The 119,952-nt window shown below is 33.8% G+C and overlaps 4 protein-coding genes and 1 long non-coding RNA gene across 10 annotated transcripts; 4 read left to right on the top strand and 1 right to left on the bottom strand.

Annotated features, from left to right (window-relative positions):
* Positions 1 to 1,667: 1,667 nt before the first annotated feature.
* On the top strand, positions 1,668 to 35,031 carry LOC144840056 (splicing factor 3B subunit 1-like). 2 transcript variants are annotated; one of them, XM_078695703.1, is made up of 21 exons: positions 1,668 to 1,739; positions 7,755 to 7,945; positions 8,328 to 8,420; positions 8,839 to 8,953; positions 11,402 to 11,475; positions 20,096 to 20,275; positions 20,596 to 20,839; positions 21,098 to 21,456; positions 21,843 to 22,040; positions 22,374 to 22,655; positions 22,773 to 23,130; positions 23,327 to 23,472; positions 23,768 to 23,914; positions 24,342 to 24,467; positions 26,363 to 26,584; positions 26,896 to 27,078; positions 27,649 to 27,827; positions 28,188 to 28,373; positions 31,105 to 31,377; positions 33,107 to 33,323; positions 34,261 to 35,031. In XM_078695703.1, the coding sequence occupies exons 1-21, from the start codon at positions 1,712 to 1,714 to the stop codon at positions 34,417 to 34,419; spliced, it is 3,960 nt and encodes a 1,319-aa protein (XP_078551829.1). In that variant the 5' UTR covers positions 1,668 to 1,711; the 3' UTR covers positions 34,420 to 35,031. The 2 variants fall into 2 exon arrangements, with proteins under 2 accessions (XP_078551829.1, XP_078551830.1); XM_078695704.1 differs by lacking the exons at positions 1,668 to 1,739; positions 7,755 to 7,945; positions 8,328 to 8,420; positions 8,839 to 8,953 and adding an exon at positions 9,177 to 10,696.
* Positions 35,032 to 38,628: 3,597 nt separating this feature from the next.
* LOC144840257 (uncharacterized) lies at positions 38,629 to 40,439 on the top strand. Of its 5 annotated transcripts, none has more exons than XR_013611884.1 (3): positions 38,629 to 38,664; positions 39,583 to 39,693; positions 39,863 to 40,438. It is a non-coding gene; the product is annotated as an uncharacterized LOC144840257 (long non-coding RNA). The 5 variants fall into 5 exon arrangements; XR_013611885.1 differs by lacking the exon at positions 38,629 to 38,664 and adding an exon at positions 38,674 to 38,690 and having other exon boundaries at positions 39,863 to 40,439; XR_013611886.1 differs by lacking the exon at positions 38,629 to 38,664 and adding an exon at positions 38,843 to 38,855 and having other exon boundaries at positions 39,863 to 40,437.
* A 13,351-nt stretch (positions 40,440 to 53,790) lies between these two features.
* Positions 53,791 to 68,596, top strand: LOC144840069 (uncharacterized). The gene is made up of 10 exons (XM_078695732.1): positions 53,791 to 54,060; positions 56,143 to 56,451; positions 56,900 to 57,213; positions 57,838 to 57,984; positions 58,630 to 58,918; positions 59,235 to 59,657; positions 60,140 to 60,330; positions 62,566 to 62,773; positions 64,050 to 64,139; positions 66,407 to 68,596. Exons 2-10 carry the CDS (start codon positions 56,178 to 56,180, stop codon positions 66,601 to 66,603), a joined length of 2,133 nt encoding a protein of 710 aa, XP_078551858.1. The 5' UTR covers positions 53,791 to 54,060; positions 56,143 to 56,177; the 3' UTR covers positions 66,604 to 68,596.
* Positions 68,597 to 83,232: 14,636 nt separating this feature from the next.
* Positions 83,233 to 96,320, top strand: LOC144840068 (uncharacterized). Its single transcript, XM_078695731.1, has 10 exons — positions 83,233 to 83,373; positions 85,494 to 85,790; positions 86,011 to 86,141; positions 88,061 to 88,186; positions 88,400 to 88,685; positions 92,059 to 92,730; positions 93,570 to 93,748; positions 93,889 to 94,099; positions 95,356 to 95,445; positions 95,963 to 96,320. Exons 2-10 carry the CDS (start codon positions 85,523 to 85,525, stop codon positions 96,166 to 96,168), a joined length of 2,169 nt encoding a protein of 722 aa, XP_078551857.1. The 5' UTR covers positions 83,233 to 83,373; positions 85,494 to 85,522; the 3' UTR covers positions 96,169 to 96,320.
* A 3,385-nt stretch (positions 96,321 to 99,705) lies between these two features.
* LOC144840094 (MOB-like protein phocein) lies at positions 99,706 to 107,161 on the bottom strand. Its single transcript, XM_078695756.1, has 8 exons — positions 107,087 to 107,161; positions 106,659 to 106,721; positions 105,947 to 106,047; positions 104,466 to 104,508; positions 104,055 to 104,141; positions 103,751 to 103,830; positions 101,076 to 101,187; positions 99,706 to 100,679 (listed from the first exon to the last, which is right to left on the bottom strand). Exons 1-8 carry the CDS (start codon positions 107,144 to 107,146, stop codon positions 100,521 to 100,523), a joined length of 705 nt encoding a protein of 234 aa, XP_078551882.1. The 5' UTR covers positions 107,147 to 107,161; the 3' UTR covers positions 99,706 to 100,520.
* Positions 107,162 to 119,952: the final 12,791 nt, after the last annotated feature.

Genomic DNA, 119,952 nt, shown 5'->3' on the forward strand with positions numbered 1-119,952 from the left:
TTTAACACAGGGCAATTTTCAAATCGTCTAACTTTAAAAATCAATGCCGACGACGTTTTAAGTTTTTTTTAAATTAAAAAAAACATGACATTGTAGGTACTTAATTAGGCATTACAATGTCGAAACAGCCATAAAAATCTGTCAATTAATAACAAAGTTACATTGAAAAAACTTTCAAAAAATAGCTGTTTTTCGGTGATTTCGTGCCGTTTAGCGGAAATCGCCCGGATTTTTGGGTACATAAAACAAATTGTAATGTAAAGTTGAATTGATTGATTGATTGAAAATAGAAATATGTGACTGAATTGTAATATCTTTTCGTATGTTAATACACTGTGCTCATGTTGTGGACCCAACTTGGAGCCAGGGGAACACAGTGATATAAAATAGAAATAAGTCACTGAATTTTAATATCTTTTCGTATGTTACACTATCCTCATGTGGACCCAATTTGGAGCCAGGGGAGCACAGTGATATAAAATAGAAATAAGTCACTTAATTTTAATATCTTTTCGTATGTTACACTATCCTCATGTGAACCCAATTTGGAGCCAGGGGAGCACAGTGATATAAAATAGAAATAAGTCACTGAATTTTAATATCTTTTCGTATTTTAATACACTGTGCTCAAGTGGACTCAATTTGGCGCCAGGGAGCACATTGATATAAAATAGAAGTAAGTCACTAAATGTTAAATATATTTTCGTATTTTAATACACTGTGCTCAAGTGGACCCAATTTGGATCCAGTGGATCACAGTGATATAAAATAGAAACAAGTCACTGAATTTTAATATCTTTTCGTATGGTAATACACTGTGCTCAAGTGGAATCAATTTTGCGCCAGGGAGCACAGTGATATAAAATAGAAACAAGTGACTGAATGTTAATATGGTTTCGTATGTAATACACTGTGCTCAAGTGGAACCAATTGGGAGTCAGTGAAGCACAGTGATATAAAATAGAAACAAGTCACTGAATTTTAATATCTTTTCGTATGGTAATACACTGTGCTTAAGTGGAATCAATTTTGCGCCAGGAAGCACAGTGATATAAAATAGAAACAAGTGACTGAATGTTAATATGGTTTCGTATGTAATACACTATGCTCAAGTGGAACCAATTGGGAGTCAGTGAAGCACAGTGATATAAAATAGAAATAAGTCACTGAATTTTAATATCTTTTCGTATGGTAATACACTGTGCTCAAGTGGAATCAATTTGGAGCCAGTGGAGCACAGTGATATATAGAAACAAGTGACTGAATGTTAATATATTTTCGTATTTAATACACTGTGCTCAAGTGGACCCAATTGGGAGTCAGTGAAGCACAGTGATATAAAATAGAAATAAGTCACTGCATTTTTAATATCTTTTCGTATGTTAATACACTGTGCTCAAGTAGACTCAATTTGGAGCCAGGGGAGCACAGTGATATAAAATAGAAGTAAGTCACTAAATTGTAATATCTTTTCGTATGTTAATACACTGTGCTCAAGTGTTAAAATTAGGGACTTATTTCTATTTTATATCACTGTGCTCCACCTGTGCTAAATTTGGTCCACTGGACCAGTTACCGTAGTACTATTTCTATTTCAGAAGTAAATAAATGCATAAATGGCGCTCCGTAGAAGTAGAGAATGCTCGATCGTCGAATCGACGCTCTTGTGTGTCGCACACAAAAGCGCGTTGTTAGTGTTCATATCGAAAAAATGGCGACCTCTGCTATAAATCCGAAAGGTATGTATTGTCAAAAATGTGTGAATTGTGCATTTTTTGTATATTCAAAGATGCGATTGTATGGCTTTATACGTATTAAATGTCTTTGTATCCGCTCTGGTAGTAATTTGGTAAATATTACTACAGTTTTAATTAAAAATATTCAGTTAATTTTAGCCATCATGATCGTCGTGAAAGTAGGCTAGGCCTAGCCTCTAGGCCTAGATAGGCCAGGCATAAAAGGGCCTAGACAAGACCTATATACCTAGCCCAGTACTTCTGGTACCTGCAACGGGCGTGCTTCACATCCTCTAAGCAGTGAGTGAGTGAGTGAGTGGCCGAGCGGTTATGACAGTGGAACCGTAATTACGTAGCCATAACATCGGCAAGGGTTCGAGGCTCACTCACTCCATGGTTCTGGTGGTAGAACGAGTCTTCTCGGATAAGGACTATAAACCGTAGGTCCAGTGTACACATAGCTCATGTGCACTTTAAAGAACATAGTACATCTTTCGAGACGAGTAGGGGGTTACCCCGGTGTACTAGTCCCCACAAAACACAACCACTGTCGTCACACACAGCCACTGTGCAATTAATCAGAGACTAAATATCATGCATGCATGCAATAGCATGCGCACAAACCCTGCTTGTTTTGATCCTTAAGGATCGTTAAGCAGTATTCCGAAAGAAGAAGAACCGTCCCGCTACTATACTCTAGGCCTAGCGGATTACGGTCGAAGCGGCCGCCAACCAAAGCGGCCGCTAGTTCAATAACGGTAATTTGTATGGAACGCCGTGTGCTCTTTGATTGTCGTTGGTTTGTAATGTAATCTTTGATTGTCATTGTTTCGACAGGTTTTCTTTACTCGGACGTAAATAACAATCTACATTATTGTAATGTAATTTATTCTCTTTATTTTACAGATTGAATGTGATACGTTCTTTTAAACGAAATGGCGAATCGATGATTAGCCTACTTATTTTAACTAAATGATTTTAAATAAATGATATATATGTTTAATAATAAAGTCAATAACATTCATTGTGGTGTTTGTATTGTATATTAATATAATATATAATAAGCCAATTATTAAGAATGATATACATTTTTTCAATAAAGTATATCACAATATATAGTTTTGTTATTGTAGCCTATATTAATTAATCAGTAAAGTAACTATACTTTAGTAGTTTCTTCTTCTTTCTAATTTTTTTTACAATATACATGATTTTATACCTTCAGATATATAAATCAATTTAAAATGAGTTTTAAATACTAATATAAGATGCAAGTGTCTGTACGGTACGGTAATTAATTACGCCAATTTTTGCTAATAACTCGACTGGCGTAAATTATTATTGCAATACTGTATAAAGATTCGATAGTAGGTAAACGAGATATAAAGATTCGGCAATACCGTACGCAAACTATTAATGCAATATTGTATAATAACGATTCAATAGTATGTAAATGATATATAAAGATTCGGCAATACCGTACGTAAAATATTAATTCAATACTGTATAACGATTCGATAGTATGTAAATGAGGTATAAAGATTCGGCAATACCGTACGTAAATTATTAATGCAATACTGTATTACGATTCAATAGTATGTAAATGAGATATAAAGATTCGGCAATACCGTACGTAAATTATTAATTCAATACTGTATAACGATTCGATAGTATGTAAATGAGGTATAAAGATTCGGCAATACCGTACGTAAATTATTAATTCAATACTGTATAACGATTCGATAGTATGTAAATGAGATATAAAGATTCGGCAATACCGTACGCAAATTATTAATTCAATACTGTATAACGATTCGATAGTATGTAAATGAGGTATAAAGATTCGGCAATACCGTACGTAAATTATTAATGCAATACTGTATAACGATTCGATAGTATGTAAATGAGATATAAAGATTCGGCAATACCGTACGTAAATTATTAATGCAATACTGTATAACGATTCAATAGTATGTAAATGAGATATAAAGATTCGGCAATACCGTACGTAAATTATTAATTCAATACTGTATAACGATTCGATAGTATGTAAATGAGGTATAAAGATTCGGCAATACCGTACGTAAATTATTAATGCAATACTGTATAACGATTCAATAGTATGTAAATGAGATATAAAGATTCGACAATACCGTACGTAAATTATTAATGTATAGATTCGATAGGAGAGGGTCGAGAAACGTCGTGTCAGTTCAACGTTATATTTTCCCTTCACTACCAATATAATGAGATATACAAAGTACGTAAATTATTAAATGATTCGATAGTATGTAAATATTAAAAATAGAATATAAGATTCGATAGCATGTAAGTTAATATTAAAATACATATAAAATATACATTGATTTAACGGCCGGCAAACTTATTATACAACTTGTTATAGAAATATAAAGAAGAGCTGTAACTCAACTCGCTATAGGCCATGGCGTTGACAACATCAATCCAAGATTAAAGCGCACACGGCGTTCCATACAAATGACGATATTAAACTGGCGGCCGCTTTGGTTGGCGGCCGCTTCGACCATACTCCGGCCTAGCCTAGCTAGGCCCTAAGGCCCTATAGGCCTACTCTATAGCCTAGGCCTACCTATTTTTTTTGGTTAACATTAAAGAATTCCATTATTTTGTTTGGATGAATTATAACAACTCTAGACTAAGACTCTAGGCCTAGGCGTATAGGCTGTGGATTTTCAATTTATCTTTGAGCATTTGAATAATAGTGTTGAGTTTGAAAGAGTATAGGTAGGGATACCGAGAGCTGACTCCATTTTCATTACCACGATTAAACAGCGCGCACGTTACTATGCGCGCAATGTCATTGACGCGGTGTTTTTTTACTTTGGTAAACACTTTTTATTAGGTAATTGTTCTGAAAATAAATTAATTATCAATATATCATTTTGAGTAAATATTTATTTACCTATTATTCTATAAGATCGCTTAGCCTAGCGCGTATAGCTTTGTTTACTACGAAACCCTCGGAAGGTTCAATGACCTACCATTTTCAACCTTATTTTTGTAGTTGAGCCTCTTATGACCTCAAAATGTTTTTTATTCCTACACCAAGATAATATAGTTCCACATACCATGTGCTTGTTACTAAGAAAAATATTAATTTTAACTGCTAAAAAAACAATTTTATCCCGATATGAGGCCTTTATGATTCGAATATTTCATAGTAACAACCCATATACCATGAAAAATATCCGTTTTGTCGATTTTTAAAATAATTTTTGAAAAATTCCGAGGGGCTCAACTACAAAAACGCCATTTTATGGTATATATATAATAATAATAATAACTGGTACTTGATATAGCGCATTATGCTGAAAGCCTCAATGCGCTTTACAAAGACAGAAAATTTTGAAAAATTACAAATTAAAAAGGTGGGTTTTGAGGAGAGATTTGAAGACACTGGTGGAAGTAGCCTGACGGATTTCAATAGGCAACGCATTCCATAGAGAAACGGATGCCGAAGAAAATGAACGATTTCCATAAAACTTAGTGGAGGGATGAAATATATGGGCAAGAAGAGACTCAGATCTAGATCTCAGAGACCGCTTAGGAACATAAGGTTGAATAAGTTCAGAAATGAACTTAGATGAAGAATTATGAAGAGCTTTGAAAACAAAGAGCAGGATCTTGAAAGTAATTCTTTGTGTTACCGGAAGCCAGTGAAGCTGTCTCAGCACAGGTGTGATATGTTGCCTTTGAACGACCAATCGGGCAGCTGCCATAAAGTAATGAGTTACAACAGTCTAGCCTTGATGTAACAAAAGCGTGAACAAGAATCTCAGTTGATCTTGAATCCAGGTACTTCCGAATGCTTCCAATTTTACGAATAGCGTGAAGCCCAGCTTTGCAGATGTTATGTACCTGATTGGACATACAAAGCGTTGAATCCATGACAACTCCAAGGTTTCTACAGGATGACGAAGGTTGAATGAAAGAATTACCAATCTTAACAGAGGCAGTCCAACACGCAGGCTTAAAACGAGAAGAAAAATGAATAAGTTCTGTTTTAGCATCATTCATAACCAGGTTGTTAGATTGACACCATGCTCTGACTTCGGCAATACAGGATTCAAGTTTACTGACAGCAGAATTACGCTGATTAGGGTTGAAAGTGACATAAAGCTGAGTGTCATCAGCGTACGCCATACACTTCACATTGTGAGATTCAATAAGGTCAAGTAGTGGGGCGGTAAATAAAATAAACAGAAGAGGACCAACCACAGACCCTTGTGGAACACCAACTGTAAGCAGAGTCGGGTTCGACAAAACATCCTTGATGACAATGGACTGGGACCTATCATTTAGATATGATGCAAACCAATTATGACCAATTCCAGAGATACCGTAACGTGATGATAGACGATGTAATAACTGCTTATGGTTGATGGTGTCAAAAGCAGCACTGAAGTCTAAAAGGACCATAAGAACCTCATTATGGTTGTCAAGTGCAATGCTAATATCATTATGCACAAGAAGAAGTGCAGATTCTACACTATGGTTTGGACGATAGGCGGATTGTCTAGTGGCAAATAACCCATTTCTATTCAGATATGATTGCAGCTGACTGGACACAACCCTCTCAATAATTTTTCCAAGAAATGGAAGATTGGAAATGGGGAGGTTGATGAAAAAGTTCTGCAATATCTCTCAATCTTATTCTTAAAAAAGTCAGAGAATAGATTTGCAAGAGTTTTAGCATCATCATGAGCTGGAAGAGGACTAGAGATGGCAGTAGATGTTAACTTGTCAACAACACGGAATAACTTGCGTTGATCACATCCTAATACCTCATCTTTGTGATACTCCGTCTTGGCCTTATAAAGATGTTCATTGTAGTTAGTGCACTGATTATGGTACAGTTGTTTGTCTACCATGAGACCAGATTTCAGCCACTTGCGCTCCAGACGTCGACGCTCCTGCTTCATTGAATGATGTTCACCTGTATACCAGGGTGCATGAGGGCGAAGCACAAGAGTGCGAAGCATAGGTGGAGAATGAGAATCTAATATTTTCTGTAACGACACATTATACCCCTTCACCATAGAATCAATGTCTCTCGAATCCGGAGGTTTGATTGGCTTGCGATGACATCATACCAACAGGTACAGGATGTGTAGCTTGCAGAAAATTAGACGAAAATGCGTCGGAAACTTATGAAACCAAAACAAGTTTGGTATCAAAATGTTTGTCAAAAGCTAGGCTTCAACAAACTGACTGCGCAGAGTTTGAAAACATATTTTTATTTAGAAAATTGATGGTGGCATATATATTATATATTTGCATAGCACCACATTATGTTTGGAAATTGTGTCCAAATAAACAAAAATAAGATAAAAAGTACTTATTTATGTTTACCCTCTCTCCGGACTGCGCGACTTTCCCGGAGGAATACCAGCCAGCCAGGTTGTGTGATGATGTCATCATGCACTTCGCGCCCTATAATTGCTTACGGTACTCACCTAGCATCAGGTGATTTAAAACATTTTGCGGTCCAATATACGTGATATTTATGTAAAACCAAAGGTGTACACTGTTAGAATATATATCTAAAATATATAAGCAAAATCCCAAAATATTAGGCATGTTTTTCGATTTTTTACTAACAATTTTAAGCCCAAAATAAAATGTCATCGTGTAGACATGTGGGCAAAAGAATTTCAAATCTATAATCAGTAATTTTCCGGAAAAGATCGTACAGTCATTCGTGCACATGGTGACCCCTTTTAAACAGTTTGAAGGTCACACTTTTCTATAGCCTTGAAATGTCTGCTGCCCTCTAGCAGTTTTGCTAGCTTGTCATAGGGCTAAATTAGTATTAATATATCTAGAATAGAAGGCCTCCAATCTAGATTTTTCAGTTTCATTAACTAACACTAGGCCTAGAAGTTTTAGTATGCAATGAAATTAATCATATTATTTTATAAAAAAAAACTTTAGGATCTCTCCTGACAGTTTTATACTAACAAAGTATTTTCTTTTCAGATATTGAAGAGCAGATTCGTGAAATACAGGGAAAAACCAAGCATATTCAGAATGAAAATGGTAGTGGAGAAGGAGAAAGAAACCGTATTGGTCTTGGAGAGGGTGGTCATTTTGATCAGAGTATCTATGGTGAAAGTGGTAGTAGATACGCTGGCTATGATTTATCCATTGCAACAAATGAAGGAGAGGATGTAAGTATTTCTATATGCTTTTTATTCTTTTACTGATGTTGTAGAGTGAAATAAATGTATTAGCGCATTCTCTAGTATAATCCCAAGGCTAAATTCATTCAGTTAAGAAATTCATTGTTAATGTAATTCCCAAAATGTTTTACCCAGGACCTTTAGGACTATACTTGGTTGTATATGAATTGATTTATATTTTCAAGATGTGATGAACATTTTTCTATTTAATAAATGTACATCTTCACATTTTGCGTATATTATTAATCTTGTTACACTTTGATTGAGAATACTAGAACTGTGTATTAATATTACACCTGTTTCATGTTGAATTTAGTTTGTTATTAAATGTTAAAAACATGAAATCACAGATGTTGTTTTTGTTGTTTAGGAAGATGAGGATTACAGTACATCATCACTGATGGGCAAGAATTCATACGTTGCTCCATCTGCATATATTAGAGAGAATGAAGAACTTGCAAAGGTTGGTTATTATTATTCGCTTAACAAAAACTGCCTTAAAATGAACTTGGAAAATGTTGTTATGATGCCCAAATATGGAATATTTTTTTGAATATATTTTAAATTTTTTTTTCAAATTTTACTGCCTTTTAGATTGTTTAAATCATATTGAGTGAGCGCTATAATTGGCAGCACTGACATGAAGTAACCCATGTAGCACCATGAACAATGATCATAGCGCTATATAAATGGAAATTATAAATTATTATATTCAAAACTATGGATACAATTTCAACATTCAAAATAAATTCCAATCTTTAGAAAGGCCTAAGAACAAAGTAGCACACAGTGTGGCATAATTCTGTCTTTACATAAATGTAACTTTTTCTATTTAAAATAGACATTGATTTTCAAACTTTATATATATATTTTTTTGGTAGGATCATGACCCCATGGCAGAAACACGGATCCCACGCATCATTGATCGTGAAGATGAATATAGAAGGATGGCTAGAAGAATGATCTCACCAGCTCGACATGATCCATTCTTACTTGGTAAGATTCAATCTCCTTAGTTTACATGTTATACAATTGAAAATGTAAAAGTACAATGTACAAGCTATAATTTTAGTAATGGAAATTCATTTTTACATAGCATTTGTTTTATGAAACTTTATTCAATTCATCTTTTCAAACAATAAATCATTTTGAGTTGCTAACCATGAAATATCCTACTGTATAAGATAATCAAATAAAACATTTATCAGAAAATAAGTGCTATTTGTAATCATGGATTGAATGTAATTAGATAAAGATGTTGATTTTACTATGTTCTAAAGAATGTGTAGTATTCAAGATTATTCTACGATTACAGTAGCATGGTACATTACATTAAATTATTAGTTTTTTTGTTTCATTTTTGTTTTTTTTTTAATATTTTGGTTTTTAAATATCCAATAGCTACTAAACACAAATGTAATCAGAGAATATAATAACTGGCCTAGTTAGTACTGTACATAAGAGTGTATAAATAAGGCATAGTTAATCAGAAAATACATCCAAAAAAGTTATGCTACTTGAGCATTTTTAAAATCTACAAAATATGGGGCCTGTTTGACCATGTACTATCATTTTTTTATGAGATCGCATTTACTGTACTGTAGCAACAAGATATAATTATTGTAACTAGAGTGAAAATCAATTATCTGGATATGGAAACTAAAGAATGCTATGCTACAGAATCAAGAACATTTGATTATAATGATTTATATGATAGTCTATCGTGTAAATAATTATAATCAAGGGCATTATAAACTTCGCACTTAATAGTGGTATCATCGTACAGTAGCTTTATCTCATGCTCAAACAGGCTCTAATAGAACGCAGTGTCTATTTCTTCCCAGCTTACCTGGATAAACTGACATAGGCCTTTTCCCCTTCTCAAGTATAGCTAAGGCTCTATAGTACTGTAAGTTCTTTCTGGTGCGACAACCGTTTCAACGTTTTGCCATCTCGAAAAGAAATGGTGAGGTATGGATGGACGTTGCCGCCCACCAGAGGGCACGGTACATAAACGATACCACCAGGCTTGGAGGGTAATCCTAAAATATTATTACTTTTAGAGTTATGTTCTCACCTACAGTATGTCGGTTTATCCAGGTAAGCTAGCACTTATAGTCTACCAACACCACTGTTGGTTTGTGTAATTTGTGTGTTGTATGCAGGAACTGTACAAATGTAGAAGAACCGTAAAAAGCCTGTCGCTTGTTACTACTAAACAGAAATTAATCCTGCTCTCATTTCTTTCCCAAACAGCTTGGAATACGGCAATCATCTCTTGCTGGACACAGGTTCATGGTTTTAGAAAAATTAAAATAAGGAGAATGCATTAGAATGTATTAGCCAGAGTAAACATGTAACCCTTCTATCTGGCATTTCTTGAATTGCTAATCAAAAGATGCAGTTAGACATTACTGTACATACAGTACACTCCATCTTTTGGAGTTGTTTTACCTTTAATAGTGTCAACTTTACATCTATGCAAGTAAACCTGTTATGTTGATATGTTCAGATTAGGTGGCATATTGTAATTTTTAATAAGATACTATATATGCTTGGTCTTGTAAGTGGTAAGCTATACTCAAAAGTCACTAACGACTCAAAGATTAATTTTAGGCTTACATCGACTGAAGATAAACAGAAGCTTTTGAACGGATTAACAGTAATGCAGTACGTATCTACTCTGGCAGAACAGGAAGTATATGAAGAGTTGAAATATTAGAAAAGACTCTTCTAATGGTAGAATATCTTCTATGAAAACTACATTGTAATTGAAACCACTTTTTAAAATCAATCAAAGATATTTACTTGAATTAATAAGTTTATTTTATTATTTATCTAGTTCATTAAAATAAAAAATGATAATAAAAAAAATTGATTTGGAATGATTTCAAATTTTAGGTTTCAATAAGATGTGTGTTTTTCTCCAAGAATATATTCCCTCATGAATTGACTGTTTTTCATGGCACTGATCAATAACAATGTCCTTACAAGGTAGAGTGCTGATGCTTCTTGACTAAGGCCTGTCCACACTGGCTATTACGACTTAGAATGGCCTAGATGGATGCCTGTTAGGAGCGTCAAATCTCTAGTAGCATATACAGATATGTATCATTGCCTACTGTAACTTGTAAGGTACTTGTTTGTAAACTTTGCCATGCGTTAAAATGTACAGTCTTCAGTAGAAATATAATAAGAAAACTTGTATGATTTGCTTTGCAATTTTAAAATTTATTATGTTATATTAAGAATATGATGTTTGAATAGCATAAAAATTTAATCTTTTAATCATAAATTCAGGTTATATTTGTAACTGAAGACCTTACTTATTAACACCATTATAATGTTATTTGTTTTTTACACATGTTTTCAGTTGGTACAGTACACTAACCTATTTCTTCTTTTTTCTCTTTTGTATCTTACTATTCTTGTCTGTGCATACAGGTGGCAAGACTCCAGATCCATCTTTAAGAACATTTGCCGACACAATGAAAGAAAAGCAACAGGCTGCACAAGAGGTACATTTTACAGCCTATATAATACCATTCATACCATGTACATAAGCTTAAAAATATTATAAATTATTTACTACAAATTATGTTTTTTGCATTATATTTAGTTAAAGATATATTGTCCCCTGAAACATTTTTTTGTTGTTGAATATGGCATTTTAATGTCACCTAATAGTTATCCACTTTGACCAAAAATGTATTTACCTAAAAAAACTGAAAATCTGTAATTTAAAGCTAAAAATAGTCAAATTGGCTGCCAGCCAATGGGTTTTTAGTTGAATGTAACCATTTATAAATGAAATCATTATTTTTGTTTTATCTATGGAAGTGAATAAACTTAATTAAGACTGTATTTTTTTGTGATTTTGGCGGACAATACATCTTTAAAATGATGTTGACCCTGATAATGTTGTTTATTTGCTAACTTGGAAATTAAAACATGAGTATGTTATATTATCAATGTGACACTAAATCGATAGTAGGGTGGTTCATAGGGTTAATAAACACCGTTATCATCGCCTTTAGAAAAAGCATGGACAATGCAAATTAACAGGTTCTAGGACACCTACCCCCTAGACAGTTACCCCCCGGATGTTTACCACCCGGACAACTACCCCCGGACAACTACTCCCCGGACAACTACCCCCTTAGGATAACAACCCCCCGGACAACTACCCCCTTAGGACAACTACCCCCTTAGGATAACTACCCCCCAGACAACTACCCCCCCGGACAACCACCCCCTCTCTTAGGACAACTACCCCCCGGACAACTACCCCCTCTCTTAGGACAACTACCCCCAGGACAAATACCCCCATGGCAACTACTCTTGGTTCTCCCGGTAGTGAATACTCAGTCCCGCTTGCTTAATCTAGAAAATTAAAAGGTGAAATATTTTGATTTATTGATTTGCTTCTTTTAGATAAGACGGGTTAAAAGAAAATGACATCTTCACGTTTTGTGCACCAACACAAACCAAAAACATCATTTTGTTATTAAAGCACATTTTTCTATATGACGGTTGACCGGTGTGCAGTAGTTAGATGGTTATGATGTTACTTTTAGTTAATATTCATTTAGTGGGAATCATCAGTAAAGGATATACCTCATTGAGTGGTGATAGACAAATTATTGTTTGCATTGTTGGGGTTTGATTTTATGTATATTTTAATTTATATAACTAACTTACCCTCTCGTGAATCCTCTGACAAAGATGAAAGAGGCATCCCTTAATTTGGGCATCTGGGAAAACTTGCCTAAGGGCGTTTCTTGCCGCCATTTCATAGTCAATCCGTATTGTCGTTGGGTTGAAGTCGCCCAGCTGTCGAATGACTTCCAAAACACGTATGTATGTAGGCTGTGTCTTGTTTCTTAGGAGGGCATAGACAAGTGGTACTACATGGCCCTCGTAAACACCATGCACTGTCCACAGTTGGAAAAATATCGCTGGGACGACTTTAAATGTTCCGTCCGCAAACCAGTGGTTAGACGCTGATAGGACCTATACATGCAAGAAAATTTACATTTAGCGTGACTCATTACTTATTATAATAACAACTGCACGATTTAATAGAATAGGCCCTATAATGTATATTATATAAATACATCAGGCACAGAACAATAATTCTAAGCCGCCCGGTGATATACTGAAATGTTTAATTAATTAATTTGAAACGGTAAGATGAGATACCTGAATGTTTCTTTCTGTGGCAAACAGGAGAATGCGCTGAGGGTCATCTCTGCCAGAGTCGTGACATAAAAACGGCTCCCCGGCTAGCGACATTGTCTGGTCTGGTACTATGTCTAGCTCGTCTATGGTCCTTGGTATAGGCAATGCATTGGGGTTGTTCAACTGTCGTTGTCTCCTAATGTTTCGTCGAATGTTATTCACTTCTGGAAGGGCAACTTGGCCTTCTTCAGTGGCCTGAGGTAGTGTCCTCATTAATATCTGCTGTGGGCGTTCATTTGTTGTTGTGGCTCTTCGTTTGGTTGCGGCTTTCACTTTTTCGGCGTTTACCTTTCCATGGGAAGGCGGATGTGAGTGTTCAGTCTGTCCTCTAAACCTGTCGTCACCTAAAACCTAAAACAAAAACAGCTTAAAATTAAAATTGATAATCACAATGTTTGATAAATTCAAAATTAAAACAATTTCATTAACACATTTTTAAGCATAATATTTAAACAGGTACAGGCCGAGTCTTCTCGGATAAGGACTATAAACCGTAGGTCATGTAAAGAACCAGTAGATCTTTCGAAGCAGAGCATGGCATGACTTTTTATGGGAAAAACATGTAGTCCAAAAGTGTAGGCCTAGCTTTTTAACATTTCTAGATTTTATGTATGCCACACATCCCATATCTAGATTATAAGTTAGTATGTCACCATACGGTCAGACATAGATTTCGGTACTAAACATAGTGTCTAAAGTAAGCCTATTTCGGCCAATTATTGAGGCATAATTGATAAAAGCTAACTTTCAATACTGACCTGAACCTTTGCTCTACACTCTTTTTTATTTCTTCGTTGTTCGCATTCGAAGGACTGCCATCCGTCAGCAAGGTCCTTCTTTTTAACATATATAAATCCACCGAGGAGTAGCTTCCTTCCACCACGAGTACTTTCAATCCACTCCATCTTATTCTTAGTCGGAGAAATACGTGTGATGTGACTCGACAATTAAACTGAAGTGTACTAAAACTATAGTTTTCTCTTTCCACATGGCTCCTTATCGGCATCGGCAGTTCGACGCGTATATCTATACCATATCTGATTATCACGGTAACGCGCGCTGTTTTTGATGTCGGAGTACAAAGCCATGCCGAAGTCGTAGAAGTCAACGTCCTGAGCCTGGTGGCATAATGATATTCATTTTAAATGTAAAATTGGCATGACCCTCTTATTTCAAAACGAAATAAAGTTGTTCAGTGTTTTTTGAAACCATCTTAGTTGTTCTAAAGGGATAGTTGTCTGGGTGGTAGTTGTCCAGGGGTTAGTTGTCCTACGGAGGTAGTTGTCCTGAAACATTATTTGCCCTCGGAGTATTGTCCAGGTCCAGAGGTAGTTGTCCGCGGGGTAATTACCAGGGGGGGGGGGGGGGTAATTTTCAGGGGGTAATTGTTCCTAGGGGGTAATTGTCCGGGTGGTAGTTGTCCAGGGGTTAGTTGTCCTACGGAGGTAGTTGTTTTAAAAGATTATTTGCCCTCGTAGTATTGTCCAGGTCCAGGAGGTAGTTGTCCTACGGGGAGTATTGTGTCAGGGGTAGTTGTCAGCGGGGTAATTACCAGGGGGTGGGGGGGGGGGGGTAAATTGTCCGGGGGGTAATTGTCTGGGGATAATTGTCCGGGGGTAATTGTTCCTAGGGGGTAATTGTTCCTAGGGGGTAATTGTTCCTAGGGGGTAATTGTCCCAAGGGGGTTGTTGTCCTAAGGGGGTAGTTGTCCTAAGGGGGTAGTTGTCCTAAGGGGGTAGTTGTCCTAAAGGGGTAGTTGTCCTAAAGGGGTAGTTGTCCTAAGGGGGTAGTTGTCCTAAGGGGGTAGTTGTCCAGGTGGTGGTTGTCCGGGGGGTAGTTTTCCGGGGGGTAAATGTCCAGGGGGTGAATGTCCAGGGGGTGAATGTCCAGGGGGTGAATATCCGGATACGAAATTAACAATGTACTATTCACTAATTAAAATCGGCGCCGCCTTAAAATCCTGCCTAGGCTAGGAGAAAACAAATTTTGTAGCCTCCCTATGCACTGGTTAACCTAATTTAGCCGGACGAGACGACATTGTGGGCCGAAACGACATTGGAGTCGAGTCTAATTTTGCGGCCTAGGCTTGCACTATTAATTATTTAATCCTACCTTGGCTTAGCGAAATTATAAATACACCGACGTCAACATAAAAAATATATGCAAAAACAATATATTCATTGTTAAGATTTAACATAATCCTATTCAATTATTACGAAATGTCACTGTGTAAAGAAAAATGGCCCTAGTATTCTGTAGCTACCCGGCGGCCCCTCACCCTGACCAGAATTTTGAGTGATAAAAAAAAAACATGTGCGACTAGTGGGAACAGTTAATTTAGAGGAGGAGAGTATCGTGTTTCATGTCAAGTGACACAAAATCTAGGTACAGCAGGTACACAATCTTCATCACGTTTCCTGCCATCTAGGTCTGCGCGATCAACGTTCTGATACTATATTTAGAATAAGTTTAACTTTTTTTAACAATCTTTTGTTGTCGGCATCGTTTCTGGATCGACTGGACGTTCGTTATATTATTTTTAGAAGTTGGCCTAGGCCTACATACAAGTTCATTGAGGTTCACCGTGTGGTGCCATGTACCTCTACCGTGGGAAATTTCTATTTATATTCGCTGTCTCGAGTAGCTAAAACACACACACGAAAAACGATTATGATTAAAAAATAATATTTGGGAAATTCCATGGTAACGAAATTACAATTCACACTGATTTTCGGCCTTTTTTAACCAACCCACAAGATCTGGGTGAGCTTTGAATAATAAATTTGATATGTGTGTGTAGTACACATACTTACCAATCTAAAACAGCTTAAGGAAATCAATCATGTTGAGTTCTGTAATGATATTCGTTCATCATCACTGTTACTCAATCTTTCTGACTGCCTAAACACCCTAGTCCAACAATACAATGGAAATCTACTTAACAAGCATGTGCCTGTGGTTGACCGTAAAATCACTTTACGTCCCCACGACCCGTGGTACAATGACCAACTTCGGAGTAAGAAACATCTAAAGCGTATTGCAGAGAGAAACTGGAAGAAATCAAATACCTTTTTCATCTAGTCAACAAACTTACAGATCCAGGTCATGGTCAGGTTTTGCCTTCATATGCTGAACCAGAGGCCCTCACTGAAGAGATAAAATTCAGAAGGTCAATGACCATATCTCTTTAAGTGTCGATTTACCTCCGGAACATGCAGTGCAACCACCAGCTACTTCAAGTCTGGAAAACTGGGATGTTTTAACATCAGAGAACATATTGGAAATAATCATGGCATCTCGCACATGATTATGTGACCTTGATCCTCTTCCTACAGCTTTGCTGAAAACCCACATAAATGAGCTCATAATGTGTATAACATCCATTATCAACACCTCATTTTCAACAGGTACATTTCCATCACACTTAAAGCATGCCGTCATCACTCCTATAATTAAAAAATCTAAGCTGGATCACAATATATAACTACCGACCGATCACAAACATTTCCTTTCTTTCCAAGGTACTTGAAAGAATTGCATGCATACAGCTTCAGAATTACCTTGCAGAAATTAAATTTCTCGGAAACTTTCAGTCTGCATACAGGGCCAACCACAGTACTGAAACAGCACTAGTCCGTGTGCACAATGATTTGATTAGGGCCATTGATACTGGTCACGAAGTTCTTTTAGTTCTATTGGAATTCTGCTGCTTTTGATACTGTCAACCATTCTCTTTTACTTCATCGTCTCAAATCAATGTATGGTATCACTGGCAATGTCCTCACTTGGATTGAGTCGTATTTAGTTTCTCAGTCACACATATGCCATTAAAGTGCGTTCCATTTCATCATCATCACACAGTTTGTCATGCAGCGTTCCTTAAGAATCCGTTATTGGACCCCTTCTTTTTATCTTATACACCACTCCACTTGAATCCTTAATTAATGCACCTGGTCTAAACTGCATGTTCTATACTGACGATACACAGCTGTATTTGGATTTTGCACCCTGTAATCTTCATAATACAATGTCTAAAATCTCTGCATGTTTGAAAGACATACACACAATGGTCATTATTCAATCATCTGCAACTTAACAAAAAAGACAGAGCTTATCCATATTACATCACGATCCGAAAATCTCTGCCATTTCAACCATCTTCTGTATTAGATCTTAAGCCATCCCCAGAAGTTTGAAATCTTGGGGTTTACATGGATTGCCACTTGCGGATGGATGCTAACATCAATGCCATCTGTCGTTCTGCTATTGTTGGGATTAGGAAGATTGGTCTAATTCGTTGGTTTCTGGATAGGGAAACAACTACACAACTTGTGCATGCCTTTATATCATGTCTGGACTACTGTAACAGTATTCATGTCGCACTGCCCAAGACCCTACTTAGGAAGTTGCAGATGTTACAAAATAGTGCTGCCCGTCTAGTGTGTCAAACTAAGTGTAGAGACCACATAACACCTATCTTGCTTGAACTGCACCGGTGAAGGAGCGTGTCAACTTCAAGATATTGCTACTCAATATAAATATCTTCATGGCCTTGCACCGAGGTACATCGACAATGTTCTCACTCCACAATCCTCGCAATCTTCGTTCCAATTCTCAGAATCGTCTTGTTCCTGCTAAATTGAAGACCATCTCATATGGTCACCGTGCATTATCTTATGCAGCTCCTATGCTTTAGAATTCTCTTCCAAACTACATTAAAGATGCACAGTCGGTGGCTCTTTTTAATCGGCTTCTTAAGACTTACTTGTTTTATAAAGCATATTAATCCCCTTTTTTCTCCTTTACCATGCCACCTAGATTGTTTTAGATCTAATTTAGTAGGGCAGGAGGTGCCCGAGTCCAGGATGACCGAGACACAACTGGTGCTGACCGGGGTTCAATTAGACCGATTCCTGGTTAACGGCGAAGGCGTATCCCCTTACTTTGGTTTGTTTTTTTTTTGGCATGGTTGGAATTCCCTTTTTCCATATTAGTTTATGTACAGCGGTTTCACAACATTAGGCGCTATATAAATCCAGGATATTATTATAGATCCTCAAAGTGGTGCCGTATAGGGAATGAATTTGAATGATTTTAGCACTGATCTGAAATATAGTATCTACCGTATACTGTACTGTGACTCTATATACTATGGATTTGTTTTGGAATTGGATTATTTATTAATTAATTGTTGATTAGCTTCATTTAGAAACAATTTTATACAGTAGTAAGACATATGTAGTGAATTAAGGTATATTACTTTATACATAACCTAATGTAATGCCATTACCATGTAATATCATTAATTTATACCAAAATTTAATTTTGTTACCCAGGCTTTCCAAAAAACTACTGTAGGAGACATAACTGGTTACTGATATTGGTTTGAGCATACCTAATATCAGGATAATTTAAATAATTTAAGTTTTTACTCGGGGTACCCGAGTCTAGAACTCACTCACTTCTCCTCCTCTTCTTCTTCTTCCATCTGGACACTATTAAGCCAACTTTCAAGTCCTACTAGTTCTTTACGCGTCGTCTGACGGCTCTGAAACTTGGCATGCATATATACTAGGGTAATAGATGAACAAAGCTATAGAGCGGAAATTTTCGTACTTCAACCGGACGCAGAATTATGACGTCATAAACATGGTACCAATCGAAACAATTGCGATTTATAAAGTACTACTCCTCCCTTATTCATTGTAGTATTGAGCTGGGATTTTGCATGATACTACAGGGACATGTCCTTAAAGCTATAGAGCCGGATTTCTTAATTTCAATACGGATGCAGCCATATGGCGTCTAGAAGATGGTACCGTATAGCTGTATTTGGTAGCAAGGTTGATGATGTGTATGTGACGTCACATCCCGTCTTATGACGTCACATCCCGTCTTATGACGTCATTACAGCTTCTTTTGCTGTACCCCGTGTATTGCACATTCGTGCTTGTTATAAGCAGTGATTAGCTCATATGAATTTTTTTGTTTTTTGTGCATCAGTAGTACATTTCTACTATAAGTGACTCCATGGAACTGTTTTGGCCACTAGGAATTGGATTTATTATAAATAATTAATTAATTGTTGATTTCCTTCACTTAAAAACAATTTAATGTCATTTATAGTGAATTAAGATACATTAGTTTATACCTATACCCCCATGTAATTCTGTTACCAAATTTAATTCCGTTACCAAGTTTTCTACAAAACTAGAGAAGACCAAACAAAATGTGTAATTGATATACTGTAGGTAAATGGGCATACCTAATAAGAGAATTTAAAGTTTATAAGCATTGGTTAGCTCACAGGAAACTTTAATCAATTTTTTTGGTAACTAATTTACTAGAAAATAAATGATTTCTTATAGAAAGTGGGAGATGCGACATGAAACTTTATATTGATATTAGTGTTCTAGAGACCATGAACTCAAATAATTAGAATAATTAAAGTCAACAAGGGTTGAGTTAAGTACATAGTTCAGGATTGTCTAATTCCAGCTATTTTTTCAGTTTTAAATTACACATTCGACCAGGCAAGCAATTTTTGAAGAAATGTGAATTAATGAAACAAAAATTTTAGTTGGAACTACATTCCACACATATTAGTAAACAAAAAATGACACTTGAGTGTAGATTCATTCTCCATTGGGGTTCCAATGGAGAATTGCCCATTTACTTATATGCTTCCGAGTAATTTACAACTTGGTCCTCCGTCAGTCAAAATTAATTAATTTTTCACACCTTGTTACCTCACAATGAACATCGTAGGGTTGTTTACGAACTACATTTTTTCCGGTAGGTAGGGGGAGCTTTGTGGTTCGCCGACCACCACTCATGACATGCTGGGGAGAACCCTGTTAATATAGTTATACATTTTGTGTTTCTTGTACTTTGCAGAGACATCAACAGAATCAGATACTACAAAAACTTAAAGATGGCACGCTTCAGAGGACAGAAGTTCCTAAAGCTACAGTTACCACAACAAAGAAGAAACGTCGCTGGGATCAAGCTGGTGAAGATACTCCTGGAGCCGTTACACCTAGTAAGAAGAAAACCAGCTCTTGGGATCAAGCTGAGGTAAATAATCCAAGATGTAATTTGTTTTGGACATTTTTACTAGATTGAAAATATGATACAACAATGTAAACATGTCTGATCAATATTAGTCTTTTCAACAAACACCAACCCAAAGTAGATATCCATGAAGCTCCTTGAGTGCAAATAAATATATTGTTTTCTATAGCAACTTTTCACAAAACCACTACAAAAAGGTATTCATCAACACTAAATTGTCCTAAATTACCTGTCTGCCTCAAATTATTTTTAATATAAATTATTATTTTTTACTTTATAATACGCTTTGTGACAACATCCTTAACAAATATCTTTGCCTTTAGAGCTCCACACCCTCACATGGCAGATGGGATGAAACTCCTGGTAGAGCAAAAGGCAGCGAAACACCTGGAGCCACACCTGGTACTACACGAGTGTGGGAACCAACTCCAGCTCATGCTACTCCAACACACATTACACCAGGTCATGCAACACCTGGTCATACCACACCTGGCCATGCAACACCTGGTAGAGCTACACCGAGTGCTCGTAAGAACAGATGGGATGAAACACCTAGAACAGAAAGAGGTAAGGAATTAAAAATTATATCTAAACTTACACATATACATATATATATATACACCAAGAATGCAGTGTTTGTGGGCTAGATTAAATTGTTAAAACTTTAGCTTGGGTGGTAGGTGCATGTGGCCTTGCCCATCTGTATCCAACAAAATTACACATTTAACAAATTGATTTGAACAACTTAATAGTAAAATTTATTTTAAATAAATTTATTTGCATAGATCATCATTTTAAAAATATTTCCTAAACTTATTTAAACAGAAACACCTGGACATGGTAGTGGCTGGGCTGAAACACCCCGAACAGATCGTGGAACAGGTGATGAACCATCAATGACTCCTACACCTGGTAGCAAACGAAGATCGCGATGGGATGAGACACCTGGCGGAACCCCTGCAGCTGGTAGTCAGACACCCCAGACCCCAGGTGCCACTCCTACCTTGAATCATGTTACACCCAAGGGGCCAAAAGCAATGTCAATGAGTACACCTAGTGCCTCAGCTCTTAGGATGATGACCCCAGAACAACTACAGGCCTATAGATGGGAGAAGGAGATTGATGATAGAAACAGGCCACTTTCTGAGGATGAACTTGATACTATGTTTCCTGAAGGATATAAGGTAACAAAATAAGCTGTAAATAAAAACTAACTAATATATATTATTGTTAATTGATTAAGTTAGATAAATATGTAGTATTAGTTAAATAAGAATATTTAAACAACCATTGCAACCTACACTGCAAAACCAAAGAAAGCATGATTATAAAGTAATTGCAAAACATCATGTCAATTGTCAAGTCAGGTCTCAAAACTCATCATCAGAGAAACTTTTTCATTCTATGAAAGGATTAACCGACATCAGGATCACAATTGCTAGTTGATCATATCCTGTACCATCAGAAAAATAAGTTATAGGTTTAACTGTTCAATAAAATAGCATCTCTTTATCAGCATCTCAAAATTAAATGTGTGATACATTAAATACATATTATTATTATTATTTAGGTTTTGGCACCACCAGCTGGTTATGTACCAATCCGTACCCCAGCACGTAAGCTGATGTCTACCCCTACACCAATGGGCGGAATGAGTGGATTCCACATGCAACAAGAAGACCGAACAGTAGACCATGGCCTAGCTCAACCACCAGGCAACCTACCATTCCTCAAACCTGATGATGCACAGTATTTTGACAAGCTTCTGGTAAGTATTTTTTATAGTTCCTGTTTTTTTCTTCCTGTTTCAAAAGTGCACTATTAAAATGTATCAAGAATAAAGGGCAAGACACAAATGGCTGGGTAATAATAATTGAGGCCTTGAACGTCTTTCAGTTTTAATTGACGTGCAACATTTTTTATCATATATATTTATATACATACAAATTTGGGGTGTAGGATTATACTTAAGATATACTAATTCATATTCAATACAGACAACAAATAAAATGAAAGAAATTCTTTTTAATATATTTAATATTTTATTAAAACTATAGCTTTCTTTATTGCACCAAAAATTGAAATGATTAAATTTAAATAGATTGACGTTGATGAGAGCACATTGAGTGCTGAAGAGTTGAAAGAAAGAAGAATCATGAAGCTACTGTTGAAGATCAAGAATGGAACACCACCAATGCGAAAGGCAGCACTGAGACAAATCACAGATAAGGCTCGGGAGTTTGGTGCCGGTCCTCTGTTTAACCAGATTCTTCCATTGCTTATGTCGCCTACATTGGAAGATCAAGAGCGCCATCTGTTGGTAAAGGTCATTGACCGAATCTTGTACAAGCTTGACGATCTTGTACGACCTTTTGTTCACAAGGTAAACATTTTAGATTTATGAAATTTATAATTACAAGAGTGTACAAATGACTTTTTGCTTATGTGAAGTTAAACTGTAAATATGTGTCTATATTAATATTTTAATTAATCATTGTAGATCCTTGTTGTGATTGAACCACTGCTCATTGATGAAGACTACTACGCTCGTGTAGAAGGTCGTGAGATTATCTCCAACTTGGCAAAAGCTGCCGGTCTGGCTACCATGATCTCTACCATGCGTCCCGACATCGATAACTTGGACGAGTATGTGAGAAACACAACTGCTCGTGCGTTTGCGGTAGTAGCATCTGCGCTTGGTATTCCTTCGTTGCTGCCCTTTTTGAAAGCTGTTTGTAGGAGTAAGAAGTCGTGGCAGGCTAGGCATACTGGTATCAAGATTGTACAGCAGATTGCTATCCTTATGGGGTGTGCCATTCTACCACATCTTAGAAATCTTGTGGAAATCATTGAACATGGTAAGATTTTATACCATACATTTTTATTTCACATGGTGCTGTGGCTGTACTCCACCATTATTTTACCATTAATTAACTTATTGTAATTTGAGGCACACTTAATTTTTTATTTGCAAAATTATGATCAAATTTTACAACTAAATAAGTAATTATAGAAAAAAGACCAATTTCAAACATAGTTTTAACTTTGTTTTAGGTTTGGTTGATGAACAGCAGAAGGTACGAACAATTACAGCCCTTGCCCTGGCTGCCTTAGCTGAAGCTGCTACACCATATGGTATTGAATCCTTTGATAGTGTACTCAAACCACTTTGGAAAGGTATTAGACAACACAGAGGAAAGGTATGTTTCTTTTATATGTAAGGTTTTTTTTATACTCGAGGAAAATCCCACAGGATATCTTTTGGTTGATTTGAGATACCATGCCTGAACCTAGGCCAAAAGTCAATAAAAATTTAAAAAGTGTTGTATATGAACAATAAACTTATAAAACTACTAAGGGGACACCTTCATAGTACTGAATAGGGGTGGTAGTAGTGTTAGAGCATACAACTTCCCCTCTTTCATTTCATAGGTCATAGTGGTGTCCGAAAGGACTGAATAAAGATAACAATTGTTTTATCTTTGTCATTTGTAGGGTCTTGCTGCTTTTCTGAAAGCCATTGGCTACCTTATTCCTCTTATGGATCCGGAATACGCAAATTACTACACCAAGGAAGTAATGTTGATCTTGATTCGTGAGTTTCAGTCTCCTGATGAAGAAATGAAGAAAATTGTTTTAAAGGTGTGTACATACTTAGCTTTACACTGTGCCTTTTATAGATACTGTTTACAAGAAATGTAGTTTTAAATGTAGTGTTGAAATCAAGTGCAATACATACTCTAAACAATGAAATACTTGACATAATATTTTTGACATAAATTATTATATACAGTATAAACAACGAAGGTATACAGTTGTTCAAATATGCAAATAAGGACATGATGGTTTACATATTCAGATGGCTCTTTAAATAATGAGTATAGTCCAATAACTTAGTTCATATGCTGTTGACGTTGGCCATCTCTGTGTGTAAAGTAAAAAAAGATATCTGAGCTTAAAGTAGGAACCAAAAGAGTATGTGTGTAACCTTTTTTTCAAGCAATAAATTTGGTTTGAAAGTTATTGGTCTATTTTCAGTGTGTAAAGCTATTTTCTTATCCTTTTGTAGGTTGTAAAGCAGTGTTGTGCAACTGATGGTGTTGAGCCGCAGTACATACGTGATGAAGTTCTGCCATCGTTCTTTAAACATTTCTGGCAGCATAGAATGGCGCTTGATAGACGAAATTACAGACAAGTTAGTTCATATTGTTATAATTTACTTAAAGATGTATTGTCCCCCTGGAAAAATAATTTTTAACAATATTTTTGTTGAATATGCCATTTTAATGTAACATAATAGTTATCCACTTGACCAAAAATTGGATCGAAAAAAAAAATGTATTTACCTGAAAAAACTGTAATTTAAAGCAAAAAATGGTCAAATTGGCTCCCAGCCAATGTGTTTTTGGTTGAATTTAACCATTTATTTTGTCATTTTATGTGTGAAAACATTACTTTTTTTTCTACGGAAATGATTAACTTTATTAAAACTACAAATTAACATATTCAAAGTCTGATTTAATTAATCTTCATTTTTCATGTTTTTGGGGGACAATACATCTTTAACTTTACTTAACTTAGTAAAGTTGGGTTTGAAGTTCACCATGTGTTTAAAACAAGTATGATTAAAAATGTCCCAACGTTTTGGTTGTTATTCTACAATTGTCTTCTGGACTAATGGAAACATCAAGACATTCTCAACCATCCTTTATTAACTTCTCTTAAAGGTGGGAGCCAATAATCAAATTTCTAACATTGTATTACCTTGTCAACTAATGTTGATAAAGGGAAAATAAATGCTCAAAGTAAAAGTTACCAATATAACCTGATTTAAAAAAATTTTTTGAACTTGTCACTATGGACAAGTTAGGTTATCCGCCACGTGCACGTCATACGTTAGAATATTGCGCACAGAAAAACGATTATGCCATTGCGACCTGAAGAAAATATAATGTTAGTGTGTCCTCTATTTTGTGTCTAAGTATATTATATAGTATACACTATATACTGTATACATACTAAATACAGATAGGTGAAAATAACGTGACCCGCCTTTTATTCCAATTTTTAACATGATGACGTCATCAAAAAGAAACACGTAAATAGCAATTTTGGAAGGGAATTTTCTGAGCAATAACATATTAATGTGTTGAAGAAATGTGGATACGTAGAATATTGATGCGCGCTCTTTTAAATGTCATGAACTATGACGCAAAATATGAAAAAAAACTTTTATAATTCAACTGGCCATATGATGTGGTACGTGTGGGTGGTGGGAACAGTTAATTTATAGAGAGTTTCATGTCATGTGACACAAAATCTAAGTAAACGATCTTCGTCGCATTTCCAGGCCTGCCATAATAATATGACCCAAAAAAATCTAGGTCTGCGCGAACGACGTTCCGTCGTTCCGTCCGTACTATAATTTATTTAGAATGTTAACGATCTTTTGTTGTCGGCATCGTTTCTGGATCGACTGGACGTTTTATTTTTAGAAGTTGGCCTACCTAAGCCTATACTAGTTCATTGAGGTTCACCGTGTGGTGCCATCATGCCTCTACCGTGGGAAATTTCTATTTATTTATATATTCGCCGTCGAGTCTAGTAGAAAAAAAACACCATGAAGAAAATTATTACGATTTTAATAATGCTTCCGAGTAATTTATAACTTGGTCCTCCGTCAGTCAAAATTGACTCATTCATTTTGCACATCTTGTTACCTCACAAAAACTTCGTAAGGTTGTCTACGAAATGCATTTTTCCGACCTTATTATGAAATGCGTGGGTTTGGCAGAGTAGTTAGTGACATCCCTGCAACACGTATTAAATAGGCCTATGATTATTGTCATGGCCCTGATGACTATAAACCAACATAAATCTCAAGTGGTCATATTCACTAAGAGAAACACTTACCATTAAAATTAAGAGAAATCTCCTATCTAAGTGAATACAATTTAAAAGGGAAATACTTAAATATTTATTGAGTTAAGTGAAGTACTTAATATTTAAAAGAAATATCTCACTTATAGAATAATTCAGGATTTGTAGTGAATAAGTAAAAATACTTTATTATCATTTTTGTATAACTAGCTTGTGGACACAACAGTTGAGCTGGCCAACAAGGTTGGAGCAGCTGAAATTATTGGACGTATTGTGGATGATCTCAAAGATGAAGCTGAACAGTACCGTAAGATGGTCATGGAAACCATTGAAAAGATTATGGATAACTTGGGGGCAGCAGACATTGATTCAAGACTTGAGGAACAGCTTATTGATGGAATATTGTATGCGTTTCAGGAACAGACAACAGAGGTAGGACAATTTCTAGTTGTAGGTTTTAGATACTGATTAGCTTTCACAACATGCTATGACTTTATAGCTACTTGGTCAACTAGTCTATTTTCCTATTCTTTGCTATTTTTTCAACAATTTGTTTTTGGTTTCATACATCAAAGATGTGTACACGTACAAGATATTATTTCTTCCACATCAATAATAAAACCTTGTTCAAACCTTGTCTTTGTGTGTGGAAAAGCAATTAAACAAATAACTATTTCATATGTCATTAGCATCAATTTAGGTAACAATTGTTAAAAATAAAAAAAAAATTATTTTGTTTTTAGGATGTTGTTATGTTGAATGGATTTGGTACAGTAGTGAATGCATTAAGCAAGCGTGTTAAGCCATACCTGCCTCAGATCTGTGGTACCATCTTGTGGCGTCTCAACAATAAGGCAGCCAAAGTTAGACAGCAAGCTGCTGATCTTATCTCAAGAATCGCTGTAGTTATGAGGACTTGTCAAGAGGTATGTTATTTAAAAACCTTGGTGATAACAGTAAACTCTCTGAAAACCTTATACCCTAAAACGTTAAGTTTTCTGGTTTTCTTTTATAGTATTAATAGGTAAGAGAAAGTCTTGTTTTTGGAGAGTTTACAGTTTACAGTCAATAACTCAAGTTTCAGATAATATAATGCAGATTTTAGTCCACAATTCAAAATGTTATATGTTTATATAATTATTAATACAATACAATAAGGTGCCTTGCCTAACCTCCATTATATGAATTGTGAGATGTTTTGTTGAATGAAAGAGGGTTTCTGTATAATAAAATCTTAAGTAAGTCTTAAGCCTGAAGTATGCGATATGGAAGTAAGCGCAACGTTACTGATTTGACCAATCACAAACAATAGATTATTCAAACTTTCGGTTGGCATTGGTCAACACGCTTGCATTGCATCAATGCCCTTTTGTATCTCTAGTGGGAACCAAGCTTAAATAAACATTCAATACAAAATAAATGATTTCCAGTAAACTTGATGTTGAACTCTCTCATCTCATAAATAATCATGAATTGTTGTTTTGATTTCTTCACAGGAGAAACTGATGGGTCATTTAGGTGTTGTGTTGTATGAGTACTTAGGAGAAGAGTACCCTGAAGTGTTGGGTAGTATCTTGGGTGCATTGAAAGCCATTGTCAATGTGATTGGTATGACAAAGATGACACCACCTATTAAAGATCTCTTGCCTAGGCTTACTCCTATATTGAAAAACCGGTAAGGATCGAAAAATGGTATTATAAACCATTATAAGTTGTATTTCAAAATACACTTATGATTTAACAATTGAAATATGATGTAATAATAAATATGAATTTAAATATTTATTTATATTATGGCGGTGTATTGTTTAATAATTTATATATGAATTAAACAATGTCAGTTTCAATTAATAATTAGTTATGTACAAAAATAGATACATACACTTCTCCTTCATCATATACCTTTGTTAAACATGTTGATGTTTTTAAGAAAGTAATTAGAAATTTAAATTCCAGTGCTTTGTTAATCAATACTTCAAAAATATTTATGATGTCCAAGGCAAACAATTATTCCTGTAAAACAATTTTTTTTCAGACATGAAAAAGTACAAGAAAACTGTATTGATCTGGTGGGTCGTATTGCTGATCGTGGCGCTGAATTTGTGTCTGCTCGTGAGTGGATGAGAATTTGCTTTGAACTGCTGGAGCTTTTGAAGGCCCACAAAAAAGCAATTCGCAGAGCTACAGTCAACACATTTGGTTACATCGCCAAAGCTATTGGGTGAGTGAAATATTCAAATTAATTTATAAGTATTTATTTTCTAGATATAAAAACTGAAAACCATTTATCAGATGAAACAGGGATCGAATTTCCAGACGGCACCGACGCAATTGCTTTAGAAAGGGCCTTGAACTGCTGTGGTAAACCCTCATTTTGACAGCAAAAAATTGCTGTTAAAACCTACCCAACATTAAATTATCAGCACATACAATTCCCCAATTTTTGTTGAACATTCCTACAATATACTCATTTTTTAAGCAATGCTTGACATCAATTCCTTTTTTTTGTACCGTTAAAAATGTCAACATTGTAAACACAGATAAAACCCAGACTGTCGTATCACTAGTATCATCATCTATAGCCTGTTCCTTACATGGATGATGGCATGGACCAAACAATAATGAAACCGGTTGCCGTCTATCTAGCGCTAACATACATGCCATTTTGCTAACATTTTACCATTTCATCGCAGCCTAGGCCTATGTATAGTCATCACAATATTTAAACAATTTTTTTTTATTTATAAGGTATTTATTGTGTTTTATTACGTAAATAAATAATTATTCTTACTATTGCTGGCCTGAGGAGTGTGTGGAAATAGAGAGGAGGAAACTTTGGGCGATATGACGTCACATTAGCAAGCACATGGTTTTTTATAACCGCGATGGTGTACACACCACAGTGTTCTTGGCTAGCCTCTGTGATGCTGCTGCAAGGGTGCCTGTGATATGTTTTATTACAAAATACTAAAAAAACTATATACATTAACAATTATTACCTCCGTCAAGGAGGTTATATTTTCACCCCTGTATGTTTGTGTGTCTGTCTGTCTGTTTGTCTGTCTGTGAACAGCCTGGAGGCCACAGTTTTTATCCGATTCTCACTAAATTTGGCCACAATGATCTATGCCCCAAAAGCTCGGACGAGTTCGACTTTGAGGGGAAAAGGTCATAGGTCAAGGTCACAACTAACAAAAAACTATTTTACTGCCTTGAGACCACAGTTTTTATCCGATTCTCAACAAACTTAGCCACAATGATCAATGACTCATCATATAATTGTGGTTAAATTTTGAAGGGTCAAGGTCAAAGATCAAGGTCCACAAAAAAAAAGAAATAAAAAAATAATAAAAAAAAAAAAAAACCTCAGCGGGACTTGAACCAGCGATCTCAACTCGGCCGTTCCAAGGCAAAACAACGTAACTACAAAATGTTGCTTTTCGAGAAAAATTGAATTGAAGTTTGAGTGTTTGCATTTCAACAACAAATTATCGTAATGATGTGAAATTTTGCATGAGCATATATAAATAATAATTATTATTAAATACAAAATGTTAAATAATTTAATCAATTTGATCAAAAGTTATTACCACTTTTAACAGATACGTTGTTTTGCCTTGGAAATGACGTGTATAGAATGAAAGTCATTTCTAAGGCAAAACAACGTAACTGTGATATTCTGTGACAAAACAACGTAACTGTGGTCATTCCATGGCAAAACAACGTAACTGTGATGATTTTAAAAACAATGGATTGAAACTTTTTTTGAACAACAGGGAGGGCTGCGATCACTAATGATGCCTACGAACTAGGTTGTCTTAACAAAGAGTGCATTTGAAGCTAGGCTTAGCCTTTTGGATCTACTATTTATGATATAGACTTACTTACTTACATTATTATGTTATAGCCTACCCCCTAGCCTGCTACTAGAAGGCCTATGTACAACAATCCAAAGACGGCCGTCCTACTAGGCTAGGCATAGCCTAGTTCCAATGACAGTACTGGGGTACTAGGCGTAGGCTAGATTAGATAGGTCTGTCAAAAATAATAGCCTAGCCTAGTTTCAAGCTTGCCTGAACTTTTTCGTAAATATAGTTAATTCTTAGAATAAATTTTAATACATTAAATTAGTTGTCTAGCCTAATAAGCCTAGTATTATTTAATATATCTTTTACTTTTAGTTAAGATCGTTGCTATGCATATCGTCATGCATCAGCGGTTTCTGTCTCAAAATTACGTAACTTAGCTGATTGTGAGAATTTAAAGTGAAAATCGTATGCATTTCCGTGGCAGAACAACGTATCTGGTAGATACGTTGTTTTGCCTTGGAAAATACCAGAATTATTTGTTTTTTGCTTAAAGATACGTGGTACTATCTCTAAAAATAATGATCTCTGAAACCTGAAATTTTTACAGGTTGTTCATAAATTTGTAATAATTCCCCAAATGTAAAAATCTCAAAATTGACAAAAATGCGAGTTACGTGGTTTTGCCTTGGAACGGCCGAACTGTGAGAGGCTGGATACATAACCATTACACCAAACTTTCATCCACAACTTTTTAGTGTGCAGTTAGCCTATTTTACACTTAGAACTAATAAAAAAAAATTAAAAAAATATATATATATTTTTCCGGGGACATTTTATGTAGAGGAATTTTAGAGTAGGCGGAGGTTTGTACTCTCGGAGTACCCTCTAGTTGTATCTATTTAAATGGAAAACCCAGAAATTTCTGCTGTAGAAGAAAAATAAATTGCTATAGTAAAGCCATGGCCAGTTCATTTACATGCTGGCTGCTCCACCCTGGCATTTTTCAACCATGTACTCATTTACAGCTGAGTAGAGTTGAACTTTCTGGGTCATAACTACTCGGCTACAACAACTTCATTGTAGATTAGCATAATAAAATTGTTTTGTACAACTTTTAACCGTTTCAATTGCTTTTCTTTGCAGACCACATGATGTTCTTGCTACATTACTTAACAATCTCAAAGTGCAAGAACGACAGAATCGTGTCTGTACAACAGTTGCAATTGCAATCGTAGCTGAGACTTGTTCACCTTTTACCGTTTTACCAGCTCTCATGAATGAATACCGTGTACCGGAGTTGAACGTGCAGAACGGCGTCTTAAAGTCACTGTCATTTATGTTTGAATATATTGGTGAAATGGGAAAAGATTACATCTATGCGGTTACACCTCTCCTTGAAGACGCTCTTATGGACCGGTAAGTAATACTAGTATGCTAGCTGTGTTGATTAAAGTCCTATTCCCTACGTTTTTTAGGTCTAATTTAAGGTCACAAACTACATTTAATGTAAAAATAAATACTATATGGTCCTATTGCTAACTTTTTTCGTCTTTAAATGGTTAAAAATGTAAAAAACAAGTCGATTCTAGTAATTTTAGCTGCGCGGATTGATATTTTTGTTTTTCTTCTGTAATTCACCGACTTTTCGATCGTTTGAGGCCAAAACAAATGGAAGACTCCTAAATGCTCAGCGAAAATACTGGGTTTCCCCCAATTTGTATCAACATACAATTATACAGCGTCGGGTTAGCCCTATAGCTAGCGTACGATGGTCGTACGTTACCTATGTTTACCAGCTAGGCCTACAAAACTAAGCTTAGCTAGGCTAGGCCTAAAATCTGTCCACAAGAGGACATTCACACGAGCTACTATAATAGGTAGTGCATTGTTTCTCTCTTTTTATCATAATTTACCATAAAACTTACATTTAAGGAATGACATGGTTTAATGTTTTTAAAGTAATACATATGCATTATTTTTATAAAACGTCACAAATTGTGGGTCTTTAAGATTACTGGTTCAGAGTATGACATGGCATCATATCCTCCACATTCTAAATTGATGTTAGAAACAAATAATAATAAGTCCGTTGTTCTGTTGCATTTATGACACAATTATTTTTGGTTTATTTTTTATCTAAAAACCTGAGAAGAAACATAGCTGACCAAATTAGCTTCATTTGGAGAGGCATATCAAAATAAAATGAGAAAGTGATATTAAAAATGAATGTATCCATCTATTTATCCAAAATATAAATGGATTATCTTTAATTAGTCTAATCTAATCAAAATATAAATAAGATTTAAACATAAAATGTATACCGGGCTCTCCTAAAGGCCCGTTTCTGCTGCCAAAAATATACCGTATATGTGACCCGACCCATGACACAAGGTCAAAAACTAACAGAGCGTGATGCGTTTGTTTGGTTTTTCTGCTGCATTGACACACACATCTATAAGCAAGCAACAGATCAAAATGTCACTGTGGACTGAAGAAATAACTATTTTTGCAATTCAATTGTGGGGAGAAGCAAAGGTTGGAGGGAGACTGCATGGCAACAGAAGAGATACCGAGATTTACAAAAGTATCTCAAACAAAATAAAAGCAGAATTTGGATGTTCCGAGAAGAACAGCAGCCAAAGTTATCGGCAAACGCCGTCGTCTTCTTTACATAAATCTAGTCAATGCCCATTCTACATTTCTAGATTGTGCTTGTATGTGCGGTGTAAATTCGTTGACACTTCTGCTCATTAGATTTAAAATACAAAGCAATGCTACGACGTTTTGAGAAACCATCATTGTTTTGTTTTTGTTCAGGTATAAATCTCACTACACGAGACCCTAGGCCATACTTCCGTCTCACGAAATGCATTTTGGGTAATGAAAGCCAACTTTTTTACAGCCCACCCACAAAGCATATGCAGCGGAAACGGTGCACGAATTTCATATATGGTATATATGGTATATTTATACGGTATATTTGGGATTGGCAGCAGAAACGGGGCCTAAGAAAAAATTCCAATCTTCTATTATTTATTATCAGTACTTCCAATGATAGTTGGAAACATAAACGCTTGTTGATCACACCCAGTATTGTTTTGATTTTACCATCATTCTAATTGTGTTTTCTGTTTTACATCTGCAGAGACCTTGTACATCGTCAGACAGCCTGTGCTGCCATTAAACACATATCACTTGGTGTATTTGGATTCGGCTGTGAGGACGCTCTCATTCATCTCATCAACTTTGTCTGGCCCAACGTATTTGAAACATCACCACATGTCATTCAAGCAGTAATGGACTCAATCGAAGGCCTTCGTGTTGGTGTTGGAGCTGTGAAAATGCTTCAGTACACATTACAGGTATGGAATAATTAAAAGCTTTTTTAATTTACTTTGGTTTGTCACAAGACTTGACAACAACATAGTAAATGTGATATAATATAAGTATGAGTCTGTATTCTTTTTATAAAATTATAGTACTATGTTTCTCAAGTAGACTGTGATGTTATTTCTGCTCTGACATAACGTCAATGTTACTAATACCCTTTTCACATCTGCCTAAATTGTTACAACTTGTAACAAGTTGTAACCAGGTTTCATCTCCCTTATTACATGTACGCATACGTGAACCTTGTGAAATCTCTGGAGGAAAGAATAGTTGGGCGCTATTTAATTAATATGTTACAAGTTGTTAGATTTTGCAGATGTGAAAAGGGTATACTTTCTTGATTGTAGAAACGCAAGCTTACAGCTTATTATACGCCCATCATTGTTTAGTTTAGATTGCAGTAAAATTAATATATCATTTTTTGGAGCGCACTTTGATTCTGCCATCACACATGAATTGATTATTTTGATGCAGATAAAATCTTGAACAAGAATATTAATAAAAAAATAATGATTTATAGTTCATAGTTCATGCATTTACTTACTGAGGCATTGTTTAATAACAAAATTGTGACTTTTGAAACAGTGCCCTCAAGTTATATTGTAAAGTAAATGATGAATAATCTAACTAAATGCAGTTCTACTTTTTTTGGATAGCAAATTTATTGATATTATTATGGATTATTATTTAGATACCTTGAGTTTTTATTTATTATTTTTCCACAAATAATTTTCTACAAATTCAAGAAAAACAGCAAATTGTAAACAATTTCATTAATGGCTATTCATTAATATGTAGGGCATTTGCATTAGCAATAAGGATCAGTGAAAATGCATGGATTGACAAAGAGACCTATAAACAAAGACATTATTTGTTTTAATATTAACACATTTATTTTTCTATTCTCAGGGACTCTTTCATCCTGCTAGAAAAGTAAGAGATGTTTATTGGAAAATATACAACACACTTTACATTGGGGCACAAGATGCATTAGTAGCTGGCTACCCACGAATACCAAATGATGAGAAAAATGAATATGTTCGATATGAACTGGACTACTTCTTGTAGGAAAAATATCCTTCTGTGGTGTTTTATTTGGGAACCTTTACTGTTTTGTACTTTCTATTTGTAATAAATAAAATTTAATTGATTTTATTGTAATTTGATAGAAACAAAACTTTCTGATATGCTCATGAAGGTTCACTAATTTATTATTATTATTATTAAATTAGTTTTTCTGCCCAATATGCGCCGAAACATACTGTACATACACTAAATCATGGGCGTAAATTCTTGTTTTTACATGTTCAAAGTTAATATAAGTTTCTCCCAAATCTGGTATTTCCCAAACTTTCAGACTTTTTACTAAAAAAGTTGTTTAAGCACTTCCAAAAATGTAGAAGTATTAAGGGATTAAAAAACATTTTTGGAATTATGCCATCACAGACTGGATCAGACAGACCTTTATATGACCTGCATAGTCTACAATGATAAATATTTTAAAATAAGATATCAACAATTTTTTGGGATTAAAACTTCTTTGTAAATAATTTGGTTTTCTGTTTTGTCATTATGGTTGATGAGACAACTGAATCCCATTTCATATCTGCACCACAAAGTTTTTTAAATATAAACTGCACATATTCTATATAAACCCAATCACTACTTCTTAAAGATGTATTGTCCCTTGAAACACAAAAAATATTCTAAATTTAAATTGGCCATATCAAAGTAATATTAAAGTTATTCACTTTAAGTCGAAAATTTGAGTCAAAAACAACAATTTTACGTAATTAAAAGCTAAATTAATTAATTACATTTCGTCTGGCAAATCGTCGCGAGCGAAAGTAAACAAAGATTTCAAACCACGAGTATACATTATGCATGATGCTAATTAGGATTGTTTACAACTCTTCACGGTTGAGAAGGTGTTTTCACACAGATCGCGAGGAAGTTTTATGAGTATGCATACAGAGTAGCCAAATAAGCGCGTTGCATTATGAGGTATGTTTTGATTGAAAACTTTGACTGGAAGTCAAAGTTATTTTTTGAACCAAAAAACGTCTGTATTTCAGTTAAATGATTTTTTTTTCGACTAATTTTTGGTGAAAGTTAATAACTATTATGATACTTCAAAATGACCCACTTTTTTTCGAAATCTTTTATTTTTTATTTTTTGGGAATTTGACAAAGGGACAATAAATCTTTAAAGATGTAAAAAATAAAAATAATTCTAAAATGTTTTTGTTGTTGAATATGCCATTTTAGTGTCACCTAATAGTTATCCACTTTGACCAAAAATTTGATAAAAAAAAATGTATTTACCTAAAAAAAATGTAATTTAAAGCAAATTGCTGCCAGCCAATGGGTTTTTGGTTGAATTTAACCATTTATTTTGTCATTTTATAAGTGGTTATAAAATAATCTATTCAAAGTCTGATTTTATTAATCTATTCTATGAAATCTATTTTTCATGTTTATGGGGGACAATAAATCTTTAATAAATGACTTGATTAAAACAATAATATATTTATATGTTGTCACCCACAAGTATTTCAAATTCACAACATAAAACACTGATTTTTCTGTAGGTGACATGTAGAAACTATATATATATATATATATGGTGAACAAAGTGTTTTCCTTATTTCTATTCTGTAAAGATAAATACTTTTCTAGACAGTGAAGTGTTAATTTTAGAGGCCTAGTGAAGTACTACACTATAATGCATGCTTTCAGTAATAATAATAATAACATTTAGAATTTTGTAATGTGAAGTTGAAATAAAGTGTTTTTATTGTATTGTGCATACATGTCACTGAGAGCTTCTGAAGGTCAATCAAAAACAATACTGTATAAGGTCAATCAAATACAATACTGTATTTGTGGTATAATCAAGGAGGTTAATTTTTATACCTCCCTGGTACAATTGTATGACCCAAACGAAAGTGTAAAATAAAATTTGTAAACAAAAAACTAGTTTCCTTTTTTAGATATTACTTTTCTGATTATATGTTTTGGCAATGAATATTTTTAATTTATAGTAACACAAAGTGAAGATCTGCTGACAAGTGAATGTCTACAATAATTGAGAGGGGATTTCCCCATGTCCATATATAGGAGGGCAGCGTCACGGGTACTACTAAACACCACTCGCAACCACGTCCTACCATTCGCAACCACTCGCTACAACGCGCAACCACTCGCAGCCGAAATTCATATTAATTAAAGTACATTTGGCTTATTTATTGTCTTATTATCAATAAAAACCTATTTTTATACACATATAAACGTCAAATTAGTCAAAAAACGACGGAAAAACAATCGTCATTCAACACGTCAACATCGTCCACGACGATGTACATGTGTACACAGTACTCATAGAGGACTTGTGTCAAGTGTGCCAGCCGTTAATCATTCCAATGTTTTTCATAACGTTTATGTCATTTAACCATTATTTTATTTCTTTAGATGTAATACAGTTACTGACAGAACGAAAATACAAGGATTTTATTTTCTCTCTCAGATCTGAATAGATTAATTTATATATTAAAATAGTATATGGTCTTATATGAATTATATTCAAATCAAAGGTCTATTCTATATAGTTGACGCAATAGTCCCATTGTTGACGCTGAATGCGATAGAAAATGCACAACAACGCAGTTTCTATCGATGTTTTGTGTATAAAAGCACCATTTTTTGTATAAAAATAGGTTTTTATTGATAATAAGACAATGAATAAATAAATGAATTTCGGTTGCGCGTTGTAGCGAGTGGTTGCGAGTGGTAGGACGTGGTTGTTGCGAGTGGTGTTTAGTAGTAGGACCCGTCGTCACCACCTGACGTCACACAGGTGGCAGGATATTTCTGATCTGTAAAATGTGTGGTGTGTTTGAGCTGGATTTTCTATGAAAAAACAATAGGGCGCTAGTTCCGTTTCGCACCTGTTTTTATTTCGACTTCTTTTTGACTCCAAATTGTTAAGCAACTTATTGTGAATACCACACCTTAAAATTGGGCCTCATAAGTACTTTTATGAAGAAGAATCACATAAGAAGTAACAAATAAATCCTTTAATTGATGATTTTACAGACATGTTTCTCGCGTGACCGTTCGCGAATTTAGCATACAAGTTCAATATTTTCGTTTCTATGGAGCGCCAAAAGGGCAGCAACAATAGATGGTTAAAAACTCAGTGGAATGCGTCTTCTTTTAATGCATTTGTTATTAAAATACACGTTTAATTTTAATATATTTTGTCAATAAAAATGCTGTAACATTTTACTGCTAATAATTTGCTGTTTTCAAATAGCAACCAACCCTAGGCCTAAGACTAAGACTAAGAGGAATATTATTTAGATCAGGTATACCCCTACAGTACATGTATATGATGATGAATTTTTCGTTTTTCATACCTAAAAGTTCCTGCGAAAACTATGTACAGTATCAACAATAATATTTTTGTTGCATTGACATTGACAAAATATGATAAAATTAAATGTAATTTTCACCAATGAATGCATTAAATATACGCAATTTACTGAGTTTTTAGCCCTCTATTATGATTGCTCTTTTGGCGCTCCATAGAAACAACAACATTGAACATGGAGTATGCGAAATTCACGATAGGCAGTTTGCTGCGGTTCAGGGACGATTCGGCCCTGAGACGATTCGGCCCGGGACTATTCGGCCCACTTTTGGTGGGACGATTCGGCCCACTTTTGGGCCGAAACATCCCACTTTGTGGGCCGAAACGTCTCACTTTAGACCAAATTCATATTCATTTTTTTTTTATTTATCAAGTTTTTAAAGGTGTTTAACAATCCGTATTTTATTGATATTGACAAAGTTGATATAATATATATAATAAATTACTAAAAAAACGTAATTTTATATTCAATTTATTACTTCGAAAACCTTGTTTATTTCGTGCATTCGCCAAGCGGCCAACAGAGGGCGTAACTTATTTACATCGTTCGCGTGACTAAAAAATGATTATTTTCGACAATGTTTTCAAAATGTTTGCTTTATTGCATCTTTATCCCTAGTAGTGCTACCCCATAGTCTCTCTGAAAATAAAGTTTGGGGAAAAAAGCTTATTTTATGCTTATAAATGCATATCAAAGCCGATAAATGTAAGTGTGCCGAATCGTCTCAGGGCCGAATCGTCCCGGGCCGAATAGTCCCGGGCCGAATCGTCCCAGGGCCGAATCGTCCCGGGCCGAATCGTCTCAGGGCCGAATCGTCCCGTTACCTTTGCTGCAGCACGTCGCTGAGGATATGCCCTACATATATTGCATTTTCCTTGAGGTATTGCCTGTACCATTTGTTCGTGGGTATTTGTTTTCCACTGTAATTTCGCGTCAAGTGGCGTTACTTTTGTGTTTCTAACTCACCGCAAACCGTCATATAAGTCTGATTACAGTATTGTGTGTGTGACGAAGAGGAACGCGACAGCAGCAAAGATTGTTTAATGCTGCCGTGTGTTTTTCGAGGAACGGGTGCTGTATGATGTAGGCCTAGCCCTCGGCCTACTAGAGGAAGGCTTGGGTGGGCAGGGCTTAACGTCTAAGAAACCTAGTCTAGGCGGATCGTCTAGGCTAGGCTGTCTTTTCAATTCATTAATAGGCTTATGTAGCCTAGCCTACTAGGCCTGGTTAATTAATGTTGAGCCTAGCTAGCTACCTAGCTAGGCCTATACTATAGTGTAGCCCTACTAGCTAGAATAGAAGAGTGTAGCAGTACTAGTAAGTAGGCCTAGTAGTAGCAGGTAGGCGCGCCCAGCCCGACCTACTATACTACTACTACTAGGCGGGATGAAGCAAGCACCTAGTAATAATAATACTCTTCTAGGCCTACCCTACAGACAGACTTTTTTTAGAATAGAAGTCATACTAATTTACACACAGTATCAACCGTTAGTGTTTTACGATATATTATACAATGTCAAGAAGTAAATGCTAGCTAACATTATATTTATTAATCAATGTTATACATGTACATTTTAATTTATACATTTTTACAATTTAATGTAAAAATACTCTGATTAGGTTTATTCCAAAACTGATGACCAGCGTCCTCTGTTATATTAATTATTAATTATGGTATAATATTCATATTATCATACTCGTCAGAACAAGTGCATAGGTGTGTTATTTGTATACATGTTGCAGACTTCTAATCTATATAGAATATTTTATTTTATGATTTTTTTTCTTTTTACCGTAGGATAATAAAAATCAGCTGTACCAAAACACTTTCATGACCTTGATTGAACTTGCAGTTGATAATGCCGTAAGGGCTTGTGATTTTAGCCAAGAAATTCAAATACATTTTCAGGTAAATGGATTTATATAATCAAAATGTCCTACAATAAAACCTGGTGAATAAGAATGTTTAGTTTTATTTATATGATATTAAGAGAAACTGTGGCTGGTATAATACTTTTGTTTTTTGGTGCTCAATCTAGTTCCTGGTTGACATTTAATATATGTTTGTTTCTTTTTAGAGTGTATGGTAGCTGAATTATTTTGTCTTGCATAGCTTGTTGGCTCCTCAACAAACTGCAGCATCTGTTGAAAACAAATTTGCAATGATACAAAATATTAAGGTGCAAGATGTTATATATTCGTCTATTACTCTACAGTATTATTTAATCGGGTCAATTTATGTACAGTATCTTTTATTCACATATTATAAATATTAATATAACGCACTATCAAGGAAAAGTTATGCAGTTTATTTTAGTTCCATGTGATGAACACTAATAAAATCAAGCTTATTTGAGCAATTGAATGCTATTTAATTAAACAGCATTCAATAGCATAATTGCATTCAATTACGTAATTTCTGTGATTTTCCCTGAGAGCGTGTTTTTAATTAAACAGCATTCAATTGCTTAAATAGACTTGGTTTTATCTTGTTTGACTTTACTTTAATTCTATGTGATGAACACTAATAATTTCATTCAATAAAAATAAATTTAAAGGTACAGTTACGTAATTTCTGTGATTTTCCCTGAGAGCGTGTTTTTAATTAAACAGCATTCAATTGCTTAAATAGACTTGGTTTTATCTTGTTTGACTTTACTTTAGTTCTATGTGATGAACACTAATAATTTCATTCAATAAAAATAAATTTAAAGGTACAGTTACGTAATTTCTGTGATTTTCCTTGAGAGCATGTTTTTTAATTAAACAGCATTCAATTGCTTAAATAGACTTGATTTTTTCTTGTTTGAGTTTACTATAGTTCCATGTGATGAACACTAATAATTTCATTCAATAAAAATAAATTTAAAGGTACAGTTACGTAATTTCTGAGATTTTCCTTGAGAGCGTGTTTTTTAATTAAACAGCATTCAATTGCTTAAATAGACCTGATTTTTTTTTTTTTAACTTTACTTTAGTTCCATGTGATGAACACTAATAATTTCATTCAATAAAAATAAATTTAAAGGTACAGTTACGTAATTTCTGTGATTTTCCTTGAGAGCGAGTTTTTTAATCAAACAGCATTCAATTGCTTAAATAGACCTGATTTTATCTTGTTTAACTTTACTTTAGTTCCATGTGATGAACACTAATAATTTCATTCAATAAAAATAAATTTAAAGGTACAGTTACGTAATTTCTGTGATTTTCCTTGAGAGCGAGTTTTTTAATTAAACAGCATTCAATTGCTTAAATAGACCTGATTTTTTTCTTGTTTAACTTTACTTTAGTTCCATGTGATGAACACTAATAATTTCATTCAATAAAAATAAATTTAAAGGTACAGTTACGTAATTTCTGTGATTTTCCTTGAGAGCGAGTTTTTTAATTAAACAGCATTCAATTGCTTAAATAGACATGATTTTTTCTTGTTTAACTTTACTTTAGTTCCATGTGATGAACACTAATAATTTCATTCAATAAAAATAAAATTAAAGGTACAGTTACGTAATTTCTGTGATTTTCCTTGAGAGCGTGTTTTTTAATTAAACAGCATTCAATTGCTTAAATAGACCTGATTTTTTCTTTTTTAACTTTACTTTAGTTCCATGTGATGAACACTAATAATTTCATTCAATAAAAATAAATTTAAAGGTACAGTTACGTAATTTCTGTGATTTTCCTTGAGAGCGAGTTTTTTAATTAAACAGCATTCAATTGCTTAAATAGACCTGATTTTATCTTGTTTAACTTTACTTTAGTTCCATGTGATGAACACTAATAATTTCATTCAATAAAAATAAATTTAAAGGTACAGTTACGTAATTTCTGTGATTTTCCTTGAGAGCGAGTTTTTTAATTAAACAGCATTCAATTGCTTAAATAGACCTGATTTTTTTCTTGTTTAACTTTACTTTAGTTCCATGTGATGAACACTAATAATTTCATTCAATAAAAATAAATTTAAAGGTACAGTTACGTAATTTCTGTGATTTTCCTTGAGAGCGAGTTTTTTAATTAAACAGCATTCAATTGCTTAAATAGACCTGTTTTTTTTTTTTAAACTTTACTTTAGTTCCATGTGATGAACACTAATAATTTCATTCAATAAAAATAAATTTAAAGGTACAGTTACGTAATTTCTGTGATTTTCCTTGAGAGCGAGTTTTTTAATTAAACAGCATTCAATTGCTTAAATAGACCTGATTTTATCTTGTTTAACTTTACTTTAGTTCCATGTGATGAACACTAATAATTTCATTCAATAAAAATAAATTTAAAGGTACAGTTACGTCATTTCTGTGATTTTCCTTGAGAGCGAGTTTTTTAATTAAACAGCATTCAATTGCTTAAATAGACCTGATTTTTTTCTTGTTTAACTTTACTTTAGTTCCATGTGATGAACACTAATAATTTCATTCAATAAAAATAAATTTAAAGGTACAGTTACGTAATTTCTGTGATTTTCCTTGAGAGCGAGTTTTTTAATTAAACAGCATTCAATTGCTTAAATAGACCTGATTTTTTCTTGTTTGAGTTTACTTTAGTTCCATGTGATGAACACTAATAATTTCATTCAATAAAAATAAATTTAAAGGTACAGTTACGTAATTTCTGTGATTTTCCTTGAGAGCGAGTTTTTTAATTAAACAGCATTCAATTGCTTAAATAGACCTGATTTTTTCTTGTTTGAGTTTACTTTAGTTCCATGTGATAAACACTAATAATTTCATTCAATAAAAATAAATTTAAAGGTACAGTTACGTAATTTCTGAGATTTTCCTTGAGAGCGAGTTTTTTAATTAAACAGCATTCAATTGCTTAAATAGACCTGATTTTATCTTGTTTGACTTTACTTTATAAATAAATTTAAAGGTACAGTTATGCAATTTCTGTGATTTTTCCCTGAGAGCGTGTTTTTTAGTTAAATAGCATTCAATTCAAATCCCCATTTTGTAACCTTGAGTGCGGGTCCATTTAAACAAGCTGGGCAAGCTGTAAATTTTATTAATCTACTATGTATGTATGCATATTGTTTACTAATTGAATTTTAACCCTAAATAACACTGTATAAGTAAGTCTTTTATAAAATTTCAGTGGTTAGAGGTTCATATTTATTATTAGGATTTTTACAGGCACATTTAAAAATAGATTAGAAAAATATGGCATAAGCAGAATTATATCATCAATAAGAATATACAAAAGGAGCGGCGTGACGGGAAGAGACCAACCGGTGAAAAAGTACCTTTAGAGCGGTCAGAACACAATTACAAATTTATAAGTTTATTTTTGATTAATTATTGTTATATATATATATAGGCCTATTACAAAGTGTTATTAAATTTGACGACATTTAGAGCATCGGCAACCAAAGAAACGCTCGACTGAAAATTAACTTTATCCGATTTTTATTTTACATCGGCCGGGTTTAACGCTAAACCGCCTGTCCTATTCTATTCTGAATTGTACCACCAATAACACATGCTATCAAAGTGTAAGATAAGACTCAAAAAAATTTCTCAGCACCAAATTTTTGGTTTGGCGGTATAAGGTACGACATTACATAATATTCAATAGTTTTGTAATTAATCGATACCATTAATTCCAACAAACAAATGGTAGGGCTACTTAAAATTATTTATGTGGTCCATAGTTACCAACCGTCTCACATCGTTCGGGACAGCCGCATTTCAAGTGTTTTTTAATGAAACACGCGTTTAAACCTAAGTAGGCCTATAATACGATGCGTTAATATTTTTTATCACAATTTGAGAGGAAAATGCATTCAAATTAATTGGTATATTTTAAAAGTATAGAACATTATACGAGTAGGCCTATTTATATTATTACACCACACATCAATAAAATACGTAATATCAGGGGAACGTTACAATTAATGTGTCCGTGGTCGCTCGCCGTGACGAGGATGGGCTTATAACCATGCGTTTGTCATGATCGCAATATTACACATGACATGTGTGCGTTTATGAAAGGTAAACCCAATTTTCTTGCTATTGGTTGGTGGATCAGTTCAATTTTTACACTCCAAAAAATGTTTTTTAATAAAATAATTTCAAGAATCAGCATGCTGAAAAACGTTGAATTATAGATTAACAAAAAAAGAGTAACATACAATCTAATAATATTTGCATCGCTTACCGTACCGGAATACAAGAGGTGCCATTCATCATGAATTTTACGTGCGAGAGTAATATTTCCGGCCATAGGAGTGCCAGTGAACTAAATTTGTTTCCGTCGCAAGCCGCCACTAAGGGGTGGGGGCTGTAAATACTTCGTGTTCGATCACGACCACCCCCCCCCCCCCCCCACCTGCCCCTCACCCCCTACAAAAATAATCTGTCCCGCATTTTAAATCTCTCAGGTTGGTAAATATGGTGGTCATCGTTAAATTGGTTATTACAACAATTAAATACTTATAATAAATACAATAAAACGAACTCGCTCTAAAAATAACAGAAATTGCATATTTAACTTGGGACTTTGTTTATGTTTAATTCTAGGTTTGTTATATTGGAACAAAATTAGAGCAGTAAAAAAAGAGCATGCTAAAAAGATGAATCTGTCATTGAGTAAGATGAAACTTAAATTGAATTAAAACCGACATTCTTAATAATCATACTTAGAGATGCAAATCATCAAAATAATATTTATATGAAATTTAAACACTTTTATAGCCTATGCATGTACGCTTGTGCCATGTTATGCTTTTAAAAAATTATCCAGTATAGTATGACCCGTGTCGGGTATTTTCTTTTTAATACCCTCGATGGAAAATTCCCTTGATCATTTTTTATATTTATTAATTTATATCTCCATCTTTTGACCTCGTGTTATTTCTTATTAATTGTATATGGCAATTGAAATAAAACCTTAAATCATACTACAGAAGTACACCGTAGTTTATCAAAGTAGAAGTGCGAAATAAAACACGAAAGAGAAAAAAAAACAACTTTACAGTAGGTTTCTACAATATACAGCAAATAGTATCTTTGAATACAGTTAAAAATCCATGGAATAAAATATATAGAGGGCAGCAATCAGGAAATCATTTGTATATACACTATACTGTACCTGCAGTTTTTCAATATTTATTATAAATTTGACCGCAATTACCCACAGTAAAATGGAATAACAGGCAATACCTCAAGCCAAATACAATATAATATGTATGCCTCACTCTCAGCGACGTGCTGCAGCAAACCGCAATTGAAATTCACGAACCGATGTGCGAGAAACACGTCTGTAAATTCATCAATTTAAAGGATTTATTTGTTACTTTTTGTGTGATCTCCTTCGTAAAAGTATTTTTGAGGCCTAATTCTAAGGTGTGGACGATTTGCATTTAAAATTGCGCAAACAATTCCTTGCGCAATTTGAATTGAAACATGTGTTTCAAATTGCGCAATCAACGTATTAAATTGCGCAAGTAATCTGCAAATTGCGCAAGGTTTTTCGACAGATTGTGAAATCATGCACACTCATATTTTTATAGTAATTTCTAAGAATGATTCAAAATTAAAGATAATATCGCATTTCCTTATTTTAGTAGTGAAAATATTGTTATTGTTAGCATACCGTCGAAGACCCGACGAAGGAAAACGAAGCGGCGGTGTTCCCGGCGGGCACGGCGGGCACGGCGGGCGGCTAATACTACTCTACCAAAGATAGACCTTTGAGTCTACTGGCTAGGCTATGTTTGTTTGATAGCAAGTCTAAACGTTGGTGGCGTTAGACTATGTTGTGTATTACTCACTACATTAATTTTTGTTATTTTTACATTTATTATGATTTTCAAGTTACAGTGATAATATTATTTAATTGTGTATACCATTTATGCTGTGTATTATACACATGTTATCTTCGCATTTATTATGTTTCATTTTGAGTTATTAGTTTCCAATAAATTATTATTGTTAACCGATCGTCGACGTTGGCACGCATTCTTGCGCAATTTGAAATTGCGAAAGTTGATTGCGCAATTTAATATTGCGCAAGAAAATCTTTGCGCAATTTCAAATTGCGCAAGAATTCTTTGCGCAATTTGAAATTGCGCAAGGATTTTTTTGCGCAATTTCAAATTGCGCAAATCGTTCAAATCGCGCATAACACCCACACAGCCTGGCCTATTTTGACGGGAATATACGTAGAAAGAGACGAAGGGATACGGAGGATTTATATTAATCTCAGCTCTCTCTCCGCCAGGATTATTTTATTGGGTGCTGGTCAACCCGTACCCAAACCAACCCGTACCCATGCCAACTCGTACCCAACTTGGCTAACCCGTACCCAAATAATTGGTCAACTCGTACCCACTTTGGCTAACCCGTACCCAAACCAACCCGTACCCAAACCAACCCGTACCCATGCCAACTCGTACCTAAATATTTGGCTTACTCGTACCCAAGTATTTGGCTTACTCGTACCCATTATTTGGCTTACCCGTACCCATTTTTGGCTTACTCGTACCCATTATTTGGCCTACTCGTACCCAATTTGAATAATTACTTGTAATGATTTGATCGGCGCAAAACTAGTGGTATGCTTTTGCCGTATGGATATTTTTATATTTAAATTGTTTTTTTATTTTACAGGTCTCGGTGAAATGTGTGCTAAAAACCATTGATTTGATTGTAAACTTCGTTTAATTAGGCATATATTTGTTAACATTTATTTAATAGTATTATAGTTTTATAAACGTATGTTTGATGTGCTTTTTTATTTACGTAAGAGAACATTAATTAATACAAAAATATTTTAACTGTTGTATAGTATTACAATTCTCAATTAAGCCCAGGTAAAGTAGGCCTACCAACAACGTATAATTTTTATACTTATCAATTTTTATCACCTAATTATCCTCCCTGATTAGATTCGATCAAGTAATTATTATTTCTATTGTATTGGTAATTTAAAATTGGTTGAATTAACAACGCCCTGTTTTAAGCAAAAAGCTCACAGGGCTATGGGGTCGAATTACTCGTAGATTTCGTGTTACGTGTTTTTGTTGACCGGGATTAAAAGAGACGACTCAGTCGTATGATCGTTTTTCATATATTCAGTGAAATGATCATATCGGGGATCATAATTATACACGTACTGTAAGGCCTGCAGGGCTATGGGGTAGAATTACTCGTAGATTTCGTGTTACGTGTTTTTGCTGACCGGGATTAACCTTTTATTATAAAAAAACACACATTTATAGGGCGTCAAAGAGACGAATCAGTAATGACGTATGATCGTTTTCCATATATTGTATTTATTAATAATTCAGTGAAATGATCATATCGGGGATCATAATTATACACGTACTGTAAGGCATGCAGAGCTATGGGGTAGAATTACTCGTAGATTTCGTGTTACGTGTTTTTGCTGACCGGGATTAACATTGTATTAAAAAAAACCACGCATTTATAGGGCGTCAAAGAGACGACTCAGCAATGACGTACGATCGTTTTCCATATATTTTATTTATTAATAATTCAGTGAAATGATCATATACACGTACTGTAAGGCAATTAAACATTTTGGCAGATTTTCTTCTATAACAGGCAGCTACGTGTTTTTTCTGACTGGGGATTCCTCTTTTATATTAAAAAAACGCATTTGTAGTGTGTCAAAAAATAGACAACGCAATGTGGCGTATGATCGTTTTCTATTTATTTTTTTTCTTAAATAATTCAGTAAATGATCTGTTTGTTTACGGCAATTAAACATTTTTGGTAGATGTTTCCTTAATAACAGCTAGCTACGTGTTTTTTCTGACGAGGGATTCCCTTTAAAAAAAAAATACGCATTCTATAATGTGTCAAATAAGACAAATTAATGACCTACGACCGTTTTTCCATGGCAACGGATGTCGTATTATTTACTAAAATAATATAAACGTTCTGAAGGCCTACCTACACGTGTCTGAGTATACTTAGGCCTACGTATCTGTCAGCGATAAGATGATTTTTTTATAGTTTTAGTAGTATGTATTTTGGTTTTTTAGTCATTGATAATACAGTAATAATCATTATAAAATGAAAATTGTAATTAAATGTTAAATTATTAGAGGTTACCTTTTATTATTATTCTCACATCCGTCATTGTATACTAGGGGATTTGTTTTATAAACGGCAATAGGCCTAATCTACTTTCATTATTCTAATGCTCACTTAGCAGCAAAACTGAGGCTGGTATCCACTTAAATAGTTTCGTGATTTTAAAATACGAGTGACTACTTGAAAATGTATTAAATATTTTCGAAATGTTAAAACAGTTTAATATTTTCCAAAACTTGCAAAACAAAACAACAAAAACCATTTTTAAAACGATTTTCAAAAAGCACATTAGGCCTACTTCATTATCTGTAAAATAAAATGAAAATACAAATTATGTATAAAAGATATTCATGTTTACTTTTAATAATTCAAGTTTTCATCATCACAGACTAGTGGGTATTTCAATTTCCGTGTACTACTATTCGTAGTAAATAATAGATTAATAACTATTCATAAATGAAAAAAAATAGAATGCAACACAGCCGACCACTGACATCTTCAACAGAGCCATATATTATGGCTCTGATCTTTAATGTAAAACAGCGCCCTCAAGTATTAACTTGACCTAATACGACGTACCAAATACGATGAAAGCTGTGCTTTTTTCGTACGAGTCTGTACATATTATTATACATTTTAGGTCAATAGTTTTTGCCATTATAATATCGAACATATGATTGGTATCTAAAAATGTAATAAAACTGGGTTTAAATGTAATATAAATATACTTTAAATAGCATTAAACTTGGGTACGGGCCAGCCAATGATGGGTACGGGTCAGCCAAAATATTGGGTATGAGTAAGCCAAAATTTGGGTACGAGTTGGTGGGTACGAGTTGTCATGGGTACGGGTTGACCTGTATTCATTTTATTTACTAAATTACTAGGCTCTAGAGACGAGGCCTATACTTACTACTGACTAACCTAGTAGTAGGCCTAGGTAGGGCCTAGTTAGTAGGGGTGCTGGTCAACCCGTACCCAAACCAACCCGTACCCATGCCAACTCGTACCCAACTTGGCTAACCCGTACCCAAATAATTGGTCAACTCGTACCCACTTTGGCTAACCCGTACCCAAACCAACCCGTACCCATGCCAACTCGTACCTAAATATTTGGCTTACTCGTACCCAAGTATTTGGCTTACTCGTACCCATTATTTGGCTTACCCGTACCCATTGTTGGCTTACTCGTACCCATTATTTGGCCTACTCGTACCCAATTTGAATAATTACTTGTAATGATTTGATCGGCGCAAAACTAGTGCTATGCTTTTGCCGTATGAATATTTTTATATTATTGTTTTTTTATTTTACAGGTCTCGGTGAAATGTGTGCTAATAAAAATGACCATTGATTTGATTGTAAACTTCGTTTAATTAGGAATATATTTGTTAACATTTATTTAAATGTAATATTATAGTTTTATAAACGTATGTTTGATGTGTCTTTTTTATTTACGTAAGAGAACATTAATTAATAAAAAAATATTTTAACTGTTGTATAGTTAGTATTACAATTCAATTAAGCCCAGGTAAAGTACCAACAACGTATAATTTTATACTTATCCCTGATTACATTCGATCAAGTAATTATTATTTCTATTGTATTGGTATATTTAAAATTGGTTGAATTAACAACGCCCTGTTTTAAGCAAAAAGCCTGCATTGGGTCGAATTACTCGTAGATTTCGTGTTACGTGTTTTTGCTGACCGGGATTAACCTTTTATTATAAAAAACACGCATTTATAGGGCCGGCGTCAAAGAGACGACTCAGTAATGACGTATGATCGTTTTCCATATATTTTATTTATTAATAATTCAGTGAAATGATTATTATTATACACGTACTGTCGTACTGTAAGGCAATTAAACATTTTGGCATATTTTCAGCTACGTGTTTTTGCTGAATGGGGATTCCTCTTTAATATTAAAAAAAACGCATTTGTACGGGTCCATTTGTAGTGTGTCCAAAAATAGACAACGCAATGTGGCGTATGATCGTTTTCTATTTATTTTTTTTCTTAAATAATTCAGTAAAATTATCTGTTTGTTTACGGTAATTAAACATTTTTGGTAGATGTTTCCTCAATAACTTACAGCTACGTGTTTGCTGACGAGGGATTCCCTTTAAAAAAAAAATACGCATTCTATAATGTGTCAAATAAGACAAATGAATGAACTACGATCGTTTTTTCATGGCAACGGATGTCGTCTTATTTACTAAAATAATATAAACGTTCTGAAGGCCTACCTACACGTGTCTGAGTACTTACGTATCTGTCAGCGATAAGATGATTTTTTTAAGTTTTAGTAGTATTTATTTCGGTTTTTAGTCATAATAATACAGTAATAATCATTATAAAATGAAAACGTAATAACAGCAAATGTCGTCGTTTGTAATTAAATGTTAAATTATTGGAGGTTACCTTTTATTATTACTCTCACATCCGGCATTGTATACTAGATAAACGGCAATAATCTAATCTACTACTAAATGCTCATAGCAGCAATGAGGCTGGTATCCACTTAAATAGTTTCGTGATTTTAAAATACGAGTGACTACTTAAAAATGTATTAAATATTTTCGAAATGTTAAAACAGTTTAATATTTTCCAAAACTTGCAAAACAAAACAACAAAAACCATTCGTTTTAAAACAATTTTCAAAAAGCACATTACTTTATTATCTGTAAAATAAATGAAAATACAAATTATGTATAAAAGATATTCATGTTTACTTTTAATAATTCAAGTTTTCATTTAGATTCCTGGTTTTGCTTTTTAGTATCCCCATTTTACACTTTCTCTGGGAAAAAATTAGAAACAAGTGTTTCTCAACTGATTTGTGTCATATGGGGTCTATATATCCACCAAAAAAAAGTTCCAGCTCATCTGGCCTTTTGGATTTTCAAAATGGCCGCCATAAAATACAGGTTTTTGCTCATATCTCCTCTTCTACATCATGCATGGAAATGATTTTGGTGGCAAAGTGTATGTTTTGAGGGTCAAGGAATCTAAATACAGCATTTTGAAGTTCACTCAATGACCGCCATCTTGTTTTTCAAAATGGCCGCCTTAAAATACAGATTTGTGCTTATCTCAGCTTCTACATCATGTATAGACATGATTTTGGTGGCAAAATGTAGGTTTTGACGGTCAAGGAATCCAAATACAGCATTAATTTGAATTTCACCCAATGGCCGCCATTTTGAAAATCAAAATGGCTGCTATAAAATTTACAGATTTTTCCTCATATCTCAGCTTCTACATCATATGAACGTAATTTTGGTAGAAAAGTATATGTTTTGAAGGTCAAGGAATTCAAATATAGTATTTTAAAGTTCACCTAATGCCCGCCATTTTGTTTTTCAAAATGGCTGCCATAAAATTTACAGATTTGTCCTCGTACCTCAGCTTCTACATCATGTATGGAAGTGATTTTGGTGGCAATGTTTATGTTTTGAGGGTCAAGAAATATAAATACAGCTTTTTGAAGTTCACTCAATGGCCACCATTTTGATTGTCAAAATGGCCACCATAAGGTACAGGTTTTTGCTAATTTATGAGCTACTATGATTATGATTTTGCTAAGCCTATGTCTTGAAGGTTACAGAAAAAAACAAAATTCAGCTTTTGAAATACAGTTGGAAAGTGATGACGAGAATAAGTCAATATGTTGGTGATAATATATGGAAACCACAATGATTATGACCCCAGGAGATAATGTACACAAGAAGATATCAGCGATGTACTGTAACTATATCATTCGCGTGAAGAACCTAAAAATAAAATATTTTAAAAAGTTTGTTAGACGACATTTTAAGATATTTTCCAAATCCTAAAGAGAAGCATGGCCAACGTTAGTTAAGCATATTCCAATCAGATACATTATAGATAAAGCAAGTAAAGCAATTTAAAGCAACATATCTTATGTGACTGAATGGATGGTTACCTAATACACTGGGGACTAACACTACTTCACCATAACTGGTCTGGATTTATGCATGTAGGTATAATGCGATAACTGGACAAATCGACGATAGTATATGCCGATCATTTTTTTTTATCCAATTAACATGTCAACAGTTTACAATGGTACAGCCACTCTGAAAACGTATATCTAGCTGCTCATCTACCAGTCATCATAATCAGACACGGAGGAGTTTATCTTTTCAGGAGCTTTCTTGGTTATATTGGACATACTGGTGGGTTGAGGTTTTGAAGTTGTGCATAACCTACTTTAAAGAGAGCTGTATATTCTAAAGCTCTTAGAGGATGCAGCTATGTATCATATAATGATGACCCGAGATGAGGATGTACCATTTTGTCTCCAGATATAGACACAGTATAGGACAATTGACCATGATGGCCAATATGCCTGAACGACAAATTTCCATATACATACAATACAAGATGTTCCAAAAGAATGGATATCATGCAACGTGTTATAATGGTGAAGAATCAGTTTTCAGACATGAGCACAATAGAGAAAACCTTATGTATCTTGAAATTTGTCTTTCAGCATTTCCAGATATAGCCTTCCACTTTTGGCATTTTGGCCATGACCAGCTGCTGCAAATATGAAAGCATACTGTAGATGCTATATCTGAACCTGGAGCTCCCAATTGCACAATCATCCATGCCTAAAAAATTATACCATCTAATGATACAGCCACAGCTTAAATGTTCTTGATATCTTTTTCACTTTCCCAGAAAGCTCTTAAAATCTTTCGAGTTTGACGACAAATCCGGGCAGTTTTCTTTTCTCTAACTATTTGCATTACTTTACGTCACATTGGTTGATCGAAGGTTATTAGGATGGCAGATAAGCAGCTAGATTTAAACATAAATGCAGACCATTTAGGGTGACTAGTGTTGATCTCCCAGTGTATTATTATGTATTCATAAGATATGTTACTTGCTTTATCCATAAGTTGTACTTTTAACTGCAAGTTGGCCATGCTTCTCTTCATATTTGGAAAATATCTTTACATGTCTATGTAACTTCTTTAGAATATCTTGTTTATTAGTTTTTTCTCGCGAATGATAGTTACAGTACACTCTCTGGTATCTTCTTGTGTACCTCTTTGGTCGTAATCAGTATGGATCTTGTGATTAACTCACGACGTTGACATAGTAATAATGAGGATTGTGATAGCGATAGATCTCGGAGACTAGACAAAGGGGATTGTACATAAATGTTGTTATTATTATATGTTGTGCCAGTTTGATTGGGAATTTTAAAACTATTACTGTATTTAACAAACTGTATGCAAAAAAAAGCAACATCTAAAGCCAGGGAGCAGTAGCCTTCAACTATGAAGTTTGGTCCTAAATGGAATAAGAAGATCTGATCACTTTCCGACTCTGTATTTTAGAATGCTGATTTTTTATTCTGTAACACTAATCAAAACATAGACTTAGTTATCAAAATCATGTCTTCATTATGTATAAGCTACGAAATTAGCAAAACCTATATTTTATGGCGGCCATTTTGAAAAACAAAATGGTGGCCATTAAGTGAAATTTAAAAAAATGCTGTAATTGAAATCCTTGACCCTCAAAATATATACATTGCCACCAAAATCACTTCCAGTTGAGATGAGTACAAATCTGTATTTTATGGCGGCCATTTTGAAAAACAAGATGGCGGACAACTTCAGAATGCTGTATTTGGATTCATTGACCCTCAAAACATATACTTTGCCACCAAAATCATATCCATACATGATGTGGAAGCTGATATATGAGCAAAAATATGTATTTTATGGCGGCCATTTTAAAAATCCAAAATGGCGGCTTTCCCCAGGCCAGATGAGCTGGAACTTTTTTTTGGTGGATATATAGAACCTATATAACTCAAATCAGTTGAGAAACACTTGTTTCTAATTTTTTCCCAGATTGGCCCTTTTTAGACTTAAAATAGGGATACTATTTATACTTTTCGATCAGCTCACTCACAAAAAATCAGAAAGCACCACCACAGAGGGAATTCAGGAAGTAGCCAAGCCACAACAGGCGGCGGGATATGCTACACATCCGACTGGCGTACGCAGTACAATACTTGAGCTCGGCTAAAGGCATCCTCTCCTATTCTAGTGGGGGAGTCTACGGAGTACAAGCTTGGATGCGGAAAACTAATCCAGAGAGTAGTCCTCAACTAGGCCTACCACCAGCCAACCTATCTTTGGCCTAGCCTAGGAGTAGATGGTAATTGATTTAAAATCATTTTCGATCTTGAATTAGGCATAGGCCTAGGCCTAGCTAGGCCTAATAATAGGCTAGCTAGGCCTAGGCCTAGATAGTTAGGGCCTAGGCCTAGTCCCCTATATATAGGCCTAGGCTAGTAGTAGGCTAGGCCTGGCCCTCTAGGCTAGCTAAAATTTGATAAAAATAACAGGCGTAGGCCTAAGACTAGGGCATCTAACATATGGCTCGCTAGGTCTAGACGAGGCTATCCTACGACAATATATGTTGATTTAGCGCATGGATGTTTGACTATAATAAAATGCACTTGTCAATTGCATGTAGCCTAGGTATACAACCCCCGGAAGAGGTGTGTCATGGGTGCGTCATTTTTTACAAAGTTGCCGGTCTCTCACGCAAAGGCAATGCATAAATGTCAACTTTAGTCAATAATGACAGCCTGCTTTTGTTCTCAATCGAGAACAGCTAAATAAACAAGAAAAATGATGCAGGGGTGCATTAAAAAACCTAAATGTTATATCACCTCAATATAAAATGGTGTGTCAATGTCACTTTACCACAAAACACAATCATTTTTATTTATTTTGATATTATAAATTGTATAATATTACAGATTTTTTTTAGTATAAAATGTCAAAACATATAGCTACAGTTGTAGTGCAATACATCTTTTAGTTCTTTTTAACATACAAAAACATGTATGTTAATGTTCAACAATTCAACAAATGATGTAGTATTTTTTAAGTGACTGATTTATAACAAAAAAAACATATTTTGAATTTGAATATCATAAATGAATTCTGGTATCATGCTGCACTCTCAAAGCACAGGTGGTTTTTTAAACTTGTCTAGACTCTGTGCGAAGACAAAGATTAAGCAAGTTCTTGTGCATGAACTCCTGTATGCGGATGATGCTGCTATCGTTGCCCACTCCCAATCTGAATTACAGGCAGCAGCTCCTTTTCAAAGGCTTGCTCAGATTTTGGAATGTTGATCAACAGTAATCCTGGCTCAGGGTGCAGATGCAGAACCACCTAACATTTTAATTTATGGTAAACCCTTACTTAAAAGTTGTAAGAAAATTCACCTATCTCGGTTCTACAGTAAGTGACGCTAACTCACTAGATGTTGAGCTAGATACACATATTGGAAAAGCAGCAACCACTTTTGGAAGACTTTGTGCTCGTGATTGGAACAACCATAACCTTACCATCAAATTGAAGACTCACATCTACATTGCATGTGTGCTAAGTGTCCAGTTATATTGCTCAGAGTCCTGGACCATGTATTGTCATCAGGAGAAAAGACTAAACTCTTTTCACTTTCGCTGTCTGCGCTCTATCTTAGGTGTTTCTTGGCGTGATCGTGTACCCAATAGTGCTGTGTTGTCAATTACTGGTACAAATGATATATTTACGATGCTTAGAAAACGGCGCTTACGCTGGTCTGGTCATGTTATTCGGCAGGAAGATTACCGTCTACCAAAAAATATTTTCTACGGTGAACAGGCTGACTAACCTCGACAACTCGGACGTCCAAAACTCTGTTTTAAAGATGTTATTAAGCGTGATCTGTTTTCTTTTAATATTCCCACTGGTTCTTGGGAAACTCTCACCTCCAATTGAACATCCTGGCGTTCTAAATTGGTAACTGGTCACCAATTATCTACCAATGCTTATGTTGCTGAATGTGAAAGGCTTTGCAGTATTCGTCGCCAACAGAGTAGTTAAAAACCTAAATAATGTTTTGGACCTGAGGTTATCGTCTGTCATGACGGGATTGGGCCATAATACCTTGATTTAAATTTTACACGGAATGCAAACCATGCACATCAATTTTGGTTGAGGGTAAAGTAGATTTTCTAAAGTACTGAACCTTAATTGCTCATATAGAAACATGTGACCATTTGGAAAAAAATATTTACCTGGAAAAAGGTACTGGAGCGCCAATATTTTCAGTTACATAATGATACAATTATCTACAATGATACAACTAACTATACTAAATGTGTTGATTATGTTTAATATTAAGGCTAGTTTTTCAATAATAGCTAATTTAATAATTAAAGTGTTTGTTTTGTTGTAGATTAAATAGATCTGTGATTGCTGTAGAAGGCAAGGATGGCTGATATTGAAACAGACGCTTTTGCATCAAATACTGGCATAGGAACAATAAATAGCAATGATTATGCGCAGTTGGAGAATAGAAATATGCAACTAGAAAAAGAAAATAAAGCATTAAAGGAAGTGTTAAAAGAATTGAAAGAAAACTGTCAAAGCATTCTTCAAAAGTCAAAGGATAGAAAATGTTATGAAGATGTTATGAAAATGTTTTCAAAGTTGAATTTAGATGCAGAAGACAATAGTCTGAAACAGAAGAACATTGAAATAAAAAGTATGTGCAGTACATATAATGTAGTATTATGTATATTGTTTTCAATTTCATGACGATAGTAACTTCCAACTTCGCCATTGTTTGTTGTATTTATAATTAATAAAAACTAACTACAGTAGGCCTATACTGTATTTTCATTAACATTTCAGAAGGTTAGGTTCAGGTTTAAGGTGTTGGATAATGGGAACTGTGCACTTAAGTTAAAACAGTATGAAAAGGCAAATACAACAAACATCACTACTAATGAATATTGTTTTCTGACTGTTTTACTTTACTGTTGTGATTTACCTCTATTGAGATCCAGCCACTTGTACCCACAGCCTTGCCTTTTTTTCAGATATTTTATTTTGGATTTATAATATCTCTTAAGATTGATAGACTGAATGGAATTTGAATCATTTAGTACCTTTTGTAAAATCCAACATTCAATAAAATCTTTCAATTTCAGACAAGCCAACATCATTTTCATCTGGATTGTCAACACAGGCTAGTATAGATGGCTGTAGTTTATTAGCTCATCCAGAATCTGAATACAGGTCACCTTCACCAAATAATCCAACACCATTACCACAGACAGGTACTAGGGTGACAGATCTAAGTAAAGCCCAACCAAAATCAACTCCATGCGAACATCCAGAATCTCAAATATCACAACCCCATTCTAGTGCTGTTCCAACCTGCCCACCAGAAGATTCTCCAGACAGCAGGCAAGCAAGGACAACTGAAGGGCCAGCACAAATGGCTTTAGCAGGAGATGAGCCAGTAAGTGTAAAAACATTTTAAAAGATTATGAATATGAGGAATAACCTGAAAGTTTTAATCAGTCAATATGCGACTGCTATGTACAAAGGTAGACAAAGCAGAGACATGCAAATAGAAATTTCGAATATAAATAGAATTTTCCAAGATGAATATTGCTAGCTTAACTTCTAGTTTGTAACTAACATTGAGTTCAGTTGATCGTACAATAGGAAGTTTATTGGAGACATGATCAGTCCTTTATTTCCAGCAAAGGTGGCTATATTATTGTCATAATATTAAAAATAGATAGTAGGTTAGGCCTAAAGGCTTTCCAGGCTGCCTTGGTAAACTCGTATTTGGACTACTACTAGGTGTTATAATGAACACCATAGTTTTATGTTTAATTTCTTTGTTAAATGCTAATTAATGTTCTTTTTAATAATACAAAAATATATACTGTATACTGTAGTATAGTAAAAGTATAATTACAGTCAACTCTTCCAAAACCAAACAAATATTGTGCTGACCCAAAGAGTCTATTTTTCCAAAAATTTGGAATTGCAGTGCAACAAATTTTACACATAGTAATATAAGTTAATCTGGGTGTACTTTATTTCTTTAATATTAAATGTTGTACTTTTAAAGAGCTCATTGATGTCACATGAGCCAAAACAGGAGACATCAGCACATGGTAATACAAGCAACACCCTTACTATGGGCATTCCTAATCCTACCAATTCATCAACTCTTCAGTCAACGTCAGGTAACAAACAAGATCAGCCAGTGCCAAAAGTAAGTTGAACAACCAGCATGTTAAATAGATAATATGACCCAACAATACAACACTCACTTCTGGCAACTTGTACAATTTATACCATTATAGAAAATAGAAATATAAAAATGTTTGGACTTAATGGATGTGCTAGAAAATCTAGTGATGAGTTTCAACAAGTTTAGATTGGGTGAGAAAAATAAAAATAACACAGCATTTTCAATTACCAAAGTTGTCTTAAGTTAGTGCTACTGTATGTTTTTTTTTGTTTTTTACCATATTTAATGAGGGTGATCCATCCAGCAATTGCTGATCATTAGGGACCCTTAGAGGTTCACAAGACAAACATATACACAAGATGCTCTACATAAACATAAAGTCTTTGGGAGTGGAGTTGTAATTTTGTCCTTAGAAAAAATCCTGACATGTGATGGGACTTGGAGTGGTAGCTAAGCATCATAACCACCAAGCCAAAACTCCACTCAATGTTAAAATTATGCTAGGTTGTTTGAAGGCTTTAATATAAGTTTTAGGCTGGGTTTAAAATATTTGACACAGTTTAGAAATTGTGCTTTGTTGTCAGGGATTTTTTTATAAATGTTATTCTTGCTTCCAATCCATTGTTACTTTACTTTAAAACATCATTTTTATAAACTTTTTTTCAGTCAAAATTGGTTACCGACGGAATGATTTTGTTTTTGAAAAAAAAAGTTGTAAAAAGTTACAAGGATTTTGCCAGAGCGCTTGCATTTGATAGTAATGAGATTTATGTGATGGAGAATAAAGAACGTGATCTTGAAGAGCTTCCATATTTGATCATGGAAAGATGGCGTGAGAAAACAGGAGCTGGTGCCACACCTGACAATTTGATAAACGCTTTGGAATCTATAGAACGTAATGATGTCGTAATTGATTTTTGTCATCGATTCAACTTAATAAATCCCAAGAATTCTGGTAAATATCTTCTTTAATTTATGTCTAAAGCTCACTCTACACTATCAAACTGACATAAAAGTGTGATGTGCCCAAATATGGTAGTGATATGATGTCATCGTGTCCATGGGCACATCACAGTTTTTGTATAGACAGATCTTAAGATTGTTTTTGGTTTAAGAGTAGTGAAAAACAAACATTTATTCTGCCATATGTTTGTAATACTGAAAGTTCTCTTTGTGTTTTAAATCATAGATCATAAAAAAATAGCTAAAAAATTGTACACAATGCAATTTTCTGAAAAGTCTAATTTATGATGGGCGAAAACTCTTTTTAGGCACATCCGGTAATGTAATAACTCAGAAGACGAAAGGAACAGGTCAGAACGTACAGATGCAGTATTTACAAAACCAGTTTGTACAAAACCAACACTCTCAACCAAACCAGCCAAACTATCGACCTCCTCCTCAACAATCATTTGGTGCACCTATTCAGCAGCAACCTAGTGTTCAAGGTGTTCATAATCAGAAAGAGCCTGGTATGCATGTCATTGATGGACATTTCGAACATGGGCCTCCAAAGTCTGCATTTCATTCTAGTCCAAAACAGATAAGAATTCTTCCAATAAAAGAGGAACATTACCGTCGTCCTATTCAGACAGAACCTGTTGTCCAAACACATGTTGATGAGGAAACTACCAAACCAGTAATGAATACTAAACCACATGATCGAAATCCCATCCCTATAAATGCTTCAGATAGTAAGTTAAAAGCATTTCCTTTTTGTTTTTCTATAACTGCATACACATTTTTGTTAAATCTAGAAACTAGTTTAGCCCTGTATCAGCTGAACCTCTCATAAGTTACCACTCGTAAGCAGACAATTTACCCAGATCTGAATTCAATAACAAAAGTTCATTAAAGTCAATATTTGTGTAATGCTATTAAAATACACTTTATATTAGTTAAAATGAATGACACACATAATTGAAAATACTAGAAGTTCATGAATCTGTTCGGTAATAAGTATGGTATTAAAATAAAACAAAGAAATAAAAATAAAAAACCCAAATCGAATGTTCTTAAACAATTAAGAATCATTTGCATAAAACATTAGGCATTATCTTGAAATTAAAATAAGTTGCAAAGTACAGTAATTATTTGTAGAAAAGGGTTTGAATTATCTGATACCATAATAATGCCTACAATGATATTAATACTTGACATTTGTGTTTTCAACTAGGAAGCTTAGGGGCAAGTAAATCATCATTTGAGTTGTTTTTCGAAGGTTTTATGAAAAGTGAAAAAAACAAAGCCTGTAGAGATTTAAAAAAAGGATTAGATAAGTTAAAGAACTTCAAACAAGATTACATAAGGTACATGACAGATGAAATTGACGAGTGGGATGAAAAACAACGCAAACAGTTTCAATCAGTAAGTTTTAAATGTTGCTATTTAAAATTAGAAGTATTGACCAAAAACTCTATTGTAGAGGCAACCATAATGATCCCGGCTATTCTTGAATACAATTTTACACGCCTAATAAAAAAAACACAATGTCTATATGATAGTTCAGCTATGTGTCACAATCTTCTATAATATAATAGCACTAAGCCAAAATTTGTTCCTCTATCTCCTCTTAAACCGCAAGTCCGATATTAACGCCGTTCGAGGTGGGGTACCTTTATGCATTAGTCTATATTAGAACGGAAAATTTGTACGAAAAATGTGTTTTTTAGGCCAATTTCTATGCAACTGCTGAACGCCGTTATTGGTAATCATCGGCCATTTTCCTACGTCACAATTAGATCACTCGGGTCATTAGCGATATCGAGACAGCAGCACATGTGATCAGCACAGCTGCAGTTATATAATAGTGTAGCGGCAATGCTGCCTTGCACCATTTAATTTCATATGAAAACCGGGGCGTTAAGTACAAAACTGTATTCTTGCTCATGTTTCTACCTCATGCACACCGCTCCTGCCAAACATAAGATTGTGTACCCTTTTTATTTACCATTTTTCCAAATGCAGTGATACCACTAGGCTAGGTTATGTTTCTTACTATTTCTAAGCTGCTAACTGCTAGTCACAATATAATATTTATACATTCAATCAATCAATCAATTACCTGTATACAAATGTTTATCAATGCCATGGGGCAAATTATTTCATAAGGTGAGAGATGAAACTACAGTATAATATAACCTTATTTACCATTGAAAGAATATAAAACATTTATTATTTGTTTATATTACATAGCCTATGTAAATACGTGAACGTGATTGGTTGAAACTGCGTCACATGACTACCGCTGCGAGGATCGTAAATCGTATATATCCTCGAGAACGATGATATTGACCGATTAATTTTCGCGTAATTATCGTGTCCCCTGTCATTAAACATATACATTCTCGAGTTCGATGATATTGACTGTGTAATTTTCGTGTGGCAACACTCGCGTTTGCCGATAAATAAACAAAAGTCATCTACTGGATTTGAACTCGGGTGGAATTGTCACTCCACCATCGCAAGACAACGCTTCCACCGTTGCGCCACGCAGCTTGCTTGAAGAAATTATTCATCTAAACTATTTAAACTATGCATACATAGCGCCCTCATTTGTTATTAGTCCTCCCTAAATGTGATGAAACACCGTTTGTGATTGGTCAATACTCACGGTAGTAACCTAGTAACTACGCGCTGAACATCCGGTGATTCGGCTAGCTCCTCGAAGAGAAGACGATGAATTGTTTATTCGGCCTACCTGATTATAATATTATTATTAATAGGCTTATTGATGGAAATTCTTCTGTTAATTTAAACGACCTAGGCCTAAGTGAATATTTTATTGCCAAGGAATCATTAATTAGTAATTATCTGTATATTATTCTTCGTCTAGGCAGGAGGCTTGTTTACATACAATACAAATACTATCTATAGAATAGGAGGCCTAGCCTAGCTTCACCAGCAGACTTGTTCTTGGCTATATAATATAACAGATATTGCCTTTTATATCGGTTAAATATAAGATTTGACATCCCCTTGGGAATGATATTATGTTCTCGGGGAATATATATTTCCCTCAGCTGGCGCTTCGGGAAATATATTCCCTCGAACATAATATCATTCCCTCGGGGATGTCAAATCTTATATTTAACCTCTAAGCAGTCAATATCTGTATAATAACACACCTACTGTGAATTATGTGGACAACCGAACAACATACTGTATTCCTAGACCTAGTTCTTAGAATAAAGATAAACTAGCGGTATAGAAAAAATCGGCAAGCAACTCTGAAACTAGACTAATTCTGTTTTTTTAAGACGATTTCACATCTTGTATTGTTGTTAATTAATAAAAATCCTACAAATGATCTAAATCTAATTTAAGTGCTTTTTGATCTAAATTAGTACATTTATCGCTCTCCAAAAATGTTATTGTTTATATGTCAAAGCCAAGCAAAAGGCGGCCCTTTGGGATTTCCATCTATGCATTTTTTTCCCTAAAAAAAAACCCGATTGCAATGAGTTTATAGTAAACACCATGTGAGCCACAATCATCCAATCAAATAACAAGAATATATTTAGGTTAATATGGGTTATGTGTCCTTTTTCACAGTAGTCATTCAAATACATGACAGTGTACATTTTTGCCATTTTTTCTCAGAGTTTGAAATCAAATTTAAAAGTCTCAAATGTTCTGGAAAAGTGGATAGACATAAGTTTTCCTGGAAGTCCAAAGTTATCGGGCAAAGATGAGAGGAAGGAGAAATTTCAAGATTTTGTCCGCACTCTGCGTCGTGTTAAGGAAAAATCTGATGGGAGAGAAGATGTGGTTGTAGAAATGCGCAAACATATTATTGTTGGCATTGTTGGTAAGCATTCATTTTTTTCAGCCAAAATACCTTACTATTTAGAGCCATTTTCTTTGCCTTCTGGGGCAGCTATAATTATGGGATAGCTAGCATTAGGTTGAGGGTGAAATTTTTATTGGAAACATGGAAGCTACAATATTTCAAAAGTGTTTAGAAATATCTATTAAAAACTAAATAATTGTTCTACAAATATTATCATTTGGATTATATGTTTATCATATCTAATCAAGTGAAAAGCCAAATTACTCTCCTGAGCAGTCTTGTAGCAGGCAAGCTATAGACTATAGATGTTGATATGATGCTGAGTTTGTACAGTGGTGTGTGACCAGCATGTCACGAGTGGTGGTTGGTGATCAAACCAAAATGTAACCATATTGAAATGCTCAAAGCTTGGAAGGCATTGCAAAGTCTGTTGACAGTTGGAAGTACTGTATGTCACAGAGCAACACAATCATTGAAAATTAAATCTAAAAGTTCTACACAAATGAAAAAGTCCAATCGCTTATATAGCATCCATTCTCGAAAATCAATCAAAATTATTTGACATATTTGATTTTTTTTTATTTATAGATTTCATAACTAAAAAAAAATACAAATATTAGGTATACATCATTAAGCAGGAAATTTAATAAAGAATTCTTATTTTTAGAAACATATTTTCAACACAAATTCAGTTCAGTTCCATCTTTTTCATCAATATTTATTTCATAACAGTTTATCCCAACATTTTTGTTATGACATTTGTAAAATGGTGAATTTCTCTTGGGCCTTAGAGGTCATGTTAAAAATTTGTTCTGGATAACTTGATACAATAGACTTAAATAAAAATCATTGAAAAGTATGCAATAAAAAAAAAATACAAAAAGAAATCAAAGCCTGGTTTGTGTTTAATACCCGATTAATTGTTAAACATTCTTCTCTACCATGTTTATTATGTTTAGGTATTCACAATGTTATACTGTACTAGAGTGGCCCTCCTCAGTGAACAATTTTAAATGATACAGTAAAATATAGTTCTTTTCACTTTGTATGTTCTGCATTGTTATCGTATTTCAAAATATACTATTTTAAACAATTTTGTCTACATTTTTTATAATTCAATTCATGTATTTAATAACAAGTTTGTAAGATCACTTTAAAATCACTCTTACAATGCTTTATAATTGTATTCATGTTATTGTAAAATTCAATCAATTTTCATTTTTACCTTTTTGTTTAAATGACAATAAATTCTATCGTATCGTAAATCTAAATGAATATTTCTGTTTTTTTTTAGGTACCCAAGCACATCCAAGTACAAATTATACAGATCTGCCTTATGGTGTTCGCTTTAATGTATCCAGAGAACTTAATATGCTTGATGATAGTAAGTCAAATTTCTTTCCAGCTATTTTTCAAAAGACGGTAAAAGCATTGAGTAAAACGATAAAAATAGACAGCAATAAATCTAGTTTAAGTACAGATGTTGCTTGATAGTTTTAATTTCTATCTCTTACAGCATGCTCTTGACATTATTTTATCCTACTAATTGTTTTCTGAATGTTATGCCACCAAATTGGTTGGGTAATTTTACGTATCTCCTCCGAAACCGCTGAATGGTACATGCTTACATTTGGCACACTGATGTTTCTTGATGGGCCGCACAAAATAGGCTATATCACTTTTCTGACTTTTAAGGATAAACACTAAAAAAAGGCAAACAAATAACAGTAATTTGACGTCTCGGCAGCCATGTTTCGCAAGACGTCACATCTCTGTTGTGTACCGCAATGGCCGGATCTACAAATACCATGCTGAGCCGCAAAATTAAACAGTGTTTAGTCTCAGCAGCCGGCCAACCGTATCGACTGATCGCGTTGTTGAAGTTTTAATTACTTACACTTATCCTTGGAAAATAATGACTCAGTGAGTAAAACGCTGTGACCAGCTTAGTACAGTTCGAATTCGTAAAATAGGTATCACCGCTTAAAGCAAAAAATCAAAACTAGACCACAATTTGATTACAGAAGTAGCAAAAAAGATAAAAAAGCTCCCACAAAAAAAATCCCGCAATTACCAAAAGCAATTAGTAATGTGTTTAGGTCGTGTTTACGCAGAAATGTATTTTTAATTTTTTTTTATTCTACCTATAGATAAATTGGACTTATTGCATACACATCACTATTTCTGAGCATAATTTAAAAAAAGCTCTTGCACAGAAAACACTCAAAATATATAGTTTTGTATTTTATTTATACTTTAATTTCGACTACCACCACCATGTGCACTTTTGTTATAAGCAGCTGTACTTTTATTATTGCAAATATAATTTTATTAATTACCAATTCATATTTTATCATTGAAATGTTTTAAACTGCTGACAGATTGACAGAGTTCAACGTTCCCTTTCATAAATGTTGTCATTTTCTGAGGCGCACCCTTGATTAATATTCACACAGCACCATTTTCTTTTGGCTGATCATTTGGGACCCTCAGAACAGATACAATATACAAAAAACAACAAGAACAGAAAAGTAAAAGAAAAAAATAAAATTAATTACATAAGACTAAAAATAATAAGAAAATTTGAAAAATAGAAAATAACTGAAATGTTAAATTAAGCAAAATATAAAATATATATATATAAACAAAAATTTATATCTACTATTTTACAATTAAAATCTGGAAAAGGATTACATAGTTTTGAGAAAAGTCATAAGTCTAGTTTTGAAAGAGGAAAAGGATAAGGAATTGCGGATAGATAGAGGAAGATCATTGTAGAAATGAGGGGCCTTGTAACTGAAAGAGAGTTTGAAAATTTCAAGAGTAGGTTTAGGAATGTGAAGATTTCCTTTTGAGATTTGACGAGTGGTCATTCTCCCATTGGCCGTAATTTTAGTGAGGAGATGGCATAAGCCTTGAGGAGCAAGAAGATTTAGGGTTTTGAAAGTAAGACAACCAAGTTGGTAGTTGAGTCTTTTCTGAAGAGGAATGGTATGGGCTAGTCTAAAGTGATCATCATAGAGGTGGGACATAGGATTAAGTTTGAGAATAATGCGTAGGGCTCTGTTTTGGATTTTTTGTAGTTTACTAGAGAGGTTAGTATTAGAGTTGGAACCCCAGACTGAGCAGCAGTAATCAAAGCGGGAAAGAAATAAAGCATTATAGAGGAGAAGACATGTCGACTGGTTGACAAATTTAGAGGTGCGAGCAAGAAGGAAGTTAGTTGAGTTTAGTTTTTTACATAAAGCAGAAGTGTGCGATTTCCAATTAAGAGTGTTATCAATTATAATTCCAAGGTGTTTGTAAGATGTGACTGAGCTGATAGGAGTATTTTCAATGTTGAGATTTATGCTATTAGTAGTTGTTTTTAGTTTGTGTGAGGAACCAATTAACATAGATTTAGTTTTTTGGACATTAAGTGAAAGTTTGTTAGCATTGAGCCACAAAGAAAGGTGAGTAAGAGTCATATTTAGTTTTTGCTCGATGAGGGGTAAAGATGTGTTACTGAAATATATATATATATAATAGTGTCTATTGCTACTACTGTAGTATATTATTATGCTAATAGTAGTGTTATTATATTATACATAATTTGATTGTGAAACCTGGATCTGCTCCCTGAATGTCATGCTGCTCTTTTTTTTTTTATAGGCACAGGAAATGGATGTAGCAGAATAGCTACATTACTTGAAATTGAACCCAATCTGGTTCGGTACCTGGCGTCTCGACCTGAGCCAGGTCATCAAGTGCTCCGCTCATGGGAAACGCAATCGGGAGCTACAGTTGAAAAGCTGTATGAGGTTTTATTGAAATGTGATATACGTATTGCCGTGGAATCTTTGGAATAAAGTCAATTGTGTATCAATTTCCTAATTAAACAACAATTTTTGAACTGTGGCCAAAATAGATATTATATAATATTATATAAAACATGCTAAATAAATTCCTGTCATTTTATTGGAGGATTGTGGGTCACATGGCGTGCAATAGTACGCACTATTAAACGATCGTTTAATAGTACTTTTTAAACATTTTTGTGTACGGAAAAAAAAAAATGTCTTGCTGATGAAAAAAAAATCTAGTGTACAAATTACTATGAAATACAACAGTGCCATCAGTTGTCTTTCATTCAAAAAGGCATATTAAAATTAGCTTTAGATCGTTTTTAGAATTTTGATTAATTAATGGGGACATCCCTTGAAGACATGGAATCGTTGGAAAAAAACATAATTAGGCTATATATGAGTTCCAGTTGCCTGTCAAAGTTTCGTATTGCTGCAGCCTAGCTGGGCCTAGGCCTGTTAGTATTAGGCTAGGCCTAGGATTGTTTGGTCGTTTGTTGACATAATTAACACTAGAGTAGGTGTGTTTATAATATCCATATAAATAATAATATAATTATTAAAAACCAAATGTTACTGTTTTTTAGTGAACATGAATCAAATGTAGGCCTTGGCTAGGCCTACCTTTTATTTGATTCAAATGACAGGAATCTATTTAGATGTTATATAAAACAAATAATGAATGTTTTATATTTGTGTAATGGTACAAATAATGGCATTTGATGAATGATGAAAGGTTATATTTCAACTTGGCTCGTTGGCCATGTTGAAATATAACTTTTCATCATTCACCTCATACCATTATTTGTACCATTACACTCGTAAACATTCATTATTTGTATAATATTCTACATTTATGTCAATGTTATTGTTGTAAACTGTGGCCTGATATTGCTGATTGATTCCAAACTCTGTGCATGCAAGGCCCAAATTTATCAAACTAGATTAGCAAAAACAATAGTTTATATTCACTGATTTTTTAAAATAGACCCAAGGAAATATTAAATATAAATGTCTACTTTGATAAATAAAGCATTTAGTTTTTTCATTTAAGCACTTTTCTAACTATATAATGGTAATTAAATTCCATCCTCCAGTGGTACAGTAGTACAGTAGGTATTAACTGTTTGGCCATTAACACTATCTGGATGGGTTAGGGTTAGGAAAAACTGTATGATAAATATCAATATTCATAAATTATTAAACACTGTGCATTTTCAGTAAATTATTCAAAATTCATGTGATATCAGTTCATTGCCTCTCATCAGGAGTGTCAAGATGTATATATAAAGTTTTGTTTGCTCATTGTTTTTTATCTAGTGAGAGGAATTAGAGGACACTCTATAACAATGTATTGTTTAAAAGAAACCCAAGATTTGTTAGCATGTTGTGTGTACAGCACCAACTAGATAGTGGTATTTTGTGATAAAGAGTTATCTAAGAAATAAATATTAAAACTCAACATATTAAATAAATTTGTTACAATATGTACCATTGTTTATCATAATATTCTGTCATCTGAACAAGTGAAACTAAACTGTCCGCCTTACAACATGTTTTAAATTTAATATATAGTACTGTAGTTATGCTTTATTAGAATTATTGTAATATGTATAGCTGCTGTTTTATTACATTTCGAACACTAAATAGAATAGTGAAGAAAAGTATTGGTATTGACAACATGTCCCAGGCAGAATGTATAATTTATGGTGAGGGAAAGTGAACATAGCTTCTGTTAAATTATGTTACACTTTTGAAATATATTTCATATTTTACTAACACATGTTACTAAATTTAAACATATTGGACTCTGTCTAGTGTAATTCTATTTTCCCATTATTTGATAATTTACCATGTATTATAATTATACTCAGATTATTCATTGTGAAAGAGAAATATTAAGTACATGATCAGTATGTTGTAATAATAAAGTATAACAAATATTTGTTATATTATGCTTGTGTGTACATTTGAAAAATTGTAAATATTTAGTCTATATGCATTCAGTATATATTAAATAATACTGTAATGAAATTAAATTTAAAAACTGATGTACTGGTATAGCAATAAATTGGTTGCTATAAATGGAATATAAATGGTCTAAAACTATTATTTAAAAATAAAGAATTTGGAGGCTATATTTTGTCAATTGAATGGAATAATATACAGTATTTAACTTGCCTTTGAATGAGTTGTAGGCCTATATTGTCTGTGACCCTAGTACTTCACTTTTTGAATTGTCAAGATTTCTAATCTGGTGGAGACCACATCATTAGGTGTTAATAAGGACAATGGTGATACAAATCTTTTTAGTCTTGTACATAGAGAAATAAAGATGTGGCTGTTTATTTAAAAATGATAATAATTTAATATATATTAAGCCATATAAACTGTCAATTTTGTAATCTTCTCAATTAACTCGATCCTTCTAGGAGCACTATTCAAACATTGAACACTCACAACAATCATGAAATATTTACTATAGATTATTAAATTCCTTACAAAATTACACATTGTTTATTTTGTTTTTTACCTCCTTGGCGGAGGTATATGTAGTTGATCACGTGTGTTTGTCTGTTTGTTTGCCGAAGAATATAATATCACAAGAATGAGTATTCCGCGATTTTTGCATGAGAAATTTGTAACAGAGAGCTCCAGAGAGTGATGCCCGCCCTCATAAGGGCGGATGTATACATACTAAATAAGACTTGATTTAATAGATATTATACATGTCACATTAAAAATAGAATTATGATAATATATTTTGCAATTGTAAACCATTTTATAATACATATTTATTAACAAACTAGTGTACATTCACTTTTACAGACAATTATTTACTAACATGCTAAATTAGTTCACAAAAAAGGCCTAACACAGCAACACCAAAAATCAACGAATCGTTAGCACGGCCTATTCTATTCCATTGCCGCGTACTACTTTACGCCCGGTAAATTAAGTATTGTTTTTATGATATAAATTAGTATAAAATACATGTTATTAATAAGATACAATGTTAAATTTCATTATCATTTATTTGTTTTACCAGAAACAAGTTAAATATAGAAATATTATTGAACTATCCTTCATGAAAACGCGTAAACACCAACACGCCCGGTCACGCTATCGTAGCGCCCGGTTGATGAAGTGAACTGTTTATACGGCAGTTTTTACTAAATAAATTGCAAGAAACGAACAATTAAATATCCAAACAGCATTTAACATGATGTTGGCATGTAGTTGATAACATTTTTTATCATGAAAATACTACCGGTGGTCCAGCCTTTGATTAGTGTAACCGTCACAATAATTGTATACAGATACATCCTCACTTATGGCGGCGCCCTACCACATGGACAATATTACTGTTACAGGGAAAATCGCGGATTACTCATTCTTGTGATATATATTCTTTGTTTAAAGTAACAAGTAAACTGAAATTGCTTTTTCTCGAGAACTACGTGTCCAAAAAACTTCATTTTTGTACAAGAGGCAAGAGTTATAATTTGTGATTTTGAAATTTTGAAACATATAATTTGTACAGGTTATGATGATGATACGAGTAGTTTAAAATACCTATTTCTTTTCAAATTCACCCGTTTGTTTTTGGAGTTGCTGTTCTATTGTTAGTCAACTGAAACTATTGTTAGTTGAAAGACTGGTTACTTAACCATTACACCAAATTCGCATACACTAATGGTAGTAGTGAAATAAGCCTAATCACACAGTAAGATAAAAAAAAATAAATAAAAAAAGGATATATATTTTTTTCTTTTCCGGTGAAATCTTAGGTAGGAGAATTTTACAGTATAGTAGAGCAGTAACGCCATAAAAATAGCCAAGTTGTGCACTTTATTACCAAAGCATGAAACTTGCCACAAAGTTTCTTTGATGTATATAGATTCAAAATATCGGGGGGTGCCAAGTGTATGGCGGCCATCTTGATTTCAAAATGGCCACCATAAAAACAAAAAGTGTTCATATCTTGGCAACTATAAACAGTAGAGACTTGATTCTGGTGTTAAATTGTTCACAAACCACATATTTCTATTTACTCTAATGAAAAGTTTCGTCAACAAATGACCGGAAATGACGTTGCTTCCAGTTTGACCTTTGACCTCTTAACTGTATATCTCGGTAACTACTGATCATTTTTAATCGATTTTGGTGTCATTTTGTTCACAATAGAGACATTTATATTTGTAGTAATGAAACATTTTCACATAAAATGACTGGAAATACAATTTATAACCTTTGACATATATAATTATGTGAACATACTGTACGTGGTTTACATTGGTATAAATGCACCTAATTTTTTTTAACGAAATAAATGACACTTAATGCAAAAATGACCAGGAATTATTATTCTGAATTTTTGATGTGATAGGATAGGCGTAAAGTATGACAGATCACTGAGAAACAGCAATCACTGAGCTCATCTATGCCGACTTGTTTGCTAAACTGTGATGTGTCAATTGTTCATATTTTCTTTTTTTAAAAAAATGTATTATACCATATGGACAATTGTCTGAAATAAAAGTTGAATTGAATTGTTAGATGCCATTTGGAAATATTTTTGATGTAAAGTAGCATTCTTTCGTTGGCCTCTTTGATGCTGCATATGAGACAAGTTCGGCGGAAAGTTCTCATTTTCAAAGTACTTACTACAAACTTATCCTGCATTTGTGCAGTAGACCTACTTTCATTAGTCAGAAACTCAGATAATTCTTGTTTATTTTCGTTGCATCTAAAAAAATGTACTTTTTTATGGTAATGGGCCTTTGCTGTAAACCATCTGAATCCTTTTCCTCGATTTGATTTTTTAGCAAAATCCGAACCAAATCAATTCGTAAAAGACATCTCAATATAATTATTCAAGTAATCCTCAAATTAGTGACATGGACCTACAGTACAATATACTGTTCTGTACAAGACCTTTTTAGGCATCCACCTGTGGACTTTCACTTTGAAGGTCTTGGTCTCCTAATCATACAAGAAACAATGTCTGATTTAATCAATCAAAGTAGTGGGTCCAGACAAAGAAGGGGGTGTAAGACCATCCACAGACAAAGAAGGGGGTATAAGACCATCCACAGACAAAGAAGGGGTATAAGACCATCCACAGACAAAGAAGGGGTATAAGACCATCCACAGACAAAGAAGGGGGTATAAGACCATCCACAGACAAAAAAGGGGTATAAGACCATCCACAGACAAAGAAGAGGGTATAAGACCATCCACAGACAAAGAAGGGTGTAGGACCATCCACAGACAAAGAAGGGGGTGTAGGACCGTCCACAGACAAAGAAATGGGTGTAAGGCCATCCACAGACAAAGAAGGGGGTATAAGACCATCCACAGACAAAGAAGGGGTGTAAGACCATCCACACAAAGAAAGGGGTGTAAGACCATCCACACACAAATAAAGGGGTGTAATACCATCAACAGACAAAGAAAGGGGTGTAATACCATCAACAGACAAGGAAGGGGGTATAAGACCATCCACAGGCACAGAAGGGGGTATAATACCGTCCACAGACAAAGAAAGGGGTGTAAGACCATCCACAGACAAAGAAGGGGGTGTAGGACCGTCCACATACAAAGAAGGGGGTGTAAGACCATCCACTGACAAAGAAAGGGTATAGGACCACTTACAGACAAGGAAGGGGGTATAAGACCATCCACAGACAAAGAAGGGGATGTAGGACCATCCACAGACAAAGAAGGTGGTGTCGGACCATCCACAGACAAAGAAGGGGATGTAAGACCACCCACAGACAAAGAAGGGGGTGTAAGACCATCCACACACAAAGAAGGGATTATAAGATCATCTACAGACAAAGAAGGGGGTATAAGACCATCCACAGACAAAGAAGGGGATATAAGACCATCCACAGACAAAGAAGGGGTATAAGACCATCCACAGACAAAGAAGGGGTGTAAAACCATCCACACACAAAGAAAGGGGTGTAATACCATCAACAGACAAAGAAGGGGTGTAATACCATCAACAGACAAAAAAGGGGTATAAGACCATCCACAGACACAGAAGGGGTATAAGACCATCCACAGACAAAGAAGGGGGTGTAGGACCATCCACAGACAAAGAAGGGGGTGTAGGACCATCCACAGACAAAGAAGGGAGTGTAGGACCATCCACAGACAAAGAAGGGGTGTAAGACCATCTACAGACAAAGAAAGGGGTGTAAGACCATCCACACACAAAGAAAGGGGTGTAATACCATCAACAGACACAGAAGGGGGTATAAGACCATCCACAGACAAAGAAGGGGGTATAAGACCATCCACAGACAAAGAAGGGGGTATAAGACCATCCACAGACAAAGAGTGGGGTATAAGACCATCTACAGACAAAGATGGAGGGGTAGGACCATATTAACCGAGGAAGCATACAAAAAGAAGATGCAATCAAAATAGGCCTACCACTTTGGAAAACAATAAATTGTAGAATAACTGAGGCTTGATTGTTGAAATATAAAGGGTTCTACTATTCATTTGACATTCAAATACAGTCTATCTCGAAAAGAAGCTCATACTATCACCTTTTCGAGGTTTTACGGTATTCCATAACATGTATGTTATTTCCTCTGTCAAACTATTAAAACTGTTAGCGAATCAGAAGGTGCCAACATCATTGAACTAATGGTACCACCAAGCACAATGTTTACCAATTTTATGTACTATATACAATTTAAGTCCATTAGTCATTTAATATAATTACGCCTATCAGGTCAAAGTTCAAAATTAGGTGCATTTAAGACCAACAAAAACCACATACAGTATATTCACATAATTAAAAATCAATAAATAAATGTCAAAGGTCATAAATTGTATTTCCGGTCATTTTATGTGAAAATGTTGCATTACTACAAATATAAATGTATTTATTCTGAACAAAATGACACCAAAATCGATTGAAAATGACCAGTAGTTACAGAGATATACAAATACGAGGTCAAAGGTCAAACTAAAAGAAACGTCATTTCCGGTCATTTTTGGACGAAAATTTTCATTAGAGCAAATAGAAATATATAGTTTGTGAACAATTTGAGACCAGAATTAAGTCTCTAATGTGTATAGTTGCCAAGATATGAACATTTTTTGTTTTTATGGTGGCCATTTTGAAATCAAGATGACCGCCATACCGGACGTTGGACACTTGGCACCCCCCGATATTTGAATCTATATACATTAAAGAAACTTTGTGCCAAGTTTCATGCTTTGGTAATAAAATGCACACCTCATGTCATTAACTGCTCTACTAGTAGGCGGAGGGTCGTTCTAGTTATTTCTGTACTGATGTGCGTGTATCCATCCGAGAAACATCTTTACATCAAATTCATTATTTCATCAAAAAATGTGTAGACTGTAGAGAGTCCACACCAACTCATCGCCACTATGGTTGGGGCAGAGTTGAGACGATTTTGAAAATATAACACCTCTAGATGGTCGAAAATGGCACTCTCACGTTATTATAAATGTATAAAAATTGATATTTTAAATATAACAACTGAGGTACTAGCCTATTAAAAGGTGACATTTTCCCCCATAGGCCTATTTTGAGTAAAAGCGTCACAGCAGGGCGCTTCGCGCAAGTCGTCAGCGTTTGCACGGCTGAAAAAAAGTGCTTGTTCAGAGAGCCGTCGACAGGACCTGTGGCGAAGCGAACTTTGTTAAATGACGCCAGTCGGAAATGGTACTCTCGCACATAAAATTCATGATAAATGGCACCTCTAATTTTCAGGAAAAGGAACTCTCATGTAGCATGCTACCAATGAGCATAAACGATCATACTTTTTCCCTCAAATAAACACACGTGACGATAACATTTTGTTGCCGATTTCATTCACTCTGTATTTTGTTTTGATTGCGTTGCGTTCAAGTTAAAAAACGTACGTCTAAAAAAGCGCAAAACTCAATGCTTATTACAGGGGCCGGGTGGTGCGCGCAGACCCTGGTTAGTTTGCACACACAGATTTTTAAGCTAATGTAACACTCTGACCATCAGGTCAACAACCCTTTTTCACTATTTCTCCCTACTACATCCATTCTGTGACTGTGTGAAATCCTGCTGCTGAGACTATATGATATAGTAACGGAGACACTAAAATACCACCGTTACAACTGGTTCCCACACCAATTTGTACCCACAGAAGCCAATAAAACAAAAAGAAAAAAAAGAAGAAAACAAAAACAAGAAGATGGATCAGATTTGGAGTTTGCAGAGTTTGTGGAGCAGCAGATGCTGATGGATGAATGAACCCAGACAAAGAAGAGCAAAAGAAGAAAAAAAGAAGATTATTGGATGAAACAATTGCAGGACCAACCCCAGGAATAGAAAACGGAAGACAGAAGAGAAAACACCGAGGCCAAGAGACGAAGAAAGAAGACCGAAAAGAAGATGGATTTTTACTATTGATCATTAACTGTTTTTGCGACCTTTTGTTTAACTTTCTTTTGACATTTTTTATTTTGAACGCTTTATACGAACTTTGATACGTATAAAATTTGTTTAATACTTTTGAGTCGCAGATGGAACTTTTTATAAACATTTTGTTTGTGGATGGCTTGGCTGATTTATTTTTTATTTTGGACGTTAGCCCATAGTATATTCAACTTGATTTGAACACAATATTAACGAAGTGGTAAGTGATCCATCATCATTTCTAGTTCTTTTCTATAACCTCCTCTTTCTTCGGGTGATATATTATAGATATAGATATAATTGTATTGTAACATGTTTTTACGTTCGGGAAATACGGCTGTTAATACTCCAATTTCAACACACAGTCTTATACCTGGTAAAGATACCAGCCCGATTACCCCATCACCCACCTCAATAACACAACTGGATTTAGCCATTTTGTTCTAGTCCATGGACGAAATGTCCGCTTACCCCAACATATCCCCTCAGTTGGTGAAACCCCTATAGCTCATCACTCGCAGTCGGTATATGTTGACGATCTCGCTAATCGAACACAAGATGCACACCAACTGGCCCTAGACAATACTTTACGACAAAAGGAAAGGCAGAAATTTACATAGATTTAGCCGCACGTTTTACCCCTTACATTGTTGGCGACAAAGTTTGGCTAGATGACCCAGCAAATTCTAGAAAGAAGTTAACACCGAATTGGATTGGACCCTACCTCATAACTAAAGTAGATGAGGGAGGCAGAACGTGTCTACTCCAATTCCTCTTTAATTCCAACACCCTTAAACCCCTATCCCGACGCATACATCACGACAGACTGAAACCCTTGTCGAACAATCCGTCAGAACAAGGTATGGCCGAAAAATTAACCCTCCTGCTAGATATGACAATTAATTCAACATGATCGACTTGTCATTCTGTTGTTTTTAAAGTTTTTACTTTAATTTGCAATTTCCTAAATAGGCTTCAAATTTAACTTTGTGAAGAAGTTTGTTTTAGCCAATCACTTTTTCTTGAGTTAATATTATTTTGTCTTTTACTTTGTGATTTATGTTATGGTGTCTTGATTAGATTATACACTTCATTGTGTTCTGATCATCATGCCGACTATTGGCACTCGATTAAGTTCCATTTAGTGTCGTTCCTGAACATGATATATATTTATCTAGGGATTAAATGACCTGCGACCAGGCAAATTCGAATAGCCATATCGATAGTCAAATTTGTCATTGTTCTTGTCACGTTAGATTTATTATCCATAGAACTGTTTATTCCGACATTAGATCGTACCTGATCTTAACTTTCGCGTTTATGGGTTTAAAACAACCGGCGACGAATGGAAATAAACGTTTTGGATTTTATTAATTACATGTATGTTTTGTCCTATATTTGGTAATTTTTTCCTCTTGTTATTTAAAATTTGTTTGCTTAATTATTACATTGTGTACTAACTCCGCCGTACTTGCCGACAACGTTATAAAAATAATTTGAAAACATGTTACGATGTATACTATATCACCATTCTTTTTACTCTCCTTCACTTGTGTTTTTCAATCTATACTTTCTATTCTCAATGATGGTTCACTTTTGCATAAACTTATTTTAATTAATTGCATGTTTTAAAACTTATAATATTTTATATTTTGTTATATTCCGTATACTTACGTAATATATTGCATGTGATGACGAATTGTCATTACTTGTTAATTTTTAATTACTAGTATAAGTAGTAATGTATTATCATCATTATATTTTGATTTTGGAATGACAGTTCATTCCCTTTACTTGATATTACTTGATTTTGTTTTTTAAATTTAATTAGCATACAGTTTTAATTTCAGCATTTACTTCATTACTTAATTTCTTTTATATTACAATTATGTTTTATTTTAAATATACGAAGTGGGACACTTCTTTGGTAGAGAGGGAATAATGTAACACTCTGACCATCAGGTCAACAACCCTTTTTCACTATTTCTCCCTACTCCATCTATTAACATTCCTAGTGGTTTCTTCCTATCACATAGTTGCCATTTCTGGCATTATTATGCTTTTTGGCATTATTTAGAGGCCCACTGCATCTGGCATAATGCCGCGGCATTATTTATCCGTTTTTAGTATAATCTGGCATAATTTTGTGTTTTTTGAACAACTAAAAAAATAATATACCACAGAACAAGAATAATGTTTTGTTTAATCTTGCAATTTCGTACATATCATCTTACACAATATCATATCGTACAAAACAGGTTTGTCAGGTTTTTTCGTACAATAGTGCATCCATCCTTTTGTTTCGGACTCGATCGACTCTAAGGATAGGAAGGCTGCTCACAAACTACCGTGTGTGCGATAGGCAGCACAACGAAACCGACGAGGCTAGCCGTGATTGACCAATTATGTACATTGTATTGTCGATCAGCTTTGCTCGATGGGCTACCCCATGAAACATGGTTAAAATAAAAACAATATGAAACGAAATTATAAGTCTACAGGACCAGCCCACCATGGTTGGGTGGAGTTAATAATTTAGAAAAATAGAGTTGCCCGGAAATTGAAATTAAAGATGTATTGTCCCTTGAAACACAAAAAAATGAAGGTCAAAAGTATTCTAAATTTAAATTGGCCATATCAAAGTAATATTAAAGTTATTCACTTTAAGTAAAAAATTCGAGCCAAAAACAACAATTTTACGTAATTAACAGCTAAATTAATTTGATTACATTTCGTCTGTAAAATCGTCGCGAGCGAAAGTAAACAAAGATTTCAAACCATGAGTATACATTATGCATGATGCTAATTAGGATTGTTTACAACTCGTCACGGTTGAGAAGGTGTTTTCAAACAGATCGCAAAGAAGTTTTATGATTATGCATACAGAGTAGCCAAATAAGCGCGTTGCATTATGAGATATGTTTTGATCGAAAACTTTGACTGAAAGTCAAAGTTGTTTTTTTAACCAAAAAACGTCTGTATTTCAGTTAAATGATTTTTTTTTCGACTAATTTTTGGTGAAAGTTAATAACTATTATGATACTTCAAAATGACCCAATTTTTTTCGAAATCTTTTTTTTTTTTTTTTTTGGAATTTGACAAAGGGACAATACATCTTTAAAATGGAAAGAATATAAGTCTCCAAGACCAGCCCCTGCCTAACCTAAATTAAATCGCCACCCGATTTGTGATGTTGTAAATGGTATTGTTTAGCACAAAAATCAAAATTTAACAGTGTGGCGTGTTGACCGCGAATGACTAACAATACCATCTTTCCCACTACACCTGCACAAACTCATTTGCGTAACAATATCTGTCTTTCAAATAAAAGAAAAACATTTTATATTTATTCCGATCTCGTAAATTTTATGTTTGGCGCCCTCAATTTTAAGAACACCTAAGTTATGTCAGAAGATTAGGAACAAATAAATAGAAATGTGTAAAGATGCCGATGCCTGGCCTGGCCAGTGTATTCTCTCTATTTATTTAAATACATATGCATTATTGTAATAAATAATTTTCACAATTTGTTGTGAATTTTTAACTTTGATCAAACGAAAAGGATTTCAAACCTTGTACTACATTTTACTGTGTTTGAGCAAGAATAAATGATATTGAATTAAGTGAATAATTGATAGTGAGAAATCAAAACAACTGATACAATGAATTAAATGATGAACAATAGCAGCCTGAACAAGCCTGGCCATCCAACCAACCCATTGATTGCTACCCCTATACAAATATTGAACAGTTGGTATGCCGTGCGTTATTATGCAAATGAGTTGGTGCAGGTGTAGTGGGGAAGATGGTATTGTTAGTCATTGCGGTGAACATGCCACACTGTTGAATTGTGATGTTGTTAATCTTTACATTAGAAGATTATTCAAATCATGTAAAAAAAACCGATTTCTCAGGGCGGGAACCTAGCAGATCCCCTCATTTAGTAATCTCGAAAAGAAGTCCATCTGGAAAAGAATCCCACCCAAAAGTACAAAAATTGAAGGAACACATTTGGCTTCACTTGGCCTTAGTGCTGAGGCAGGGAGAGCACACCATAACATATTTTATTTTTCTGTGGCTTTCGCCACCCAATTTTTGATGTTGTAAATGTTATGTTTAGCACAAAAATCTAATTTTAACAGTGTGGCGTGTTGGCCGCGAATGATTAACAATATCATCTTTCCCACTACACCTGTACAAACTCATTTGCACAACAACGCCGACATACCAACGATGAGATATAAATTCTTTTCTAAACACGTAACGAAGAGAGTTATAATTCCTTTTTTTTTACATTAAATTGTTAGTCATTCGCGGCGGTCAACACGCCACACTGTTGAATTTTAATGTTGTTAATCTTTTAAACTATATTATCCTAAATTAACTTAACTCTCTAAATATCTCTCTTTAAAAATAAAAGAAAAACATTTTATATTTATTTCAAAAAAAAAATCCGTAGAGGTTCGAACCCCAGCTAGTAGAGCTGGGAGAATTCAATCCAAACGATAGTTACTAGAGCACTACCCGTTATGCCACAATGTACACGAGTAATGAAACGTGACAATAGTATAGTCTTATACGAGCTTCATATTACGTCATTCTAATCGTTACGTCATAAATTTGCATGTTCATGACGTAATCTTGAGAAAACGAATCTAGTTTTAACGTTGCTATGAACCAGAGGGCCGGATAGCTCAGTCGGTAGAGCGTCGTGGAACACGATTATCGTGGGTTCAAACCCCATGCCGGTCGGTGGAAAAGAGTTAAAGCTACGCGAGCTTCTGTGTTTGGGGTTCACAGATTTAAACGTCCCCCTTTCCACCACACATCATGAGGCAATAACATCAAAGCATCTAATGTGTGGTACCCCCAAGGCTGTGAGAGAGCCTTACCGTGCTAGAGGCAAGGGAGCACACCATCATTTTTTTTTGGCTACCTGCCGCTTTCAGATCTCGTAAATTTTATGTTTGGCGCCCTCAATTTTAAGAACACCTAAGTTATGTTAGAAAATTAGGAACAAATAAATAGAAATGTGTAAAGATGCCGATGACTGGCCTGGCCAGTGTATTTCACAATTTGTTGTGAATTTTTAACTTTGAGCAAACGAAAAGGATTTCAAACCATGTACTACATTTTGCTGTGTTTGAGCATAAATAAATGATATTGAATTAAGTGAATAATTGATAATGAGAAATCAAAACAACTGATACAATGAATTAAATGATGAAAAATAGCAGCCTGAACAAAGCCTGGCCATCCAACCAACCCATTGATTGCTACCCCTATACAAATATTGAACAGTTGGTATGCCGTGCGTTATTATGCAAATGAGTTGGTGCAGGTGTATGGGGAAGATGGTATTGTTAGTCATTGCGGTCAACACGCCACACTGTTGAATGTTGATGTTGTTGATCTTTACATTAGAAGATTATTCAAATCTTGTAAAAAAACAATTTCTCCGGGCAGGAACCTAGCAGACCCCCTCATTTAGTTTGAAAGTAATCTCGAAAAGAAGTCCATCTGGAAAAGAAGCCCGCCCAAGAATACTAAAAAATGAAGGAGCACATTTGGCTTCAATTGGCCTTAGTGTTGGGGCGGGTAGAGCACACGATAACATCTTTTATTTTTCTGTGGCTTTCGCCACCCGATTTTTGATGTTGTAAATGTTATGTTTAGCACAAAAATCTAAATTTAATAGTGTGGCGTGTTGACCACTACACCTGCACAAACTCATTTGCATAACAACGCCGACATACCAACGATGAGATATAAATTCTTTTCTAAACACGAAGACGAAGAGAGTTATAATTCCTTTTTTTAAATTGTTAGTAATTCGCGGCGGTCAATTTTGATGTTATTAATCTTTTACATTTATTATCCTAAATTAACTTGACTCTCTAAATATCTCTCTTTAACATTTTATATTTATTTTTAAAGATGCATACCGATTCCAACATTTTAAAATTTTAGACACGCGTGCCTGCGTAATTTTGCGTGCAACACTCCACTTTTACTCCATAGAAATTTGACCCTTGATATGATTTATCATTCTTTTGGTTCTGAATTTAAGATACATTTTTAAAAATTGTATAATCCTGCGTATGTTACGCTGCGCAACTTGGACAGCACCGAAAACCTTATTACGACATCTTCAGATACAGGTCAATCTTCTGATATAGTTATACAATGTTATGTTGAGAAGATTGGGAGATACACGCACAGCAAAATTCGTGGAAAGAAAGAAGAATAAGAAAAGATAAGAAAAAAAAAAAGATCCTGACAATAACAAGGGGTTATCCGCGAAGTGCGGATAACCAAAAACATTTTCTCCTAGAGAATTTGTTTTCCATATTTCAAATTCAGTTCCATTTGCATTGTAGCAGCCTTATTTTTAGCCGCGTGCAACGCGACTCTACAGCTCACTATGTCGGTCGGTTGGTCGGTAAACACTAAGTTTAGCACGCGACTGCAGCCATGTATGGCCTTGTTCCAAATGTTCTTACCTCAGCCCCAGTGACCATGGTGGGCGGTCCTAGAGACTTTTATTTCCGGCCATCGAGCAGCTCTATTTTTCCAAATTTTCTTACCTCAGCCCCATACATTTTTTCCCTATTTTTAATTATAAGTGCCATTTTCGGAACACTAATAAATATATTAATTATTTCATTTGAAATTAAGTGCCATTTCCGGCCGGCGATTTGTTTTTTCGTACATAAGTTGGGGACCCCATGTGAAAGATAGCCGAGCTACAGTACTTACTTCCTAAATATAAATAACCACACCTTATGGATATGACTATATGAATATTCATGTTTATTTTGTGACGTTTCACAAGGGGTCCCCAACTTATGTACGAAAAGAAATATCGCTTCCGGCCATCGAGCAGCTCTATTTTCCCCAATTTTCCAACCATGGTGGAGCTGAGGTCTTGAAGACATTAATATATTTTTAGGATATTTCCAAACATATTTCAGCAAAAAAATTCAAAAATTTCCGTGGCTGTAGCAGGTTTTGAAATTAGTAGTGACATTTGCAATTACCATTTTCGCACCTCACTCAGATATTGGGAATTATATTATTTATTACACACAAAACTAAAAATATAAATTTGTAATTAACGACATGGGATAAAAGTTTTGGCCCACTTTGTGTCAGTTGGGGTTTTACAGACGTTTTTTAATTAGGGCCACATTTTGGGGATTTGGCATTATTTTTCCCAATCTGGCATTATTTGAGACAGGCTACGGCATAATTTAAATTTTATCGCTGGCAACACTGATCCTATAACCCACATCCTTAATCAATTACTGTTTCCTCATCATCAAGGAATGTTCCCTTTACTAAATAGTCCCCTCTCAGTACATGCATATTAATTAGGACCGTTCCTTAAAATATGGATGTACTGGTAAGAGAGAAGAAAAAGAGAACTTGATAGAATACAACGTTTATAATAGAGAGAAGGAAACGTATGTGATATAGCCAGGACAGACTGTATTACATTGCATATAATATAAACAAAACTGTATCTGACCATAAACCATATTTGCTGTTGGTACATTCTGTGACTGTGTGAAATGCTGCCGCTGAGACTACATGATATAGTAACGGAGACACTAAAATACCACCGTTACACTACACACACTACACACTTTATTGCGTATAAATACGAAATATATACTGTAGTCTGTGACATCATACTTTCAGAAGCCTCTAAACAATTGTTTTTTTTCTGTTACATGATTGTTTAAATAAATAGATATTGTAATAATAACTATTTGTATCTGTACCTCATTAAGAGGGTTTGGACCTAAAAAACTCACCCCATCCCCTTCCATGGACTACTAATCTTTGATTATGAACTACTTATAATAAAGCCAGGAGAGACAAAAGAAAATGTAACCTAGGGCAGGCATGGTAGCGTAGGCCTGGTAGCGTAGGCCTGGTATGGTATGGTGGTACAGTGATAATTACTGATAACATTTTATGTCTGAATATAATTTTACAAATTTTCAGTTTTCATCTATTTATCTCATTGTATTATTTGGTATTAGGGGATTTCCCGAAAACGACGTCATGTCTCTGTGTTTGACACTCTGGGAATTTCCAGAGATTGAATGGAACGTAGAGGGCGGCTTAAAAACTGAGCTAGGCAAGCACACGAAATCGAGCACGGGCACGCCGCACGGGGTAGTCTCTTCGTGATACTGTAATGACAAACTCTAGGCCTAGCCTAGGCTAGTCTTATTAACTTTTTATAAACACTTTTTATTAAATACCGGATTGATCCATTACAAATAACATATGTACAATCTCCATTCTGTTTTTGGGCAAGTAAAGTTTCTTGGTTTTTTGTGTTCTATGAAAAATGTAGGGCCAGGTACTAGCTAGGCCTAGCCTAGGTTTAGGTATCCGTTACCACCGTTACGCCGTAGCCAGGCCTACTACTAGTCTAGGCCTAGGCTATATATAGGCGCGGCTACTAGGCCTACTACTACTACTAGTACTAGTTAGGAGCCTAGGCCTAGGGGATCTAGGGTTAGTTAGTAGGTAGGCTAGACCTAACTAACAGAAGTAACACGACGTGGAATTCAATAATGTATTAGTCTAGGCTAGTTAGTGGTTTGTTAAAGACCCCTTCCCTGCAATTTTGGACGTTTTTTGGAAAATAATACATATATATCACTTTAAAAACATTAAACCATGTCATTCCTTGTCTTAAATGTACGTTTTATGGTAAATTATGATAAAAAGTGAGAAACAATGCACTACCTAAGTAGCTCGCGGCGATCGACCTCTCGTGGACGGTCTTAGGCCTAGCCTAGCTAGGCTTAGTTTTGTAGGCCTAGCTGGTAAACATCGGTAACGTACAAACATCGTACGCTAGCTATATACCTAGCCTGACGTTGTATAGTTGCTGCATTAATTATCTTTCTATTTTTGCCAGACTCCCTTGATACAAATTGGGGAAAACCCGGTATTTTCGCTGAAAAGTTAGGAGTCTTCCATTTGTTTTGGCCTCACGATCGATCGAAAAGTGGGCGAATTACAAGTGAAAAACAAAAATATCAATCCGCGCGCAATGCATTTTGGGATTTATAGCGGGCCGCTATAATTATTAGAATCAACTTATTTTTCACATTTTTAACCGTTTAAAGACGAAAAAAGTTATCGCAATAGGACCATATAGGCCTAGTATTATTTTTACATTAAAGACCCCTTCCCTGCAATTTTGGACGTTTTTTGGAAAATAATACATATATATCACTTTAAAAACATTAAACCATGTCATTCCTTGTCTTAAATGTACGTTTTATGGTAAATTATGATAAAAGTGAGAAACAATGCACTACCTAAGTAGCTCGCAGCGATCGACCTCTCGTGGACGGTCTTAGGCCTAGCCTAGCTAGGCTTAGTTTTGTAGGCCTAGCTGGTAAACATCGGTAACGTACGAACATCGTACGCTAGCTATATACCTAGCCTGACGTTGTATAGTTGCTGTATTAATTGTCTTTCTATTTTTGCCAGACTCTGTTGATACAAATTGGGGAAAACCCGGTATTTTCGCTGAAAAGTTAGGAGTCTTCCATTTGTTTTGGCCTCACGATCGATCGAAAAGTGGGCGAATTACAGGTGAAAAACAAAAATATCAATCCGCGCGCAATGCATTTTGGGATTTATAGCGGGCCGCTATAATTATTAGAATCGACTTATTTTTCACATTATTAACCGTTTAAAGACGAAAAAAGTTATCGCAATAGGACCATATAGTATTATTTTTACATTAAATATAGTTTGTGATCTTAAATTAGATCTAAAAAACGTAGGGAAGGGGGCTTTAAATATAGTTTGTGATCTTAAATTAGATCTAAAAAACGTAGGGAAGGGGGCTTTAATATTACTATTAGGCCCTATAGGCCTAGGCTATAGTTATACTAGCCTCTATCTAGCTAGGCTAGTAGAGGCCTACAACAACGCCTACTAGCTAGGCCTATGTCTAATATATATAGGGCATCTAGGCTAGTTAGACTTCAGCGTTATTCGATTGTGTTTTTGAAATTAAAAATGTGCAAATTTGTGCACGATTGCTGTCAGCTGAGCTTTAAACTTATTTTTTACTTTTTTGCTTACAAAATCTACAACTAGTTTTTCGTGCCTCATCTCATCTGTCTGAGTGTCCGTCCGTCCGTCAACTTAATAGAGCTTCAAAAGGCCTAGGCATAATTGCTTTTTTTTATTCTGCTGAAACAATTGAAGCATGACGGACACAAATACCTGTACGTCCCTACAAAGTAATTAAAGTTTTTATTTACCTTCAAATACACATTTCCTTGATAAGCCCTAGGTATTTGTACAGACTCCTAGTTAGAAAACTCAATGCAGACGGAGGATGTTCTTTCCGTGTGCTGAATATTTTTTTTTATTAATAATATTTGTTTTTACTATATAGTCTCAACTCTTCAAAATAAGAAAAAAAGTATGTCTGATTTGAGAACATGCATGACTATGTCAGGCAAAGAAACAATAAATGATTATGTGATGCAACTACAAGAGGAAAACAAGCATTTAAAGGGCAGTTTAAAACAGTTGCAATTCAATTACGATGAATTATACCAGACTATGCGGACCACAATAAAAAGGCTTCAAAAGTCTGAAGACACTAAATGTTATGAAGATGTTTTGAAATCATTTGCGAATCTGAACATAGATGCAGATAGTCCGAAAAGCAACATCTATGAAAAGAAACGTATGTAATGTTTTTCTGTTTAAAGAAACTTTTCCTTTTATTCACCTCATGATATATTTGTACCATTTTGAACATTCATTATTATTGTTTACTATATCTTATTCTAAACTGTTATTTTGGCAATAATGTGTGTATTTTAAGTGCTGATATAAAAACATTTCTTCAATAAGTTATGGTTACATAATATCTACACCCAGCATGTCATATCTCCTTCCTCCAGATTTTTCTCCAGATTCAGCAACACAACCACAATCCTTCCCAGAAGATACTCTAGTTGGTCAACAACCAGAGGATGGTGGAGCTGCAGCATCAGCAGAGATGGCTTTAGTACGAGATCTACCTGATGAAACGGTAACTACTGTATAAACAATTTCAGTTACAGGATTAAAAAAGAGATGGTGTTTATGGTTATCTTGGGTCCTTTCTGAGATATGCCAGGGGTGTAATTACCCCAATTTCAACTCCCTATTTGTAGCACTTCATTTTGTTGAAGGATTCATGATTTTTTTCTTTCAGTACTTGGTTTATATTATTGATTGTTTGTAAGTAGTTTTAAGGTTTGCCAACCTTGTAGCCCAAGCCATGGGTTGTGATGATACACATGTTTACTGTATGGTATTGACGCATCACCCATTTACATATGATTTTATTAACAATTTTACAGGAAAAGGGAGTAAAGTTCAACATTAAAAATGGTTAAAATCTCCAATTGTTGAAGTTTAACCCAAGTTCAAATCAAATGGTTCACAAATTACGTATTTATAGTTTGTGACAAAATACGCACAAGCTGATAATTCTTGAATTTTAAAACACAAACAATTTTTTTCTCCTTTTTTGTACACTTTGAAAGTCTGATGTTTCAAAACAAACAAACAAGTGTAAATAAAACTAAATTATAATATAAAAACAATTTCATTTAATGTTTGTCTTTAGTGTTAGCCTAGATTAAAATATCAGCGAAAACATGTCCTAGGCTGAGCATCAAACCCCGTAACTTTTTCAATTTTCATGCGGTACCGTCTGCGTGTGACCGGCCATGGTTTCACAATACTTCACGTCTGCGTGTCCCAACAATGCGCGGAAGAACCATGAAGCCATTAAAAATAAAGTAAAAATGTGTAAATATTAGCAGTTTTCATCTTTATTGATTTGAAAACTCAACACCGTAACATTACATCAACATGCTTGTGTTCTGCTTTTACGACGCTCCGCGTGGCCGGCTATGCGCCAATAGATGATATATGGTCGTGGCGTGGAAACGAAAAGTTGCTAATACTGTACTTGCAATGTGATCTGAACTTGAACTTGAGCCGAACAGGCGGAGCAGGCCTGGTGTTAAGGACTCTTACAGTTTTAAACATAAGACCTACTATATATTCAGATAATTATCGACCGGCCAAAACGCCTCAGATACTACAGTATCTCTGGGCGTCTAGACAAATATTTTCCGGGAGAACATGCCACCAGACCCTCCTAGACGACTTTGTCCTCCATATCGGCCCACTTTATCAAAATCCTAGGTCCACCTCTGCATATTCTGTATAGTTATCCACACAAAGAAATATTTCTAAAAATAAGAAATAATTCTAAAATTGAAAATTTTGTGAATGTTTATAAAAAGGCTAAATTCCGATTACACTTTGATGATCTCTTGTTGGATGTTGTGAAACATTGTTTGGTTTGTAACACATACAGAACGAACACCTGCTTACCGTACTGAAATATCTTCCAAACTAATATGACCCTGATTGCCGAATAAAATATAAAAAAACATTATTCTTAGAGTCTAAACCAGTTAATCTTAGTTTATTGCCTCTACCAAGGAGGATATGATTTTGTCTGTGATATGTGTATGTGTGTTTGTCTGTTAGGCGATGTATTATAAAATCCTACTAATGGCAGGATGTTATGTGTGTTATCATGAATGAGAAACCTTTGTCTGCTCAGATTTTGTTAGCATTTTACGCTCTAGAAAAAGACAAGTGCAATTTTGTGGTGGGGCTGAGTTTCTTATATGCTTCACTATGTTGGTCACTGCCATGGCTGGGCATTGGTTGGTCCTGGGAAGCATATTTTGAGCTGTCAAATAAAAAGTTTGCGGAGTGCTATTTAAAAAAATAGACATTTTAAAATGGGGCTCATTCATTTTTAATTTGAGAGGCCAGCCCTTGGTAAAGGTATGAAATCACTGATTGCTCTTATATGAATAATACTGTATATAATATTTTGAATTTTAAAAGAAGTGAAATATATGTTGATATTTGTTAAAGAGGCCTTTGATGTCAGTGGAACCAAAGGAGACTTCAGCAGCATGCAGTAAGTTGATCAGTGCTAGCATCACTAAGGCATCAGGTCAGCCAACCAATTACCCAAAAGAAGATCAACCAGTATCCAAAGTAAGTAACCAGATGAAAAAAAAAAGTTTTTTTGCAATGAATAGTACTAGAGTATATGTGAGGACTTTTGATGACGTTCCCTAACCCAAAATAATATAAAAGTACATTATATGTTTGTTTTATTTGAATATAACCTGGCATGTTTTGAATCTAGATTATTAATCAGATAAGTGTTAGATTTAAAAAAACAACATTTCCAAAAACTGTTTTTAGGCTAACTTGGTCACTGATGACATGATTAACTTTTTAAAAAAACGTGTGGTACGAGAAATAAAGGATTTTGCTAGAAATCTTGGATTGGATAATGATGAAATTCATATAGTGGAGAGTAAAGAAAATGATGTTGCTGAGGTGGCATATTCTATAATGGAAAAATGGCGTGGGAAAGTAGGATTAAATGCAACACCACAAGTTTTGATGAAAGCTTTGAACAAAAGCGATCGTAATGATGTCATCATTGAATTTTGTGACAAATTCAGGATACCATACCCCAAATATGGTAAGAATTATTTGTACATCTTTTGTATAAATTGTTATTACTAGCAGGTACCCAACTAATGGACGGGCACCATGATAAATTAAGTGCATACACATGTTCTAGAAATGGATTTGTGTATGTGGCATTTCTAACAAATACGCAGAGTATAATATTTATGTTTATTTTATGTTGTGAAACCTCTCTAGCATTGTTCATACGATTTCGATCCAAGTCGGCCCTAGACCGTCTCGGCCAAAGTCAAGTCGGCCCCAAGTCAAGTCGGCCCCAAGTCAACTCGGCCTCAAGTCAACTCGGCCTCAAGTCAACTCGGCCTCACGTCAACTCGGCCAAAAAATAATCGGTCAACTCGGCCCCGTTAAAGTATGGAACGCAAAAAGTGTAAAGGAAGGGGATTAATAAAATAATATTTCTTCACATTTTATTACCTATGAATAATTCTGACTTTTAATGAATATTAATATTTAGACAGTTTAGCAAAAAAAATAAGAATGATTTCACCAACTTTCCTTTATTTACGTTTAATAAAATTTCAAATTGCGAAAATTGTTCAAATTGCGCATAACAAACAATTGATTGATAAGCATTCATATTATAATTAATGATTACAATGAACATTTGGATAATAAATAGGAACAAATTGTAGGCCCAATAATGATGATGCACGTACGTGGGCGCGTATGTTCGTTCGTGCGTCAAAATTCAATAAACCTGTCCGATATGCGAGGACATTCATTAGGTGTAATAAGATTGTTTGGTTGAATCATTTGAGGTATAAAATAATGTTGACTCCATGGTTGAATCACGCGTAGATTTCTTCAGTGTATGCATTTGTTTAGGCGACAATATCTGAAACCAATTCGTAGCTGCGCCTCCCTGCGCCTTTGGCAGCTATTTCGATATCTACAACTGTTACGTGTTTCCGCTGACCGGGGAATTCCCCTTTTTTTTTAACGCAAATCATGGACAAAAACGATATGTACGATCATTTTTTCTATGGCCAAATGGGGGAACGTAGACCTACGTCTTCGATTTACTAAAATGTGGTACTTGCACGTGTTTTTGTAACACGCGGGTACTTCTATTCATATCGGCAATGAGATCATTTTTTATATGAGTATTTTTCTTATTTCTTCATTTTTTTTAAAGCGTGGATAGTAATTTAATCATAAGAATATTAAGCACTTTTTGCGTTCCATACTTTATTGTGGCCGAGTTGACCGATTAGTTTTTGGCCGAGTTGACGTGAGGCCGAGTTGACTTGAGGCCGAGTTGACTTGAGGCCGAGTTGACTTGGGGCCGACTTGACGTGGGGCCGACTTGACTTTGGCCGAGACGGTTTGGGGCCGACTTGACCTGCACCCGTTCATACAGTAGAAACTGGGGGAAAAACTAAACGCAAACCTTGTCGGTAACCAGGGTTGGTCTAAATTGAACCTAGGAGAGCACCAGTTGTGCTCGGTCATCCCGGACTCGAGCGCCTCCTACCCTAGTAAAGAAACTGAAACTCGTAAAGTGAATAGGTTTACTGTATTCTTAAGTTAGGGAAGACAGAAAGTTTGTTTTCCTGTTCACACTTATAAATATTGTACTTTGATTGATGTATTATATTTTCTTATGTATTGTTTAATAAATAATGGGTGCATGAGCTGAGAACTATATACCGTTCATCCAGTCCGGGATTTATTTGGTCGCCAATTGCATGCTCCACCGACGATAATCTGCTGCCTGTGGCACTCTTTAATTGCTATTGAATATTGCATACTTGATCGGTTTTGCTAGCGGGGAAACAGCCGAAGATTGGCGAACGTTTGCAAAGAAATTGGTCTAATAAACACATTTTTCATACAAATTTACCGTTTTAATAATAATATAGACTAATGGAACTAATCAAACGGCGGTACTATCGGATTTGCGGTTTATGAGATATAAGGAACAAATTTTGGCTTAGTGCTATTATAATATGGATATTAAATAGAAGCATCCATTGAAAGAAAAACAAAAATGTTAAACTATAGAATTTAAAAACATTTCTTTTTTACCCAAAATAAACCATTAGGCATGGTAAAATTGAAAAAATATTTATCATGAATCATGAGAAAAGCTAAATACTGTAGTTGGTTATCCGCGATTTTATGAATTTCGCTTTATAAACATAGGTCATAAACCAAATAAGATTTTTAATTGAAACTTAGCAAAAGTTTAATTTATGTCATGCGCTAACTTTCTATTGAAAAAAAATGGCATGTTTCACAGAAAGTTAAATTTAACAATGCGAAAAATCAATTTCTAATCAACTTTCTATGCGTTTCATGTCATTTTGAGCATGTAAAAAAATCCCATGCGCGCGCACGTAGCGTTTAAAAGACAGATTTTTTTCCAGTGATTTATGTTTTTTCAGCCTTTTCTCGTAATTTTACCAACTTTTAAACAATTTCGACTTAAAATCATGTCATACGAGCACGTCGAATTGGAGAATTTGCGCGTGTTTATGATGAAAAAAAAATCGTCAAAATTATGCCTTTTTTTGTATGTATTCTGAAAGATGATGAGTTGTAGATATCGGATCATGCATCAATATGGCTAACCGGACAATGTCACATTGTATGACCACTCGAATATAAAATATAGGATTTTTGTCTCTTTCGTCATAGCTCATCACATTTAATAGAGCGCATCTCCACTTATTCGTTTTCCATTTTCACCTGATTTTTATATTGTCTAGGTCAATCAATTATCTTTCGAATGATTTAGCATTTTAAAAATTTTGATGACATCATCATGTTCAAAAGCGTGAATTACTTGGGTCACTTTTTTTCATCATTACAGTAAATTCCAATATGTTATAGCTCCTCAGACTAAAAAGCTGTTGAATTGTAGATACGAATTCATGTACAAATTTTGCGCATCGGATGTTGTGGAGTCATCATATGGCCAGTTGAATTATAAAAGTCGTATTTTCATATTCTACATCCAAATTTCTTCAACACGTTCATATGTTGTTGCTTAGATAATTTCCTTCCAAAATTGCTATCTATGTTTCATTTTGATGACGTCATCATGTTAAAATTTGGAATAAAAGGAGGGTCCTGTTATTTTCACCTATTCTGTACTGTATTTAGTATGTATACAGTAGTGTACTGTATATATATTTAGACACAAAATAGAGAGGGCACACTAATATTTTATTTTCTTCAGGTCACAATGACATAATCGTTTTTCTGTGCACAATATTCTAACGCATAACGTGCATGTGGCGTTTGCATTGCGGATAACCTAACTCGTCCATAGTGACGAGTTCAAATCTAGTTATAAAACTAGTTCTGTCCCTAACATTGAATAATTAAAAAACAAGTTGTCTTTACACTTGATAAAGTTACTAGAAATGGTCAGAATACAGAAGCAGTTAATCAACCTCACCATCAACTACATCACCAGGGAGGAGTTGTTTATCAACCTCACCAACAGCAATATCAGCAACGTGGAGCTTTCAATCAGCCTCACTATCAGCAAGGTGGAGCTGTTAATCAGCCTCACTATCAGCAAGGTGGAGCTGTTAATCAGCCTCACCATCAGCAAGGTGGAGTTGTCAATCAGCCTCACCATCAGCAAGGTGGAGCTGTTAATCAGCCTCACCATCAGCAAGGTGGAGTTGTTAATCAGCCTCACTATCAGCAAGGTGGAGTTGTCAATCAGCCTCACCATCAGCAAGGTGGAGCTTTCAATCAACCTCAATATCAGCAAGGTGGAGTTGTCAATCAACCTCACCATCAGCAAGGTGGAGTTGTCAATCAACCTCAATATCAGCAAGGTGGAGTTGTCAATCAACCTCAATATCTCAGAACAGTACAACCTAATGGTGAGCCAGCCTATTTACCTCATCACGTCAACCAAGGTAAAATACTTGGTCCACCTATACAAGCAGAGGCTAGTTTCCAGAAACAGGCCTCAAATCAGCAACATCTTCCCATTCAGGCAGAGCCTAGTCTTGAGGGTGTTGATGGACATGATCAGAATTCCAAGCTTCCTACTCAAACTCAATGTCCAGGTAAGATATTTTTTATTTTACTTGTGACTCAAAACTAAGAAATTCTATAGGATCCCCATGAAAATGTGAATCAATGATACCCATTAACAAAGAATCTACAAATAAGAAGAATGACAAGACACGAGTGGCCTTCTGTTTGTCCAAAATGTTTTTGTTTTTTTTTATTTTATATGCATCGAACACTCACCAATTACAGGATGGATAAACTATTTTAAAGTCTCATTAAAGAGTAGAGTTGAAAGAGTCGTGAGTTACAACCCTGCACTAAGTCAGGATTGAACCCTGAACCCAAGCTACAGCTCTACTACTTAAAAATTCATTGCATATTGCGAATAAAGTACTGTAGTACCCCTGACCTCACAGGTTCAAGGCACTTCTTGTTCATAGTTCTGGTGATGAAACAAGTCTTCTTGGATATGGACTAGAAGACCAGTGTACACTTGGCTTGATTTGGATGCACTTAAAAGGAGCTCATCGCACAGAGTAGTTAATTGTAGCCAGAACTATCTACCTTTGCTTTAGATTGGTTTTGATACCTGTCCTTAATCTACTTATTTGTAATGCATTTTTTAAATCAAATTGCTCTAAAAATATGAAAGATAATCGTTTAGCATTTTCTTTTTTTCAAGAATAAGAATATATATATATACAATAAAGTCAATTGACGGAATTTTGTAATGCTATCTTTTACTTTTGTTTTAATGATTATATTTGTACTATGCAATTAAAAAATATTCATTTAATTTGATCTTTTTGTCTAAAATATATTTTTGTGAAATTGTTAATTATCGCATTAAATTCTGTTTTCCAATTTATTGTTTATTTGATTGTTTGAACAGGAAGAAAACTGTCAAATTTTGAGTTATTCTTCATGAAATTTATGAAAACACAGTCAAGCAGAACATTTAAGGACTTTAAAAAAGAATTAGATACGTCCGCGCAATTTCAAAAAGATGAAGTTGAAAACATAATCGCTGAAATGGAGTGGAGTGATGAACTGAATGAACAATTTGAATCAGTAAGTTGCTTTGGCATTATTAATCGCTGATTGTGGTTATTGTTGTGAAATTTGCAGCTGCAATTGTTTTACATTTGATCTTGGGTTCATTTCATCTTGGTTGTATACTGTATATTACAAAATAAATTTTTTTTTTTCAGAAATTAAATTCAAATTTAAAAGTCTCAAATGTTCTCGATAAGTGGGTAGAAATACTTGTTCACGAAAATCCCGACTTATTAAGTGATGAACCGAAAAAGCTACAGACATTTCAAGATTTTGTGCGCAGTCTACGTCAAGTGAAGGGCAAATATAAGGGAAGAGAAGATGTAATTTCAAAAATACGTGAACACGTTAATATTGGAGTTGTTGGTAAATGTTGCTTTCTTCAGTTAGACAATTTAATGCCAGAGCAATTGACATTCATTTGAAAGGGATAGTACAATAGAGTTTTTAACATTGTTTTCGTTCGTCAATTATTTTGAGATCAATTTTAAATCTTCAGCAATTTACGCATGATTTAATAAAATCATGTTTGTAAATATCTCATCAAACAAACAATATAAAACATTTTTGTTATCCACATTGAACAGATAACACTTACTTAAAGTTGTATTATCCCCCCAAAACATGAAAATGAAGATAAATAAAATCAGAATTTTAATAGATTATTTTGTAGTTTTAATAACATTAATCACTTTCGTAGAAAAAAACCCATTGGCTGGCAGACAATTTGACTATTTTTTTGTTTAAAAGGTAAATACATTTTTTTTCGATGGTCAAAGTGGATAACGGACAACTAATTTTTTAAGAATTATTTTTTCACGGGGACAATACATCTTTAATTTTCATTAAAAAAAAATCATTCAAATATAAATTTGTTAAATGTTCACGATCAAATGAACAACATACAAAAATTCCTACCTATTTTCTGTGTATGTTCTGCATACAAAGGTAGGTATATTTCTATGAGCCAATCGCTAGTATTTGTAATCCTAGTTATATATAAGTCAGAAAGCTGAACATAGACAATTTGTTAAATTACAGTATTCCTTAAAGATGTATTGTCCCTTTGAGTAAAAATATTTAGAAAAAAAGTGGGTCATTTTGAAGTATCATAATAGTTATTAACTTTCACCAAAAATTAGTCGAAAAAAAAATCATTTAACTGAAATACAGACGTTTTTTTTGTTCAAAAAATAACTTTGACTTCCAGTCAAAGTTTTTGATCAAAACATATCTCATAATGCAACGCGCTTGTTTGGCTACTCTGTATGCATAATCATAAAACTAACTCGCGATCTGTGTGAAAACACCTTCTCAACCGTGACGATTTGTAAACAATTCTAATTAGCATCATGCATAATGCATACTCACGGTTTGAAATCTTTGTTTACTTTCGCTCGCGACAATTTTCCAGACGAAATTTAATCCAATTAATTTACCTGTTAATTACGTAAACTTGTTGTTTTTGGCGCGAATTTTCGACTTAAAGTAAATAACTTTAATATTACTTTGATATGGCCAATTTAAATTTAGAATATTTCTTTTTTCATTTTTTGTGTTTCAAGGGACAATACATCTTTAAATGTTGCATTTAATACCAGTACCATATATCTTTGTCACAGGTACTCAGGCACCTCCACATAAAAACTTTGCAGATCTGCCCTATGGTGTTCATTCAAATATACGCATGGAACTTAACATGCTTAAAGATAGTAAGTGCATGTTTTTTTCTAATCATATTCACTATTATACAAATAATGAAGTGAAAATGGTACTAATAATGCTATGAGGATGATGATGAAAGGTTATATATCCAAGGAAATTACAAGGAATTAAATTGTTGTGTCTTACTAACGTTTTTTTTTACTTTTTATGGCAGGGTATAACTATAATCGTGCACCTTTAAGATAAGCAAATATGACGCTGTGAGTCTAAATATTACATGCTACAGTATGCTCACTGTACTAATCATTTACTGATCTTTTTGTGACAATTATCATTAATTTTGTCCGTAGATTTATTTTCCCAAGTTAAATCTAATAATTAGAAAAATGTAGTTACGATTATGGTATTGTATAAAACGTTTTTTATACCTTGAGTTGTTCTGTACATCAAACATTATTTGATCTCTTATACCTGAAAATGCACTAATAGTTTATGACGCAAACTTCAAATTGAGTGTATCATATTATTCTTGTATCATATTTTTATTTTATTTTGATCTTACAGGCACCACACCAGGAAGCGGATTAACTTGGATAGCCATTGAACTTGGACTTGATAAAAGACTGGCTGAATACTTAGTATCCCGATCTGAGCCAGGTAAAGCAATCCTTGATTCATGGCAAACGCAAGCAAATGCCACAGTTGATAAGTTATACAAAGTTTTGTTGAATTGTGGAGGAAATGTTGCTGCACAGTTTCTGGAGGAATAGTGTGAATGCTGTGATAGGAATCAATCATCAGATCTACTGTATTGAGATGTGCATTCACTTACTAGCATCATACTGTATGTTGCATCATATGAACATTTTTTTATGTTATTTGAATTTAATGCATCAATAAAGTATAATGATTATTATTGAAATTGTGTGAATTATCACTGATTATCATCATGAACAAGTTATAATCGCTAGTATCGATACTATAAAGCCCTTTTCTTTTTGTTCCATAGTAGATCATTTAAACCAACAAGCTACAGCTCCACTCCTAGATCTTTGAGAAAGTTTACATGATTGTTCATTACACACAATTGTGGCTATAGCATGCTTCCATCAGGGAGTTGTTAATTAGAATAACAACTCCCTGTTTCCATCAAAGAATATATCATTGAAATCAACGAATATAATATATATTCTTCCATACACATGGAGTATCAAAATAACTAGATTTGTACTGGGAAATTCGTCGTTTTTTTTTCATGTAAAGTATTTTTATAGTGCTGTCATTTCATTCTACTATCTGATCATAAAATGATTTATTATAGAACAGTCTCATTTAAATTAATATATGTCATAATTATTTGCCTTTAAAGTGTGTCAGATACATGTGTAGAATGTTCAAGCAATTACTTCATTTTAGAAGGTGTCTGCTAGAAGTGTGTTCAATAATAATAATAACTAGAGGGTACTCCGAGAGTACAAACCTCCGCCTACTGTAAAATTCCCCTACATAAAATGCCCCCGGAAAATATATATATTTTTTTAAATTTTGTTTTTATTAGTTTTAAGTGTAAATAGGCTATCTGCACACTACAAAGTTGTGGATGAGCGTTTGGTGTAATTGTTATGTATCAAGCCTCTCACAGTTGAGATCGCTGGTTCAAGTCCCGCTGATGTTTTTTTTTATTATTTTTTTATTTTAGTTTTTTTTTGGACCTTGATCTTTGACCCTGACCCTTCAAAATTTAACCACAATTATAATGATGAGTCATTGATCATTGTGGCTAAGTTTGGTGAGAATCGGATTAAAACTGTGGTCTCTAGGTAGTAAAATAGTTTTTTGTTAGTTGTGACCTAGACCTATGACCTTTTCCCCTCAAATTCGAACTCGGCCGAGCTTTTTGGGCTTAGATCATTGTGACCAAATTTGGTGAGAATCGGCTAAAAACTGTGGCCTCCAGGCTGTTCACAGACACACACACAAACATACAGGGGTGAAAATATAACGGAGGTTGGCGGAGGTAATAATATTTGTATAAATCTTCTACGCTTCTAAACAACTTCTTTGAAGTTAAACATCACAAGCACTCTGTATAACTGGTATTCTTTCCAAGTTCACGTTTAATAATGGAGCTATAGTTTAATGTTTATAAGCAAATAATGTAATTCTAATTCTGTCCTTAATTCTGTTCTTAAAACATGCTCCTATCTTAGATAATTAAACTTGTACTTTTCATGGGATTTATTCAAATGATTAATGATGTACATATACTGTAAATATAATCCAAAAAAATGTAATGGATTTTATGAAAAAGGTATTTTTTACAACATAGTAATAAGTACTTTAATTAAAGAGTTACTTAAAAAAGAGGTAACGCCTCTGAATATTAGAGTAAGAAAAGTAATGAGCATAGTTTCACAACTACAGTACTGATATTTTTTAAATAGTTAGGATGAGAAAATCTCAATATCCAGTAACTCTTTAAAAAACTTATTGGACCTTTTATCATTTAGTTTTATGGACAGTTTTAAATTTTACAATTGAATTAATTTTTATTTAGACTGTTATTACTGTTGTTGACATATATATATATATACCACGCCAAGAATGTTAAAGAGTCGCTATCCAATCGAGTTCGAACAATACCATGAAAGCCCCAGTGGTCTAATGGTTAGGACAACTGCATATCAAGCAGACGGTTCGAGTTCGAGTCTCGGTTGGGGAGACTTTTTCTCATTCTCACAGATTTCCTCATCTTTATCGGTTCAAATTAATTAATTAAATTTCAGTATATCACCGGGCGGTTTAGAATTAATGTTCTTTGCCTGATTTTTTTATATATATAAAAGTATCTCTTCGGAGATCCCGCCTCGTGAATAAAAATACTGTAAGATGAGGGCGTATCAATTTGATCTCTGGTGCGCGTGCGTACAACTGAGGACTAGTGCTGTTCCGCCGTACCACGCCGAGAATGTTAAAGAGGGGCTATCCAATCGAGTTCGAACAATACCATGAAAGCCCCAGTGGTCTAATGGTTAGGACAACTGCATATCAAGCAGACGGTCCGAGTTCGAGTCTCGGTTGGGGCGACTTTTTCTCATTCTCACAGATTTCCTCATCTTTATCGTTTCAAATTAATTAATTAAATTTCAGTATATCACCGGGCGGTTTAGAATTAATGTTCTTTGCCTGATTTGTTTATATATATATATATATATATATATACCTTTTTTAGCCATGGAAGTCTTTTGTAGACTGCTTGGATATTAAGATCGGACCACGCTTCTTTTTTCATGGCAATATTAACTACTACCAGTCTATAATTACTGTTTATGTTTTGTTTCATGTATAATTTTTCATCATGCAATAAATTGAAAGAAACTAATTTTATTCATTTAAAACCTTGCTGTACTGTATATTGTTGCTGTATAGTATACCGTTGCTGTACTGTTCTTTTTTTGTTTGGTTTTGTTGATCGGTAAAGTAGCCTGGTCCGCGTAATGAGTGCGAGCTAAAGTAATACGATAGATGATGTGGATAATGTGTACACGCACTTAAAATAAAAAATGCTGTATTTTGATTCCTCGACCTTCAAAACATATACTTTTCCACCAAAATCACGTTCATATGATGTAGAAGCTGAGATATTGGGAAAAATCTGTAAATTTTATGGCAGCCATTTTGATTTTCAAAATGGCGGCAATTGGATGAACTTCAAATTAATGCTGTATTTGAATTCCTTGACCATCAAATGCTACATTTTGCCACTAAAATCATGTCTATACATACTGTAGAAGCTGAGATATAAGCACAAATCTGTATTTTAAGGTGGCCATTTTGAAAAACAAGATGACGGACATTGGATGAACTTCAAAATGCTGTATTTTGATTCCTTGACCCTCAAAACATATACTTTGCCACCAAAATCATGTCCATACATGCTGTAGAAGCTGAGATATGAGCACAAATCTGTATTTTAAGGCGGCCATTTTGAAAAACAAGATGGCGGCCATTGGGTGAAGTTCAAAATGCTGTATTTTGATTCCTTGACCCTCAAAACATATACTTTGCCCCCAAAATCATGTCCATACATGTAGAAGAGGAGATATGAGCAAAAACCTGCATTTTATGCCATATGAGCTGGAACTTTTTTTTGGTGGATACAAATCAGTTGAGAAACAATTGTTTCTAATTTTTTTCCCAGAGAAAGTGGAAAATGGGGATACTAAACGAAAAAAAGGTCCCTGAAATGGGATTTCTGGCAAGACTGTACATTAATTATATTTGCACACAGAATCAAGCAACACATGTTTTACTTGCTGTTTTTATTTTCTTTTCTTGCACTGTTCACAACAGAGAAGAGTGAAAATTACAATTTCACTCTTCCCTGGTTCAAAGGGTTCAATAACAGAAGCGTTGCACTATGTAAGCTTTCCGTTATACTTTTGCAAGTATTAGCCTAGTATGCTTATTTAAGACCTTGCACAAAATAAAACATTATATGGATATCCCGTGAATATAGTAGGCCTAACGATCGAGAGACCAATTCAATTCTACAAACGTGATTAAAAAAATTGGTTTTATGAAATTGTTGGGAGAAAGTCATATCTCCTCTCTGTTTTTTCCTTTATCAAGTACTGTAAATAATAATATCCTGGATTTATAAAGTGCCTAATGTTCTGAAACATGCTCCCATAATGCAGCTAGTAATCAGCACAAAGTTGTGTCTTGACCTTACCAGGTAGCCATTTCTACAATTGGGTAGAGAGAGGCAAACATAAGTAAAGTTTCTTGCTCAAGGATACAAAGCAACGAGTATTTGAATCGAACCCACAATATCACAACCAACTGCTCCACATGCCCTTACAAATAGGATGTAAAGTTTGTAAACAGTAATATAAGCATGTTATAAAATGATCCCTTAATGCGCTTGTTTTGTTCAGCAGTATCATTCCTATATACAAATAATACACCTGCTATGAAAGATGCTGTATGCGACTACTTTGACTTTAAATAATACTACAATAATATTAATCGTGTTACAGTATTTACAAATGACAAAATTACAATGAGTAAAAAGCTAACACATTTTTTTCCAAAATGAATCCTAAAACTTAAGCTATTTTTAACTATCAGGGCTTGCATCTCCAGTGACTGTAGTGTTTTGTGGAGTAGTTAATGTAGACTGCTGCTCTTCAAGGATGGGAACGATGAGATTATCTTTTGACATTAAATTGTATTTTATCACAAATGTTGTAAACCGCTTGCACAGGTGAGTTTCATTCTGTTGAAAGGAAGTATATGCTTAATTAGTTATTAAAGAAATATTGATTTGTGACGAAAAATGACCTAGGACCTACAGATTAATGCCATCGGTCATTGCAGTAACAGAAACAAACCAAATTTCAAATAACCCAAACTTTCTCAAAATAACGATCAATCAATTGTATGTTGGGATGTCATTTAACTGCCCACTACAGGTTGATTTTTGGTATGTGCAACAATCACCATGCAGTCTCGAATTCACAGCATTCACAAAAATTGTAATTCTGTATATTTTATAGTATTTAATAAACATATTTATTTTTATTTTAATCATATCTTGTCAAATAATGTAAATTTTCTAGACACCCAATCAAATGGTGTGTGGTGTGTTTAACATTATTAAAAGTTACTTTACCTCATACTCATCAAACAATGTCCTATGATGAAAATATGCATGTGAGAATATTCTGTACACTCTCCGACATACAGATCCAAGCTTTGCAACTGATGACTCTTTGATACTAACACTGTAAATAAAGAATATTGAAATCAGTGCGTAATATAGTATACAAATAATTTCATGAAGTGAAAGATGAAAGGTTATATTTTTATATTGTTATAAAATAGAACATCACCTCATAAAATTATCTGCACACTAAGAATAAATTAACAATAAATACAGACAAAACTAAAAGCATGTTAATTAAAAATAAAATTAGCCCATATTGTAAACTTGAAGTTCATCTAGGAAACCAGTATAATGAAAATGTTTCACATATATTAGGTACCTAGGACTTGAAATTGATGACAAGCTATCTTGGAAGCACCATATTACAACTGTAACAAAAACTGTTTGTGCCAAATTAAATTTACTATCAAAGCTTCCTTACAATTTAAATAAAAATTTAATGATAAAATTATATCTAACCACAATACAACCATATATGGACTATGGTATCTCAGTTTGGGGTAACTGTAGCATGCAGAATCAAATGAAAATAAACAAATTACAAAAAAAGAGCTGAACGCATTGTTACAAATAATTTTAATTATAAAACAACACATGGTGATGACATAATCAATGATCTATCATAGAAAATATTTCAAATATATATATATATAAATTTACGTAATGGCAAAATTCGGTAAATCGCGCGTTACTTCTAGAATGTTTACTCGATGGTATATAAAGTTGGTTCGTAATTTCGGTACTGATTTTAACCACCTGATGTAACCCTGTTTACTAATGAAATTGAGTTAGACAATTAGTTATTGAAAATTAAAACAAATTTAGGTTCAACGATTTGCCCCGAATAGGGTGTTTTTCGATCGCGGTATACACTGTCTAATGGATCTACATCTTGAAAAATACCAGCACACAATAATACGAGGATGCTTCGCATTTACCTATCTCCTTCTACGATGATTGTTTTTAATAGCTGAAAACCGGTTGAACAGCTTGAGTACAGCATCATAATGTTGAAGATTTTCTTTAAAAAAATACTATTTTGATAGATTTAATATACGTTTATACAAATGTATTGATTTGCGATGAATAAAAATTACAATCTCTCAGTCTCTCCCAGTATAATTATTTGGTTTAACACAAGTAGGTAAATTTATGGGCCCTTGGGAGATAAACTTAAAACCTTTAGATATAGTATACTTTGACAATACTGTAAATACAGATTAACCATTTTTGGTCACAATTTTAATAGCAAATTTCTTACTGTGAGTGTGGGTACTGTTTGATATAAGGGCAAAATTCGGTAAATCGTGTGTTACTTCTTTAATACTTACTTCTAAAATTTGGACTCATTTTATGACAAGTTTCTCTTTCGGAAGTAGGCCTAATTCCCAGGGTGCTCATTTTAGTTGACTACATAAATCATCATGTCTATTTATTCGTTTCTGTAAACGACAATAGTCCTGCGGTACGCACATTTGAAATCGCCATTTTCTTTACGCTGAAATTATTGTGTATTCGAGAACCATCTGTGGGCACGACCTAGATGGTACGCGAGCAAAGCAAGCGTACTATCTAGTAAGAAGAAATGATGCTATATCATGTTTAATGTTTAAATGGCATGACACCTCTGAGACTATGTAATGAAATAGAAATGGTATTTGATAGACATGGTTATAACATTAGGCAATCTGAATCACTGAATATGGTTCCCCCTAAGTCAAATGTAAAAATAATGAGGAGCTCGCTCAAATTCGCTGGTGCTCATGTATGGAACCGCAAGAAATTAAAGAATCTTCAAATTATTTTAATTTCAAAATTCAAACCAAATTATAACAAAATTGTCTTTCCAAGGTAGATCCTCACTATGTTACCATTTTGCTTGAATCCAGCTTTATTGTATTGTATTTAGGAATTTTCTCTTTTTACACTTGTATTTTACTATATTTGTTCTATATTTCCCTTCAATTTTTCACTCCTTTTTAAACATTGTAAATATTGTCTGTCTGTGTATTGTGATTTTAAAGTTTTATTGTAAGTATTTTTTAATGTCTTTTATGAATGTTTTTAATCTATTGCTAAAAAAAAAACAGGACCATATGTAAAACAGGTGCAATATCTATACCTGATATGTTTTTATCCTGTCTAAATACATTTTTAAATAAATAAATCTGCTCCATTTCACAAATATAAAACATTCATTACTTGTTTTATAACACACCTACTTTTAATGAGAGGCTGGTCGAACATGATCATTTAACAACAGCCTAGCACTGTGTCGAGTGTGTGATTTCTCACTGTGCAACAAAAATGAAAGTGCAAAACAAAATTGCATTACTCGCGCACATTGCACTATGGATGAAGTCACAAGTGCAATAGAACATTTATTAACATCATGTGACTCACAATCCTCCAATCAAATAAAAAGAATCTACTTAGGTAGTTATAAAGTCTGATTTAATGACATTTTAAACAAAGAAAAATATTTCCATGTAGATGCCTGGAAGCTATAAATTCCATCTTTTTGGCTAAATTTGTGTGTAAATCATGTCTTGGCATTTAAGCTGTGTAATAATTAGGGAGATTTAAGAAGGAAAATAACATAAAAAATAATAATACTTTACCGGCTAGGGAAATATTTGTTACTATTCAAGAGACATGCTGCACCATCCAGTGTATGTCTAGTATAATCTATTGCTGGGCACTGGAAAAAAACATACTAATCGATTAGAAATACTCTCAGCCTTCATGTTTCAATAGTCATAGGCTCAAGGGTACTTGTACATAGATAAGCTAATTAATAAGGTGGCCAAACCATGTACAAGCTTTGCTCTTTTTTAGTCATCCTTTCATATTATGTACAGTTTGTTATTATTTATCTTAATATGGAAAATAAACTGAAGCTGATAATAAATAAAAGCCCTTTACCTCTTTTGGTGTTTTGTGAGCAGCACACAGGAATATCCATTGCTCAGTTGCTGTCATCTGTGTGCATGTTTCTGGATTGCACTCAGCCTAACAAAATATGTAAACATTAGTGCCTATACAGTACAAGCCATTTCATTTTTAAAATGATTATTTTAGCAACAAATTAACTCACCAATAATAATCATATAAAAGTCTTATTACAAGACTTCAATAATGGTATTGGAATCCAGTAACAGTTACAGTGTATGCTATAAAAAACAGATATAGACAGATACTCTTGAACAATGGCTACCACCCTGTGAATGTACATAGTTTGTTACATGTTACATATGGTTTACATTCTGTAAGAATACAGAATCACTAAAAATAAACTGTATCAGGTTTATGTAATTGACTAAATCATAAACTTACTTGCAATTTAACAGCTAAACCATTCAATTCCAGACAGAATTGTCTAAAAAAAACCCACAAAATGACTGTTAAGGTTGCATAGATAATGTTATATAAAGTTTGCACAGACATATTACCATTTGTATCTGTCAAAGTTACATAATTGATACCTGTATATGATCTTGATAGTGACTGAGATATCTAAGACTAATTTAGCAAATTAGGCTTACTTCTTAAACATTCCATGTCGGATTTGCTAACAATTTATGTGTATGCTTTATAATAATGAAAATACGGGAAAGATAAACCAAATTGATTTATTATTAATTTTTTGGTTGGTAAAAATGATTGATATACATAGGATTGAAATAGAGGACATTGTACTGGTTGAAAGTTTTCTTGCAGCAGACACAGCATGTGATTATACAGATATTGACTGCTTAGAGGATTTGACATCCCAGAGGGAATGATATTATGTTCTCATTCCCGAGTGGATGTCAAATCTTATATTTTACCGATATAAAAGGCGATATCTGTTATATAACATGCCAACAACAAGTTGAATATCTACTGCTGGGTCGGGTGTAGCTAGGCCTCCTTTGTAATAAGCCTGCCTAGTTAGGCATTGCATTCACCTTACCTTCCGAAGAATAATATACAGATAATTACTAATTAATGATTCCTTGGCAATAAAATATTCACTTAGGCCTACTGTAGGTTGTTTAAATTAACAGAAGAATTTCCATCAATAAGCCTACATTAACAATAATAATATTTGTTCCGGAGATAATAAGCCTAATAGAGGGCGACAGATATGTGGTTGCCAGGATGAGGCAGATGTGATGGTACTGATGTAATGTTTTAACACGTTCGAAGTTTATACGAAATAAAGTGACAGTATCTGTGAAATTCTTCCATATTGAATTGAATTATATGATTGTTGAGACTTCTCCATAACATTCAATATTATTATCAGGTAGGTCAAATAATTTGTCTTCTTTGAGGAGCCGAATCACCGGATGTCCAGTGCGCCGCGCGTAACAGGTTACTACCGCGAGTATTAACCAATCACAAACGGTCTTTTATCACATCTAGGGAGGACTAATAACAAATGAGGGCGCTATGTATGCATAGTTTAAATAATTTAGTTGATTAATTCCTTCAAGCAAGTTGCGTGGCGCAACGAATGAAACATTGTCTTGTAATGGTGTGCCAGTAGATGACTTTTGTTTATTTATCGCCAAACGCGAGTGTTGCCACATGTTTAATGACAGGGACACGATAATTACGTGAAAATTACTCAGTCAATTTCATTGTACTAGAGGATATATACGATTTACGATCCTCGCAGCGGTAGTCATGTGATGCAGTTTCAACTAATCATGTTCACGTATTTACATAGGCTATGTAATATAACAAACTATGCTTGTCTCTGGATTAGCATACTGGACCAGTATACTTTACAGTCAATGTTTTAAATTTCTTTTTGGATCTATTCTTACCTTAAATGTTCATACTTCCAAACACCTTCATCTTGGCCATCAGGAGCTTCTAAAATCTTATCTATGTTTCCAATGTCACTTCTTATATTCTGCTGTATATACTATTAAATATAGAAGGCAATTATAAATTATTATAAAGGTTCTCAGTGATGCATCTCCAAAATACTACAATATTTGCCTCATTTGTATGTACTACAGTGGTGCCTGTATCATGTAGAGTTAGGTTAAGGGTTAGGTTATGGTAATGGTATATAATCTCAACTTCGAAAACTTTTCTCAAGTGCCTCCACAATTTTTATCCCAATACATTATATTTCAGTATCGAAATCTGAGCAACACTGGGGGTACAGGGATATTACTAATTAGTCGATTGAGGAATACTGTGTGTACTTTATTTTAAAAACTACTGGAAGAAAATAACATATAAACTCAAGTTTAAAAGCTCTCGTCTTAATATTAGGAGGGACACGTTCTCCAGGAGAGTTATTCTCTTATGGAATGCTCTGCCTACGGATGTAGTTTCATGTGCTACGGTGAACTCGTTCAAAGCAAAACTTAACGTCGCATGGTCTAACCACCCGCTGAAGTTTTCACCCTATATAGAATATGATTTTATTGCTAAGAGGGGCTTTTAAGCACTGAGTGCTTCGCCTCGATCCCGTAGACGAAAGTGTACGGGAAACAAGTAAACAAGTAAGTAAAAAAGTAATACCTGCTGTACGGCTAAAGTACTGTCCATCTCTTCAAACGATTGGTCAACCCAGCCATAAAACTCCTAAAAAATCAGTATGACTGTATGTTATCAATAAAATACGGATTGTTAAATTAAACAGCTTAAAAAAAAATATGAATTTGGTCTAAAGTCGGCCCACAAAGTGGGATATTTCGGCCCAAAAGTGGGCCGAATCGTCCCGGATTCTAGTAGTAGTAGCCTAGCCTAGAGTAGCACTAGCCTAGGCCTAGTAGTAGTAGTAGGCCTAGGCTAGGCTAGTAGGCTAGAATTTGAATGATTGATGAGGGAGGGGCCAGAATGACAGCACTAATTCGTGTATTTGCCAATAAAAAAAGCAGGATCACCATTAGCCAATATTGGATTGATCAATTTAGCCCAGTTATTGTGAAAGCAACATGTTTACCAACCTCTACTTTTGTTCCTGGACGATTCCGTCTCAAAATTACTGTTTCCGTAGTCGCTGCCATGTTTGATTTGATGATTATTATTGCAATTATAATAATTGTGTTTATTTTGATTTTCACCAGAGGGCGCTAACTAATTATTTGTTTATAAATCTAATATTTAGCGGCCGAGAACTCGGAAATTAAATAATGACATATCTAATTTGCAATAAAAAAAATGTTTAAAGATATATTGTCCCCCTGAAAAAATAATTGTTTTAAAATTTGTTGTTGAATATACCATTTTGATGTCTAGTTATTCACTTTGACCAAAAATTGGATAAAAAAAAAATTATTTACCTGAAAAAACTATTTTAAAGCAAAAAATAGTCAAATTGGCTGCCAGCCAATGGGGTTTTGGTTGAATTTAACCATTTATTTTGTTATAAGTGAAAACATATTTTTTTTCCATTTTTTTCTACGAAAAGTGATTAACGATTCAAATTCTGATTTAATTAGGCCTAATGTTCATTTTCATGTTTTTGGGGGACAATACATCTTTAAAGCATGGAGTTAACTCCATGTTTTAAAGCGCTGAAATTGACATTTAAATTTACATTTAGTTAAAGATGTATTGTCCCTTGAAACACAAAAAAATGAAGGTCAAAATATTCTAAATTTAAATTGGCCATATCAAAGTAATATTAAAGTTATTCACTTTAAGTCGAAAATTCGAGCCAAAAACAACAAGTTTACGTAATTAACAGGTAAATTGATTTGATTACATTTCGTCTGGAAAATCGTTGCGTGCGGAAGTAAACAAAGATTTCAAACCATGAGTACGCATTATGCATATGCTAATTAGGATTGTTTACAACTCGTCACAGTTGAGAAGGATTTTCACACAGATCGTGAGGAAGTTTTATGATTATGCATACAGAGTAGCCAAGCAAGCGCGTTTCATTATGGGATATGTTTTGATCGAAAACGTTGACTGGAAGTCGAAGTTATTTTTTTAACAAAAAAACTTCTGTATTTCAGTTAAATGATTTTTTTTCAACAAATTTTTGGTGATAGTTAATAACTATTATGATACTTCAAAATGACCCACCTTTTTTCGAAATCTGTTATTTTTTATTTTTTTTGAAAAAGTCAAAATCTTTAATAACAACTGTACAACTGCAGTCTATTATTATTATATTTTTTTATTTTTCTATTACGAATTTATTATAATCATTAAACTTTTAAAACTCTGAATAAACGGTCTTTTCATGGTCTTTTGTAATAATCCGGTCTTTATCCGGAATAACATCGAAAACGCAGCAATGGCCTTTTACCACAAGGGAGGTATTTTTATACCTCCCCCTTCTTATACAGTACTCTTTAATTTACTAATGTATTAAAAGTATAAATTGGCATGTCCGGTCCTACTTAAATGATTGTCATGAAACAAAATGATTGATGAATGTGGCCGATGAATATTGATTAGGCTATACACGAATTGTAAAGATGATAATACAAGATGATTATCTAATAATTAATTGTGTTTGCATACCCGTAACAGACTGAGGCCTAATGGGGTGTGATGGGCGGAGACTGACCCACTTTGACCGACTGACCGACAAAACGAAGATATGAGATGCTCAGTAGAGTTGTTGGAAGATAAAAATAATATCAGTAAAATAAGTTGTTACCCACATGTGACCTCATAATATGCATAATAAACAAAACATCAGATAATACAGTCATGCGTAACTGTAATTATAGACCTCCACCCCCAACCCCCCCCCCCCCCCCCCCCACCAACATTATTACGAACGACACACTTTTTATAGGCCTAGCGTTAGTTACAAACAAACGACAATATACACAATATGACAGCTCGATAGGCCTATATATTACCGTACAAAATACGACAGAGGGTAACACAATTTGACAGCTGCTGCTGCTCGCTCAACTCAAGTTATTACAAAATACAAGTTCTTTACAGCAATACGACAGCTTATTACAAATTATACGACAAGTTTTTTATAAAATACGAAAATATAATATCATAAAATACGACGAACATGTACATACAAGCCTACTATACCCAATCACGCCATAATGCATCTAAGTATTGACTTATTATCATAATAATGAGACACGATTTGAGCTGAACTGAAACATTAAATCCACTCATAATTTCAGATTGAAGCGTAATAAAACGTCTATTTTGAGTTACCTTATTTCATTATTTCAATCATTATTCAATTATTTATAATTATATTTGTTTCATTTTGTTTATTTCAAAATTATTACATTTCCAATTTACTCACAAAGACACAATCAGGCCTATTATAATATCAAATAAGTATTAAAATAATCTATTTAAGAGATATTACAAACATTTTTAGATTGAATTTAAATTGATAATTTTCGGATATTTTAGTGTCTGCCTTCTCCAAATAACTTTTAAAAATTATTAATTAATATTATTAACAAATTAAAATCGTAATTAAATAATCAAACAAAATTAACAAATAATTTGTATAAATACGGTACTGGGAATAAATTTATCGGATGTCACATGATGCCAATTGTACAAATATGTTCATGAGGTGAAAGATGAAATGTTCACGAGGCGAATTTATCGAATGAAAATATTTGTTCCATTGCACATTTATTATTTTATAATATAAAAATTAAGTAGGCCTAGATCGTTGTCATTTTGAAGTTCGCGAATAATAAAATAATAATGATTAACGGATAATGCCTACAACGAAAAATGCACTGGTAATATTGGATTCAATGGAGACTATTATTAAATTAAACAAGTAGGCCTATACTCAGCAGTATAGTATTTTCTGCAATGACTACCAAACATCCAACATTTCTTTGACTCGATTCCGTTGTTTTAGTTCTGAGAAACATGAAATACAAAAATAGAAAGTTCGATCTTCGGACCCGGGTATCCCACTTGAAGCTCAACTGTGCCACTGTGCTTAAGTCGTTGAAAGGAATCACCTGGTTGCGAATACGCTTTGTTTAGGGGAAAATAAATACTCGTTAGAACCAGGAAAGAGTGAATTTCACGGACTTCTGCTGGAGAAAGGCGTTGAAGAGTAATTACAATTTTCCCCCTCATCCCAGTGACAATATTAAACAAGGTAAAAGACCATCAACGCGATAGCTGGATTGGCTCTCACGCTGCCGCTGAGCCATTATTATATGCTTCACTGAAAGGCTAAAAGTCAGAATTTATTATATGAATAATATTATTAAATGAAACTGATTAGTTCCATTTATGTTATTGATTGCAAATTTTGTAGGGATAGTAGGTACATCTTAAATAGATTAGCTCTAGATATAACCGAAGTTTGCAGAGAAATATTTTGTTACATTGTAAAAAATGGTTGCAATTAAAAAGAAAAAAACTGTGTCAAAATGAGATATCAAATCATTAAATGTTACCTAAATTCAAAACGTGTATAAATTCATAACGTTTTCCTATAGCCTAGTCCTATTTTCCGTTCATACCAAAAAAATACAAATGCATACTATTAAGAAAACCCAAGGAAATTTTTCTTTTAAGCACTATCTAAATTTATTCTGATTGTTCTAAGTCACTGAATTACAAGTTCTGTAATAGCTCTATTGACAAGGCATAATTGAGGAAGGTTGGCGGGTTTTAAATAAAAGTAATTCAAATGAAGTGCACATGAATGCGTGCAATACTATACAAATTAGCATCTTTTCAAAATTGTTTAATAAGAATAAAGCATTTTTTTTTCATCTTTCGGCCAATATTATAGACTGTTCTGTAGGCCTATCTTAAATAATTTAATATTTCAACAATATTTAATACATTTTTCCGCTTTGAAAATGTAGCATCTCGTTAAATTATCTATTATAAGGCCTATAAAATTATTCGTATTCAACGTGCTACACACAGATGAGCAGGCAGAAAATTGATTATTATACGTCAACTAGATAATGAGCTTATCATATCACGTTAATGCATAATCACCGCAGAGCAATACAAATCATGAGTGCCACACCACGTAGACATACAGTCCAAATTGTTTTGTAATGTTCCAACGACATTAAAATAATCCATTATTTTACCTTATAATAAACCTCCGTTTATTATGCGTTTAATACGATTTTTCCAATATATTCTTTCTGTCTATTGTTAACTGTTACCATGGCTTACCGTATATATCTCAATACAAAATTTGAAATGGTTTCTCTTTCAACAAGATAATTATGGGTTGCTTAAAGTTTGAAGTTTCAATTATCTTCACCCACACCCACATCTGTCGCCACATTCAATATTAACGAACAAAGGGGATATCATCTAAAATCACTTTTTTTGTATAGTAGTTGAATAGTATTAAGCAATTTTCAAGGCAATAGGCCTACATTCTCTTCCACAGAAAGTCGCCTTAACCGTTCGCCACCTGGTCTTACCAGAAGGTATTTATATTTTATATATACAGTATAGGGCTACGTCACTTATGACGTATTGACACTCAATCAGTAAACGCCTTTGTTTACACTCGATAGGCTTACACCAAACTAATGTACAATATTTCAGTGTTTGTATTACTCGTATTTAAGAGGGTAGGTGTTTAAACACACATACACACAATAGACAGCAAATCTCAGCCTAACAGTATTTTAAAATCATGGTCTAGTAACATTCTGTTAAAATTAAGTGAGTCTATTTCGATTCTCCGTAACACGTACAGCGTACAGCCTGTTACAAGCATTACTCACTTTTTACAGAACGAAAATAAATTCATAAAATATTATAACTTTTACACACATTACTTGACGTCATTTTAGTTTTTTATAAAATAAAAATTGATAAAACGTCAGATTTGTATATCATACAGCCACTAAATATTTTTGTCCAACTTATCTCAATTTATTCCTTACAATTACCCTTTACCATTCGTTCAGAACAATACCGACACAAACACACGAAAATACAGAAAATAAATTAAACAGAAAAGAGGAAGTGGGTAAAATAACAATGTTAAGAGAAATGCATATGGCAATAAAAGTGCGACGAACTCACGAAAAGAAAAAAAAAAAAAATAAAAGAAGGGATATCGTTTAAGATTTACCTTCCCGAAGCTAATTGAATGGTGGAATGACGGTGTTTCCAATGGTATAATACTCGAACAATGAATGTTATATTACTGGAAAATTAAACCAACATCTGAATTTATGTCTTATAGTGTTACCATTATACATATTATTTTATACTATGATTTGTTAAAACACAAACAAATAAATTGAACATGATTGTAATACGCGATTAGGCCTAACAATGATACACAGACAAGATTACACGGTTTTGGGGTAATGTTGACGTTTGAACAAACGGTCTATTATTAATTTAATCTTAAGATTTTGAATCTACATTAAACTCTAATTTTACCAAAACGTATGAATCGTTCATTTCATTGATACTCTGAACAACTGCATATTATCAACAAAACATTGTATTATTAATTTACTTCAAAGGCACTGGTATTAAATAATTGATTTTTTTAAAATGAAAACTGCTTTATTACCGTAATCAACATTTTAAAACCGTTTACAATGTAGAATGGCGTCTGATATCCATAAACAATTTGTATAATATAGTTGAATTGTATATAATGTATCGTTCGCGTTATCGGCCGAGTTTTATTTCAAACAACAGGCTCATTTCAATCTATGAGAAACGGATTCATTACTAATTATCAGTATTAACCGAATACAGACCATGTAAAATAAAGCCTTCGCATTAAAACTCACCCTCTAACACTACGAATTAACAACAACAATTTAAAATCCGAAATCGCATACACCTATACAATCGGGCTGCTGTTGTGTTTTTGTTTTTGTAATACGGCTATAAATTCATAATCATTTATTATCCTACAGGTCTGCCAATAGTTTTGCTCCGGAATACCTTGCCCTGTATCTAATTGCCAAATTTACAAATCGATGTAGTCGAAGTGCCAGTGAAAGAAAATTTCTCGTCCCTTTTCCACAGTTGTATTTACAGAGCTTATCTAAATATGATTCCCTCTAAACTCAGAAATGCGATGTCACTAAATTATTTTAGTCTTCTTTTTTTTTCTCTTTTTTGTACCATATTTATTGAGGGTGATCCATCCAGCAATTGCTGATCATTAGGGACCCTCAGAGGTTCACAAGACAAACATATACACAAGATGCTGTACATAAACAAAGTCTTTGGGAGTGGAGTTGTAATTTTGTCCTTAGAAAAAAATCCTGACATGACGGGACTTGAACCCAGGACCCTTGGGTCCTGGGTTCAAGTCCCGTCATGTCAGGATTTTTTCAATCATTTTTTCAATCATTTCATAAGCGAGATATTATTAGGAAAATAAAAAAATGAAAATATATTTCAGTAGTCGTATTACATTTTTATATTTTTACGAAAACATATACACAAGATGCTGTACATAAACAAAGTCTTTGGGAGTGGAGTTGTAATTTTGTCCTTAGAAAAAAATCCTGACAGTCCCGTCATGTCAGGATTTTTTCAATCATTTTTTCAATCATTTCATAAGCGAGATATTATTAGGAAAATAAAAAAATGAAAATATATTTCAGTAGTCGTATTACATTTTTATATTTTTACGAAATAAAATCAACATTTGGCAGTTGTTTTCATTGGTCGCGTGCGTGAAAAACAATTGAAATTTGACATGACGCATTAAAATTGATTTTATTGTATACGGTATATTATTTGTTTGTCTTTTGTGTCTTTTATTACCATCAAAAGTATTAATTAAACAATAATATGGAATGACTTGCCAGCAGATATAAAACATTCACCCACGATTATGTCCTTTAAAGCTAGATACAGATCTCATTTCTTTTCATAACACTTTAACCTCCAGTTTATATTTTTTGTTGCTATTATTATTATTATTATTATTAATTTTATAAGTATTTAAATTTGTATCCGTTTTTGTCGACAGGACCACAATGCAAAACAAGTATATTTCTACTTGATTGTGTATAATCCTGTATAAATATGTTGTTAAATAAATAAATTGTTAATTGTTGGCAAGTGAAAAGTAATAATATGTACATCGTTTTTAATTGTGTTTACGATATTATATTTAAACAATTATAAATTCATTAATTGATTTAATTTACAAAAAAAAGAACACCAATGTCCCGTTTATTATTATCATATTAATGCTACGATTGGTAGCGTAATTTTACGTATCTCCTCCGAAACCACTGACTGATACATGCTCACATTAGTGGCACACTAATGTTTCTTGATGGGCCGCACACGATATAGGCTATATCACTTTCCTGAATTTTAAGGAGATACACTAAAAAAAGGCTCAGCGGCCATGTTTCGCGAGTTCTCACGTACCAACTACGTCTGTTGTGTACCGCAATGACCGGATCTACAAATACCATGCCGAGCCGTCAAATAAAACAGTTAAGTATTTAGTCTCGGCAGCCGGCCAACCGTATCGCATCGCTGAAGTTTTAATTACTGTACACGTAGGCCTACAGTATCTGTGGAAAATAATGTATTTCGTAAATCACACGGTGAGATCAGTGAGTATAAAATGCCGTGGCCATTGATATCAATGCTCAGTACAGTCAGTCGAGTTCGAATCCGCGAAATGTTTAAAAATAAGTATCACCCAAGGTATCGCCGCTTAAAGCTAAAAATCAATATTTAATTACAAAAAAAGTAGCTAATAATCATAACAAAGCTCCCACAAAAAATTGCAAAAGATAAAAAACCATTGAAAAAAAAACAAAACATGAAAACAACACCACAAATACGGAAAACAGATTATCAATCAATAACAATTAACAATATGAGGTCATTTGTAGGATTTTTCATTCGATTTATGTCCACTTTTTTTATTTAATCTATTGGTAAATATTTCTGAGCATAAATAAAAACATGTCAAATATAATACACTACGAAATTTATTATAATTATCGGTACTCCTCCAATGCGAATTAGTATATAACCGGAGCACGGGTAACTTATAGTTATATTATTCAGCAAACATGGAATTGGAAAAACATAAACAAATAAGAAGTAAGAACAACTAAAAAATAAATAAATGAAGAAAACAATTATTTTCATTGAATATGTTTGCTATACGAGGCTTGTACAATGCCCAATTCCATGCAATGCAATAACTCCTCGTAAGTACAGAATTACTTCTGACTAAATGTCTTACTTTAAATAAATCATATTTAAAGTTCGTACTCATTCGTTAATAATTGCCGATAATTGCTGTGTGATGGTGAAATAGATGGACATCTCATTATTAACACTTTAAAAACTATATCTAATTCTCGATTTAGTGCTTTTAATTATTGTTAAGTTTCGTTTACATAATAATAGTTTGAACCATAATGAACAATAATTCAATTAATTAATTAAAGATTAAAGTAATAAATTCAATTAAATGAATTGAAGTGTTTTGTTTTTATTATTACAATCTATGGTTATACTGTAATGTAATACTCTAAGGTCAGTCATATTCAGGACTAGTATTTGATAACCAATAGCCCAGAAACAAAATATATATAAAAAAAAAAAATAATACTCATTTACAATTAAACATTAGGCCTAATATTATTGTATTAATATTTTTCATTTTAATCAAAACATCTAAAAAAGGGCACTAGCCAAAAATGAGTTTTCGAGTGGCAATATTTCATTAGAAAAACATAATTGTGTAGTTGAAAATACATTACGAAAGTATAAGTAACAAAGAGCTTTAGATTGATTTTCATTCATTTTGGGTTAACAGTTTCGTTGTTTCTTTGCTCTATGATTTTACATTTCATTTAGATAATTAACATTATAATGTCCTAATAATAATATTTAGCATATGTACTATTTATTAACAAATATGCATAACTAATAAAAGTCGAATATCGTGAGACTAAAAAAAGATCAACTGTCTTGAAAATAATTATGCGACTTCCACATAAAAAAAGAGAGAGATTAAAAAATAAATGATTTATAATACCATGGAAGCGTAATACGTACTTGAGGACGTTTGAAATACATATATATATATATATTTTGTTCAAACTCTTTAAACCTGTTTACAATAATAGCATTTATTTATTTTTTGCAAATAGTTAGAAATAAGCCTACAACACAAGATATTTTGATAATACAAACCAAAAATTACATCAATTTAAAACAGTACTAATCTTATTTTGAGAAAAAATAGATCCAACAAAAGCATAGAATTGAACACATTATAATCTACAAAATAAATTATCTAATTAAAAAATATTAAATTAATAAAAGTGAGTTTAAAAAATAATAATAAAAATAGATCATAATAATTCCTAATAAAAAATATTACCAAAATTGAACATAATCACAACAATGTGGAAAATATGGGATACATTTCATTCATAACATTTATATACAAACTCTGACAAAAAGGGATAAGAAAATACAAAGCTAGAAGATAATGAACAAATGTCAGATGCGGTATTGAAGGCAAATGCCCGAAAGATGAAGAAAACATCTTGTGATGGGCGAGCCTTAACAAATTCTATTATATCACATTATTTTGTAATAGGCCTATCCAATAGCATTTATAAGATTCTAAATGTTACCTTCCATTTATTAAAAGTATCAACCTTCCGAATTTCCACTGTAAAATCATTATTTAGTTCGTTTTAAAAGATTCTTGCAAATTATATTTATGCAATAAAAATGAAATCTGAAAAGAAAATCACAAATTATCAATGTATTCATTATTTATCAAACAAGAGGTAGTCACTGAAATATATAAAAAAGACCTCTTCTTTACACAGTATTGTATATCAGAAATTAATTAATTTAATACAACAGCGAGGTACTCGACAAATAAAGGATGGATACACTATTTTAAAATTGTTCGTGCTTATTTGAAAGAGTTATGAGTTACAACCCTGGGTCAGGATTGAACCCTGGGATTGGAAGGCAAGCATGACATTAACCACCAAGCTACAGCTCCACTACTCATAAATATATAATAAATAAACAGTAAATTAGATTATTTCTAATTATTTATTATAACTCAAACTCAAGTGAGAACTTTAATCTCAAAATGTAATGGTTTATCACGTGAAAGGAAATTTGATACTTTGTTTAATATAAACATTACACATATAAATGTTTACAGGAATGCATGTAGCTTAAATTGCATCACTTACAATGCAATATGTATTTTGTAAGCAATGTATTTATTAACCATGGTAAACAGACAACTAATTGTAAAGGTACTCACTGTATGATACAGACTTCATAATGTGATGGATACCTTTCTATGTTTTCCCAAGATAAATAAACTATCATCATGCAGTCGTTTAAGTAACTGTGACGAGAGACGACAGATGACTAGGCTAAAGTCTAGGCCCATATTTATAGCCTAGCCTTATTATGAACACCGTGCTCCCTTGTTGTGTTCCCTCGGGAGTCAAATTATCCGGAGCGTTGTTATGCATTATTATTCTTATACAACGCTTACAATGAATAACTTTAAATGATTATGATCGGTTAAAAGGTTAATTCTGTGCCACTCGAAAGCCTACCGCATCGACCTATTTTATGTATAGGAATTTACACAGTTTATATAATAATATAATAAATAAATAAACAAATATTAAAATGAATTTTGTAGTTTGGAAAATATAATGTTAGCAGATATTTGGACACTCATCACCCACACTCGATTAGTCACGTTAATCTATTTAAGAAATGATTATGGTCTTTGTTATAATGCATCGACATCCGGGACACAGAACGCCTTTATCATGAATTATAATATAAGTGTATAAATCAAAACAAACAATAAAAGGCATGACATATAAACATACAAATGAAACTAAAAAATGATGGGTTTGTAAGCATGGGTTTTCCGGCTTTAGGCCTACATTAAACGAATATCCATTTTCTAGTAAAACAACTTATAATTCAAAATAAATAGATAGAAAGTAGCCTAACGCACCTTTGTATTATGTTTTCAATTAATTAATTAATTAATCAATTGAATCTAATTAAAAAACAATAAGATACAATGATCATTACAGAGTAAAAGTGATATAAATTTAAATTATTATACTTTAGGCTATTCATTTATTTCTGCGTTTCTTTATTTGTATATCCTTATCAAATTATCACGGGATTAAGAACAGAATATGAATTTTAAAGAAATAACTGTTCACACAACATTGGAATTATGAGATACATATATACATCAAGACAGTGTTATAGTAATTAAGCATAACAAATATATGGTGATAAATGAATGTATGTGTAAAAATACAGTTACATTATTGTTGCAATACAACAAACACAACTGGCCCAGTTTTAAGTTGCACGTTTGTCATTATCTATACTCCGGGCGCATCGATATAATAATATAGCATACTTTGTTCTCAGAGGTTGTTTTTAAATCAATGAACTATAAAACGAAGTAGCCACAAATAAATGAAAGCAAAAAACTAGTAGCAAGTTTTCTATGCGTTTTGACTACTCCACTATTTCGATTTTTTGAAGGCTAACTATGGGAATTAAAAAGAATTACAGAATTAATCCATTGCTACATTATTTTTTCAGTTTGAAATTTTGTTTTCGATGCTATTATTATGGATGGATTTCAGCTGAAGAAAATCATGCCAAATGAAATATTTTCTGTAATAAATAAAAAATTAAGAAAAGAAAAAACCACGGAACTCTGAAACGTTCGAATACAAAAAAAAAAACAAATAAAAAACCGCTATTCATCGTCAAGAATAAGAAACTTAAAAAAAATTATCAATTATAAGCTATAATAAACATAATTTAATGACAACAGAAATTCGACGGCCACTATGATGATGATGATGATCTAATAATTCTTGTAATTATCCTTTTAAACCGGTTTACAGGTTATTTTGAATAAAAAATAGACGACAGATAATAATACATTAATAATAGGCTTTACTTATAAATTGACGTTGCAAATAATCAATAATGATGTTTGGAGAAAACAAAGAATGTTTGCGTTTATTGTGTGTATAACATGTAAATATGTTTAAATATTATCCAAAAAAAGATCTCCTGGTATTCCTTTTTATTCGGACATTGTATGGTTCTAATTGAAATGTAATACCACAGTCTGAAGGGGAAATATGACATGAACATCAATCCCTATCAAAAGGTCCAATGCTATCGGCAGTATCATTCGATAAGACACACAGTCACATGAGAGTTATTAAATGATTAAAGTTTAAAATAGACCATATAGGCCTATCATTTGATTTATTTTAAATGCATTGTTAGGCCCAAAAGAGCATCAAATCTTAATATTTTAAAATCGGACGATATAAAAAAACCCATTTTATAAGTACGGTAGCATTAGGCTTTTTAAAAAAAAATTAAATGATTAATTTATCGTTTAGCCTATAGGCTACCATTTACTATTTATTATTAAGAAGCCTATTTGTTGGAAGCGTTTCTGTTTATTAATACTTTGTATATTTTTAGTAGAAAAAAATTAATTAATTTAAGATTAATGTATTTGTTTTGGGTCTTTGTTTTTGGGTATTTAGTATAGACACGTTTTACTTTTAACTACGGCCCATAATAATGATAATAATTTTCATTTATGAATTTTCATTCATACTTACACTTTGTGCTCCTTATTATCTTTATGCCAAACAAAACGATGCCGGTTCAAGAATCAAGAATCAATCATTCAACAATAATTTTAAAGTCTATAAACACATTGGAGAATTGTTTTTATTCAATAGAACTGGGCCAAAATTGCATTAAATCTGTGTTTTTAAAATAGTACATTAATTGATAATAAATAATTATTTATTTTAACTTTTGA

The sequence above is a fragment of the Antedon bifida genome, chromosome 4, assembly GCF_963402885.1.
Source record: "Antedon bifida chromosome 4, ecAntBifi1.1, whole genome shotgun sequence".
NCBI classification, from domain to species: Eukaryota; Metazoa; Echinodermata; class Crinoidea; order Comatulida; family Antedonidae; genus Antedon; species Antedon bifida.

Bases quoted from the DNA above. Each gene is read 5' to 3' on its own strand.
- LOC144840056 (XM_078695703.1), top strand. From the start codon at position 1,712: ATGGCGACCTCTGCTATAAATCCGAAAG. The intron at 22,656-22,772 runs GTAAACATTTTA...TAATCATTGTAG, and splicing joins TACGACCTTTTGTTCACAAG to ATCCTTGTTGTGATTGAACC. The intron at 24,468-26,362 runs GTTAGTTCATAT...TTGTATAACTAG, and splicing joins ATAGACGAAATTACAGACAA to CTTGTGGACACAACAGTTGA.
- LOC144840069 (XM_078695732.1), top strand. From the start codon at position 56,178: ATGGCTGATATTGAAACAGACGCTTTTGCATCAAATACTGGCATAGGA. The intron at 56,452-56,899 runs GTATGTGCAGTA...TTTCAATTTCAG, and splicing joins GAAGAACATTGAAATAAAAA to ACAAGCCAACATCATTTTCA. The intron at 57,985-58,629 runs GTAAGTTGAACA...ACTTTTTTTCAG, and splicing joins AAGATCAGCCAGTGCCAAAA to TCAAAATTGGTTACCGACGG.
- LOC144840068 (XM_078695731.1), top strand. From the start codon at position 85,523: ATGTCTGATTTGAGAACATGCATGACTATGTCAGGCAAAGAAACAATA. The intron at 86,142-88,060 runs GTAACTACTGTA...TATTTGTTAAAG, and splicing joins GAGATCTACCTGATGAAACG to AGGCCTTTGATGTCAGTGGA. The intron at 92,731-93,569 runs GTAAGATATTTT...TTGTTTGAACAG, and splicing joins TACTCAAACTCAATGTCCAG to GAAGAAAACTGTCAAATTTT.
- LOC144840094 (XM_078695756.1), bottom strand. From the start codon at position 107,146: ATGGCAGCGACTACGGAAACAGTAATTTTGAGACGGAATCGTCCAGGA. The intron at 106,722-107,086 runs GTTGGTAAACAT...CTGATTTTTTAG, and splicing joins GTCCAGGAACAAAAGTAGAG to GAGTTTTATGGCTGGGTTGA. The intron at 103,831-104,054 runs GTAAAGGGCTTT...GTTTTTTTCCAG, and splicing joins CTCACAAAACACCAAAAGAG to TGCCCAGCAATAGATTATAC.